Source organism: Anabrus simplex, chromosome 1 (assembly GCF_040414725.1).
Source record: "Anabrus simplex isolate iqAnaSimp1 chromosome 1, ASM4041472v1, whole genome shotgun sequence".
In the NCBI taxonomy this organism is placed as follows: domain Eukaryota; kingdom Metazoa; phylum Arthropoda; class Insecta; order Orthoptera; family Tettigoniidae; genus Anabrus; species Anabrus simplex.
In genome coordinates, this window is record NC_090265.1 from 1,705,569,583 (window position 1) to 1,705,713,761 (window position 144,179).

Consider the following 144,179-nt stretch of genomic DNA (forward strand, 5'->3'; position numbering starts at 1 on the left):
CCCTCTTATTAGAATCCCTAGAAATTATGTTACTCTCGCTACATTACGGAAGAGTGGGAGAGATCCTACTACCCAAATTAGTTTCTAAAATATTATTACTGACCGGGCGAGTTGGCCATGCGGTTAGGGGCGCGCAGATGTGAGCTTGCATCTGGGAAATAGTGCGTTCGAACACTACTGTTGGTAGCCGTGAAGGTGGTTTTCCTTGGTTTCCATAGTCACACTAGTAAAATGCTGGGGATGTATACTAATTAAGGCCACAGCCACTTCCTTCCCACTCCTAGTCCTTTCCTATCCCATCGTCGCCATAAGACATGTCTGTGTCGGTGCGACGTAAAGCAAATTGTACAAAAAATATATACTGTATATTACTATATAAACATCCGCCAACGGCCGTAGCCGTGTTGAAATACCGGATTCCGTGAGATCTCCGAAGTTGAGCAACATTGGGGCCTGGTTAGAAGTTGGATGGGTTACCACGCGCTGTTGGTGGGGGTAAGGGAATGGAGGAGCGGAAAGGTACTGGCCACCCTACCGCACGTAAACTCCGGCTCAGGAACACCTCTGCGGAGGTTCGGACCTGCCTTCGGGCAGAATAACCCTTACCTATAAACATCCTGGCTCTTTACATAGAACAAACCTTCCAGAACGGACTTTCGTACAGGCCATGGAGGCCCTTGGAGTGGGTGGAAGGTGAAGACCTCCACTATCCTTAACCTCGGCACTTGGTGGACTGGTTAGCTGTACGCTCGGCTGCCTTTGCCCCATTAATTAACCAGGTACTCATTCCTTTGGTGTAGGCGAGTGAATCTCAGGGCCATGTAAACACTCGGTGGTGGAAATCTCGTTTCTTAAATTTTTTGACTTCTTGTCGGGGAATTAAACTGACGTCTTTCGGTGTGAACCATGTGAGATTGACAGGGTGATGTAACCCTCGCTGTGAAAGCGCGTCTACACATGTACTGTGTAGTCATGCTAGTACGATGTGGACCGTCCAGTAGAAAGCTGAGTTTGTTTTCCTTCAGATATCACAGACCAAACAAGAAGTCGATTTTTCTTTCGTGCAAGATGGGGCGCCAACGCATTTCAAAGCTAATGTACGCAACGCACTGAATGCTCGGTTCCCAAGTGGTTGACCAGCTATAAGCTCCGATCCCACTCCAATGGATTTCATCTTCACAAAAATGATGATCTGTTCGATATCATCCATGCCACTAATGGGGCACTTAAAGAAATGTATTAAGTTATGTAAGATAAAACAGCCATCATCCCTATTCATTATAAGACCACAATCGCCTCGATATGTTTATGCATTTTGAAACAGCGTTTCTTGTTAAATATGGGCATTCTCTTTCCACGACATTGTATACCTAACCTACGCCAATAAATAAATAAATAAATAAATAAATAAATAAATAAATAAATAAATAAATAAATAAATAAATAAATAAATAAATAAATAAATAAATAAATAATCACCACCGGTACATTCAAATTTTTTGACATGATATATAACGAGTTAAGGACAGCTGACAGCACTTATGACATTTAAATTATGATGAAGTGACCTTCAGTTCTTTTCTGTGTTTGCTCTTGCCGTAACTGGGCGAGAGGAAATCCTATTTGGTGTTGGACTTAATGTCTGGCCAAGAGTGAAATACAAACAAACAATAAACATTAGCAGAGATAACAGGTGATTCATGGAACTACATTTAATTAAAGCGTTTGTTGGGAAAGCCCACAGCCGTTTGTGTGTTGATACTATAGAGCAACTCATCAATTGCGTAAATAGACCGGATATATAGTATAATTTAATGTATGAATGACATATTTAGACCAGTAGCAATAACCACTATAAAAATCTCAATTGACCAAACGACAGATAGACATTATTGTGTTATTCAATTCATGTTTATTTTCCTAAAATGATGATTAGTATACTAGGGCAGGGGTTCTTAACATAGAGTCCTTTGACCCCCGGAGGTTCCATAGATTAGCTTCAAGGGGTCTGCGAGAGTCAAATAAATTAATAATAGTGATTTCAACATGAAACGCAGAAGGGTATCGGTGAATATTTTTAACTCTGTATAGATTTAACTTTAAAACACCATAGTTAAACCGTAAATATTTGTGTGTGTGTTTTCCTTGTAAATAAGTTTTCATACACTACTTCGAAAGCATCTGATCGCTGTTTATAAATTCTTGAGTGAAGAAACTATTAATCTGACAATGCGAAATTCTCGTCTTTAAAATAGTCCAAATCGATGTTATTTGGAAGACGAAATGCAGGTGAAGTGTAAAAAATAATAGAAATTGACTAATTTCAATGTACAGTATAATACATCGTTTTCGGGCTCAGTGAGATGAGTAGTGACACCCTGGATGTAATTTAAGTCCAAGTCCATAAACCGTCGGCATGGAGAGTTGGAAGAGGTGAATAGAGAAGATGTCCAAAATGATGGAGATTATGGATTTATTTGTGTATTTTCCAGAATAGCTCTCAACCAAATTTGGTACACATATGAGTTACTAAATGTAACAAATACTGTCAGATACTACCAGCACCCCCTAGCACGACGAGTAAATACACTCAGTTATCACTTCATTTTTAATAAGTTCACATACTTCCCAGACTATCTGGATTGTTAAAAGGACAAAGTTTAAGGAGAAACAAATATAATCTAAAATAAGAATATAAAGTTAGACACATCTAAAGCCCGGATTTTCATGCCGTAACAGGTTAGATTGCAAAATAAGCGAAAACGATCGATATTACTGCCGAATCCATTGTTTTCGGAGTCGCTGAGATGAACTGTGACCCACCAGACTCCGTTTAAGTCCATGTTCAGCCTCCATGGGGATGGGGGTTGAGAAGGGATGAAAAAGAAAATGTCCAAAATGACCAATATTACGGATGTACGTGTGTATGTTCCAGCGTAGCTCTCACGCATACTTGGTACACATATCACTTTCTATCTGGAAACAAAATACGGTCGGGGGTAAGACAACTCTAGCATTTTATGTGGGGGGGGGGTGAAATGTAAAAAACATTTGACCTATATTGGTGCATCCATAGATTTCGGGGTCACTAGCCTTATTGGTGACAGTCCCAATGACAGTTGGAATCATGGACATCATACATGTAGCACGACGAGTAAATACACTCAGTTATCACTTCATTTTTAATAAGTTCGCATACTTCCCAGACTATCTGGATTGTTAAAAGGACACAGTTTAACGAGAAACAAATATAATCTAAAATTAGAATATAAAGTTAGACACATCTAAAGCCCGGATTTTCATGCCGTAACAGGTTAGATTGCAAACTAAATTTGGTTAATAGGATGTGTAGGCCACCCGCTCTTCCATAATGTAGCAAGAGTAACATAATTATAGGAGTTCTGTTGGGCCGTACCCCTAATGTTTATACAAACCTCATAGCGTAATCGTTGTAAAAGTAGACTATACTTGCTGCTCGCTTCAGAAATTTTGCATTCTAACCTATTAATGCATAAAATTCCGGGCTCTACACATAACAATAACTCCAAAACTAGAAAATAGTTCGTAAAATATTAATCAACATCAAAATAAGGAAGTTTACACAAATTCACTTCACACATAGTTAACAGATAATACAAATCATAAAAATAAACATTCCTGAATGTACCCGAGCAGAGCCGGGCACTGCAGCTAGTAATAATGATAAAGAGGCAGATTGGAGGACTTTTCTTTCACAACAGCAGTGGAATCTCATTCTCACAACCCTCTTCTTTGACAAAAACTCAAGTTCGTCTTTAATATCTGGAGTTATAACAAGCTCAAATGCCACCATAAGTGGCGTGTGGTACAAGAAGGAAGAGAGACAACGTAACAACAACAGGTACAGTGGGTAGACACAACGTGGCTGTGTACTTAAACTCTCTACCAAATTCAGTAACTGCAATCATAGGATAACGAGACAAAAGCTATAGTCCTAATATTGAAAGATACATTATGACAGCTAGCACAGTGCAGTTGTGCTGTGTTTCAAAATTCCTACATTCCTTTCTCCTTCTCCCTCTCGTGTTGTTTCAAACCGCTGTATCCTCATGTAGCGTGTGACAAGATATAACTGAGAAGTGAGAGATTTAGCAACTCCAAACAACTCCAGGTGGGCAGCAGGAAGCTCTCCGTGGCTCTCCTACTCCTTTCTGTCCAACCAGGCAGTCAGTAGACGGACCCTCCCTGCGCTAAGTCTCGGAAAGTTACCCTGCCTCTTGACCAAGCCCTTTCAGCAAGCTTTTCCAGGTTAATGCCGAAGTAATAATAATATTATAATAATCACTAGCAAAAATGGCGGATATGTCGACTGAGGAAAAGAAAAGGCAAATATCTGAGAAATATTTTGGGTCCTAAGAATGTGTCCGAAGGTCTTTTCTTCCACCCGAGATAAAACAGAGGACTGTATGCAAGAGTCGGAAACATCACCAGCGTTGTGAAAATAAAAGGGTTATCCTTTTATGGTGATCTGAAGGGGATGAATTCGGAGAGATTGGCGTTCAAATTGCTCACTTTACAGAAAAAATTTAAATCTCATCCCCACTAGCTGAAAGAGGTGTATAAAGACATGCGCGTAAATTATATAACACCAGAGGACATAATGGAGAGGGACATCTTTAGGAGGAAAGTTGCAGGGTTGAGGGATGATTCACAGAGAGAACATCTCGGTGGAAGAACGGCTGGAAAGGAGTGTGATCTTGATAAACCTTTGTTTACAATGTAAAACAAGAAAGGTGTAATCCTCAGAAAGAGAGGTAGGTAGCTTGCTTAACCGTAGTCCAGAGTTGGCTGTACCGATGTAAATAAAAAAACATAATTAATTAATAATGATCATAATTAAGTAGTTTGCCCATAATACCCTGTTACGGTAATGGCGTAGATCGTACAACCAGCAACTTAACGCCGAGTGTTAAGCGGCGGAAAATAACCAGGCACCCTAAGAGGAGTCAAAGGCTTCGAGTGGATGAGCTCCCTTACGAGGGCGATGGTCCGTAATGTAGAAAACTTCACTGAAAGTCATCAAATGAAGGAGTCAACAGCTCCAATGTCAAAGGAGGACTACACATCCCAACGGCAGAGGAAGTTGAACAACTGCCTATAAAACTTAAATCCAATCATGTCAGTTTTTGAAACGTGCGGTGTTGTGGTCAGTGTCTGTACACAATCTGAGGTGCGGCTGAGAAATAAACTCTACGGCTCACAACCGTAGTTTTAATCATGGAACGGTCCGCAAACCGTTTCCCTTGAAAGTGAAGTAACCTATGCATGATACAAACTTACGTAATAACTACTCCTGGTGGTAATCAGAAACGTTAGTCCAACACAGCACTATGGCGTGCAATTGGGCCAAAGATTTTAGGGAGCTCAGAACAGCATGCAAGAAAGCGTCGAGCTTTCTACTGCTTAATCATCAACTAGCAGAAAACTGAGACCAAAACGAAAATACGTCCTTGGTAGACTAAATATTAATACAATTCGGAAAGTTGGAAAACTAACAGAACTAATCAAAACTCTAGATGACTAGAAAATCGTAATACTTGCCCTTCAGGAATCCAGATATACAGACTCAGAAAACGCAGAATATACTGTACCAAGAACGCAGGTACATAGGATACTTCTTGAGTACTACGAGATACGAATAAATAATACTCTTCAACTCGCCTCAGCTTATGTTTCTAACCAAGTATTGCAGGATGTAGATAGGCAGCCCGCTGTAACACTCGCTGGCAGACAACTCGCAGCGCTATCGTCTACCAAAGACAACTTACGTCACACCTCGAGAGAATTCCATGTCGAAAAAGTTTTTAAACTTCTATAATAATTGACCTGGCGACGTGGGAAGTACGTCCGTTTGTGCGCAACAACATAAACGTTTCCGCCTACAAGTTTCAGGAAAATCGATGCAGGAAAACAGGATGTATCCCACGAGAAAGTAATCACGCTATCGGATGACGTAAAAACTGTAAAAAAGAGGGCTGTAAGGCTAGAACATTTAGCATTCATCGTTGGGAGTTCTGACCCGTCAGACTCGCCATGCAACGCCGTGATATTGCTCGAAGTGCTGTTGAAATTCTGCCAGAAACTCTGTTCAAGTAAACTGGATAATCTATGAGTACAATGAAACTTATAATCCCGTGTGTAAACGAGGACATAGAAAATGTTCTAGTCATTGAAATATCTTGGTGAACAATGAAACTTAGAATCTGCACGGTCAGATGTTTTGAATATGTTAAATCTGACTTTTCGGTTTTACGCGTCATTTCGTAAACATTAACCCAACGCATTAAAATCTATATAAAAGGAACTGTGATTTAACTTGTATAAATTGCCAAGTATCGTAAAATATTTGTCTCATTTAAACTAAGTGGACATAACTGTCCCGTTCTACGAGTTAATACTTTGAATAGAATAAATGGTTCAAAGGCTACGAAGAGACTTACGAACAGTATTTCTTCGAACTTGTATTACATTTCTGTGCCTAAATTAGTGTCCGATGACACGAATAAACTCGTACGTGTCTTTCAGTGTACGTGTGACAGAAAAACTCTTTCATAATTTCTTTATTTTGTGATAAATACGAATTACTCGAGGACAGTCGAGCTCAGTTATGTTCTTCTTAAATGTGGCAAAAAAAACAATAAATTTATCTCATTTAATTTCCATATTTTTCTCAGAGCGAGTGCTTAAGATCAAACAGCTATCCAATTAAAATATAAAGTGATTATATACGTGTTTGAAACTTAACAATGAACGTGGTTGGGAGACGTTTAAAAGGTGGACATTAGTGCTAAGTAAAATTACGAGTGAAGTGACCCCGCGACGAGATCATCCAGAGTTTCCAGGTCATCGATGGATCGCGATACTACGGTGGTGAGCGGTCATCGATGGATTGTGGTACTATGTCGATGAGGGGTCATCGATAGATCGTGGTACTATGGTGATGAGAAGACTACCTAGAACCGTGGTACCGTGGTGGGATGACGCCTGGAAAACTAGCTCGGAAGAAGACGAACAGAAACTGTGTAGAGGTGATATGAATTTATTTTGCCAACACTGAATAAATTCAAGTTTAAGAAAATGAATTAAAATTATTGTAGGTGAAACCTGTCGCTGTATACCAAGTTCTAGCATGCTCCTTTCATGACCTTGAATTTGCGCTCTCATTATAAACATTCAGCTAGTACGGGCAAGTTACTGGCACGATACAAAGTACAACCGGAGAACAAAGTAATGAAGAACGTCCCCCAACTTGGAGCGGTTTTCATAGTACACAAGAGCATAGAGGAATCAGTCCAAAACTTATATTCAAGCTCTGAAAGACAGCCTCTCTTGACCATACGATGAAGAAATAAAAATTATACATTAATTAGTGCGCATGCACCAATAAATGGCGTTAACAGGAAACATGCTTATGAAGTAGAAGGCTATTGAGAACTCTTGGAAAAGGAAATTCACATAATTCCTAAAAGGCGATATACGAGTAACACACAGAACAACATTCAGAAAACCGATACAAAATGGCATGGGTTTCCATGAGAAGGATTAGAGGAAGGGTAATAACACATGGACGCAAGAGAGGAGGAAACAACAAAGTGATAGGATGAAATAAAGAAAAGAATGATCAAGAAAAATGCCCAGTGTTATATTCGGTGGTCCTTGAATGGCCAAAATCGAAAAGAATAAAATAATAATAATTCATTAGTTTTTCTGGGAGAATGGGGAGTGTCAGGCTCCAAAACTCAAGACATTGAGTTCCAACCCGTGGTGAAATAATGAGCGAAATAAAGTCCATTCGACAATCCAGGATATACGATGTCCAAATATACTACTGCAGTCACTAAGTGTGCCTTTGCTGGCAGGACCTAGAGTTTACAGTGCACTATGTCTTCTGAGTAGTATAATAGACGGGTTCTGCCGCCTCCTCCTCCTCCGGCTCTCGGGAGAGGCCTCCTCCTCCACCTCAGCCAGTGGCCTCCCAGTGGCCACCTCCACCTCCAACTCAGCCAGTGGCCCCCCAGTGGCCTCCTCCACCTCAGCCAGAGGCCTCTTCCAGTGCTGCCAACTTAACCTAACTAGCGCGAGATAAACAAAGCTACGTGCTTTTTGACAGACAACAACGCACCGCTAACCTCAGTACTGCCATCTTGACGGGCCTAAACCTCAGTAGTGCCAACTTAACCTCACAAGCGCGAGGTAAACAAAGCCACGTGCTTTTTGACAGCCACGTGCTTTTTGACAGATTTGTAAACAAAGCCACGTGCTTTTTGACAGCTGTCATCGACAACAACGCATCGAAAACCTCAGTACTACCATCTTGACGGGCCTAAACCCCAGTAGTGCCAACTTAACCTAACTAGCATGAGGTAAACAAAGCCACGTGTTTTTTGACAGCCACGTGCTTTTTGACAGATTTGTAAACAAAGCCACGTGCTTTTTGACAGACAACAACGCATCGCTAACCTCAGTACTGCCATCTTGACGGGAATAAACCTCGGTGGTACCAACTTAACCTAACTAGCTCGAGATAAACAAAGCCACGTGCTTTTTGACAGCCACGTGCTTTTTGACAGCTGTCATCCGCCATCTTTAAACTACAGAGCGCTGTGCTGCCCTCTTTCTCACCTGTCATCGGCAGTGCTGCCATCTTGGCGGGCCTAAACCTTAGTGCTACCAACTTAACCTCACTAGCTCGAGATAAACAAATCCACGTGCTTTTTGACAGCCACGTGCTTTTTTGACAGCTGTCATCCGCCATCTTTAATCCATAGAGCACAGTGCTGCCCTCTTTAGCTACTTACCTTTGAAATGTGGTGGCGGATAATTTGAAAAATGCTTTTTGACAGCAGCCATCTTGCATCGCAAACCTCAGTGCTGCCCTCTTTAGCTAGATACCTGTGGTAGCAGACAATTCCACGTGACAGCAGCCATCTTTAATCAAGAGAGCACCGTGCTGCCCTCTATGTGGTGGCGGCAAATTGAAAAATTCCACGTGCTCTTGTTTGGAAACAAACTCACGTGCTTTTTTGACAGCTACCATCCACCATCTTTAATCAACAGAGCACAGTGCTGTACTCTTTAGCTAGATACCTTTGAAATGTGGTGGCGGCAATTTGAAAAATTCTATGTGCTCTTGTTGGGAAACAAAGCCACGTGCTTTTTTGACAGCTGTCATCCGCTATCTTTAATCAATAGAGCACCGTGCTGCTATCATGCGGGCAATTTCATCACCTATCACCCGCCATCTTTAATCTACAGAACACCGTGCTGCCCTCTTTATGGCTACTACCTTAAGCATGTAGTAGCGGGCAATTTGAAAAGTTCTGTTAGCTATCATCCGCCATCTTTAATCAAGAGAGCACCGTGCTGCCATCTTTAGCTAGATACCTTTGAAATGTGGTGGCGGCAAATTGAAAAATTCCACATGCTCTTGTTTGGAAACAAACTCACGTGCTTTTTGACAGCTACCATCCGCCATCTTTAATCAACAGAGCATAGTGCTGCCCTCTTTAGTTTGAAATGTGGTGGCGGCAAATTCAACATGGTCTTGTTTGGTAAACATAGCCACGTGCAGCTATCATCCGCCATCTTTAATCCAGAGAGCACCGTGCTGCCCTCTTTATCGCAGTAGATGTAAATTCGTCACCTGTCATACGCAGTGCTGCTATCTTTAGCTAGATACCTTTGAAATGTGGTGGTGGATAATTTAAAAAGAAAAATTCTACAGCAGTCCTCTCTCGACGCTAATTGCATAAGATGGCGGCTATACATGACTCCTTAAGGGTGCTTACGCAAGACGGCTGCTATACAAAGGTTCTTATGAGACGCCCTTGGGATGCTTGCGCAAGATGGTGGTTATACAAGGCTCCTTATGAGACACCCTAGTGATGCTTGCGCAAGATGGTGGTTGCTCTTATGAGGCGGCTTAAGGGTCCTTGCACAAGATGGCTAGAGACGCCCTAAGGATGCTTGCGCAAGATGGCGGACACAAGATGGCGGCTATACACGTCTCCTTATGAGACGCCTTAAGGGCGTGGCGGTTGCTCTTATGAGGCGGCTTAAGGGTCCTTGCACAAGATGGCTAGAGACGCCCTAAGGATGCTTGCGCAAGATGGCGGACACAAGATGGCGGCTATACACATCTCCTTATGAGACGCCTTAAGGGTGCTTGCGCAAGATGGCTGCTGCTCTTAGCTTAGAGGCTAACGTGTCGTGCTAGTTCGATTCATTAAATTTAGGGCTTAAATGCAAAATGTTAAATATCTCGAAAGCAGTGCACCGTAGAGCAAAACGGACAAAATTTTTCTGCCTAATACCTAGGTTCGCAGTATGAGGAACAAGAAAATCATAGTCTAATGATGGGATCAACGGTTCGGTTCCTACTTAGGCTCTTTGGCATTTGCTCTGTTTTAGCTTGTATTGAAGCGAGTCTTCGTAACATGATCAGGTTTAGCTATGGTAGAGAGTATAACGTGCCGTGCAGGTTCGATTCATTAAATTTGGAGGCTTAAATGCAAAATGTTAAATATCTCGAAAACGATGCATCGTAGAGCAAAACGGACAAAATTTTTCCGCCTAATACGTAGGTTCGTAGTATCAGGAACAATAAAAAACATAGTCTAATGATGAGATCAACGGTTCGATTCCTACTTAAGCCCTTTGCCATTCGCAGCTATCTATTTCTACAAGATGGTGGCTGCTCTTATGAGAAACAAGATGCCTTGAGACGTCCTAGGGATGCTTACGCAAGATGGCAGACACAAAATGGTGACTATACATAGCTCCTTATGAGACGGCCTAGGGGTGCTCGCACAAGATGGCGGCTACTCTTATGAAGAAAGCTAGCTTAGAGGCTACTGCACAAGATAACAGCTGCTGTTATGCATGTGGTGGAGGGCAATTTGAAATTCTATGTGCTTAAACAACAGAGCACCCTGCTGCCCTCTTTAGCTGAAATGTGGTGGTGGATAATTTGAAAAATTCTTTTGACAGCTATCAGCTTTAAACAATGGCGACTATACATAGGCTGTTAAGGCCTTATCATTCTCCTCCTCCTCCTCCTCCTCCTCCTCCCCTCCTCCTCCTCCTTCTCTACCTCCTCCTCCGCCTCTTATGTCAAGGCATAGCTTTATATCGAACAAGTTTAAACCTGCATCGCGAAGGCAAGCGTGTGCAGCGATAACATTATTGCGCATGTTTAGAATTTCGAAACATAAGAAGAGTAGAATCAAACGCTGTACTCGATACGACATGTGATCAGAACATTGATTGATGCGTTCAGAAAACAAAATAAGTGATCAAGACTAGAATCGAACGATGTACTCAATACATCATGTGTTTAGAATATGTCAGGGGATACGCTTGTTCTAAGAAGATCAGATTGAAACATAACAAGACTAGAATAGAACACTGTAATCGATGTTGTTAACTTCAACATGTGATCAGAACATTGATTGATGTGTTCAGAACACAAAATAAGTGATCATGACTAGAATCGAACACTGTACTCGGTACAACATGTGATCAGAACATTGATCGATGTGTTCAGAACACGAAATAAGTGATCAAGACTAGAATCGAACACTGTACTCAATACAACATGTGTTTAGAACATGTTAGGGGGTACCCTTGTTCTAAGAAGATCAGAATGAAACATAACAAGACTAGAATCGAACACTGTAATCGATGTTGTTAACCTCAACATATGATCAGAACATTTGTTTGATGTGTTCAGAGCAAAAGTACAATTTTGATGATTTGCGCAGCTAACTCGCTCGGTAAACGATGTGGCCAAAGTATAACTTCAAATTATTTACCTTCCATCATTCGTCTTGTGTGTAAAAATCAGTCGAACAAGCTATCGCATAAACATAGCTGAAAAAAAATCGTGATAGGGTATGGAACCCAGGGGTTACATCTTGTCAGAAGAGCAAAAAGGATGATAGGACTCTTCCTCCTCCTTACCGCACATTCCTTGGCTAAAGGGCTAATGGGCTAAAGGGCTAATGGGCTAAAGGGCTAATGGGCTAAAGGGCTAAAGGGCTAAAGGTGCAACAACCTCGTCGATCGCTATCAGCAAGAACGCTTGTACTTTGTAGAAAATTAATCTTTATTTGTAAATGGTTTCATGTTCAGAACAAGGAATGGAACCTAGGGGTTACGTCTTAACGTAATAAAATCCCCGAGGTGCGATGAGTTACGTTTTTCGAACTAGTGTTTGGAACACTGAACTTTTCAAGATGATAGCAGAGAGTTTAGCAATGTTCTGTTGTTGGATTTTAAATTCCGCGCTACAGCATGCATAAGGTGGCAGCCTTGAGGTTTACCGCCGTAAAGATGGCAAGAGTGAGGTTAACAATGTTCTGTTGTTGGATTTTAAATTCCGCGCTATAACATGCATAAGGTGGCAGCCTTGAGGTTTACCGCCGTAAAGATGGCAGCAGTGAGGTTAGCGACGCTCTATTGTCCTTCAAAGTGAGGTTAGGGTTCGTCAAGAAGACAGCTGTCAAAAAAGCACGTGGCTATGTTTACCAAACAAGAGCACGTGGCTGTGACGTCACGGTCACGTAGTATACCGCCTCAGCATGCAAAGTTCAATGTCTACACCTACGTAGTAAACATTCTGCTATGTTCACAAGATTTTTTACACATAACTATTCTTTATGCTTTAAGTTCATTCACATAGGCTATGCTAAGATAGCAGCACAAACACATGCGAACTTTGTACATTCTAATGGAATAAGTTTAGTACTATGTGCATCATGGATACATGATGTGTGTACGCATTTAAACTTGACTATACGTAATGCTGCTGCTTTGTTTACAAGATTTTTATACATTGCTATTCTTTATGCTTTAAGTTCGTGCACACACAAGCGATAGTCGTACGCTCTGGCAGGAGAAGTTTAGTACGACAGTCGATGCATACATTATCGATAGGTGATGTGTACACGCTTTAGAACATAGCTCATCTTTATGCTTTAAGTTCGTGCACATGGGTTTGGGATACACAAAAGCGATTGCTATATGCTCTAGCGGAAGAAGTCTAGTACGATAGTCGATGCATGTAAAATCGATAGGTTATGCTAAGATAGCAGCACACTTACATGATTTTAGCACAATCTAGTGGAAAAAGTTTAGTATGATAGTCGTTTCGTGCAAAATCATTAGGTAATGTGTAAACGCTTTGAAACAAGGCTATTCTTTTTACTTTAAAGTCATGCGTACAGGTTATGCTAAGTTAGCAGCACAATCTAGCGCAAGAAGTTTAGTACGAGATATGCAAAATCGATAGGTGACGTGTACACGCTTTGAAGCATGGCTATTCTTCGTACTTTAAGTTCATGGGTATAAGTTATGCTAAGATACCAGCACAATCTAGCGGAAGAAGTTTAGTACGAGATTCGATGCATGCAAAATCGATAGGTGATGTGTACACACTTTGAAACATAGCTATTCTTTGTACTTTAAGTTCATGTGTATGAGTTATGCTAAGATAGCAGCACGATCTAGCGGAAGAAGTTTTGTACGAGAGTCGATACATGTAAAGTCGATAGGTAATGTGTACACACTTTGAAACAGGGCTATTCTTTTTACTTTAAAGTCATGCGTATAGGTTATGCTAAGATAGCAGCACAATCTAGCGGAAGAATTTTAGTATGATATTCGATACATACATTATCGATAGGTAATGTGTACTCGCTTTGAAACAAGGCTATTCTTTGTACTTTAAGTTCATGCGTCTTAGTTATGCTCGCGATAGTCGATGCATGTAAAATCGATAGGTTATGCTAAGATAGCAGCACACTTACACGATTTTAGCACAATCTCGTGGAAGAAGTTTAGTACGAGAGTCGATGCTTGCAAAATCATTAGGTAATGTGTACACGCTTTGAAACATGGCTATTCTTTGTACTTTAAGTTCATGCTAAGATACCTGCACAATCTACCCGAAGAAGTTCAGTACGAGATTCGATACATGCAAAATCGATAGTTGATGCGTACACGCTTTGAAACATGACTGTTCATTGTACTTTAAGTTCATGGGTATAGGTTATGCTAAGATAGCAGCACAATCTAGCGGAAGAAATTTAGTACGAGATTCGATGAATGCAAAATCAATAAGTAATGTGTACACGCTTTGAAACATGGCTATTCTTCGTACTTTAAGTTCATGTGTATAAGTTATGCTAAGATAGCAGCACAACCTAGCGGAAGAAGTTTAGTACGATATTTGTTGCATGCAAAGTCGATAGGTAATGTGTACACGCTTTGAAACATGGCTATTCTTTGTACCTTAAGGTCACGCGTATAGGTTATGCTAAGATAGCAGCACAATCTAGCGGAAGAAGTTTAGTACAAGAGTCGATGTGTGCAAAATCGATAGGTGATGTGTACACGCTTTGAAACATGGCTATTCATTGTACTTTAATTTAATGGGTATAGGTTATGCTAAGATAGCAGCACGATCTAGCGGGTGAAGTTTAGTTCGATGGTCGATGCATGCAAAGTCGATAGGTAATGTGTACACGCTTTAAAACATAGCAATTCATACTGCTGCTCTGTTCCCAAGACTTTTAAGAATAGCTAATCCTAATGCTGCTCTTAACGACGTAGAGATGGGGATTGATTACGTGACCGTGACGTCACAGCTACGTGCTCTTGCTTGGTAAACATAGCCACGTGCTTTTTTGACAGCTGTCTTCTTGACGAACCCTAACCTCACTTTGAAGGACAATAGAGCGTCGCTAACCTCACTGCTGCCATCTTTACGGTGGTAAACCTCAAGGCTGCCACCTTATGCATGTTATAGCGCGGAATTTAAAATCCAACAACAGAACATTGTTAACCTCACTCTTGCCATCTTTACGGCGGTAAACCTCAAGGCTGCCACCTTATGCATGCTGTAGCGCGGAATTTAAAATCCAACAACAGAACATTGCTAAACTCTCTGCTATCATCTTGAAAAGTTCAGTGTTCCAAACACTAGTTCGAAAAACGTAACTCATCGCACCTCGGGGATTTTATTACGTTAAGACGTAACCCCTAGGTTCCATTCCTTGTTCTGAACATGAAACCATTTACAAATAAAGATTAATTTTCTACAAAGTACAAGCGTTCTTGCTGATAGCGATCGACGAGGTTGTTGCACCTTTAGCCCTTTAGCCCTTTAGCCCATTAGCCCTTTAGCCCATTAGCCCTTTAGCCCATTAGCCCTTTAGCCAAGGAATGTGCGGTAAGGAGGAGGAAGAGTCCTTTCATCCTTTTTGCTCTTCTGACAAGATGTAACCCCTGGGTTCCATACCCTATCACGATTTTTTTCAGCTATGTTTATGCGATAGCTTGTTCGACTGATTTTTACACACAAGACGAATGATGGAAGGTAAATAATTTGAAGTTATACTTTGGCCACATCGTTTACCGAGCGAGTTAGCTGCGCAAATCATCAAAATTGTACTTTTGCTCTGAACACATCAAACAAATGTTCTGATCATATGTTGAGGTTAACAACATCGATTACAGTGTTCGATTCTAGTCTTGTTATGTTTCATTCTGATCTTCTTAGAACAAGGGTACCCCCTAACATGTTCTAAACACATGTTGTATTGAGTACAGTGTTCGATTCTAGTCTTGATCACTTATTTCGTGTTCTGAACACATCGATCAATGTTCTGATCACATGTTGTACCGAGTACAGTGTTCGATTCTAGTCATGATCACTTATTTTGTGTTCTGAACACATCAATCAATGTTCTGATCACATGTTGAAGTTAACAACATCGATTACAGTGTTCTATTCTAGTCTTGTTATGTTTCAATCTGATCTTCTTAGAACAAGCGTATCCCCTGACATATTCTAAACACATGATGTATTGAGTACATCGTTCGATTCTAGTCTTGATCACTTATTTTGTTTTCTGAACGCATCAATCAATGTTCTGATCACATGTCGTATCGAGTACAGCGTTTGATTCTACTCTTCTTATGTTTCGAAATTCTAAACATGCGCAATAATGTTATCGCTGCACACGCTTGCCTTCGCGATGCAGGTTTAAACTTGTTCGATATAAAGCTATGCCTTGACATAAGAGGCGGAGGAGGAGGTAGAGAAGGAGGAGGAGGAGGGGAGGAGGAGGAGGAGGAGGAGGAGGAGAATGATAAGGCCTTAACAGCCTATGTATAGTCGCCATTGTTTAAAGATGATAGCTGTCAAAAGAATTTTTCAAATTATCCACCACCACATTTCAGCTAAAGAGGGCAGCAGGGTGCTCTGTTGTTTAAGCACATAGAATTTCAAATTGCCCTCCACCACATGCATAACAGCAGCTGTTATCTTGTGCAGTAGCCTCTAAGCTAGCTTTCTTCATAAGAGTAGCCGCCATCTTGTGCGAGCACCCCTAGGCCGTCTCATAAGGAGCTATGTATAGTCACCATTTTGTGTCTGCCATCTTGCGTAAGCATCCCTAGGACGTCTCAAGGCATCTTGTTTCTCATAAGAGCAGCCACCATCTTGTAGAAATAGATAGCTGCGAATGGCAAAGGGCTTAAGTAGGAATCGAACCGTTGATCTCATCATTAGACTATGTTTTTTATTGTTCCTGATACTACGAACCTACGTATTAGGCGGAAAAATTTTGTCCGTTTTGCTCTACGATGCATCGTTTTCGAGATATTTAACATTTTGCATTTAAGCCTCCAAATTTAATGAATCGAACCTGCACGGCACGTTATACTCTCTACCATAGCTAAACCTGATCATGTTACGAAGACTCGCTTCAATACAAGCTAAAACAGAGCAAATGCCAAAGGGCCTAAGTAGGAACCGAACCGTTGATCCCATCATTAGACTATGATTTTCTTGTTCCTCATACTGCGAACCTAGGTATTAGGCAGAAAAATTTTGTCCGTTTTGCTCTACGGTGCACTGCTTTCGAGATATTTAACATTTTGCATTTAAGCCCTAAATTTAATGAATCGAACTAGCACGACACGTTAGCCTCTAAGCTAAGAGCAGCAGCCATCTTGCGCAAGCACCCTTAAGGCGTCTCATAAGGAGATGTGTATAGCCGCCATCTTGTGTCCGCCATCTTGCGCAAGCATCCTTAGGGCGTCTCTAGCCATCTTGTGCAAGGACCCTTAAGCCGCCTCATAAGAGCAACCGCCACGCCCTTAAGGCGTCTCATAAGGAGACGTGTATAGCCGCCATCTTGTGTCCGCCATCTTGCGCAAGCATCCTTAGGGCGTCTCTAGCCATCTTGTGCAAGGACCCTTAAGCCGCCTCATAAGAGCAACCGCCATCTTGCGCAAGCATCACTAGGGTGTCTCATAAGGAGCCTTGTATAACCACCATCTTGCGCAAGCATCCCAAGAGCGTCTCATAAGAACCTTTGTATAGCAGCCGTCTTGCGTAAGCACCCTTAAGGAGTCATGTATAGCCGCCATCTTATGCAATTAGCGTCGAGAGAGGACTGCTGTAGAATTTTTCTTTTTAAATTATCCACCACCACATTTCAAAGGTATCTAGCTAAAGATAGCAGCACTGCGTATGACAGGTGACGAATTTACATCTACTGCGATAAAGAGGGCAGCACGGTGCTCTCTGGATTAAAGATGGCGGATGATAGCTGCACGTGGCTATGTTTACCAAACAAGACCATGTGGAATTTGCCGCCACCACATTTCAAACTAAAGAGGGCAGCACTATGCTCTGTTGATTAAAGATGGCGGATGGTAGCTGTCAAAAAGCACGTGAGTTTGTTTCCAAACAAGAGCATGTGGAATTTTTCAATTTGCCGCCACCACATTTCAAAGGTATCTAGCTAAAGATGGCAGCACGGTGCTCTCTTGATTAAAGATGGCGGATGATAGCTAACAGAACTTTTCAAATTGCCCGCTACTACATGCTTAAGGTAGTAGCCATAAAGAGGGCAGCACGGTGTTCTGTAGATTAAAGATGGCGGGTGATAGGTGATGAAATTGCCCGCATGATAGCAGCACGGTGCTCTATTGATTAAAGATGGCGGATGACAGCTGTCAAAAAAGCACGTGGCTTTGTTTCCCAACAAGAGCACATAGAATTTTTCAAATTGCCGCCACCACATTTCAAAGGTATCTAGCTAAAGAGTACAGCACTGTGCTCTGTTGATTAAAGATGGTGGATGGTAGCTGTCAAAAAAGCACGTGAGTTTGTTTCCAAACAAGAGCACGTGGAATTTTTCAATTTGCCACCACCACATAGAGGGCAGCACGGTGCTCTCTTGATTAAAGATGGCTGCTGTCACGTGGAATTGTCTAATACCACAGGTATCTAGCTAAAGAGGGCAGCACTGAGGTTTGCGATGCAAGATGGCTGCTGTCAAAAAGCATTTTTCAAATTATCCGCCACCACATTTCAAAGGTAAGTAGCTAAAGAGGGCAGCACTGTGCTCTATGGATTAAAGATGGCGGATGACAGCTGTCAAAAAAGCACGTAGCTGTCAAAAAGCACGTGGATTTGTTTATCTCGAGCTAGTGAGGTTAAGTTGGTAGCACTAAGGTTTAGGCCCGCCAAGATGGCAGCACTGCCGATGACAGGTGACGAAAGAGGGCAGCACAGCGCTCTGTAGTTTAAAGATGGCGGATGACAGCTGTCAAAAAGCACGTGGCTGTCAAAAAGCACGTGGCTTTGTTTATCTCGAGCTAGTTAGGTTAAGTTGGTACCACCGAGGTTTATTCCCGTCAAGATGGCAGTACTGAGGTTAGCGATGCGTTGTTGTCTGTCAAAAAGCACGTGGCTTTGTTTACAAATCTGTCAAAAAGCACGTGGCTGTCAAAAAACACGTGGCTTTGTTTACCTCATGCTAGTTAGGTTAAGTTGGCACTACTGGGGTTTAGGCCCGTCAAGATGGTAGTACTGAGGTTTGCGATGCGTTGTTGTCGATGACAGCTGTCAAAAAGCACGTGGCTGTCAAAAAACACGTGGGTTTGTTTACCTCATGCTAGTTAGGTTAAGTTGGCACTAGTGAGGTTTAGGTCCGTCAAGATGGCAGTACTGAGGTTAGCGATGCGTTGTTGTCGACGACAGCTGTCAAAAAGCACGTGGCTTTGTTTACAAATTCAAATCTCCCGCCAAAATTCAAATTTCCCGCCAAAATTCAAATTTCCCGCGGGAGGAGGAGGCCTCTCCCGAGAGCCGGAGGAGGAGGAGGCGGCAGAACCCGTCTATTATACTACTCTTCTGGTGTGGGCTAGAGCAATTTTGTTACTTTCACTGATCTGTCTCAGCTTTATCCTTGGCTTGGACAAAATGAAAGTGACTGAGGTATGAGTGATGCTAGTAATGCCATTTCTTTTGCAGCCAGTCCCTGCTATGAATTGTGTGAAAATATTGCTCATAGGGTCAGTTAGGGCATGCATTTCAGTGGGCTTGGAAGACTGATATGTAATAGCAACTTCTGGCTCGGCGAGGAAAGCAACGGGAAACTACCTCACTCCTCATTTCCCTAGTACGCCTCTTCAGTGATGCCTAGGCCATCTATGACAGCTGATGGCGGAACTGTTGAGGATACAACCAGCCTTCGGGCTGAGGACTAAACATACATAGTCACTAAGTTCGTGTACTGGCGCCTACAGTGCTGGCAGCACGGCGTACACTCATGTGATACAGTCAGCAAGTTCGTGAACTGCCACCTACACTGTAGGCAACACAGTACACACCTATATACTATTGTACAGTCAGTATGATCATAGAATGACGCTAAATCATTTCAAATATAACGTGGTTTTTGACCTGCCATTTTGCGAATCTTTCCTGTCGGGGTGATTCGGGCGATTAGGACTTCAAAATCTCAAATGTTTCTCTAGCGGATATATATTTTTTTTTGCCAGTTGTTTTACGTCGCACCGACACAGATAGGTCTTACGGCGACGATGGGACAGGAAAGGGCTAGGAGTTGGAAGGAAGCGGCCGTGGCCTTAATTAAGGTACAGCCCCAGCATTTGCCTGGTGTGAAAATGGGAAACCACGGAAAACCATTTTCAGGGCTGCCGACAGTGGGGTTCGAACCTACTATCTCCCGAATACTGGATACTGACCGCACTTAAGCGACTGCAGCTATCGAGCTCGGTCTCTAGCGGATTTGCCCAATGATTGGCAAAGCTTAGAATTTGTCCGGTCCTCAAACTACGACATTCAACTACCTTTCACATCGGAGACATTTTTTTTTTTCTAGTTGCTTTACGTCGCGACACAGATAGGTCTTATGGCGACAGGAAAAGGCTGGGAGTGGGAAGGAAGTGGCCGTGGCCTTAATTAAGGTACAGCCCGAGCATTTGCCTGGTGTGAAAATGGGAAACCACGGAAAACCATTTTAAGGGCTGCCGACAGTGGGGTTCGAACCTACTATCTCCCGAATACTGGATACTGGCCGCAATTAAGCTACTGCAGCTATCGAGCTCGGTGACATTATTATTATTATTATTATTATTATTATTATTATTATTATTATTATTAATATTATTATTATTATTATTATTATTTGCTACGTTATTTTGTTTACGTCACACTTACGCAGATAGGTCTTATGTCGACGATGGGATAGAAAAGGCTTAGGAATGGGAAGGAAGCGGCAGTGGGCTTAATTAAGGTACATCCCCAGCATTTGCCTAGTGTGAAAATGGGGAAACCACGGAAAATCATCTTCAGGGCTGCCGAAAGTGGGGTTCGAACCAACTATTTCCCGGATGCAAGCTCACAGCCGCGCGCCCCTAACGGCACGGCCAATTCGCCCGGTATTATTATTATTATTATTTTTGATTCGTTGTGCCCAGCTGTGGAGCGCGTTTGAACTTATTTTGCACAATGTTTCTTCTTCTTTTCTTCCCAATATCTCTTCATTTTTTCACTGTGTTCCTTTCTGCGTGTTTCTGTCCAGCCTGTATTTTTTCTTGTTGGTTTCTCTGCAAATTTATGTTTGTTTACTAAGCTTCTAAATTTCATTCTATCTTGAATGGTTTCGTCCTCAATACCCATTTCTTGTAGATCTTCATGAATTTCTGCTAACCAATTGTTGCGGATTTTCAGGGTTAGAGCTAGATTTAGAATTTTCTTTGTCAGCCTGTTGTTATCCATTCTGTGTAGGTGTCCGTAGAATTTTAGTCGTCTCTTTCTGATGGTATCTGTGATTTTTTCTGTGAATTGAAAAATTTCGTGTGGTTTCTTTTTCATCCAAATTCCATTTTCGAACTTTGGTCCTAGGATTTTTCTGAGAATTTTCCTCTCTTGTTTCTCAATGCTTTTCATTTGTGACCTGCCGCCAATGATCAGTGTTTCAGATGCATAAAGTGCCTCTGGTTTGATGACTGTATTGTAGTGTCGTAATTTTGCATTTTTTGATATACATCTTTTGTTGTATCTGTTCCATGTGATTTTGTAAGCCCTTTGCAGTTTAGCAGTTCTTTCTTTGTTAGCTTCCTGATTTAACCCTGCTGGCTGAATAATTTCACCTAGATACTTGAATTTGTCTACTTGGGAAATTATTCCACAATTGGTGATTAATGGTTGATTGTCGAATCTTGATTTAGTTCCTTCCATAAACTGCGTCTTTTCAAATGAAATTTGAAGTCCGGTTTTTGCGGCTATTTCATTCAATTTTTCTATGGATTGGATTGTTTCTTGTCTGTTGTTCGAAAGGATCGCAAGGTCATCTGCGAAAGCTAAGCAGTCAAGGTGAATTTTGTCTTTAAGAAGTCTGCCACTGTTTATACCTTTAGTTTCTTTTCTCCATTCACGAATCACTTTTTCCAAAACTAAATTGAATAGTAGTGGGGATAGTCCATCTCCCTGTCGGACGCCAGTTCTGATTTCGAACGGTTCAGAAATTTCTCCCAAGAACTTAACTTTTGATGTTGTGTTGGTCAGAGTTTGTTTAATCAATTCCCTCGTTTTCCTGTCGACTTGAAATTCCTCTAGTATGTTGAACAGGGTCTGCCGATCTATGGAATCATACGCTTTTTTGAAGTCAACAAAGGTGATTACTGTTTGTTTGGTTTTGCGAATCTGTAGTATGGTTTTTAGGTTTAGGATTTGTTCTGCGCAGGATCTCCCTTTTCGGAATCCAGCCTGATAATCTCCGATCAGGTGGTCTGTTTGTTTCTCTAATCTATTAAGTAGAGCTTTAGAGAAGATTTTATATACGAGTGAGAGGAGAGAAATTCCTCTGTAGTTATTAATATCTGATTTGTCTCCTTTCTTGTGAAGTGGGTGAATCAATGCACATTTCCAATCCTCCGGAATTTCTTCAGAAAACCAAATGTCCTGTAAGATTTTTTGAATACTCTGGGCGAGTTTGTCACCACCAATTTTCAACATTTCAGCGATTATTCCATCTTCTCCTGGTGCTTTGTTGTCTTTTAAATCTCTGATTATTTGTTTGACTTCTTGTAATGTGGGGGGTTCTGAATCTGGATTAGGTGTTGGTTTTTCATAGGTGAATTGTTCCTTTGGAGATTCACAGTTTAAAAGGTCCATGAAATGGTTTGCTAGGAGTTCACAATTTCCCTTATTACTTGTTTCCAAAGTCCCATCTGTACGTTTGAAACAGAGACTAGGTGCCTGGTAATTGGATAATTCTTCTCTGAATGTTCTGTAGAAGTTCCGTGTATTGTTTTTCTTGAAATCTTCTTCTATTTCTACCAGTCTGTTTTGATCATATTTTCGTTTTTCAGATCTGATGATTTTTGAGGTTTGTTTCTGTGTTTTGAAGAATTCATCACGATTTTGATCAGTTTTATGGGAACTCCAGTTTAGCCAGGACCTAATTCTGACTTCTATGGCCTTGTCACAGGTGTCATTCCACCACCTGTGTGTGCGTTTCCTTGGGGGATTGCTGATGTTTTGTGAAGCTTTCAAGAGTGTGTCCTTGAGTTCTAGCCAGTTTGAAGGAGCATCGTTGGAGATATTCGCAAGGAAATTGTCTGAGTTCTGTCTCAGAAATTCAGGGTCGATTCTTGGGTTTCTTATTGTTTTGGTTTTCTTCCTGTTGGGTTGAAACTTTACTTTAACAAGAGATAGGTGGTGGTCGGAGTCAATAATTCCCTTTTTGACTTTAACGTTCATAATTTCTTTTTGGTTTTTCTTGGAAATAGCCACATGGTCTCGTTGAAATTCTCCTAAATGCATGTTCGGGGATCTCCATGTCATTTTCTTTTGTGGAAGTGCCAGGAAATGGGTTGACATCAATTTTAGATCAAAATTCTCGCAGAAGCCAATTAAACGTTCTCCATTTTTATTGGTTCTTTTGTGAGCAGGGTAAAGTCCTACAGTGGTCCTAAATTTCTTCTCTTTGCCAATTTGTGCATTGAAGTCCCCCAGCAGAATTTTGACATGATGTTTTGGAACTTTGGCTGTAGTTTCTTCTAGTAATTCCCAGAAGTCATCTACCTTCTGTGGGTCTTTTTGATTGTAATTGTTTGTAGGTGCATGTGCATTGATTAGTGTATAAGCTTTGTTTCCTGATTTGATTGTCATTAGCGAAATTCTTTCAGAAGGAGATGTAAAGTATAATACCGAATTTGTGATATTTTTTCTCACTGCAAAACCAGTGCCAAATTGTAATATTTTGTTAGGGAGGAGGGTAGCTGGTTTACCTTTATAAATTCTATAGTTTCCTGATTCAAAATGATTTTCGTCACTGTACCTAGTTTCTTGGAGTGCCAGAATTTGGATGTTGAGTTGGTCTAATGTGTCTGTTAAGTGCTTCAACTTTCCAATTTTGCGAAGCGTGTTGATGTTTAAAGTGCCAATAAAATGTTTTTCCTTTGGGCGAAGAGATTTGGGAAGCTCCGATACATTCCCGCATGATGTTCTCGGTCCCCCAGAATCCGATGACCGAGAAAACCTAGTATGAATACTAGGGCCTGGGGTAGTAGTATCATTAACTGACGTTGCCATCATGCTAGTAAGTTGAAGATAATGGGGAGATTGATCTTTGTCAATCTCATAGTTACAACTAAGGTATTGAGCCTCAGAGGTTGCCTCAAGATGTTTTCTGGCTGTGCCTGTTTTTGGTCCGCGAGAGGTATTTTATTTCCCTCAAGCTCTCCGGACAAGTCCGGCGAGCCCCCCGATGCGCCACCTGGACGCGCCCGATAGGGGAACAGGCAATTATTATTATTATTATTATTATTATTATTATTATTATTATTATTATTATTATTATTATTATTATTATTACTTGTTTGATTTCAGCCATCTATCGACCATGTGAAATAACTTCCTCCTGTTTTTGTCTCCTTTCTTGATTTTCGATCTCTCCAGTACTTCTTAATCATGTCACGGTGCGTTTTCTTCTTTCACCCGTCCAGACACTTGCACACGTTCTGTCTTTTTCCTGAAATCCCCCGAACTTTCTAATCATATTGTGAAATGTGAGCCTGTCTAGAATGTCTGCCCTCTGCCAAATTATTTACCGCTCGTATCTACCAACTTATTTACGGTTTGGGATTTTCGTCAAAATTGTAAAATATTTGCTATTTTATGGATTCATTCGGATCAAGTTACCATGAAAGGGAATTCTTCATTTTCTTAGGGCACCTAATAATTCTAATTGTCTTTATTACTCCTCATCCAGGTATTCCTTTCGTGATCCAAATATTTTCCGTAGTATTTTCCCTTTGCCGTACTTCATCAATTTCTCCATTATTATTATTATTAATTTTTACTTGATATTTTCTTTGTTTTACATGCTTTAATCGCTCATTCAGTCTCTCAAGAACTGTCGTGTTTGTTCACGTCACGCATATTTACTCGCACACAATCAAGTTTGCCCCAGCCCCTCTGAATATCACCCTAACTGTTCGTCGGACCCTGCTCAAGTTTCTAATTACGTTACCCTCAGAATGAATACATTCTTCACACCGCTGTTGTTCTCCTGTCAAATACACTACTGTTTAGTGAAATCAGAACATCTAAAACAAATAGTGCCATGGCGCTCATGATCACTGACAGCACCGGGAATCGAAGACGAGCTCGGACAAATACCACGTTAACGAGCCTACTTCATCTCAATACTGTTTGTTTATTGAATTGCACGAGTATAACATGCATAGTTTATGTGTGAAAAATATTTATAATCCTTTATATTAAAATTTGACAAGATGCATTAGAGCCTCAATCTATGTACTGATCCGCTACAGGATTTGGCAACAGGAAGTCGTGCAAGTTCCCCTGTTAGGCCCTTGAATTACATTCGGATAAAATGTGCTGAGTACTCAAATGTATGTCTACCCCTTGTTCCAGTTTCTCAATACGGAATCGGGGATGAGATGAGATGAAAGAATATGGAATGTATTTTAACGGTCAGATGCCCTTCCTGACGCCAACCTCAGTTGAGGAGCTAATGAAGATAAAATTAGTGATGGTGTATGAAATGAGGTGGATAAAATCGGCTGTGCCCTATGGATAGGAACTGTTCCGGCATTGCCTGGAAATAAAACGGGAAACCACAGAAAACAATTCTCAGGACAGGCGACGGTGGTGTTACTGCTCGTCTCCCGAATGCAGTTCCGTAGCTGTAGCGCGTTAACACGCCCGCCCACACTGCTCAATGAATGGCCAGTGTATGGGACCCTCACCAAGATTACTTGATTCAAGAACTGGAAGAAATCCAAAGAAAAGCAGCTCGATTTGTTCTGGGAGATTTCCGACAAAAGAGTAGCGTTACAAAAATGTTGTAATGTTTGGGCTGGGAAGACTTGGGAGAAAGGAGACGAGCTGCTCGACTAAGTGGTATGTTCCGAGCAGTCAGTGGAGAGACAGCGTGGAATGACATCAGTAGACGAATAAGTTTGAGTGGTGTCAAGATCACAATATGAAGATAAAGCTGGAATTCAAGAGGACAAACTGGGACAAATATTCGTTTATAGGAAGGGGAGTTAGGGATTGGAATAACTTACCAAGGGAGATGTTCAATAAATTTCCAATTTCTTTGCGATCATTTAAGAAAAGGCTAGAAAAACAACAGATAGGGAATCTGCCACGTGGGCGACTGCCCTAAATGCAGATCGGTATCGATTGATTGATTGATTGATTGATTGATTGATTGATTGATTGATTGATTGATTGATTGATTGATTGATTGATTGTGAATATAATACTAAAATATTTTAATACAGAAGATGATCCAATTTACATGGCATTATAAAAATCAAAATATATTTCTCATTCTCTCTACTCCGATGAATAAAGAACTTTCAGAATACTCGTTAATTTCAACAGAAGTAAAAGGATGAGCTGAAGTATTTGCCCCTCCCAAATATTTGCCTAAACCACTGTTGAAGTAGATCCGAAACTTGAATCGCTCCAGCCCATTTAAACTTTTTATTTGTCTGTCATTTTCAGCTGGAAATCTGTTCTTCCGTTTGATAATGAGGACCTCACTATAAGTTTTATTGGATGTACCGAGAACAAGAAAGACCGAACATACACGATGCCTTAATTGGCTCCCACTTCCTGTCAACTTTGTACAACTTCCGACAACACGAACAGAACTTTGATGTTATCCCTCTCTCGAGATTATAACAGTAAAGTGATAGAACTTCGGCAAGAACTAACGCGCCTTTCTTCAGAACTATCCATTAGAGTACAAGACAGTACTTCATTTCATACTCTGACGTATTTGCCTACCGTAGAATAATTATATTCCGCGCCGTTTTTTTAGAAATAGTCCCTGATTGTTGAAGTCTGCTTGAGATTAATATAAATACGGATAGTCAGAGAGATAATTAAACAACGAACACCAAAATTAACCTTGCATCTCCGCCTGATAGCACTACTGTGGTTCCGTACTCAAGTGGCATCTCTGTATTCCCAGCTGAAGTAACCTGCCGCCATCACTATGTCAACTAACGTACAGGTTATTCCATTTCCAACAGATAAATATCGCATACATAACATTACATCACAAAGTTCGTATTATCGTCATTGATCCAGGACCAGAGGACAATGTTTACGACTCTGGTAGCTTAGTGGACTGTTCACTGCTTCAAATAACATTAATTTGGCGTTTTATTACCAGATATCTCCATGTACCTTTTAAAACTTTCACAGCAACACATATACAACAAAAGAAATCAAGACCGGATGAGTTGAATGTGCGGTTAGGATCGTGCAGCTGTGAGCTTGCATCCGGGAGATAGTGGGTTCGAACCCCACTGTCAGCAGCCTGAAGATGCTTTTCCGTGGTTTCCAATTTTCACACCAAGAAAATGCTGGGGCTGTACCTCGATGAAGGCCACGGTCGCTTCCTTCCCATTTCTAGGCCTTTCCTATCCCATCGTCACCATAAGACCTACCTGTGTCGGTGCAACGTAAAGCAAATAGCAAAAACAGAAAAGAAATCAAGGACACTGCATGAGTCAAACATGGATGATTTACTTGGCAGAATGTAAAAAAAATATTTATTATTATTTTTTATTAAACATTTATAATAAGTAAATTCACTATAGTATGATATAAAAGATGTACACAACAGCCACTGAAGTTATGAACTACGTTACTCGTTCCAAAATTCGAAAAACTCTCAATCACAACGTAAAAATTGAATTTGCGTGATTGTTTTATAAACAACTGTTACACTCTATGTCTTCCGATGTTCAATTCACAGCTATGATATAATTATACATAACAATTAAATTCACTGTACATTCCGTACTGTGAAGTAAATTATCTCCTTAAACCGCTTTTTTTACGCGCCTCCTCAGCATGACGCACTGAATATCTAAAATCAAGCTTGTGTTTTACTTATCTCTTTTAATTGTGTTCTAGTTTTACGTGGAATCCGTACTATAGAAAGGAGATTCCTCATTTCAAGAATTCCACGTGCATTGCTTAAGATTCGACCCGCCATCACCAACGTGGGAGGCCGCTGATGATGACACTAGGCTGCCACACCATACCCTGCTAATTTTGCAATGATAATCGAACTATACAAAACTCAACCGTATTCCCTACACATTCCACAAGGGTAACCTCCTTGGAGCGCCTTGTACCGGCCAAGCAACACAGTATTTTTGAATTCTTCTGTTACTGGCATTCTCACAACACCCACATACAGTATGTTTGTTTATTACTGTCCACAAGATGCTGCTGGTCATGATAATTATGTTATGAGGAAGTAGCCTACATCTTGGCATGCATACTTTCCTAATAATAATAATAATAATAATAATAATAATAATAATAATAATAATAATAATAATAATAATAATAATAATAAAGCAGAGTAAAGTAATCTCCGTACAGGTCATAGAGGTTCTTGGAGGGGTGGAAAGTAAAGGCTTTCACTATTCCACCATTCTCCGCACTTGGTGGGGTAGAGAGGTTAGCTCTGAGCAAGGCCACCTTTGCCCCCAGAAATTAACCTGGTGCTCATTGTTGGTGTAGGCTCAGTGAACCACAGGGCCATGTGTACCACCAGAAGTGGAAATCTCATATCTTAAATGATTGGACATTCTGACGGACAATCGAACCTACGTCCTTCAGGGTGAACTGAGCCTTTACCGCCTCAGCTAGGCAGTCCATAACAATAAGAAGAAGCAGAAGAAGAATCCAACCCCTTGATTAAATGTTCAGAATATTGGCCTGCGGCTCAGAGGTACCGGGTTCAATCCCGGAATGGCAGGGGATTTAAACAGCGTGTGGTTTAATTCCTCTGATTCGGAGAATAGGCATTTGTGTTCGTCTTAGTACATTTCGCATTCACAGACCACACCACACTACCAACCACCAGAGAAGCACGGAATAGTGAATACATCTCTCTATATGGGGGTGGTGTTAGGAAGGGCAACTGACCGTAAATCTCGGACAAATCCATATCCATTACCAACCCCAATAAACTGGGTAAAAGGCCAGGAGAAATAAGGCTGTAAGTCACATTCAAATATTCCATTTCCCCTCATAGTCCTTATTTCACCCAAGTTTCTCTCTCCCTAGACGTTACACTCATGACTGAGTGCCGTGATCCAAAGGCTTTGCTGCTCCACGATAAGTTAGTAATCTCTGTCAGTTTATCAATACATATTTTTCGACTCGTCTTCGTGTTTAGTGCCTCTACTACTTTTCCTTTTGCCCTACATGTTAAATAATGTTATTTGGTATAGGACAGGCCCTTATACTACCCTTCACTTATTACGTTCTAATGTTAGTTTCTCTAATTCCCTTTTACCAGATATTTTTTAGAATTCAAAATAATATTCCTGTTCTTCCAGGTGCAATTCACTCTTCATTTAATAATTTTACAACTGTACGGAATTCTTTATCTCTTTTTATTTTTATGTTATAATCATTACCCAGATGTTTAACTTAAGTGAATGAGTTTCCCCTACATATTCTAAATATATGAGTCTTCCATTGACTCTCAACAGAATATACAATGATTTTGGTCATTTTCACTTTCTGACATCCCTTATTCTTATATATACCCATTAACTGCAGCACCATACCCCTTACTTCTCTATTCGTAAGACAGCCTTTTCTTTCATTATTGAAAACGTTTGGATAATTTCTCATAATTATAATAATGTTATCGTCTAGTGTTCTCTTCTAAGTAATCGAATGGTCTATTACCAACCTGAGCAGCACGCAGCCTTACTGACTGTACACAACGCCCTTCTTGACCTCTTCTGTGTTCTTCGGTCTGTATCTTGATAATTGTTCATCAATGTCACTCTATTTTATGAACTATTTCGTCATCGTTATGATCACCAGAAAAGGTCATATCTGAATTGAACGACAAAAGGATGGGATGGCGCGAGAAATTGAAAGCAATTTAAAGAAGCAATCTGAACTTAGCGGCCAGTGAACAACGGAAGCTCATGTACCAGATGCTGAGCCTCTAGAGTAGGGACTTTTAATTGACGTGTCAACTTATAATCGCCATAATGTAAACAGGTCAACATGAAGTAACATTACATATCAAAAATTTCTGAATTTTGTCAGGAAATAAATACAGTATTGGACTAGATAATTCACACACTCAGTAATCCAAAGGAAGGAGTTGTCCGAAGGGCTAGAGAGACCACCTCCTTCTCCTCTTACCCCCTTTCCGTAATTGCCGCTTATAACAGCTGCATTTGTTTACTGTACAAGATTATGACCGGTTGCAAAGGAGTATTGTCATATTCGTATTCGTCCTGTTCGTATTTTTAGTGTGTAACCCTTCTTCTTTGTTCGTACAGAAATTTTGAGTGTGAAGCAGGATGGCCTTCCGTACATAAAAAAATTTCAGCTTTACAGAGAAGAAAGAAATTATAGGAAAAGGACCTTCTGCCCTGCGGTTACTGCGAAATTCCAGATCAGCAAGTCAACGATTAGTGGCTTTAAGACGAACAAGGGTATGAGCACAATCGTAATACGAGCCTGATCAACATGAAATCCCAGAATAACCTGAAAATGGCAAGGCCACAATGCTCTCCACATCTGTTCAGTCAACAGAGACGTTTACACATTGCTACAAGCGGTCAAATGTTTTGTAAAATTGCTCGAATTTCGTTTAAAAATAAACCCGGTAATTGGAACAATTCGCTAATACGAACGGCCACTTTTCCCTGTCTGTTCGGATTATCAAGACTCTACTGCATATGTGAAAACTGAAGCAAAAAAACAATGTTCTTTAGTGAAATTGTTTCTCTTTGCATTTGAAGAAACCCTGTTCTGTTATACTTTGTGTTCCTATGTGCAGGAGTCATCACTTTAGTAGAGCCTGACTTTCTAAACAGCGTGTAGCTCATGAACAGGAGGGAGTAATGAGTAATTGCAGTAGAGAGGGCTACACAGTGGGGAACCTCTTATACTGTACCTCTACATCCCTCACAAAGAACAAAGCACGCGGATCTCTTCAAGGCTGTCATTTATTGATTAACAGGGTGACTTACTAAACAGGCTCCACACGCCCTCTCGTAGCCCCTGCCTTACAGTTTAATGCGCAAATGGGGAGCTAGAAATCCAGGGATCGAACACAGGCACACTCCAAATGAACAACTCCATCGTGTTCCTCTGAAGTTAGTTGCTTGTTAAATGTGAACAGGAATACGGTTCACTTCATACATAGTTTCAGCATGCCTTTCATACCCCCTACTTAATGTAATCTGGTAGTTGTCCTCCTGCCCCGATGATCTGGTTCGATTTGGTAGAGGTGATATTCCAGGGTGTTTAAATATGAATGATCCATATCTTCGGCTTCCAGAATGTTAAATAACTCGTCTGTAGGCAATTCGGACACTCCGTCCTATCTTAATATTTATTAAAATTGTAGAAACCTTAAAAAGTGCAAATACTTGCCGTTCTCACTGTAGCTGAAGCCACCCTGTTTCACTTTAGACGGGAGTTTATCTTCGGATTCCTTCCTATTATCAAGTTACTTTACTGGTCAAAACTTCCCCTAGTATCCGACAGAATTCGCACCTCTACCGTCTGAGTGTAAAATTAAGCAACTGAGCTATTTGCACTCCCAGATGTTCATAGTATTATCTTCAATTCTTCCCTTATCTAGTCATGGTAATTATTACCTTACGACGCCATAACCATCCCCGCTCAACACCAAATAGTGATGAAATAAGTGATGTCAGTTTTCCCTTTGGTACAATCAAATGATCTTAACTATGCCTTCCAAAAATGAAACTCACATTGATTCATTTGTATCTAAAGAATCGTTTTCAAGAGACATCTATATGTAATTTGGAGTCGACAAGTGTAGAATCCAGTGCATCGAAAGGGTATCAGGGGCCTATGAAACTACCGCTAGAGGTGAGGCCTCTTTAATAAAGGATCCTTCTGTATTTCTCTCATTCATGGCCAGCCATTCCTCATACGGTAAGGGCAACAGCCTTAGCACTTTGTTACTCAGCAGGGGAGTATGCTAGTCCCATTTTGTATAAATCTATACATGCTAAAAAGGTCGGTGTCGCTCTGAATGAAACATGCACACATATTACAGGTTGTCTGAAACGAACACCAACAATAAAAACTGTACTCTCTTGCAGGAATTGCTGGGATCAGACGTGAAGTAGCTGCAAGTATGGAGAGGTTAAGGGCTTCTACCAGCTCAGCACACCCCTTACATGGACTCAAACTACCACCAACTCGATTGAAGTCCAGGAACAGTTTTATTCACTCGTCATCCCCCACTACTGCGGATCCAAAGACCATACTCCCACTCTGGAATCAGAAGACCGCTTTTCATCCAGCACGCTTAACATAGGAGGAAAAGCTATCCCGTGGTCATGAAGAAATCTGGACTTCATGGAAGACACTGAACGGACTAAGAGCAAGCGTTGGAAGATCCAAGGACAATATGAATAAATAGGGCCTCCTCAAGGGGGATAAGACCCTATGTGAATTAGCCGTAGTACAAACGACAAGGTACGTCATTAATTGTCCTCTATGACCTGTTAAATGCACAGAACTTGATCTAGCATAGGCCAGTATCAGTGCTGTTCACGTGGCCAAATTCTGGGTCGATATTTTGTAAATAACTGTATAATTTTATGTAACTATTCTAATTTCATGTATTTTATTTAATTTTGTAGTATTCATCTGTAATCGATATTGTACTACTGACACGAATAAATAAATAAATAAATAAATAAATAAATAAATAAATAAATAAATAAATAAATAAATAAATAAATAAATAAAATAGTGGAAACAATGTAAAGACTCTTCTGCAGGCTCGGTGGTGGCTACTCCACGTTCACAATTGAGATTTGATTGGGATTCACCCCTCTTCAGTCACCTCTTATGACATGCAGAAGATACGTTAGGCTAACTCGGAACCGCTTGATAAGGAACCACCAAAGCCACATAGTTCAAAACGAACCTGTAGGTGTAGGCACAAACAGACAATGTGGTGCTAAGTGATTCTTAATAACATATTGATTATGGTTTACATGTAGTTGCACCTGTTGCCATTCCTTTGGTCGTGCTATTTGAGAATCCAACCAGCCTCTGGGCTAATGACCTGATGTTAAGATTACGGAAAAATTATATAATTACAATAGTTTCCTTTTAATTACGTTTGTTTTGTATTTCCAAGTCAGTACTGGGTTTATTGGCTAACTTATGACCTATTTTAACTGGTTACTATTCCCATTTTTCGGCCTATTCCAAATTTTTAGATTCTCATTTATTAATATCAAAATTTAACCCTGAAAAGGCCCGTTTATTAAGAAGCTTAGATTCCCCCACCCCAGCTCCTAACTGTCTTCATTCACTGAATTCATCAATGCTATTTGATTTCCATATCATTAGACACGAGGGGGTTTCATCTCTGACATGGCGATAAATACCGCATCCACGAAAGATCGTTTTATTCCCCGTCAGTCCAGTGCAATGGTGATTTTTCGACTCATCGGGTTTTTCACAAAAACAGATGTGTAAGAGGGCATAGTTTTCGATCTGGGACTCTCATGTACTCGATGTCAACAAGAAAGAGGTCATTCGAGATCTGTGTTTTCATATAGTACCGTTGTGATACAAATTATAGTAGGATTCAGCTTAAGAGCGCCTACTTTTGGTAGCTCGATATTCGAGAGGTGGAGGGGCTTTACCCACCATCGGCTGTCCTGAGAATGGTTTATTATGGTTATCATTCTCCTACGCTAAGACGAAAGCTGGGACAGATCTTTCATAGGATACGGCTGCTCACCTCTCACCTTCTCCGCACGACAAATCTCCTGGGCCTGAGAGAGGAGACCCACCCTACCCCTTCAGGGTATGGGATGAAAACATTTCGGTGTATTAGTCATTTGTTGAAACATTTGCACGAAATTAGCCATGCAAAATGTACGACGCGACGTTACTTAGCAACCATGCAGGCTGTGATGTGATGTGAGTAAGAGACATATGGAAGGCTGTTTCATCACAGAGACCCCCATCTCATCACACTCTAGAAAACTGATTCATTCGTCGTAGTTTGATAGGCCCTGAGTCAGTTTTCTCCTTACAGTGCACTGAAACCTACATTTGTCGACTCCAAATTTCATACAATGTCTCTCGAAAATGAGTCGTTAGATGCAAATTAATTAATATTTAAAAATTTTGTTTCATTTTTGGAAAGATTTTTACGATCAATTATTGATTTGATTTTCCCAAAAGGAAAATCAACAGACGAACAAGAAATAATAACAATTATTATTATTATTATTATTATTATTATTATTATTATTATTATTATTATAATTTCCTATGCACCGAGCTCGATAGCTGCAGTCACTTATGTGCGGCCAGTATCCAGAATTCGGGAGATAGTAGGTTCGAACCCCACTGTCGGCAGCCCTGAAAATGGTTTTCCGTGGTTTCCTATTTTCACACCAGGCAAATGCTGGGGCTGTACCTTAATTAAGGCCACGGCCGCTTCCTTCCTACTCCTAGCCCTTTCCTGTCCCATCGTCGCCGTAAGACCTATCTGTGTCGGTGCGACGTAAAACAACAAGCAATAAAAAAGTTCCTATGTGTGGGCGCAGAACCATTGTCGGATATTCCACGCCCAGAATACTGTTCTCCACTCACGTCACGTTCCCTATAATCTTGTCTTCCACGATCACTTGATTTAGGCTATAGTGTCATTTCGGAGTAAGCGAACAAAACAGGCTCATTCTCTGCGTTTTATGACAGCCATAACTTCACAACTCTATAAACTTATTATATCTGCTACAAAGCTCGAAGATTCATACGACCGAATCTCACTTTTGTGTAGGTACTTGAAGTGTGACACAGTCGCGAGGGAGTTTCCGTGTAGGCTGAGGTTTTCCCTGCCCCTGCTGGACATTCCTATTCCCTCCGCCCTCAGTTTGTGGTGGTGTACTGTGAGTTCATTCCAAGGATCGATAGAGTCCTCACAAAGGATATTTATCACGGCACGAGTCCATCATGCTTACTTGTTTAGTCTCTTATTTGCAATTCAAGTGAGCGTTAAGTAATGCCTTGTTTCACTGCTCCAGCAGGCCGTGCGCTCGCTGAGTGGACACTGCTGCTGCATCATGTAATAGAGCAGATTACTCTGCCTCACAGGACTTACATTCCGAAAATATATACACTAGATTTTTGAACTCCGCGTGCATCTGTAGCTACTGGTTCATCATCTTGTATATCTATGTTAATAATAATAATAATAATAATAATAATAATAATAATAGTAATAATAATAATAATAATAATAATAATAATAATAATAATAATAATAATAATAATAGTTGTACCGGGCGGTACACCTCCGCGCAGCTAATTCAAACATTGCGCCAGTTGAAACTCCTCTACTGGAGGAAGCCTGAACTTTAACAACCATGTTAATTCTAAAGTTTCTCAGAAGATGTCTCTACTGTAAATTTTGAAGTGTTCTGAACTATGTCAATTTCGATTCGTGGTTGTCTGCTCCATAGCAAGAACTTTGAACATTCTCTAACAGATGTCTCTACCAAAACTGATTACGCTCTCTGGTGTAAAGGAATGAACTGTCCGGAAGAAATTTAACATTCATAAGTTTTGTTTTTGCTAAATTTTGTTCTGTGGTTTGAGAGTTGGCAATATAATCCTTTCCTTCCGCCTGTTTTGAATGTAGCCAATCAGGAATTTCTGTAATTAATTTTCCACCAATAAGGTGTTTCTTCTTCGTCTGGTGTATTAGTTTTTGCTGTTATCCAATAAAATTTTGTGGGCGGGTTGTAATCATTCATGAAACGTCTCGAATTTTCCGCGAGGGTATATAAACTGCTGATTTTCTGGTCTCCTCGCCACTTCAGTAACATCTTTCTTAGTGTGATTATTTAGCAGGAGGCGAGAAGCGCCTCTTTCTTCAGGCGGCAGTTCATCCATCAGGTAATGGCCTTTTAATAACTTCTTTGCTTGCTAGCTCAGTTTAACCCTCGGGGCGGGTTCGAAACTTTTATCATGTAACCTTCCTTTAAAATGTAAAAGACACTTGGTATAAATTCCGTCTCTTTAACTACAAATTGGGATAGAGAGTGCCTAACCCTCTCGAGCTCCCTCTCATATTGTTTTTGAGGCGACTACGTTTTCATAATCGTTTTTCTTCGTTTCATAATGTAATAAAGTTTTCCTATCGTGTCACCTCCGTAGTATGGGATTAGCCCTTGCATAAGCGGCCTAGAGCCAAATAGGATTTTAAAAAAGGTGTATTAGAAGTGCAAGTTACGCCTCCACTCAAGTTGGTATTTTGGGGCCATGTAATTGACCTGTTTCTATACTTAATAGGCCTGAGTAGATTGGGTATTATTACCTCTGTCCTTATGTGCCTGGAGGGCAGCTTAAAGGTGGAGTTTGGTGTGGCCTTTGAATAGGCTTGAACTTTAAGAGCGGGTTGCTCTTTCTTAAATTTGGTTTTTGTGTGCCTCGAGCAGAATTAACTGGTAATTGGGAGCTAGTGCTCCTTGGCATGATTGGGGTTTTGTGCCCTTTGTTGAACCTTGTTCATAAGTAAAGTTGAGCTCATTGCTCAGGGATTGTGAATCTGGGGCTCGAAGCCCAAAATCCATTAATAAACTGTAATTGTACATTCTTAACTTGTTGATATACAACTGTGTTCCTGTTATTCTTGTTATTTCTTGATCGTGAAAAGAAAATATAACCTTTGTTAAAGTTTTAAAATTAACTTTAATTTCGTAAGTTGAGACCTATTCCCGCCCGCACCTTCTTTCACCTCTAACTACCACGGATAACTCCGTAATAATAATAATAATAATAATAATAATAATAATAATAATAATAATAATAATAATAATAGGGAAGCAATACAGTCTGTAGAAAAACTTCATGCAACCAAAACATGACTCCAAAATTTCTTATGAAAAGACAGATTACAAGGAAGGGACCAGATCAAGTTTCGACAGTCAATAATTAAATCACCAAGTTGGAAATATTGCTCAGGTATACAAATTTAAGTATCTAGGTTAAATTATTGAACCAGAAGGGTTAAATCAGAAAGCTAACAAGGAAAGAATTGCACAACTTCAAAGAGCATACAAAATTACTTGGAATAGATATATCAAAAAAGACAAAGTTACGACATTATAACACAGTAGTTAGAACAGAAGCACTCTATGCATCTGAAACTATTATTATTGGTGGTAGATCTCGAATGAAGATAATCTAAAAACCAGAAATCAAAATCCTCAAGAAAATCTTAAGATCAAAATGAGAAAATGGAATTTGGATGAAAAAGAAATGACATGATAGCCTACCTATCAAGTTACAGAAAAAATCACAGATACAATCAGCAAACGGTGATTGCAATGTTATGATCACTTACATAGAATGCATAATAACAGGCCCACAAAGAAAATATTAAACTTAACCTTATCACTGAAAAATCACAATAATTGGCTAAAAAAATCTGAGAAGGCCTAAATGAAATTGGAATTAATAAAGAAACCATTGGTGATAGAATAAAATCAGAACCTTAATTCATATACACACATTTTCTGTAAAGCCCATCCGACTAAATACAGGATGGACTGAACAAGGTTTAAGGGAACACGGTGAGTGGATAAGGAGATACATGGAAGAGAAGAAAAAAACAAAAAAGTGCAAATAAGTTCAAACGTGTTCCTTCGTTGGGCATAACGAATCGATAATAATAAAAATAATAATACTGGGGAGTGAAGCAAGTCCGATTTCGCTCCTTAGTTGGGCACAACGTTGTGAAAAAGAAATAATATTCGGCAGGGAGACGGGCTTTCTTCGATTCTCTCAAACTGCATCCTAGAAAATGTGCGGGAGGCGAAACTCAAAGGAAGAAGATTACATCACGAGATCAGGATAGGATCGACATTTAAGGGGGTTAGGTACAAATTGCTTGGGATTCGCTGATGACCTCGAAATCTTCTCTGGAGGTAGGAAGAATGCATCATAAAATCTCAGTCTTCTGAAAGAGGTCGCAAGGAAAGTTGGTCTTCAGATATCTTAGGGAAAACCAAGTTCATGACCAACATCAGGAACGTACTTGAACAGTTAAGAATAGAAGATGGAAAAACCGACGAAGTTGAGAAATTCAAGTACCTAGGTGAAGTAGTTCAAATTAATGGCTGGGCTGAGTGGCGTTTGAGGCGCAGGTCTTCTGGCCCCAATCTGACAGGTTCGATCCTCGCGTCCGATGGGATTTGAAGGGGCTCAAATACGTCAGCCTCGTGTCAGTATATTTACTGGCACGTAAAAGAACTCCTCTGGGACTGAATTTCGGCATCTCAGCATCTTCATAAACCGTAAAATTATTTATTGGGACGAAACAACAAATCGATGGCTTACTTCAAAAACCTCGTATCTCCCAATGCACTTCCTATCCATTTTCTTCCTTAAGACTGGTCACGTCTCCCAGCCACATATGTATGTACAGTCCATCAGAACAATTTTCGTTGCGTTCATTTTCCTATGCTGATGAGTAAAGGAAAATGAACCTTAAATACTTTAAACTGTAGGAGTGCTTAAATTCGCCGTGAAAACAACATCCCTACAATACGGTATGATAAGGTCCATTTTCCTTTACAGGTTAGCACAGGAAAATGAACACTACGAAAAAGGTTATGTTGGATTGAACATAAATATGTGTCTGGGAGGAGTGACCGGTCTTAAGGAATATAATGGGCAGGAAGAGCGTTGGGACTTTAGAAGTAAGCCGACGAAATAACAGTATTATCAAATTAAAAGACTAGACAAGAAAGCCAACAAAACAAGAGCGAGAAAATGGAACTAGCATACCAACTGTCTAAGGATACCTACAATAAGAAGGATATTTCAGAAAAAATTGAAATTACACATTACAATACAGTAACAAGGCTAGATGATCTCTTTACCACAGAATGTATTTTCACCATGAAATCGTGACAAATGGAAGATATACAGGAAAAGGAAATGAATATGTTGAGAAATATTTGGGGAAAAACGAAGATCTCCATAAGAGCGAAGAGCGCAAAACAGTTGTCGGATACAATCAGAAAGAGGAGAGTTAACTTTTTGGCCATATAACAAGGAAGGGAATGCAATATACTTAAAGTTAATGTATATCTTTCAACAGTCACAATTATCCAAAGAACGCTCTGTATCACTGTGTATTACGTTCACATATACCATTCATAGTATTCGCTTAGACCACCATAATCGTTCAGCTGGCGGGCATAACGCGCTTTCTACAGTACGCCTGTGCACTACGAAGGCAGTGGTGTCAGGAACCTGCCAATAGGCACAACACATTATAATAATAATGATGTTTACGATACAGTTACAACAAATGCAATTAGCGTGTTTTGTTATAATTGAACAAAACTAATATTTATATACTGGAACAACTCATACTTCAGCTACATCTTTTTAGTATAATACAGTAGAACTCGGTTATTACGACATCGAAGGGTAAGGTAAGGGTTATTCTGCCCGAAGGCAGGTCCGAACCTCCGCAGAGGTGTTCCTGAGCCGGAGTTTACGTGCGGTAGGGTGGCCAGTTCCTTTCCGCTCCTCCATTCCCTTACCCCCCCCCCCCACCAACAGCGCGTGGCAACCCATCCAACTCCTGACCACGCCCAATGTTGCTTAACTTCGGAGATCTCACGGGATCCGGTGTTTCAACACGGCTACGGCCGTTACGACATCCAGAGGACCTGAAAAATTGTGTCGTTCTAAACGAGTGCCGTAATAACTGAGATTTGCATTATCAGTCTAGCTAGGTGGAAAATGAAAAATGCAGTAACATGAACTTAATTAGACTTCAACCCCGTCACTCCGTTACTCCGTTCAGGTTTTTAGCCGCTTAATTTTCGAACCTCTTTTTTAAATGCATCAATAATTTTATCCTTGCTTCCCAAATCGTCTGGACGGTGGAATTAACAAGGCCAAACTCATGATACACGTCAGCATTTTGAATTCCATTCTCAATTTGGTGAATCATTTTAACATTTTCTTCCACCATTAAAATTTTCCTTTTAGTAGTTATACTATTTTAAAATGCGTGCACTTTGAAAAATCTTCCAGTCGAAACTGACCGCACGCAGGTACTGTTAATTCCCCAAGAATTCGGGCGGGTTACAATGGGGATAGGGAAGAAGTAGCCAGGTAGCAACAAAGCATTTCTTAAAATATTTTGGTTCTTAGAAAATCTTATTCCAAACTGAGGTTGAAAATGACATTATTTGCGAGGTAGACGTATATACGTTTGCCGTATTAAGCGAGAGTGAAAAACAAACTTTTTATGAGGAATATGTCCGTACCACAGGAAACATGACGTTATAGACGAGTTGTCTCTGAAACCGATGTCGTTCTAACAAAGTTCAACTCTACTGAAATTCTCGACTTAAAGTAATTAACTTAATTGTCATTGTAATATTTCCGTCAATTCAAGAGTAGTCCGTGAATACATTGTCAACAACAATGCCTATAAAGAAACCACTTTTCCGTTTGCCAAAATCAAATGATAGAATATGTCTCCCGGTCATTGAGACGCGGTTGCTAGCTAACATTGTCTGACATATCTTACATCACTGCCTGCACGGTTGCTATGGTTACACTTCGGTCACATATTTAGTCGCATCGCGTCACTCAAATTTTCGGATGACCACTAGCTATAAGGCATATTTTTGTCAATATTACTTATAGATGGAAATAAATACTCACAATAAAGAAGTCCGTCTTATAAACACGATAAACAGAATACTGTGGTTGCGCCCAGAAAAGTCGCTTTGTGATAATATTTCAGCTTAAAACTCCGCAGAAAGTTTTTTGTCACCTAAGTTTAGTATTGCGTGAACTGTATCAACGAATTTTCGTTGTTATACATGTACTGCGGGGCAGTATTTCTCCCTCAATATTGTCCCATAACGGTATATCAAGGCGCAACGAAGATATGTTCGGAACTTTCTACTGTAGATGCTACCACAATGGGATCCTTTACACAGTTCACAACCTTTACCTTCAGAGTACAGGAATTTTAGAGATCGTAATAAGATGATCAGACCTTCCCCTTAAGCTGAGATATCAATCAATCAATCAATCAATCAATCAATCAATCAATCAATCAATCAATCAATCAATCAATCAATCAATCAATCAATCAATCAATCAATCAATCAATCAATCAATCAATCAATCTTCACTGATCTGTATTTAAGGCTGTCGCCCACCTGGTAAATTCCCTAACAGTTGTTTCCTTAGTAATTTTTAAATGACCTCAAAGAACTTGGAAATTTGTCGAACATTTCCCCCAGTGAATTATTCCAATCCCCAATTCCTCTACTTGTAAATGAATAATTGGCCCTATTTGTCCACTTAAATTCCAAATTTTATTCATGTTATATTTTTTTCCTACCTTTAAAAAGCTCCGATTAGCTTATTCGTCCGCTATGTAAGCACTTATTTCTGCTTGGTACCAACTTGGAAAATTACCGTCATCTGCTCACCCTTCTTCTTCATTCTACTTTTCTCAACATCTGCCTTAACCTATTTCCTAGATTACACTCTATCTTGGTTCCGTTTCTTACACACAATTTTCCCACCAGCGTAACAACAGAATCACCCATGACCAGAGCTTCAACCTCACCCACCTCAATAGATCTTCTCTGTCTTGGTCGCCCTTAACTTCTTTGACAGCTAGAGAACTTACTCACTCCTCCCTTCTCTCTCCTCTCAAGACCCTGTTCCACCTCTGTCTACCTATTCTGTATTCTTTCCTTTTGCCCCACCCCTCCTCTGTAACACTTGCTCTATCGTCCCCTGCAGTGACTCATGCCGATTGCTCACCAATACTCCTCCTGAACTCACTTCCTGATGAGTACCCCCAGCCATCATTTTCCTTTTCCTTAAAATATCAGCCCACCTGCCTTCCACAACTTCTCCGTTTTCTTCCCCTTCCTCTTTCCTACGAACCGGAACCGCTACACTGATTGAGGGAGACCTACCTTAATTCCTGTTCTCCGTAAAAAGCCTTACTTTTTTCCATCAATCTCGCCATCTCTTCTCTCATTTTCCTTAATACCCACTCACATCTACATACGTACACAGTTTAGTTATAGTTCAGTTACTGTGGAATTAACCGACCGTCCTTTACCTGAAGTTGTGGCAGAAATTTGTGTTTGTAAATAAGGTACTATTACTTGCAACCCAGTTGATAAACAAAGGGAGATAGGAAATATTTACTACGCATATTTATTTATTTAATTAATTATTAGACACAGCCTATGGAGGACCATTTTAAACTAATAATAATAATAATGTTAAGTAAGTATGAAAGACAACAATGAATAAAAAACAATATTAATTATAAACAATCAATTATTAGCAATAAGAATGTTACTACAATGGCAATGATACCTGGCAAGAGTCGGTTACAGAATTAGGAAGAATGGTCAAGTGTTGGATGGACGGAAGAAAATGGAAATCTGGAGAGGACTTTGTTTACAAGTTGCTTTATGTCGCGCCGACACAGATAGATCTTATGGCGACAATGGGATAGGAAAGGCCTAGGAGTCGGTAGGAAGCGGCCGTGGCCTTAGTTAAGGTACAGCCCCAGCATTTCCCTGGTGTGAAAATGGGGAAACCACGGAAAACCATCTTCAGGGTTGCCGACAGTGGGTTCGAACCCGAATACTGGATACGAGCCGCACTTCAGTGACTGCAGCGGTCGAGCTCGGTAGGAGGGGACTTCATAGGTATCTCTTAATTTTTTTTTTATTGTTTTTTTTTGAAGGATGCGAAAGGTGTGAATATAAGGTTAGACGCGGGCGGGACACATGATGAGTGTGCCGGTTGCGTGTTGGGTGGGGAGGAACGTGTATAGGGAAGTACGCCGAAAGATATTTTCCCTAGTTGATGTTAAAAGGTGAGAAAAGTTTGGCAATGTTGAAATAAGTAGTTTCTACCCTCAAAATGGACCTTGAAATGTGCAGGTTTCACTCCCCTGTTTTTAAGTGTTGTGAGCGGACACTCTTCTTGCCTCCTAAACCCAAGAGTATTTCCGTGCAGAATAAATGTGTTTTCACTAATAGCGAGGTTACGCACTGAGATATTTTGGCTGCGCCTTCAAAAACACGAACTTTATTTCACGGCTGAGTAGCTCGGAGAGCAATCAGTGGTGGTTTTGCCCCGAGAGACCTCTCTACTCCTGTACATGTCCGTATGGGAAGTTCGTAAGCAGGCAATTACACGGACTTGCTCAATTCTGGGCTACATGGCCTCGCCTGTTCCAAACAGTGTGCACGTCCATTCCAAATGTAATGCGAAACATACGTAGTGACAATACTAGCAAACCGCGATACAAATTGGTTCTATGTAAGGTCTGACCGTAAATAGTAAAGCCTAGCGTGTACGAAATGTAGCCCATCGCTTTGATGAAAGTATAAAGTGACAAGGTGGGGATTTACTTCCAGAAAAAACGAAAAAATCTTGTAACAATTTACTTTGATGACCTGGTATTTAATAGCTGCCTGTGTTAAGAATATTTTAAGTCTAATATTCTGTAATTTGGTGAAGAATGCAGCTGAAGTCGAATCCAGTCATTTCAGGACTAGAATAATGTTTGGTGGTAAGGGATTTATGAATACCGAATGCCACGAAAATATTATTAGATGTAAAGTGATTAATGATTAGATCAATATGTATTTCATCAGTGGTGGAGATAGGACGGGGGGGGGGGGGGTGTTGCAGTCGCCCCTCTCCATTCTGTGGAAAAAAGTTATTCCATTTTAGCCATCTAAACCTAAGAACTATAAACAAATATACAAAACCTGCTGTTTTATAACCTAATTCTTCCCTTTAATTTCTTTAAATATTTAATAATATATGAATGCTTATTAACAATAGAAGATATTTTCACCAGATGATATCGCAATCACAACTTTACATTTTGTAAATAAAGTTGCAGTTGACTGTTAATAATTCGGATCTCAATAATTCGAATGTATCGATTAATGTAACTTGTTGCCTAGTCCCTCGAGAAAACCTCAATAAATGAAGTCCTTTATTTTGGTATTTCCGTTAATTCGAAGAGATTATTATGATGAATCGCCCGCAGACACACTTCAATTTGAAATCAGTGGCTATCTTACACTTGTTAATTTGAATTGTCTCATCATTCAATTGTTGGCGACACTACATTGTTTACCCAATAATGCATAATGTATTTAGTCTGTTGCAAAAAATAGGTTCAGGAAATACATGTGTTTGACTGTCTCAGAAAAGAAGCACGTTATTGAGGCAGGGCAGTGAAAAAAAAGATGTAGCGACCACTTTCGGGGTTCCAAGATTCACGCTATCGACTATCATGAAGCAGGAAGATCGCATTGCCTAGAAGGTATCCTATGCAGGGAGGAAGAAGACCCGACAAGGTGAGTTTCCTCGTCTTGAAGATGACTTATTGAAATGGTTTAGTCAATATAAAGGACAAAACATTAATATCGGAATATAATAAAAATCTTCCGGGCTATTATGCCGTGGTCCACTCCTCTCGCTTCTCCCAGACGTTTCGACTACTGCTGCGGTAGTCATCTTCTGTGGCGTCGTGTAGATACGCTCTCCTGTATCCCGCTTACCGCAGCAGTAGTCGAAACGTCTGGGAGAAGCGAGAGGAGTGGACCACGGCATAATAGCCCGGAAGATTTTTATTATATTGACACCGGCCGTGAAAGCCTTCATACTTTAATTAATATCGGAGCTTATATGCCTAAGGAAAAGCCTAAGTCATTCGCTGTTAGTCTGGGTATCGAAGGGTTTCCCGCTAGTGAGGGTAGTTCAATAGTTTTCACAAATGCATGACCTAGTTTTTAAGAAAATGTATGGAGAAAGTGCGAGTGTTGTTGACACTGTTTGTTCGGTATGGAAATATCAACTAGGAGGACTGCTGGAAAATTATGATCTGCGCCATATATTAAACATTGACGAGACGGGACTTCTTTAAGTGTCTCCACGACTGAACTTTGACTTTTCGGAAACGCAGCAAGTAAATATAACGCTGTTGAATGCAGTGAACATGGACTAGGCTCACAAACTAAAACCTCTTTGAATACGGGAAAGTTAGATGTTTCAACAAAAAGGCGATGATGACAACATAATCACTCAATGAATGGCTGCCGAGCCTGGACAAAGGCGAAATATTCTGCCTTGTTTTAACAATTGAACATTTCACAACAAGTCACCACCTCTGGATGATGTGAAACTTCATATTCTCCTGCTAACACCACTTCGAAATTACAACCATTTGATCAGGGAATAATCCATAATTTTAAAACCTTGTTAGACAAAGAAGTTGTGACAATGGTCTTGGATGGCATTAAAGATGTTCAGAGGGATCATGTAACAATTTTGACAGCAATGGCCGCTACTGATAAAACATGGAAGAGTGACACCTCGATGACGATTTCAAACTGTTTGAAGAAATTTTGGGTTAGTCAAGGATTAACAGAATCAACAGCAGCACTATGAAAGTTAAGAAATGGATTCCGGTTTGCAAGATCCATGGAGACTTCTTCCTGATTTAGGAGAAAATATGACTTTCAGTGGTTTCGATCATGCGGAAATCTACGGTGCCTTGACTAACGCTGAAAGTTTGGCTGTTCCGAGAGATAAGAACAAAGGCAATGACAGAGATGAAGAAGAGCCGATTCCATTCGTAACTCCACGAGAGGCAGATTCATCATTGGAAATATTGTGACAATATATCCTTAGAACAGAATTAGACGATGAAGTATTTTTAGCTTAGGCCGCAATAGAAAATGTGGATTGAGTCACGTAACTGTCAGTTTGCATTCGGCAGGTGGTAGGTTCGAACTATATTTCCTGAATGTGGGTTTCCCTGGTTTCACATTTTCATATCAGGCAAATGCTGGGGATGTACCTTAATGCCAGGGTCATTTCCTTACCGCTATTAGCCATTTCCTATCCCATCGTCGCCATAAGACCTATTTGTGTCGGGTGTGACATTAACAACAAACCTTGTTTATGCTTGACCATGCACGCTAGAGGTCACTGAAGCAGAAAGAAGTTAATGATTTCTTTGCAAAGCAAAATTCAAACCTTCATATGTAATTTTGGAAATTTGTATTTTGATTAGGGTAGATTATGTAAACCCTCGTTATTTCGACATTTTTCTTCATTCCACTTCGATAACTCAAATTCTCCTTAACTCTCGTTAACTCGAACTATTTTTGAAGTCCCTTGAACTTGGAATTATTGTGTGTCTACTTTAGTGTGCTCAAATTAATCAAGTAAAAAGTAGCACGATGTAATCTCAGGACAGAGTTCTAGTATTACTGCTTCCACTTATTGATACATGATAAGATCTTGTGACAGTTTGGAATTACATAAAATTGAATCCATTATAACCAGACATCCATTCTCAAGGATTACAAACATGACTCAGACATTACACTTTTAACTAGCTAGAAGAAAACCTGCTACAAACAGAACTGCCCCCTCTTTGTATTATAGGTTTCGCCGACGACACAGTCATTATTGGAAAAAATAAGGAAGCAGCTCTTGAGTTGACACGCATCGCTATCACACTGTTCCAGGAAATCTGTCTACAGATAAATGTCTACAAATGTGTGGTCATATGTATTGAAAAGGGGAAAATCGTGGACGGAGTGTTCGATATCTACGACAATTTTAAGATCATTACTATTAAAGAAAGAGAAAAAATTCGATATCTCGGCGTCACATTTAACGAAACACTCACCTTTGACGCGAACTCTTCTTTAAAAACCTTGCACAAGAAGTTAGATGCGCTTACAGCCTCACCTTTGTTAAAGGCATATCAAAAGTTCATTGTTTTGAACAAAGCAGTCAGCCCTTCTCTCGTGTATGCTTTTCAGACCGCTGAAATTAGACAAGTACCTCTTAGCTTCCTGAGAACCACCGACAAAATGGTAAAGATCTCCCTGAAGGAAATTTTGCAATTACCCACGGATACACCCGATAGTGCTCTGTATTCTGATTTAAGATTAAAAGGCCTCGGACTTTTCAAAGCAACTTGCGAAGTACATCTGCAACAAATAAGCGCATGCAAAGCCCTTCGCCGAACCAACAATAGCTACGTTTCAAAGATGCGTTATCTGGCATCCGAAACGACGCAATGTCTACAGTCCCTCATCATCACAAATATTAACCGATTCTCCAATAAAGGCAGTGACATTCCAAATCCAAGAAATATCCGCCAAAAACTAAGAAGTCGTGAAATTAAAAGTTGGTGCTCTTTGCCTTAGAAGGGGATCGGGGTAGAGTTATATAAAGAGTACACTCCAGCCAATAATTGGATCAGGCAACACCAGGGACTTTCTTGTAGCGAATGGCGAGAGGCAATCAAGATGACATCAAATGTTTCTGCAGTACGAACTATCCCGGGCAGAACTCAGGAAAGAAACCTCTGTCGCAGATGCGTCAGAGAGAAAGAAACACTGGCTCACGTTTTGGGTTCTGAGAAATTCACGTCACCACAAGATAAGATCACTGATTCCCAGAAGAACTCCGTAGCAAAAATTTCCGTGTACATGAAGAAGTCCACGGTTTGTCTACAACAGGGAGTACAAGAAGAATTGACATAAGTTTCATTATCGATCTGACCATTCCATTCGAGCACCATGACGGCCAGTCTACTGAAGTTCATCTTGTAAAGCAGAACATCTACGCGCCCACCATTCCGTTCTACCAAGATAGATACCAGGTTAATGAAATGAAATGAAATGGCGTATGGCTTTTAGTGCCGGGAGTGTCCGAGGACATGTTCGGCTCGCCAGGTGCAGGTCTTTCGATTTGACACCCGTAGGTGACCTGTGCGTCGTGATGAGGATGAAATGATGATGAAGACGACACATACACCCAGCCCCAGTGCCAGTGAAATTAACCAATGATGGTTAAAATTCCCGAGCCTGCCGGGAATCGAACCCGGGACCCCTGTGACCAAAGGCCAGCACGCTAACCATTTAGCTATGGAGCCGGACACCAGGTTAATGAAGTAAAGATTATCGGCCTAATGGTTGGCGCTCGTGGCACAATACCTGCGTTATTCATAGAATTCTGGAAGAAGTTCGACCTGCCTATGAACAGCACTGAAAGAATAGTTATCACTACCATACGTGGATCTGTACACATCCTGAAATCTCACCTGTTCGGACCTCCATAAGTAAGAAAAAAAACAATCCGTATCATCGCTTTATTCCTATACGATAAAATATTCTCTATCCTATATGCTTTACTTTTTCCATTGTGGCGACTCGTAATTGTGGGAAGTCGTTGATTCGTGCAATAAATATACATATTTTGATAGAACATGTTAAGAGTATTATTTGCGGATTAAAATAAATTTCGTTAAATTAAAACGAATTTTAACTAAAAATCCCGAACTCTTTTCGTTTAAACTAGTTCTATCTGAGAGCGTATGTTCCAGATAGATCCTACTAGATAAATGCGAATTGAACTAGGAGCATTGGTTCGTATTAGATGTAACTAATTGAAATTAGTCTTCACGAATTTTGGGTTTTGATGAAAACTAGGGATAAAAACAATAACAATGTACAGCTGTGCAGTTAATGTCTATATTTTAAAATTTTTGTAAAATCTATCCTGTGGCGAAGTCTCGTACCTTTTACTCGCTCCGCATGACTAACACATAAAAGCAACCATAAAAATGGAAAATCCTTTTTATATAAGAAACCACGTTTTTTCTCAGTCCATTTACACTTACTTTGCCAGAGGAGGGGTTATATTATCAACATACCGTACTCGATCTCTGACTCCGTGCGTGAATAGTCAGTGCTTTAGTCTCTGGGAGCAGGGTTTTGCCTTCGATTTCCGGACGAGTAATGGGACTTTATGGTCAATTTCTGGGTATCTTGGACGATGAAGGTCGTCGTTGCTCAAATCTCGGCCAATGAATGAGGGTTTTTTTGAAGTGAAAAGTCACGTACAGGTTGTTCAGATTCGATGTGAAACTGTAGGTTACTTGGATATAATCACGATATAAAGAGTCACGTAAACCTTAAAGCTTGCTTGTTAGTTGGCTGGGTGTCTTTAATATTCCTACAACTCACACACTACAATTTCTCCCACTGAACTAACACACAGTCTACTAACTACCCTCATCGGAGGGTCTACCTTGAAAGAGCTATAACAGACTGTACAGGCACGCAATATCTACAAATTATATATGCATGCAAAATTTTACTCAAATATATAAAAAATTGTGAAAGGTATTGGAGAAACGATTTTGAAAATGTGATAAATGGGCGTGACTGAAATGAATATGAAAGACTCAGTCTAGTAACGGCCATTCGTGTTGTAAATGATAACCCCAGGAGTATTATTGTTAACAAATAAATTATTTCACTGATCGGAAGAGGGCAAAGAACGTTCAAGAAAATAAAATGGAAAAATGACATTTTTTCACCCTGATATGTGTAGGTTCCACTTAAAACCTCTAACTAGTAATTTCTATCTAGAGTCAGCAGGGGAAAGTACGGTAAACAAGTTTTGTAACCATAATGCATCAGTTTCCAGTCTCGACGGTCATTCTGCTCACTCTCAGTTTGAACTTCACACCCGAACGATGGTGTGATTTAAGAATTTGCAGGGGTACTCCTTGAGGCATTTTGCCCCAGTTGACTCTGGATGAAAATCGCAAGTTACAGAGTTACAGTAGTTTATATCCTCATTCTAATTTTCCTGTACCTCTTTACTATGGTCTTTCATAACTGGATGGAATTTTTTACTTCAGTTTTTTTTGCTAGTTGCTTTACGTCGCACCGACACAGATAGGTCTTATGGCGACAGTGGGATACGAAAGGCCTAGGGGTTGGAAGGAAGCGACCGAGGCCTTAATGAAGGTACAACCCCAGCATTTACCTGGTGTGAAAATGGGAAACCACGGAAAACCATCTTCAGGGCTGCCGACAGTGGGTTTCGAACCCACTATCTCCCGTATGCAAGCTCACAACCGCGCGCCCCTAACCGCAAGGCTAACTAGCCCGGTTTTCTTTAAATTAGGGTTTGGTGGACTCAAAGTGAAAAGTCGATAAAACGCTTTTTATTAAACATTTCCAAATACTGTGACGGTGTCCGCATTTTACTGTAAAGCCTCGGGAGGAGCACGTCAACCTGGCCATGACCATGAGTGGCGTTACCGAGTTACGGTCCGCTCACCAGGCAGCGACCAGTCAGGAACGAGACAGTTGTGAAAGACCAGCCCTCGCTGCCAACAATCCGTTATCTCACTGCGGCTCCGTACGGTGGGAGAAAGAACTAGAAGACAAACCCAGATCATTCGGTATCGAGAGGTCTCTACAGACTTCTCCTTTCGCGAAGTATCTGGTCTCCCTACTTAAGGCGGGCCGGACGCGCTCAAGTGGTCTAGTTTGAGTTGATTTCAGTCAAAGAGATAAGGAGTGCTGCTGTGTAGCACTGGGTCATTTGATGGACAGTGACGGCTGAGTATTAGGAGTGCTTTGTGTGAGTTTTAACGGAGCAGTGGAGCTGAGCGGTGCAGTGCAACGAGTGCAGTTCTGTCCTTGAAGTTAGTGTTCGTTCTGTTCCGTTTGTCGTCAAGGAGTTAAATCTCTCGTGTGCAGTAGCTGAGGAGAGAACGTGTGTGTGTTTTTGGTCCTACAGAGGCCGTAATGAAAACAGCAGACGAATAATTACATTACACGGGAGATGTACATAATTCTAGTCTGCCATGTTTCTTTCGAACGCCATGTACACCAATTTGGAGGACCCCATGGCACTACAGCCCTTGAAGGACCTTGGCCTACCAAGCAACCGCTGCTCAGCCCGAAGGCCTGCAGATTACGAGGTGTCATGTGGTCAGCACGACGAATATGCTCGGCCATTATTCTTGGCTCCCTAGACCAGGGCCGCTATCTCACCGTCAGGTAGCTCCTCAATTCTAATCACGTAGGCTGAGTGGACCTCGAACCAGCTCTCAGGTCCAGGTAAAAATCCCTGACCTGGCCGGGAATCGAACCCTGGGCCTCCGTGTAAGAGGCAGGCACGCAACCCCTACACGGCCGGCATCTATTTGGAGAGACTGCACTTAAATAATTGAATCAGTCGTTTAAGAAGCCTGGGAAAGACGACATTCACTTTAACAAATGTTTGAATGTCTGCTCATTTCTCCTAACTCACAGTCTTATCCGATTCTGCTCTGTTACGTTTTATACAGATTTAGTTTGCCACTTGTGTCGTGCAGACCGAAGGAAGTGAATGTTCTTTGAAATTCCGCATTTGCCAGCACTCCGTTTGTACATCCGTATTAAGCTTGATGCCAATAAACCAAAGTCTCTTGAAAAGAAGGTCTTTTCCTGCAGATACAGAGCCGATAAAGATCAATGTTCGATTTTTAAGCCCTACTTCTTTTCTTGTCGTCATCCCCATTCCTTACCCCTCCTCCAGCTCCATATCGTTCTTTGCTGCTGAAAGCAGATGTGCCCGCTAACTTATCGCGGCTCCCAAGTTTAACAGCACCGTGAACAGGGCATTTCCATACTCCACTTTATTATTATTATTATTATTATTATTATTATTATTATTATTATTATTATTATTATTATTATTATTATTATTATTATTATTTTGTATTGAGTTGAGCCTCGATGGAATGGATGATAACAAACAATTTCATTTCAGTGTCTTCTCCTGGCTTTGACATCCCCTCAGTATTTCTTCAGCCTTCTTGTGCTCTTCGGGTAGAAGTACTCTCCGTCTTTTGGACTTTGATTCCAACTTAATGCCTTGATAGCTCAATAATATTATTGATTCTTGGCCCCACTAGCTACTTTTGACGGTTTTTGGAGACGCCAAGGTGCCAGAATTTTGTCCAGCAAGAGTTCTTTAACGTGCCAGAAAGGTCGTGTCTTGATTGCGAACAGTCCAGATTGCGAACAAGGCAAAAACCGTCCAGACTGCGAACAAGAGATTAGTGTTGACGTGAGATACATACAACAGATACAATTTTCAAAACAGTCTCATATGTATTTTTTGTTCTGGTAGTATTAACATTAACTGGTACATTGGGATATTTTTAAAAGTATTTTTCTTGTTGAAAATGTTTAATAATTCAGTTTTAGGTAATCTTACCATTTAGATGATTATATTTCTTTTTGTATAAACTAACTAGAGGCGTAGTTATTTATGGTGGATTAGTGAGAGTTGTATTATTAATAGGTTATTATTATTACTATTACTACCTTTTTTTGCTAGTGGCTTTACGTCACACCGACACAGATAGGTCTTATGGCGACGAAGGGTTAGGCCAGGCCTAGAAGTTGGAAGGAAGCGTCCGTGGCCTTAATTAAGTTACAGCCCCAACATTTGCCGGTGTGAAAATGGGAAACCACGGAAAATCATCTTCAGGGCTGCCGACAGTGGGATTCGAACCCACTATCTCCCGGATGCAAGCTCACAGCCGCGCGCACCTATTATTATTATTATTATTATTATTATTATTATTATTATTATTATTATTATTATTATTATTATTATTATTATTATTATTATTATTATTATTATTATTATTATTATTATTCAAAATAATACATAAGAAGTGAAATAGTCAGTTTATTTGGAAACAAGTGTGTTTTTTCTTACATGCTTTTAACTTATTTTGTGTATTACCCAGTATTCGAACTGTGTGTACCAGAACTTGGTGTACCAACTGAGGGTTATTTTTCCTGCAGCCCGCCAAATTAGAATTTTTTTCATATCCAAGTCAACATTTCTAGTCAAGCGGGTTGGGCAACTTGGTATTTCCCACTTGATCGCAATCTGGACTCATTAGTGCGTGTCAAACCCAAATTATCCCCTTCAGGTACCCATTTATTCGCAATCTGAACTGTTCACAATCAGGACGACACCGCCAGTAAATCTACCGACACAGCGCTGACGTACTACTGGACTAAACCTGCCAAGTTGGGCTCAGAAGGCCAGCGCTCCACCGTTCGAGTTACTCAGCCCGGCCTTGATAGCTCTTTACCTGTCTAAATCTGACTCTGTCATTAATTTTACCTTCTGGGATACCGATCTGTCTCAGATCCTTTTCACGTTTCTGAAACCATCTCGGCCTTGTTGACTTCAGTTCAATGATTCTTTTTTTAGTCGGTCATCAGATATTCTGAAAATGTGTCCGTAAAATCCTCTTAATCGGTGCTGTGATTGGTCCTATCTTCCTGTATACCTATTAATTAGATCTCAAACGTACCTGCCCACGACCTATTAATTACGCAGGAACTTCCTTAATATCCTGCTTCTCCTTTCGCCAGTTGACTGACTTGCCCCTGTGTACTTATGGTCAAGGCTTCTGATGGATATAATCCTTACGTTTACAACAACTGTATTGAAGTGCTTGAACTTGACTTCATTACTCATTGCCTTTATGATGAACGTGATCTTGGTGAGTTGGTGTGCGCGGTTTAACTTCCATTTCCTGACGTTAATACATTATTATTATTATTATTATTATTATTATTATTATTATTATTATTATTATTATTATTATTATTATTATTATTTACGATGAGGCCTGATAGGGTCTACATTATAATTTAAATCATCCTTCCTTGCTATTTATTTTTCCGTTCTTTCCAGTATTCCTTCATTATTGCACTATGCTTCATTCTTCTCTCCTCAGATGACTTTGGACCGGGTTTCCTTTATTTTTAAAAATCTCTCTTTCTATAATTTACCATTCTCTTAATTTATTTATTTCTGTATATACCTTTACCTCTAGTGTTCATCTCGATATTATTATTATTATTATTATTATTATTATTATTATTATTATTATTTCTTTCTTTCCTTCTTTCTTTCTTTCTTTCTTTCTTCTCTTAATCCGTTTACGCACCTCGGTTGGTTTTCCCTCGGTCTCAGCGAGGGATCTCAACTCTGCCACCTCAAGGGAAGTGTCCTGGAGCGTGAAACTTTTTGGGTTGGGGATATAACTGGGAAGGAGGACAAGTTCCTCGCCCAGGCGACCTTACTTGCAATGCAGAACATGGAACTTGTGGGAGATGAGAAGACTGGAATGGATAGGCAGGGAAGAGGGAAGGAAGGGCCCGTGGCCTTAAATTAGGTACCATCCCGGCATTTGCCTGGAGGAGAATTGGGAAACCACGGAAAACCACTTCGAGGATGGCGGAGGAGGAAATCGAGCCCCTTCTACTCAATCGAGCTCCCGAGTCTGACTGGACCCCGTTCCAGTATTCGTAACACATTATTATTATTATTATTATTATTATTATTATTATTATTAATGTTGTTTAGTTTTTTAATTTATTTATTTATTTATTTATTTATTGCACACTACAGGACTTAGTGTCCCAATTACAGTGGCAACTACGATAGATAAGCTACAATTAACATTGTGAAACTTATATCTAAACTATATTCTAAAATTTTATCTAATCTCCTATACTATTGATATAAAATATGAAAGTATTTTTCTAAAGACTAATGAGCCTTATATTAATGCGGTGGAACAACACGACAAAGTAAAATGATAAAATAAATGAAGCAATGCATTATATTGCATAATATTGATATAAAATATGAAAGTATTTTTTTAAAGACTAAATAAACCTTATATTAATGCGGTGGAACAACACACGACAAAGTAAAATGATAGAATAAATAAAGCTTTTTTTTTTTGCTAGTTGCTTTACGTCGCACCGACACAGATAGGTCTTACGGCGACGATGGGATAGGAAAGGCCTAGGAGTTGGAAGGAAGCGGCCGTGGCCTTAATTAAGGTACAGCCCCAGCATTTGCCTGGTGTGAAAATGGGAAGCCACGGAAAACCATCTTCAGGGCTGCCGACAGTGGGGCTCGAACCCACGGTCTCCCGGATGCAAGCTCACAGCCGCGCGCCTCTACGCACACGGCCAACTCGCCCGGTAATAATAAATAAAGCAATACATTATATTGCATAATATTGATATAAAATATGAAAGTATTTTTCTAAAGACTAAAGTAACCTTATATTAATGCGGTGGAACAACACACGACAAAGTAAAATGATAGAATAAATAAAGCAATACATTATATTGCATAATAATATAGAACTTCACCTTACAATTTCCCCTATTTTTAGGACTTCATATAATTGCGCGATGAAGTCCAGTTACAAACTCACTCAATGGCAAACTGAAGTCATGGCCATTATTTTTCTGAATGGCACTGTTGAAGATACTGCAGAGTATGTTTACCGGCGAGTTATCATGGGCACACTTCCTGGATTTTACATTTTAAAATGTTATGTTATTTCTGGAATTGAAGCGAGGTACATGGAAATTTAGGAGAGAAAGTAATTCAGGATTATCAACAGCATAGTTTACAACTTTAAAAAGAAATTTTACCGCATCCTTCCGTCTGCGAATTTCTAAACTCTCCACTCCGAAATTTAAAATGATATCACTATAGGGTACCATACGGGGATAGCAGCCAGTTTTTTTATATTGTAAGTATTTTAAAAATCTTTTTTGTAATTTTTCAATCTGATAAGCATATGTTTGACACCTAGGGCTCCAAACGATGCTGGCATATTCTATTTTTGGTCTTACTATGGTATTGAACAGACGAATGCAAGTTTGTGTGTTTTTGAAGGGTTTTATATTCCTGATAATGAATCCTAGGGTCTTGTACGACTCAGCTACCATTTTCAGTATATCGTCGCTGGAAAGGTAAAAGGTTGTATTCCACAAAGCTCCTCCTATCAATTATTCTCCTTAAGACTGGTCACGCCTCCCAGCCACGTATGGATATGCAGTCCATCAGAACAAATTTTGTTGTGTTCATTTTCCTATGCCCATGTGTAAAGGAAAATGAACCTTATAGTACCGTACTGTAGGAATGTACGTTTGCATTACGTATTTGCGCACTCCTAGTGTACAATGCATGTAAGGTTCATTTTCGTTTAATCGTCGACATAGGAAAACGAACACAACGGACATTGTTCTGATGGACTGCGTATCCATATGTGGCTGGGAGGCGTGACCAGTCTTAAGGAGAATAATTGATAGGAAGAGCTTTGTGGAATACAACCTTTTACCTTTCCAGCGACGATATGCGAATTGAATGTAAGCTCGCGGTTGAATAAAACCCCGAGGTCTTTCATCTCGCAAACCGATCGCAAATCACTGTCACCTAGTTTGTAAGTGTAGTGGACGGGAGTTTTCCTTCTGGGGAACGACATCGATACACATTTTTCTACATTCAAGTAGAGTTTGTTGTTGTTGTTGTTGTTGTTGGTACCGGCAGCCTCTTGACACTGCTCGAAGACAAACGGTAAGTGATGAGTCGAAAGAAGAGGAAGTACAGTAATATTGAACCACGGTAGTCTTGAAGCAGATAAAGGAAACGGAAGAAAGTATTCAAGACATTTTTATATTTCTCTCTACGGGAAGAGATGAGTTTCCTCTCGTTCGCGAGCAACGAGCGATGTAAAAGGAGCTATTTGAGAAGGTAAATTGAAAAAGTGTATTTGTGCAAACGTTCATTTCTCAAAAAGGCTCCATATTCGCTTCGAGGTATATTTGAACTGTGCTCATGATAGAGGAGAAGGTATGTCTGCAGGTGAAGGAAGAAGAATATCCGCGTGAACTGTATATAGAGAGTCCATGCGTTCGCACATATAGCTCACATCGTGAAACTTGGATAAAACTAAAGAGGAAAAAAGTTCCGCAATGGGAGTGGGCGATGCGGTTGTAACTTGCATTATGGAGAACGGGAATTCGAACCCCATCACCGGCAGTCCTAAAAAAAATTCTGTAGTTTTCAGTTTCACAGGAGGCAAATGATGGGGCTCTACTTCAAGTAAGACTACAGTCGGTTCCTTCCCACTCCTAGGCCGTTTGTTTCACATCGTCACCGAAATCTAAAGTGGATACTGGGACCTTAAAAATGTATATAGCAAAGAAAGGGAACAAGATTTTCCTGACGAAATTCTGCACCATGAAAGTTTATATGGTCGGATAAACTGTCTATTAATTTTGATGACACCGCACTTCCACAGTCAGTATACGATGGTCAGCATACAAGTGGTGCTGGTGGTAGTTTTGTTAAGAGGAAGTAATGAATCTAGCGGGGAGGGGGTTAGCTCAGTGGCTGAGGTCCGAATCCCGGTCAATTTCTGCGTTGAGATTTTCATCTCAAAAATCTTATAGCTTCAAGAAGGGCATCCGGCCTTACACCCCAGGCCAAATCCACAAATCCAAAATGAGCCTGGGTGACTCCAGCGACCACCTCCACCCCACAACAAATAAAACAGTAATAAACTGAAGAAAGCTTAGAAAATAAGAAATCTCTCAACTAATGAAAACTAACTTTATTGGTTTGACGTCAAACTAACTTCTTTCTTCCAGACAATTTTCCCAGTATTTTGGACCAGGCAATTTATGTAAATTTGGTGCAGTTCACGAACGGACATCAACACAGTGTGGAGGGATGTACTCGCTTTTTAATGTTTCTGTGGCGATCCGTACTGTGATGTGTTGAATGTAAATGAAGAGACATGTACTGAGGCGAACACAAACATCCAGTCCCCGAGCGAATAGAGTTAAGCAGAGGCAATTAAAATCCCTGGCGAGGTATCGAAGCCGGGGTCGTCTGAACCGGAACCCATTACTGTACACTGACCTTTCACCAAATGAGCAAGTTTATGTCCTTCTAACTACTTTTACCATTTTCAGAGACACTCAAGTGTTGGAATTCTTTTGCTCATACGAATAAACAAGCCTTCCAAAATACGAGAAACGTATTGCTAAACAACGATTTCATTTTGGCGACCAGAAAGTAATTTCTCAAGAGCTTTGTTTGAAGTGTGCCACTGTATGGATGAGAAATCTGGATATTAGGGAAACAGGAAGAAACAAACTTGAGGCTGAAGAAATGTGGTTTTGGAGAAGAATTATGAAAACAAGTTGGATGGATAAAATAACAAATATCCTTTTTTTTAAGAACGTAAAGGAGAATCGATGTTCATTAAATACGATGAAATGAAATGGCGTATGGCTTTTAGTGCCGGGATGTGTCCGAGGACTTCGGCTCGCCAGATCTTTTGATTTGACGCCCGTAGGCGACCTGCACGTCGTGATGAGAATGAAATGATGATGAAGATGACACAGACACCCAGTCCCTGTGCCAGGGGAATCAACCAATTATGGTTAAAATTCCCGACCCTGCCAAAGGCCAGCACGCTAACCATTTATCCACGTAGCCGGACATCAAATACGATAAATAAGGGGAAAACAAAGTTCCTTGGACACGTACTGGACATGACTCCCTTCTCCAAACAATTTTATTATCGAAGGTAAAGTACTGGGAATGAGACTCAGAGGACGACCCAGGATATCATACATCAGGAACTCCGTCCGTGTACTGGCATGTGGATTATATAGCAACATGAATAGGCTTGCAGAAGTTCGTCAGATGTGGCTATAGCGACAAGGCATTGCCATTAGTAGATTATTATTATTATTATTATTATTATTATTATTATTATTATTATTATTATTATTATTATTATTATTATTATTATTATTTGTCATTAAGAGGTATAGAACTAAATGAGGCCACAGCACTAGTTGCAAGTAAAGGATTGTGGCGACGGTTAGTAAATTCACAGAGGCTTGCAGACTGAACGCTGAAAGGCATAACAGTCTATAATGATGATGTATTATTATTATTATTATTATTATTATTATTATTATTATTATTATTATTATTATTATTAACACGAGCCTGGGATATTTGAGTAGCTTCAAGCACTATTGGACTGAGCTGAAATCGTACCCGCCAACCACTCACCATTCCCCGATTAATTAAAATCTGGTGAGGTAACATGTGGGTCGTTCCCTTCAGTCTTCTAATCACGCAAACAAAGTGATTCAAAACATTTCTGTAAATAGTAAACAATCATGTAATGGGTCTCACGAAGAGCAACTTCATTGCGGAACGAACTTGTGAACTAAATGATATCGCCTCTTGATTCTCTCCGGGATGGCTACACTTTGAAAAAGAGTCAATGATTATGGGATCAATGTCATCTGTGTAAAGTTGGAGGGTGTCTGGATAGAGGAACGTCGTGTCAACAGCCATGTAAAAATACAAACCTCCTTCTTGTCTTCAAATTTGTGGTTAGAATGTACCTTTGATCGTATTAGAAAATCATCTAGAACAGGGCCTCTCAAACGCCCAAAATCTCATGCGTGCAAATCGAGACGCAAGAGCTCCGTGCACTGTGCATCGGTCCCGCTCGGCTCCGCTCGGACCATCGCTTCGTCTCTTGGCTACTCGGCTAAGCTCGGCCCAACTCGGCTCAACTCGGCTCGGATTTGCAGTTCTACGGAGGAAGTGAGGAAGAGGGAGTCAGGGGGAGCGAGCGAGACCGGTGTGGGGAAAGAGAGAGACAGCGCTATTGCTCCAAATCGAGGAGTGGGGGTCTGCACTCTGGTCAACCAAGCGAAGTCGTCTTTTGCACCGTGCACAGTGCATATACCAGGCGCATGCACCCTGAGAGACCCTGATCTAGAATATACTCCTTAATAATCGTTATAAAAATAGATCGTCTGTATGGTTGTTAGTGACCCACTGATGATTGGTCATGGAAAACTCCTGAACATGAAGTCTACTTACTTGAGCGTTGATTGGCAACCAAATTCTTTCTGAAGATAGAAGGAACTCACCTGAAACAAACAGAAATATAGGTTAGTAGACTGACAATTAATTTTGGTTTGAAATGCTAAAGTACAGATAATTCAAACTCGGATAAAATTAATCCAATACTGATAACGACCTAGTAATATTGTTAACTATTCTGGAATTCGCGTAAAAGAAATTATTTTTAAAAATTGAGGAAAAGTTTCATACGAAAGCGAAAAGCAATGAAAATGTAGAAAACAGTAAGCTTGTTTTGTGGAACGCTTCAATTGAAATTGAAATCTTAGAAGGAGATTACGTTGTTGTTTTTAAAGCATTCACATGTTTGGTAGATTACCGTTAGATTTTCTCTAAGAAAGGTAAAAAGGAGAGGATATATTCTAGAATACAAACAAAAGCAGAAAATTAGAATTCCTTCGTTATTTACACAGTAGTAGTCTCAGAGAAAGAACTGAAGTCTCTAAAACTACCTAATGTCTACCAGACAGGGGTAGATTGTATTAATACAGCTGATAGAAGTTGACATGTTTTGTTTCATTCATCCATTAATTTGTGTCAAGTGTATGTGAAGAAAATCTATCAAAGTAAATGAATGAAATGGCGTATGGCTTTTAGCGCCGGGAGTGTCCGAGGACAAGTTCGGCTCTCCAAGTGCTGGCATTTTGATTTGACTCCCGTAGGCGACCTGCGCGGCGTGATGAAGATGAAATGATGAAGACGACACAATCACCCAGACACCGTGCCAGCGAAATTAACGAATTATGGTTAAAATTCCCGACTGTTTTCTCTTATCAACATGTACGTTATTAGGAACGTTGTGCCATCTATTGATTATATTCAGAAGTACATTTCCTCGTAAACTGCCGGTACTAAAAACCCTAAGTTAAATAAAGAAAATAAAATGCTCAAGATGTTACAAGTTTTGGACTAATTGTATGTATGTTTGCGAATTTGATTTATTTTATTTCAAACATTTACTTTGATAGTACGCCTCCATGGGTAAATAGTTAGCGTACCTGGGATTGTCAGAGAATCAAAGAGTATCTAGAAGAGAATAGTATTCTTCCATGATCGACTCACTTCCACGGCGGCGTCTCACTGCAGTTCACAGGGCCAGAGGAGGCCCCACACGCTATTAGGTGGCTATCCAATCAAAATCAAATGGCGTATGGCTTTTAGTGCCTGGAGTGTCCGAGGACAAGTTCGGCTCGCCAGATGCAGGTCTTTTGATTTGACTCCCGTAGGCGACCTGCGCGTCGTGATGAGGATGAAGTGATGATGAAGACGACACATACACCCAGTCCCCGTGTCAGTGAAATTAACCAATGATGGTTAAAATTCCCGACCCTGCCGGGAATCGAACCCAGGACCCCTGTGACCAAAGGCCAGCACGCTAACCATTTAGCCATGGAGCCGGACTATCCAATGACATTTGCTAAGTCAGTGTAGGCCTACATTATTTAGTGAATGGCGCTACAGGGTTGTCGGGCCCTGTCCTACCAAGCGACCAGTGCTCAACTCGAAGGCCTGCAGATTACGAGGTGATTTACGGTCAGCGTGACGAATTTTTGTCGGCTGCAATTCTTGGCTTTCTATAAATGGGATAGCGGGTAGTGTTGTATGTGGTGTGTGAGCTGCAGGGATGTTGGGGACAGTACAAATGCCCAGTTTCCGGGCCGATGGAATTAATAATTCAAGGTTAAAATCTCCGACCCGGCTGGGAATCGAACCCGGGGCCCTCTCAACCGAAGAACACTACGCTGACCATTCAGCCAAGGAGCGGGACATATTAATATAAATAACGCTAAAGTGTATGTTTCACAGAACTAAAGCTTTTAAACCAGAGGGAGTTATAGGTGCGGTTTGTACCAAAATCTTCCAAATCGTCTCAGTAGTTTAGGAAAAGTCTTGCATTTCTTGAAAAGTCAAAGGAAATATATTTCTTTTCAAGATCATTTCATTAAATCATCACTCCAGTAATTACAGGCGAAGGCTTACCCTATCCCGCAATACATTCTGTAATTAGCAGGTCGCTTGATGCAGATATTTATATTTGACACCAGTCGGCAACCTGCGAGTTTGGCTATGATATGATGATGGTGATGATGAGATAGGGAGAGGATGAAATCTGGTGTCGGCACACAGCCTACTCCTGTCGAGTAACACCAAGAGGCTGATCAAGGCTTAACGTCCCCATTCGATGGATGTATTACATGAATAAAAGTGTCATATTCTCTGAACACTGCTGAAAAGTTTGGAATCTCACCCAGGTTTCTAGCACGCAATCTAGTTATTACCACGGTATCAGACCAGATACACTTGACGCCTTGGCGGTCATCGCCAGGAATCACTCCCCACACGTTTTTCCCAAAATCCGTTAAATATGCCCATTATATATGATTTTAACAGAACATTTTGGAATAGCTCAGCTTACTCTGTCTCCTCTCATACTACCCTATAGAATAATATCCCGTAATAAGAGAAAAACTTGTCAGAAAACGTTTTTGTTGCTTCTTAAACCCGAGTGATCTATCAAGTCTCCCTTGACCTAGAATAGTTAGCATCTCCTGTTCATAACCATTAAGTAATAGTTATTTATGTAACAGCTACGGAAGTAATATTTTCCTTTATGAGTGGGATGTTTCGAAAGGGGTGTATGTTGCGTACAATATTTTATATCATATTATCGTGAATGTCCGCCTCTGTGGTGTAGCTGCCACCCCCGGAGGCCCGGGTTCGATTCCCGGCTCTGCCACGAAATTTGAAAAGTGGTACGAGGGCTGGAACGGGGTCCACTCAGCCTCGGGAGGTCAACTGAGTAGAGGTGGGTTCGATTCCCACCTCAGCCATCCTGGAAGTGGTTTCCCGTGGTTTCCCACTTCTCCTCCAGGCGAATGTCGGGATGGTACCTAACTTAAGGCCACGGCCGCTTCCTTCCCTCTTCCTTGCCTATCCCTTCCAATCTTCCCATCCCTCCACAAGGCCCCTGTTCAGCATAGCAGGTGAGGCCGCCTGGGCGAGGTACTGGTCATACTCCCCAGTTGTATCCCCCGACCGAGAGTCTGAAGCTCCAGGACACTGCCCTTGAGGCGGTAGAGGTGTGATCCCTCGCTAAGTCCGAGGGAAAAACCGAACCTGGAGGGTAAACAGATAATGATGATGATGATTATCGTGATTTATTTTAAATTTAATATTTAATTATAAATAATTTGTATAAAATCGCCACGCAAGTCATCCATGTTTGACTGATGCAAAGACTTTTCTTGTTTTGTTTGTTTTATTGCATGAGTATTGCTATGAATGATGTAAAAGGTCTGTACTTTGCGATCTTTGATAATACTGAACCCATAATTCTACGGTGAGAAAAATTTTTATTTTTCACAAATATTTATTTGGTATTCAGAAACTACTGTATGTTTGAGGGCAGCCATTTTGCGCTCCCAAGAGCCCGATGTTGCGTGGGAAGGTTCCCGCAAGGCGAGCTCGTGGATTGCCGGGACACCTCGGTGGAGCTCGAGTGCCCGACAATTTTCTAAATTAATGGAATTCTGCACCACGAGGGATTTTGATAATATAGTAAAGGATGAAATAAATAAGCAAAATTATTCATACACCCTCTGTGGGGGTAGTGACACCAGGGACAATTTAGATGCAGTTAAGCCCAAGTGTGTGTTAGCGTGAGAACAGCGAGCTAGTTACACGTGCCAAGGTCGTGGGCAGAAGAAAAACGCGCGAAATGCACGGGCAGAAACAATTTATTTCTCCTGTGGTGAGTGTAGAAAAATTATAAATTTAACATCGAACATAAGTGCAAGTCTGTCCGGAGTTCTGGGACAAGTCTTATCAAAATTGGTCTATTAGAAGCAAATTTGGCAGATTTCACAACCAAGCCTCATAGAGGGGATAGCGTCCTTCCGGAAATTATAAAAGAAACCCCCCCCACCGTAGATTTGGCAGTGTCGATCTGGAACTTGAAGCCGCGGGAGCTTGTGCCCGTCGTCATTAGAAATTCGCGCCAGATTGACCGACAATAATTCAATACATGTTCGTGGCTAAAGTCCATATATGTAGTTAAGAAGAAAAGTGATTGGAGAAGCTGTGAACGTTTGCAGACGAACTGGGAAGGTGTAGGCTGGTTGAAAATTACACAGCAGATTTTATTTTTATCATTTCCTGTACTCTTGTAAGTGAAGAAGGTCTGGGGGAAGCGATTCAAAATAGTTCTACTCCCTTATCGGCCGAACACCTGTTCTTATTGAAACAACGGGGAGAGAAACCACTCTGGGAAGCGCATCAGACAGTTAGAGTCGACTGCAGAACGAGGGAAGTTCGTGGTGCAAGTTACAAAGAAGGTGCATTATTTATGGTAATTTTAATCTCGTGTGTGTGAAGGGTAGTGTTTGGATGAGTGAAATTTTGAAAATGAAAATGTTATTTGTGAAAATGAGTGGCTAAGTACGAGGTTGCTGGGATGATGTAATCAGAATGCTGAGAATGTCACCAATGTGCAGGTCTGTCTATTTTATATTATGTTGTAGTTAGTTAGTTAGTTACTGTCTGTCCTAACCAAAATTTCCAGATGATTGTCGGGTGATATGCGTGATTATCAGGCGAAAGGCGTTGTAAATTTTGGTCAGCGTGTGAAAATTTCAGTGTGTAAAGTTCATGTCAAGAACGGTAAAATGCGACGCTTAAAATTTTGTGTTGAGATGAGATATCATTCAAAGTGCGGATTTGTGAACGTTATAAGTGTAAATTTGTCGTGGCGAATATTGTAATTTCAGGTGTCAGTTGCATTCAGAAATGCTGGTCGATAATAATAATAATAATAATAATAATAATAATAATAATAATAATAATAATAATAATAATAATGTCTACCGCGGGATAAGGAAATTCCTCTCTGTTAAATTACATTTAACCAGTTATTTCGACAAGGATCGTAAGCATATTTAGATAATGTCAATAAAATTTGTTAGAGTCTCAGTCGTTAATGGGAAGGAAATTTTGAGACATCGTGTATACTTGAAGTGCGAAAGGTCGATGTGTGCTCTTGGATTCTTGAGGTCCGAAAGCCTTAATAATAGTAAAGTAAGAGATGTGGTTAATAATGGTTGTCGTTTTCACCAGGGGATCGATGTATGAAAAAGGATCTTGAAGGAAAAGGAATTGAGTGCGATGAATTGATATGTATGTGGAGACGAGATAGATGGGAGTAATACCGCTGGAAAGCGAGGAGAAAGAGTGTTGAGACAAGCTGTATTTTTGTAGAGGAAGTATTTAGGAACAGGCTGTGTGAAACAGGCTGTATTGTTTTCCGCAATCAATCCGAATTTGAGATAACTATGATGTGAAGCATTGTGAAATTTATAGAACGATTCCAAGTGAAAACGACTCTAGTAAAATGTAAAGGTCTGGGTAGTAAACATCCAGTGATTTTTGTTAAGATAAGGTACGGCCTCACGGATTGAAGAGCACTTTGGACACACGGTTGGGTTATATGTAATTTGTTCATTGGAGAGGTCATGGATAAGATGGGTGGAATTGATGATAGGCGATCTGAGAATTTCGAATGCGATGGTGATGATTATTATTTTGAAGGCGTCCACTAAAAGGGTACCCGTGTGTTGGGAATTTTCATTTGCTTCCCTAACACGTCAGTGCACAGGCTGAGATTGTGCTCGAGGTGGAGAATCGTTCGTCACGTCTATTTATTTTTGAGTTCACATATTATGATGAGGTAGACACTTGTTGTATTTTTTTCGAGAGGTAGGCACTTACCGTGTTTCGACTTGCATTCTTTTGATAAGAGACGTTGGTTCCGTCGTGCGTATTTTGTCTGACCAGATTCAGTGATATTGTTGGAGTTGTTTGAGAATTGCATTTCGCCTGATATGTTAAGGGAGACGTAGTACGACCCACTTTGACGCCCGACGATAGATTTAGGACGTCACGTGTTTATTCTTGGAGTCATTGATGATGAGACGTCCTAGGTCACGCCCGACGATAGGACTTGGAAGGCATCATGTATATACTGATTAGGTTTAGGGTGTACAGATTTCAAGTGAGCCCGACGATAGGTCTGGGATGGTAGCTGTACACACTCAAGTCTCAGTTTAGATTTTTTTTTTCTTTTGTTTCTTTTGTGAAGTGGCCTGGTTGAAGGTAGCCATTACAGTGCGATATGATTTATTGTAGAGGGTCTATGCGAAGCTCTCATTGAGATAACGGGACTGCTGTTGACAAACGAGGGCTGTCCAAGTGTGGGACATCGACCCGATCTAGATTATATTTTTACTGTGTTTCTTCGTGCGTGTTAAGCTGTATGACTTCGAGATGTTAATTTATTTTTTACGGACTTTATTGTTTCCTCGTCTTGACGTCCGTTTTCATTGATAGTGTGCATATTTGACACTCAGTGTTTGAGAATGAGACTTGAGTTGCGAATGCGGTTTCGATTCGTCAGCCAGTAATTTATATTATTTTCATCTTGTCGTATTTTCATTCTTATTCTTAGTTAGAATAAGTAAGTAATCACTTTACCAGTAGTGTGTTGGGACAGACAGTAAATAGAGAGATCTGTACCGGTAGCATTGTTGTCAAGGGAAATAATTCCTTAAATTTGTAGTAAATTTTAGCGTGGACTGGTAAATTTATTAAGCATAATAAACCCATTTCTAACCTGAAAATCGGTTCAATAATAATATTTTCAAGTGACTTTTCACTTTTTGATTAACTTCAGTGTTTGGCATTTCTTCCAAATGCATGATTAGTAAGTGTTTCCTGCATTTCGCAGTTTTGTTCCTTTAGAACGACTTAACGTAAGATCCTCCCGGATCATGTTGTTGTTGGTTCCTTCCGAACAGTTGTTTGGGGTGATGCACGTTTAGCATCGGGACTATCTTATCACTTAAGGGTGTCATGAATGACAAATACATGGTGGAATTTTATTTCAATTGTGAATGATGCCATTAACTTGTAGTGAACACCATGCTTTCCTATAATATTTCGCAACCTATCCAAAGCAACTGATAGTCAGTTTGGTTCGATTAAGGGTCCATTCGGCGGATGTTCCGTATCCGTGAAGGGTATTTGACTGGTGGATAACCTTAATTAAGAGAAAATCAGGCGTTCTACTTGTTGAAAGTCAGATTTTCCACGGATCGTGTGGATTAACTCTCAGTTCTCGTTTGGAATAATAGGCGCCCGTTTTTCAGGTCTTCCCTTTTTTTTTTTAGTTTTTCAGTTTCGCTGTCCACTAACATATTAGCTTCTCTGAAGCAACTCTTCGACATTGGAAGAAACGAAGTGACGTTATGTAATGTGACTGTGTTTGGAACTTTTCAAAAATCAATAATTAAATCTTTTTATATATTTTGTGGCAAGAATGCATATTAAATTAACGATGTTATCGTGCTCTTTCAGTTTAATAAAAGTTAGTAAGCACATTTTTGCTCCTCATTTCAAGTAGTTAGGCTTTCTTCTGAACCCCATCGTTTGGTTAAGATCGTGACCGAATTTATTCCCGCAACGACCCAAGATTTAAGAGTTCTAAATTGTTCTACTGTAGCAGCCGTGGCCGACCAACGATGGAATGGTAAGTTCAAGGGTTCAGTAGAAGTGGCTTCCAACGTGGTGGCTTCAGTCACTTAAGACAGGGCCTAAGTACATCGAGAGAAGAACTACAAGTTAAGTTGGTTGACATCAGTGAAACGATGACCAATTGTAGGATTGTTATACGTTGGTGGATCAGTAGAAGTGGCGCCATCAACTTTGGGGCCTTAATGTCACGATAACGATGAGGAGCCCAAAGTCACGATAACGATACGATGCCACGATAACGATAATGAAATTATCCATTGAAAATAAATGTTAGAAAAATATAAAATAATGTTGAGGCCTAAGCCACATTATAAATAATACAAGCGGGTGAGAACTATGGCTGAGCCACAGTTAAACGAATTATGCCCAATGAGAGTGCTAGATATTAACACGTTTAATGAGGAGCGTAACTACTTGGTAGATAATAATAATAATAACAGTCACAATGCATTTTAGGAAACCAGTATTTAAAGCTGTATTGAAGCTTATGTCATGTTGCCAATATAAATTTTGGAAGTGGTAACGCTGAATTACATTCAAAGTTTATGCGTTAACATGTTCTTTGTTTAAATAATTTACGGAAGCGAAACCATTTGGGATATTTATCCAGAGTAACTTATTAACTTTAGAATTTTCTTTTCATTAAACAAGTTTGTGATACCAGCCACCTAAACAAAATTTTATGAGACAACTGTTGGAAGGTTGTCAGTTTCGGTATTAAATTATAACAGCGTTTGTATGTGAAAACGCAGTAGGTAGTGAATTCTTTCCCTAGTAGTTTGGAGTATTCTGGTTGCATCAACAGCCAGCGTACTCATTATTGTATTCTTTGTGGTATTGTGAGATGGAAGGTCAGGCGACCTTGGAGAAGTTAATGCAGATGATAGAGGACATGAAAGTCCAGAATGAGAATTTTAGGGAGGACACGAAAGTCCAGAATGAGAATTTAAGGGAGGATATGAAAGTTCATAATGAGAATTTAAATAGTAAGATAAATGAGAACTTGAATAGTAAGATAGACAGTTTGGATAGTAAGATGGAGGACGCGAAAGTCCAGAGCGAGAATTTGAGAGAGGACATGAAGGCTCATAATGAAAGTTTGGATGGTAAGATTGAGGAGTTGCAGTCTAGTTTGAAAGACACTCGTGAGGAGTTACAGAGTAGTATTGAGGATACCCAGGCTAGGTGTAAAGAGTCTAGTGATGAGTTGAAGGCTGGATTGAAGAACGTAGTTCGTGAGACATATACTATGTGCACCGAACTTAAAGAGGAAGTTAGGGGTGAGATAGGTAAACTCAACCAGCGTTTTGATGATAGCCGAGTGGAAATTAGGGATGAAATTGACAAACAATTTGCGGAAGTGCAAGTCAATTTAAAGAACGATTTTGATAAACAATTTTCTAAAATCCATGACAGTTTAAAAACCGATATGGACAAGCGTTTTGACGAAAGCCACGACATGTACAGTAGGTTATGCGATAGTCAGGATGAGATGAGAAAGGAACTTGACAAGCATTTACTGGAAAGCCAGGCGGCGCATAAGCAGCTGATTGACAGTCAGGTTGAATTTAAGGACGACATTACACAACAGGTCGTAGAGATGCGGATTTCCAGTGATAAGGAAAAGGGGAAAACGCTAACCATAATAGAGGAACAACGTCAAATATTATCTGCGGACATTCAGTCACTGAACAATAAGGTAGATAAAATTAGTGTGGAATTGGAGAGTCAGGTATTGTCAAAAACCGAAACCATGGAGAAGAAACTGTTGCAAGTTAATGAGGAAGCAATTAGTAAACTCCAAGTGGCTAATGAGGACTCCGAAGTTTTAATTAAAGAAATTCAAGAGGAGTTAGTTGAAATGAAAAATGAACACACCCGGGAATTCAATGACAGGCAAATTAGTATAGAACAGGACTTAAGGGAAATCACGTCAGCCCAGGAAGAGACAGACAAGAAAGTTGGGTTCATTAAGAGCGAAGTGAGCAGTTGGATTAGCAGCGTGGTAGATATGCAGTCCAAGGTGGACAAAGTATTAAGTCAAACCTCGACAGCTGTTAATTCTGACCTCAGTGGTCAATTGCCAAATATCAGTCATGTGAATAATAACGGTCAGAGCTTAAATGTAGATACCAGTCGATCTCAAGGCTCAGGGGTCACAAACGTTATTAACATGATCAAGTTACATGAGGACCAGCCCAAGAAATTTAATGGAGGTCCACATACCACGCCGAAGGGATTTCTTAAGGATCTCAGGGAGTACATCCGGGACGCCAAGATTCCTGAGGAACGTCAGTTGAGGGTAGCTGAAAGATATTTAGAGGGGGCACCACTGTTATGGTTTAAAGGCTTCCGATACCACTTTGATACCTTTGATGAATTCCAGAGGGCGTTTCTCAATAAATTTTGGAGTACGGAAATTCAGCAGAGTCTTAGATTAGAGCTATACTCACGTCGGTATAATGCAATAGGCCCTACAAAGTTCAGTGAATACTTTATTGCACAAATGGTAAAGTTCAGAGAACTTGAGGCGCCGCCTTCGGAGCAAGAGTTGGTGCAGGCCATCCAAAAGCAGCTACCTCCCGAAGTACAAAGGATGCTCATTGCATCAAAGGTAGAGACCCCAATGCAGGCAGAAATGATCCTTAGGCAATTGGATCATACCCATAATCAAATAGCACCCAGAGGGGGACGATCACACGAGCAACATGTAAACACTGTTAGCCAGGTTCCAGAGGGAAGTTCAGAGGCACCTGAGCAGGGGAAACCACAGTCGACTGAGCGGAGGCGTGAGTTTCGCAATAACTGGGAACCCTCGCATCCAGGAAATGAGGATTGGAAAAGGCGTAGGGGTAATTGGAATTATCCACAAAGGAGGAACCCTTACTGGAGGCGATACGATGGGGACAGAGAAAACCAGAGGAATTTCAGGAATGGACTTAATAACCGCAGGGACTGGGGAAATAATCGAACCCAGAACTTCCGCCGTGATGAGGATGAACGGTACCGTGAACGTGTTCAGTACACCGACGGGTTAAGGAAGGACCACGAAAGGAAAAAATGGCAGGGGGCTATACAGCGCCAGGACGTCAACACCGATTGTTTCGGGGCTGAAAGTTTGGAATTCCAGAAGGCACATAGGCAAGACCAACGAAACTCCGGTCTGAACCCGTTTGCGCCGAATTTCGAGCAAGAGTCAATGTCGACTCTTGATAAAAAAAAAAACTTCAAATTCCCAGTAGGAGATTTTTCAGAGTCTCTCATCCCAGATTCTGAAGAAGAGACGTCAGATGAGTGGGTGGTCGCACAGATAGATTCGTGGATCATTACCTCTGATGACTTGGTGGAAGACCATTTAAAACAGGAGAGCAATCAAGTAAAGAAACTGCCTTTAATAAATGTCCGCATCTGTAATTTTCATGTCAAAAGTTTGGTAGATACCGGGGCCAGTATCAGCATCATCTCCCAAGCTCTTTTCGACGATTTGAGACAACGAAATAAACTGCCAATTATTCCGGTGTCAAATGTAAAAATTCGAGGGGTCATTCCTGACAAAATTGCTGTTTGTAAGGTACAAACTTATTTGGACGTACAAATTGGAAATTCAACTTTCGCTCATGCATTCGTAGTCATGTCCAAAATGCACTACAATGTAATTTTAGGGGCTGATTTTATCCGTGAGACCAACGCAGTCATTGATTTGAGCAGGAACCAGATAAAGTTCAGGAAAGAAGAGGGAGCAGAAGTCGTTACACTAAACGAGGAATTGGGAGAAGATAGAACATTAGAATATGGCGAAGAGGAGACCCAATGTGTAGACTTTGTAAATTCATTAGAGGGAGTCGCTGGTGAAATTGACAGTGTAGTTGACGAAGGGATTCATCATGAAGAGTTACATGACGTCTTGGAAGCTGAGGTTGACACTGATTACGAGGCCTTAATTGGGTTAAAGGTCGCGGAATGCCCTGGTACTGTAGAAGAGAAGGAAAAACTTAGAGCTCTCTTAATGGAATATATATCTGTGTTCGATTCCAAACCGGGTCTAATCCCTAATTTCACATATGCACTAGCTGTTACGGATTGGACACCGTTTAAGAGGAGACCGTACCCTATACCGGACAAGTATTATGCGCAAGCTGCAAAAATTATTAAGGAAATGGAGGAGAACGGGCTAATTTCCAAGCAGCTCACTCCATATTTGAATCCGTTGGTCGGGGTTCAAAAACCGGACGGGTCTCTGCGCGTGTGTTTGGACGCTCGTGCCCTCAACGAACGCCTAGTCCCCGAGCATGACCATGCCCCTCCTATTAAAGAGGTTATCAAACGTTTCAGAGGAAAATCACGTTTTATTAGCGTAGATTTGACGTCCTCATATCATCATATCGGTTTGGAACTCAAGTCTAAATTGTTTACTGGCTTCCTTTTTGACCAACAGACGTATGTCTTCAATCGTCTCCCATTCGGGTTGAAAACCGCCGGTGCAGCTCTCATACGCGCCCTAGATCGATGTCTAACTGATGAAGTTAAAGCCGCTACAACTCGGTATGTCGATGACATCTTGCTAGCTTCATCCAGTTTTGAGGAAAATATCAGGGATTTGAGGAAACTACTGGAGAATTTAAGGGCATCAGGTTTCAAAATCAACTTGAAGAAATCACATTTTTGTCAAAAGGAAGTCCTATTTCTCGGCCATGTCATTGATGGTGAGGGAGTTCGCCCGAACCCGGTGAAGCTCCAAGCCATAGACAAGTTCCCAAGACCGCTCAAAATTAAGAATGTCAGGCAATTCCTTGGAATGTGCAATTTTTTTTCGGACCACTGCATGAATTACACGGAGGTTGTAGCCCCACTGCAGAGCTTGCTTCACAAGAATAACAGGTGGAAATGGAGTCCCGAGCACGAAGAGGCCTTCAGGAAGACCAAAGAGCTCTTGCTAAACAGCGTTAAGCTAGGGTATCCAGATTTTGAGAAACCCTTTATTGTACAGACTGATGCATCGACCGTAGGAATCGGGGCACTCCTATATCAGGAATGTTTGGACCAGCCTCATAATAGAAATTATTTATCTTTCTACAGCCGAAAGTTGAGATCACACGAAGTCAAATACAGCGTGACCGAATTGGAAATGTTGGCTATTGTTCAGGCATTGCAACATTGGAGGAAAATGATTTATGGTTTTCACATAATCATTAAAACCGACCACAAGGCACTGACCTTTATAATGAAAACAGCTGTCGCTAGTGAACGAGTGGCTAGGTGGGCCCTGTTCATACAACAATTTGACTTCGAAATTGAGCACTGTTCCGGAAAATCGAACATCTTGGCAGACCTGTTAAGCCGAAACCCTAATGAGGAAGAACACGCCGTGAATCATTTGGACTTAGTCCAGGAAGACCACGATTTCCTATCAGAGTTGAGACAACTGGGAGACTCGCAATTGAGAGATCCTTTCTGCGGAAAAATGATTTCTTTCCTCCGAGGGACACTTCCGGCTGACGATCCACGGTACTTTGCCATCCAGAAATTGTCAAATAACTACTTGTACGTGAATGACATGTTGGTAAAATTCGTGGACAGCGATCACGTGAAATCCCGAATTTTGGTACCACCGCAGCTTCGAAAGGGATTAATCTGGCACGTACACAGGGTTATTGGTCATGGAGGGATTGATAAGGTTGTGTCAACCATTCAAGAAACGTTCACCTGGGTGAATTTGAGGGAAAATGTCAGAGACATCATCATCACCTGTGATACATGCCAACGGGTTAAGGCAAACCCTTATCTGATCAGGCAGGCGCCTATTCCTCTCTTACCTTCACAACCTAAAGAGCTGTTCGCGATGGATATCTATGGGCCGCTCGTGAAGGGAAAGCGTGGGAACAAGTTCGTGCTGGTAACCATCGATGTTTTCTCCAAGTATACGACTCTATTTCCCATGCAAAAAGCTAACACCAAGCTAGTCTTGAGGTGTATTTCCCGAAATATCATTCCGGAAATGGGCACACCGAAATTCCTTCTAACAGATCATGGTCCCCAGTTCACCTCTGCACAGTTCAAAACTGCCCTTCAGAATATGGAGGTTCACCACATCCTGAGCAGCGTGAGACATCCTGAGGGAAATCCTAGCGAAAGGGTAATGCAAGTAATTGCAAAATTCTGTAGGATTTATTGCGCCCAAGAGCATTTCAAGTGGGTGGATGTGTTACCCCTGATAGTAACTTGTGTAAACAACACCGTACACGAATCTATTGGGAGGATTCCCTCTATCGTGCACTTCAATAGGTATCCTGTGAGATCCTGGCATGGTGTCATCCAATGTCCCATCGATCCCCGCCCGTCACAGGAATTATGCATTCAAAGTACGGCAGAGCATCTACGTCGACAGGCAGACCGCCGGTTACGCAGGGTGAGGAACCGGAGATTCCACCGTCCCTTAGAGGAAGGCGAATTGGTGCTTGTTAGGAGACCCATGATGTCAAAACCGCAGGAAAACATCTATGCTAAATTTGCTCCCTTATATGTTGGGCCTTTCAAGGTGGTCAAAAGTTTCAGGAATAATTCCTACAGAATTCAGAGTCTGGATGGCAGCAGCGAAGCTATATTCAATGCAGCCAACTTAAAGATTTATCATAGAGCCGAAGAAAGAATTCCACTACAGGATGACGCAGCTTTACCAGCTGGGGAAATGGTCACCGAAGAAGAAGAAGAAGAAGTACAACCCGTAAATATGATCGTCACGTCGAGAGAAAGACAGGTCGAGGCACCACTCCAAGGACAGGCAAGCAGTGGGAGTAAAGAAGAGGAAGACGCTGAATGTTTACAATGTTCATTCTTAAGAGAAGACTTTATTGATGACATCTGTAACGCAATCCTATTGTTGGAAGAAGAAAACAGGGAAATACGTGAAAGTAACAGAGCCCTACGTCAAGAGTGAGATCGGCTGGGAAATTTTACGTAGAATCATGGTTCATTTGTATCAAAATTCCCATGTACAATTTAGAATTTTGAAGGAATATATCTGTTTAAATATTTCCCCTTTCTGGGTAAATATTTCGTCGTTTGTAGGTGGATTATGAACCCATAATTCTACGGTGAGAAAAATTTTTATTTTTCACAAATATTTATTTGGTATTCAGAAACTACTGTATGTTTGAGGGCAGCCATTTTGCGCTCCCAAGAGCCCGATGTTGCGTGGGAAGGTTCCCGCAAGGCGAGCTCGTGGATTGCCGGGACACCTCGGTGGAGCTCGAGTGCCCGACAATTTTCTAAATTAATGGAATTCTGCACCACGAGGGATTTTGATAATATAGTAAAGGATGAAATAAATAAGCAAAATTATTCATACACCCTCTGTGGGGGTAGTGACACCAGGGACAATTTAGATGCAGTTAAGCCCAAGTGTGTGTTAGCGTGAGAACAGCGAGCTAGTTACACGTGCCAAGGTCGTGGGCAGAAGAAAAACGCGCGAAATGCACGGGCAGAAACAATTTATTTCTCCTGTGGTGAGTGTAGAAAAATTATAAATTTAACATCGAACATAAGTGCAAGTCTGTCCGGAGTTCTGGGACAAGTCTTATCAAAATTGGTCTATTAGAAGCAAATTTGGCAGATTTCACAACCAAGCCTCATAGAGGGGATAGCGTCCTTCCGGAAATTATAAAAGAAACCCCCCCACCGTAGATTTGGCAGTGTCGATCTGGAACTTGAAGCCGCGGGAGCTTGTGCCCGTCGTCATTAGAAATTCGCGCCAGATTGACCGACAATAATTCAATACATGTTCGTGGCTAAAGTCCATATATGTAGTTAAGAAGAAAAGTGATTGGAGAAGCTGTGAACGTTTGCAGACGAACTGGGAAGGTGTAGGCTGGTTGAAAATTACACAGCAGATTTTATTTTTATCATTTCCTGTACTCTTGTAAGTGAAGAAGGTCTGGGGGAAGCGATTCAAAATAGTTCTACTCCCTTATCGGCCGAACACCTGTTCTTATTGAAACAACGGGGAGAGAAACCACTCTGGGAAGCGCATCAGACAGTTAGAGTCGACTGCAGAACGAGGGAAGTTCGTGGTGCAAGTTACAAAGAAGGTGCATTATTTATGGTAATTTTAATCTCGTGTGTGTGAAGGGTAGTGTTTGGATGAGTGAAATTTTGAAAATGAAAATGTTATTTGTGAAAATGAGTGGCTAAGTACGAGGTTGCTGGGATGATGTAATCAGAATGCTGAGAATGTCACCAATGTGCAGGTCTGTCTATTTTATATTATGTTGTAGTTAGTTAGTTAGTTACTGTCTGTCCTAACCAAAATTTCCAGATGATTGTCGGGTGATATGCGTGATTATCAGGCGAAAGGCGTTGTAAATTTTGGTCAGCGTGTGAAAATTTCAGTGTGTAAAGTTCATGTCAAGAACGGTAAAATGCGACGCTTAAAATTTTGTGTTGAGATGAGATATCATTCAAAGTGCGGATTTGTGAACGTTATAAGTGTAAATTTGTCGTGGCGAATATTGTAATTTCAGGTGTCAGTTGCATTCAGAAATGCTGGTCGATAATAATAATAATAATAATAATAATAATAATAATAATAATAATAATAATAATAATAATAATAATAATAATAATAATAATAATGTCTACCGCGGGATAAGGAAATTCCTCTCTGTTAAATTACATTTAACCAGTTATTTCGACAAGGATCGTAAGCATATTTAGATAATGTCAATAAAATTTGTTAGAGTCTCAGTCGTTAATGGGAAGGAAATTTTGAGACATCGTGTATACTTGAAGTGCGAAAGGTCGATGTGTGCTCTTGGATTCTTGAGGTCCGAAAGCCTTAATAATAGTAAAGTAAGAGATGTGGTTAATAATGGTTGTCGTTTTCACCAGGGGATCGATGTATGAAAAAGGATCTTGAAGGAAAAGGAATTGAGTGCGATGAATTGATATGTATGTGGAGACGAGATAGATGGGAGTAATACCGCTGGAAAGCGAGGAGAAAGAGTGTTGAGACAAGCTGTATTTTTGTAGAGGAAGTATTTAGGAACAGGCTGTGTGAAACAGGCTGTATTGTTTTCCGCAATCAATCCGAATTTGAGATAACTATGATGTGAAGCATTGTGAAATTTATAGAACGATTCCAAGTGAAAACGACTCTAGTAAAATGTAAAGGTCTGGGTAGTAAACATCCAGTGATTTTTGTTAAGATAAGGTACGGCCTCACGGATTGAAGAGCACTTTGGACACACGGTTGGGTTATATGTAATTTGTTCATTGGAGAGGTCATGGATAAGATGGGTGGAATTGATGATAGGCGATCTGAGAATTTCGAATGCGATGGTGATGATTATTATTTTGAAGGCGTCCACTAAAAGGGTACCCGTGTGTTGGGAATTTTCATTTGCTTCCCTAACACGTCAGTGCACAGGCTGAGATTGTGCTCGAGGTGGAGAATCGTTCGTCACGTCTATTTATTTTTGAGTTCACATATTATGATGAGGTAGACACTTGTTGTATTTTTTTCGAGAGGTAGGCACTTACCGTGTTTCGACTTGCATTCTTTTGATAAGAGACGTTGGTTCCGTCGTGCGTATTTTGTCTGACCAGATTCAGTGATATTGTTGGAGTTGTTTGAGAATTGCATTTCGCCTGATATGTTAAGGGAGACGTAGTACGACCCACTTTGACGCCCGACGATAGATTTAGGACGTCACGTGTTTATTCTTGGAGTCATTGATGATGAGACGTCCTAGGTCACGCCCGACGATAGGACTTGGAAGGCATCATGTATATACTGATTAGGTTTAGGGTGTACAGATTTCAAGTGAGCCCGACGATAGGTCTGGGATGGTAGCTGTACACACTCAAGTCTCAGTTTAGATTTTTTTTTTTCTTTTGTTTCTTTTGTGAAGTGGCCTGGTTGAAGGTAGCCATTACAGTGCGATATGATTTATTGTAGAGGGTCTATGCGAAGCTCTCATTGAGATAACGGGACTGCTGTTGACAAACGAGGGCTGTCCAAGTGTGGGACATCGACCCGATCTAGATTATATTTTTACTGTGTTTCTTCGTGCGTGTTAAGCTGTATGACTTCGAGATGTTAATTTATTTTTTACGGACTTTATTGTTTCCTCGTCTTGACGTCCGTTTTCATTGATAGTGTGCATATTTGACACTCAGTGTTTGAGAATGAGACTTGAGTTGCGAATGCGGTTTCGATTCGTCAGCCAGTAATTTATATTATTTTCATCTTGTCGTATTTTCATTCTTATTCTTAGTTAGAATAAGTAAGTAATCACTTTACCAGTAGTGTGTTGGGACAGACAGTAAATAGAGAGATCTGTACCGGTAGCATTGTTGTCAAGGGAAATAATTCCTTAAATTTGTAGTAAATTTTAGCGTGGACTGGTAAATTTATTAAGCATAATAAACCCATTTCTAACCTGAAAATCGGTTCAATAATAATATTTTCAAGTGACTTTTCACTTTTTGATTAACTTCAGTGTTTGGCATTTCTTCCAAATGCATGATTAGTAAGTGTTTCCTGCATTTCGCAGTTTTGTTCCTTTAGAACGACTTAACGTAAGATCCTCCCGGATCATGTTGTTGTTGGTTCCTTCCGAACAGTTGTTTGGGGTGATGCACGTTTAGCATCGGGACTATCTTATCACTTAAGGGTGTCATGAATGACAAATACATGGTGGAATTTTATTTCAATTGTGAATGATGCCATTAACTTGTAGTGAACACCATGCTTTCCTATAATATTTCGCAACCTATCCAAAGCAACTGATAGTCAGTTTGGTTCGATTAAGGGTCCATTCGGCGGATGTTCCGTATCCGTGAAGGGTATTTGACTGGTGGATAACCTTAATTAAGAGAAAATCAGGCGTTCTACTTGTTGAAAGTCAGATTTTCCACGGATCGTGTGGATTAACTCTCAGTTCTCGTTTGGAATAATAGGCGCCCGTTTTTCAGGTCTTCCCTTTTTTTTTTTTAGTTTTTCAGTTTCGCTGTCCACTAACATATTAGCTTCTCTGAAGCAACTCTTCGACATTGGAAGAAACGAAGTGACGTTATGTAATGTGACTGTGTTTGGAACTTTTCAAAAATCAATAATTAAATCTTTTTATATATTTTGTGGCAAGAATGCATATTAAATTAACGATGTTATCGTGCTCTTTCAGTTTAATAAAAGTTAGTAAGCACATTTTTGCTCCTCATTTCAAGTAGTTAGGCTTTCTTCTGAACCCCATCGTTTGGTTAAGATCGTGACCGAATTTATTCCCGCAACGACCCAAGATTTAAGAGTTCTAAATTGTTCTACTGTAGCAGCCGTGGCCGACCAACGATGGAATGGTAAGTTCAAGGGTTCAGTAGAACATCAAAATTAATGTTATTTGAAGCAGTGAACAGTCCAATAAGCTACCAGAGTCATAAACATTGAAATGAAGAAAACCTACAACCTGTTTTCCAGTCAATGAAAGGTCAGGGCTGGAATGAATGAAGCCCCATCTTGCGGCGAGGATAGGAATTGTTCCCGCTGCCAAAGCCTGTCGCACTCCTCTGTGGCAATAAATAATGACTCACAGGTGAAATGAAATTATAGTGGAGAGAGTTGTTGGATTGAAAGATGACAGGGAAAACCGGAGTACCCGGAGAGAAACCTGTCCGGCCTACACTTTGTCCAGTACAAATCTCACATGGAGTGACCGGGATTTGAACCACGGAACCCAGCGGTGAGAGGCCGACGTGCTGTCGTCTGAGCCACGGAGGCTTCTAGTCCTAAACATTGTCCTGATTAATGAAGGTAATACGAAATTTATGATATACTCTGAAATGTGCAATATTTATTTGTCGGGAATGGATTAAACTATATATATTAGACAGTATTGTGATGATGGGCCAGCCCCGTGGTGTAGGGGTAGCGTACCTGCCTCTGACCTGGAGGCCCCGGGTTCGATTCCCGCCCAGGTCAGGGATTTTTACCTGGACCTTAGGGCTGGTTCGAGGTCCACTCTGCCTACATGATTAGAATTGAGGAGCTATCTGACGGTGAGATAGCGGCCCCGGTCTAGAAAGCCATGAATAACGACCGAGAGAATTCGTTGTGCTGGCTACACAACACCTCGCAATCTGCAGGCCTTCGGGATGAGTAGCGGTCGCTTGGTAGGCCAAGGCCCTTGAAGAGCTGAAGTGCCATGGGTTTTAATTTTTTATTTTGATGGTGGCAGATTACGGTACGTGTGCTGGGAATGCAGAGAGGCCATTTTTCTTAACATGGGTATAGAACCTCTGTCATACAATCAGCCGGAGAAACTATTCAGCAAGGTTAAGTTTGGTATTACTTGAATCATTATCTTCAGACTACCCGTGTTTACATTACTTTGAAGTGGATTTTAACCAGTCAGATGCGATTCCTAATATAAGAATGCGGAAAATAATTACGGTACGGTAAAGTGTCATTCTCCGCACATTTTTGAGTACGGGAAGAAGACAATTACGTCATAGCACGAAGTAAATGATGTTCTTCAATGAAGTAACTATTCGAACTGAAATAAACTGCAGAGCGATAACAGCGATCGAGGTACATTCACTGCATCACAAACTCACTCTCCAAAATAACGGACTTATCTTTGCAGGCTCGCTTAATTGATGTAAATTATTAACAACGCAGGAAGGCTCTAGTAAATTCGCAAATAACTGCAGGCGGGCGTAATGAGGTGGGAAATATGTACAATAGGTTCATTCATTTATGGGCAATATTGATTGAGCGCTCTGCTGGGAGGGCTTGCTTCAGGCTTGAGAAATTTCGTAACCAGCGGACATTGAGCAGCTGTAGCTCGAGGACTCCTACACAGGTGCTGTAGCAGAATTTAATTCTGCTTCTGGAGTTTACGTGGTACAGATCTTGTAACTGAAGGTCCACTAATAGCTCTGAGAGCCCCTGTACAAATATTAGAGTGCAGTTTAATTTTCTACTGAGGTAGATTGATCCATAGTACTGGTCTTGTAGTTACAAAATTACATTCGAGAGATTCTTGTCCTAAACTCACTAACGGCAACCATGAAAATATCTTTCAGTATTTTAATAACACAAAGCTCATCTGATCCTACAATATGTCGAGGATATAATTCCAAATTTTGAGTGTATGGTAAGGGGGTAAATAAGAAGCAAGGATCGGTTTAGTATTGATTTGGAGAAGTAATTTTCTCTTCACAAAAATGTGCTGTTAATTTTCATTAATTTAATTATTTAATATTTAATGTCACTCCGACTGATAGTCTGTAGTACGTGAACATCCTCTGTAAACGACTAGTAAACTGACGGCCACTGAATCCCGCCCGGCAGATGTAGTCTGAGGCAAATTCGGCATTCTAAGTCGTAAGATGTCGGTGTGTAAAAAATCTCCTGTGACACTTTCTGTGTTTAACCGCCAAAATATATTAGAAATATAGCAGTAACTCATCGAACAGCTTTCTTCTGTCTCTATCATCTGGTATAGTGGAAAGATATTGACAGCTTAAGAGCCGTTAGATCAAAATAATTGCTCAGCACTGTCACCAGCTTTGTTCATTGTGGTCATGTACACCATCACATGGGACTTAGAGCTGAATGTGCGCGGGCCCATGCCCTAAGACAGGGCCTCTCAGGGTGCATGCGCGTGGTGCATGCACTGTGCACGGTGCAAAAGACGACCTGGCTTGGTTGACCAGAGTGCAGACCCCCCACTCCTCGATTTGGAGCAATAGCCCTTACTCTCTCTTTCCTCACGCCTGTCTCGCTCGCTCCGTCTGTCTCCCTCTGCCCCACTTGCGCCATAGCGCTCCAAATCCAAGCTAACTTGAGCCGAGCATAGGCGAGTTGAGCCGAGCTTAGCCGAGTAGCCCGGAGACGAAGCGTTGATCCGAGCCATGCCGAGCGGCAGCGCTGCACAGTGCACGGAGCTCTTGCGCCTCTATCTGCACGCGTGAGATTTTGGGCGTTTGAGAGGCCCTGCCCTAAGATGACATCACCGTGGTTGCGGGTACTACTAATGATGAACTGCAGAGGCAAGTCATGTCTTGCAATGACCACTTAACCCATTTCGGGCTCCACTTAATCATGCAGAAAACTAAGTATCTGGAGACTGTTAGACCTTCTTTAACCCTTAAAATCAATGCACAATACTTAGAAAAGGTGCATGTTTCCCATCTACAAGATGGCGACGTGTGAGCAAGAGTTAATGTGACCTGGATTAACTGGCGGGACTTCAGTGGTGTATTCTGTGGCAGATGAATGCCAGTCGGACTCATATCGATGATCTACAGGTCAGTCATCTGCCCTATTCAACTGTACAGCACCGAGTGTTGGGTAGAAACGATGGAAACCGAAAGTCGTCTCCATGCCATGAAGATGAGAATGCATCGATGCACACTGAGTTCCCACGACACCATTCGGAAGCAATGTATTGTGTCATCAATTACAGAAAGTATGAGAGAAATCCGGCTTCGCTGATGTGGACATGACGTGAGGGTGGTACCTCTACAGTTGCCAGAGCCACTTATCATCGAAAAATCATCCAACCAGCGGCCACGTGAGCAGCCAAAACAGGAGCGGAAGGACACCGTTAATAAGGATTTGCAGATCGTAGGCTTGTCCCATAAATAACTTGATTGAACGAAGCGGCGTTCTAAGAACCCAAAAATGGACCCTCCACCTGTTGAAATATCCTAGGATTATGATGATGATGATGATGATGATGATTACGATGATGCCCACAGTACATACTATTATTTTTATTTATTGTTGTTGGCGATATTGTCCGACTCGTTGGCTGAATGGTCAGCGTACTGGCCTTCGGTTCAGAGGGTCCCGGGTTCGATTCCCGGCCGGGTCGGGGATTTTAATCGATTCTGATTAATTCTTCTGGCTCGGGGACTGGGTGTATATGTCCGTCCCAACACTCTCCTCATCATATTCAGACAACATACTACACTACCAACCACCACAGAAACACGCAATAGTGCTTACATCCCTCCATAGAGGGTTGGCGTCAGGAAGGGCATCCGGCCGTAAAACAGGGCCAAATCCACTTGTGCGACGCAGTTCGCACCCGCGACCCCACAGGTGTGGGAAAAAGCGGCAGGAAAAGAAGAAAGTTGTTGGCGATATTGTTGTCCTTACGTATTATGGAACAGGAGCGTCCGCCTCCGTAGCGTAACGGTTAGTGTTATTAGCTGCTGTCGTCGGGGGCCCGGGTTCGATTCCCGGTACTGCCAGAAATTTAAGAATGGCAGGAGGGCTGGTATGTGGTTCAAATGGTACATGCAGCTCACCTCCAATGGGGGTGTACCTGAAAAGAGCTGCACCACCTCGGGATGAGGACACGAGTTTAAATTTAATGGAACAGGAGCAGCGTAAGTATGAAAAAGTGAGCTTTCGAATGAAATTATCTTTCAGACCGACTTTACAGTACATTTGGTCTCACGATATCTTATTTTAAATTTCGAATTAACAGATGCGAAAGTAATGAGAATTATTCCTGTTACAAACAGACAGAAACAATGACAGGAGGACATTCCTAAAGAAGAAGTAGAACCTAAGTTACAAATAAATTCAATGAATCAAGTTATGCACATGTAGCAGACTCCAATTTTTTTATAATGAAGAACGCCTCTTTAATGCTCAATCCACAGCAACCATCACAAAATTCACCTTTCGTTTTAAAACAATGTATACATTATAAACATATTTTAATGGCAAAACCATTATCATAGCCGTATTCTGCGGCTCATTTACTATAGTAAACTTACAGAGAATCGACCAAATATTAACTGTCATGAATATCTATAATTTTTCTTCGCCTTGGCCTCATTATGTGCCATAGGGTGTCAAACAGAATTATTTCCGCATTTCATAAATCTCTCTAGCTCTGAAAAATTTGAACCTATAAATATATGATCCAGAAGCTGACACTACTCAACAATTGATCTTCAGAGAGAGATGCATTCTGGATTAAACCTACCACAGTTATGTCCCTACTTCACTCCATTACTATGTTCCCACCTCTCCACTTTACAGATTTTGATGGCCGGGCTGACGTCCTTGTGCTGAAGACTTGATGGTCTCTCACTAGGTTACAGCAAGTTATGGCTAATTCAATGTCAGACAGTAAAGCGTCTTTATACTGCCGGCCAAATGGACTGTAAATTATGTCGACTTGAGACGAGGCTCTGAAGGCAGCTCCAGGAGAATTGGGTTTCAGCAAAATGCGGTCGCATTGCAGCACTTCTGACATCAAACAGCTATCCATCTGGCCTGCGAAAAGCTAATTTATTCATTTATCGGTGTAGAATGTGAAGTAAAATTACTGTTACTGCTACTTCTACAGGAAAATTAGAACGTTCTGGCCCGATCACATTTTGCAAAAAACCTCGTTAGGATGATTACTTCTACTATGTATACCGACCTTAGGCAATATGAACACAGATTCTTTATTCATGTTATTCTTCGTCTTCTTTGTAATATACCATATCCGATCCCCCAGACGTTCGCGATCACTCTGGAGAAAGCTTCTTTTTCTTTATGTTTTGAAGAGTTGTTCCGTTTTGATGATGCAAGTCCAGGCTTTGACATTTTGGGGCCATTACATCGATGGTCTATCAGCTGCTTGCTTGTCTTTAATCTTTACTTATAATATCTGGTGTATAATCCGTACTTTCTACCTCGTAACACATGGCCTAAATAAGCTGTTTTCTTGGCTTTGATGATGTTTGCCAACTCATGCCCAGCTCCAGTTCTCCTTAACACTTCATTATAGGTTACAAAATCTGCCCTTGTATTCTCAACATTCTCCTGCGTAACCACATTTCAAAGGCCTCTAATCTGTTCATGGAAAAAGCTTTGACAGTCCATGTCTCTACTCCATAAAGCAGTGTTGACCAGACGTAACATTTCAACAGCTTTTTCCTGAGTGCGAGGTTTAGATTATCATCATGAATGAATGACCTCGTATTTTGGAAAGATCATCTGGAAATTCCAGTACGGCATCTGATCTATTTTTCAGGGTCTAGACTGTCAGCTGTTGTGCTCCCAAGGTATGCGAACTGACTCACTCGTTCATTTTTTTTATTATTTAATGAAATGTAGGCACCTTCCTAGTTGCTTCCGATGTTTTAATTATGTTAATTCTTACCCCGTTGATTTTTCTCCTTTGCGCCTTTTTTATTGAACGTTTCCTTAAAATTCTGACACAATAGAGGTAATTTTTCTTTCAATTTTATTACTGTATGGCTCACTTTTATTATTCCATTTACATATATGGTTCTGAACTTTAACAGTAAATACACAGTTCAAAAATAGGGGAACATGTTTTGTAACGTCTGGTATATAAACGGAAGTTATACTTCATCTGTAGGCGTTGCCAGGTATTAAACTGTCAGGTGACTCCTCAAAACAAAGCGAATAGCGGTGCGTCCGTGTGTCGTTCCGAGGTACACAAACTACTGCGGTCATTTGGGCACGTTGTACATAAACCAGCACATCCCATGAGACATATCAACGAGGTTCAAGTCGCAAGGCCGTCACTTTGATCCAGGAAGGATGGACTTTTCGTCGTGTTGCTGTGGATCGCAATGTCTCTCCGTCAGTTATTCAACGCTTGTGGTATCGCTACAACAAGGCAGGCCAGTTCATAAGGGACAAGGTCGTTGACGCATGACAACCCCACAGGCTGACCGATATCTGACCATCTGTGCGTTGCGGCGTCGTTCAGCAACTACCAGAGAACTGCAACAGGACCTTAGGAGGGTCACTGGAGTCACGGTGTCTGACCAGACAGTAAGGAACAGGTTAATAGAAGTGTCCATACGACACAGACGTCCTGTTCGAGTGCCCCGTTTAACGCAGCAATATCGCGTAGCTCGCCTTCTGCTTGCCTGTACCCACGTCAACTGGTAACTTCGCCAATGGAGATACGTATTGTTCACAGGTAAGTCCAGATTTCACCTTACACAGCGTGATGGACGTCAACGTGCATGGAAACGCCGTGGTGAGCAGTACATGCCAAATGTTGTCCAGGAAGGCGACCCATTCGAACAAGGTTCTGTGATGGTGTGGGGTAGCATCAGTATTGATGGCCGTACGGATCTTGTCGTCGTCCGTGGTTAATCTTACCGCTGTGGGGTACTTCGAGCAGATACTGCTAAAGCATGTGTTGGTCGCTGCATACGGTGTTGGCTCCGAATTCGTACTCTTGCACGACAATGTCAGGGCTCAAGTAGCGCTCTTCACCAGAGCTGTCTTGCGAGAAATGGACATTCAAGGGATGGAATGGCCAACAGTGAGTTCCGACCTTAATCCTATCGAACATGTGTTGGATAGGCTTAACAGAAATGTTCGTGGGCGTCCTGTTCCATCACAGACTCTCCAAGACCTCTAAAAGGTTCTCATTGAAGAGTGGGAAATCATACCGCAACGTGACCTCCGTCGACTTATACGGAGCATGCCACGTAGGTGCCAAGCTATGATAAATGCTCGTGGAGGACACAAACCATATTGAAGTTCTCCATCTGTGATAACAATCCACTCTGGAGGACTGTTATCACTTTGTTTTTGCCCCTATTTGGACATTTTCGTTTGTGTTGTGAAAATGAACGCGAATCCATCGATGTTCTTTTGTATACTTCAACGGTAAAGAATAAAGGTTTAGTTGGTAATATACCTGCGTGTGAAATATTGTTTTGTGGAGCATGGCATACGTTCAAAAACATGTTCCCCTAATTTTTGGAACTGCGTATATCAGCGTCGAATGCATTTGTTTCTACATTTAGCTTGCACTGGAACAGAGAAACAAATGCGTTACTAGCGTACTCTTGAGCGTGGACTGCAGTTTTAAGTCGGTAGTTTGATGGAGACAGACATCAAATGAACTGCTGGCGTCGGCTTATACTTCAAAAGCTACCAGTGTAGCATACTCAATTCAGTTACATGATCTCCTAAGATGCGACTGCAGTCCATTTCTTAACCTTAACAGCTAAGAGGCAGAAGAATGATAATATTTTAGTGTATTATTTTCATATCAGAAACATATAGAAAATACAGACACAGTTACACTCAGTCATATTACACACATTTCGACCGAAACTTTGCTACATCAAGTACGTTCTGTATGCCTTGAAAGAGTTCATCTTCTGTACAGGAGAATTGGCACATCATTTCGTCTTGTTAGCATCGACGTGACCCTATCTCTATAGGCAGGATGTTTTCGCATTAACGACAAACGCGACAAAAAGTATTTTGAAGCGATTTTGAGATATCTTAACGAATCATATGATTCTGGTAAGGAAATTACTAATTTCTTTTTTTTTTGCGAATTACAGCGAATTAAAGTCATAAAGCCACTTTACTGCGAAATTTACTAAATTTTCGACAAGTGCGAAACTGCATAGAAATTCGTGGAAAATAACGAACTTGAAATTGTATTGCAATATCACCTGTGTGAAGTAAAACAAGACAGAATAAGGACAATTCGACACAAGTATCAGTTCGTTTTAATACTATTCTGAGAACTCCCTTCATGGTTTTCTCTGAATTGTTTCACATTTTCTTTCACTACATAGCCCACTTAAAGGATAGCATGATAGTAAGTAGCCACATGTTACCCAAAGGTATCAGCTATGGCCATGTTTGATGAAGGGGCAATTCTCCCTAACCAAATCCTAATAAAATATACATAAGGAATAATTGCTGATTATCAGTAACTTATTGTTACTCTTTATATATCTGTTTTTTGCATAAACAATTCACATATCACACAAATGAGACTTTCTAAGAATAATTTTACAAAATTATTACCCCGAAATTCAACCGAAGGAGCATGGACTATTTCACGAAACAGCGCAAAAAATGGTTTCGTTTTTTTTTTTCGCGAATTAGTACATAAATTAATGTAAAAAATCATGCCTCTAGGCCATCTCTCTAAGGTCACTTTAGAAAGTTATTCACATGTAGTATCCCTACACGGAACACAGAAGCATTGTGTGTGCTTCAAACAGGTAGCCATGCAATAAATATTGTGGTGCACATATTGTGCCGGCCCCGTGGTGTAGGGGTAGCGTGCCTGCGTGGGCTGGTTCGAGGTCCACTCAGCCTACGTGATTAGAATTGAGGAGCTATCTGACGGTGAGATAGCGGCCCCGGTCTAGAAAACCAAGAATAACGGCCGAGAGGATTCGTCGTGCTGACCACACGGCACCTCGTAATCTGCAGGCCTTCGGGCTGAGCAGCGGTCGCTTGGTAGGCCAAGGCCCTTCAAGGGCTGTGCCAGTGGGGGGTGCACATATAGTAAATTCCAAATAAATTCTATCAAATTTTATTTATTGAAGTCAAAATGACTTCAAGTTATCCATCTGTGACGTTTTATTTTGAGAGCTGATCCACTATTTCATTATAGTGCATGCACCGTGCGGCGAGGGGGGGGGGGGGAACAGGTATACACCATCCATGGATACAAATTTAGCTCCCAGAATGACAAGAGTACTAGAGACAAAGATGGTCGTTTAGCACAGGATCATGTGTTTTCTCAAGGCTAGCACTAAATAGAAAACAGGACCAATGCACACTTGAGAGGCCTAACGAACAAACCTTAACAGAAAAAAGACAATTGACCAATCAAAGCGTAAGACACTGCTTGATATTTTTACTAGTCCAATAAAACGAGCACATCAACAACTTCGATATTAGTGATGTAGAAACTCCAGCAAAAGACTTCACTCACCAATAATTTTACCATGTTTTTAGTCATAGCACTAATGTGTATTATGCACGTAAGCCTATACTATTGACCGCTCTGTGTCTGCAAATGGATTGGGAATATCGTTAGGGTTTCGTATCAATAAACGAGAACCACATTCGCTCTCAGAGACAAAAAGGAGGCGATTTAAATACTGTAGCACATATAAACTGGAGGAAATTTACATTTATTTTGGACCTGGTTAGTAAATTTACCGTCTCCACTTCTGACAGGGTCCACAAGTGTTGAGACATTTGAGTCATTTTCTTAAAAGTTAGGTTATTTGATTTCATCATATTTCGTCTTTAGTATCGATTATCGAGCCGCAGTCTGCTCCGATATTTTCTGCTATTTATTTTTTACAATAAGTATTATCTGCGCACTTTTTATCGATATTTTTGTGTACGGGTGTGAGGAGTAAGGAGGGAGCAGTTCCGGTTCCAGTAGTACTGCCAACTGAATGGAAATGAAATCTGAATTGAATCGATAATATGATCGATCGCTATGAATTTTGCTAAACCTTTGTTATCTTAAGCCAACAACTGTGTCACACACACATTATATAACATTATATAACATTTCTCGATGCGAATCTTATTCCTAGAGTGAATTCTATAGTTTGGCTTTGCTGCGTAAATAACAACAGTACTAGTACGTAAAGTGTACGCCAGATGTCGCACAGCGATGCATAAGCGATTCATAGTTTGTGTTTCAAAGGTTGCCAGTACGAATCTCGAAGATTGCCAAGGTCGACCAATTTAGCACTAGCGTGTAAATGTATCCAGAAAAGGTGCGCAGATAATAGTAATGATTCTTTGAAGAAGAAGAAGAAGAAGAAGAAGAAGAAGAGGAAGAATAATAATAATAAGAAGAAGAAGAAGAAGAATGTTATCAGTTTTTTTTATTTGTATCTGTATACTGTATCTGTAATTTTAATGTATGAAACAAGATGTTTTTACAAAATTACACGCGGTGTATTTCCACTTTAATCTTAATAGGTTATAGACCCAGTGTCGCGGAATCGCTTTTAGTTTCATTTTAACTATTGTCTTGTGGCATTAACCTGTACTCTAACCATTTTTTTCTGGAGATTTCCAAAAATGGACTTTAAAGTTAATATAGGAAACATGCAAGGGAGAACAAATTGGTCCACCTGGAGGAGCAGAGGACGTACTAAACGGTACATTACCGAGCTCGATAGCTGCAGTCGCTTAAGTGCGGCCAGTATCCAGTATTCGGGAGATAGTGGGTTCGAATCCCACTGTCGGCAGCCCTGAAGATAGTTTTCCGTGGTTTCCCATTTTCACTCCAGACATATGTTGGGGCTGTACCTTAATTAAGGACACGGCCGCTTCCTGCCCACTCCCAGCCCTTTCCTGTCCCATCGTCGCTATAAGACCTATCTGTGTCGATGCGACGTAAAGCCAATAGCAAAGAAAACGGTACATTGATAAGGCCAGGCCCACCTTCAAATGATGCTCTACCACAACAGATATCAGAAAGCTAAATTAAAACACTATGAAGAAACTGACGCCAAAGCTCTACTTATTTTGACTAGCAATAAGTCAGAGTACACCTTAACTCAAGTCATGAGATTCAACACTGCTAGGGAAGTATGGTTGGAGTTACATAGGCTCTATTAAGCAGTTACAGAAGATAAAACATTTAATTTAAGCATGAGTTTGTCAAATATAAACTAGATATAAACGATGACATGGTTACCCATTTGTCAAAAATCAAGAATATTTGGAACAATCTTAATGTTCAGTTGTCGATTCCTGATAATGATCCCCATTTGTCTGAGGGAATCAAGGTTTATAAATTACCAAAAATTTTAATAATATGTAAGATTTTAGAAACTTTCGCCTTCATATCCAGCTAGGTTCAAAGGTCTCAATAGAGAAAGGAAGTAAAGATATCAAATTGTGCAAGTGACATATTTTTGCTACTGTTTTTACAATAAAGATTCCTTGAAGAAGAAGAATGTGATCAGTTTTTATTTATACCTGTATCTATATTATTAATCTGTGAAACAAGGTATCTTTTACAAAATGAAATGCGATTTATTTCCAGTTTAATCATAATAGCATGCAGCTGAACTGACATCCATGTTCATAGCCTTCTAAGTAAACATGAAATTTTCTAAACTTATTTCCATGGTCATGGCCTCCTATGTAAGAACGTATGGTGCTATTCTGATATCTACATTTTCTGGAACGCAATTACTCCTAAATAATCCGACAATTTCGATCACAAATGGCTCTTCAATGTAGTTAAATTCTCTATCGCGTGAGGTTATGCCGTAAAAGAGAATAAAGCTCGTGAAGCTTAAGATCCTCCCAATATTCGCTAGTTATCAGATATTAATGACAACTCGTGCGTCGTCTTCCGCTGAGCGCAGGGCTTTGCCGGAGCAAGTTAAGTTTAGATCAGTTAAAGCCGAGCTGAGAACGCTGATCATATAACAGGCAATTTCCTGCAATCGCTCACTTCATTGCTTGTTGGAGCGAGCTTCATTCAGATAACTGGACATTCCATTTCCGCAGCGAAACACTCAAAGTTGGATTTCGAGGAGAAACAGCACGAGTTTCCAGAATATTGCTAATTATACAAGCAGACCAAATATGCAACGTAAATGAGGAGCTGAGAGGAGGTGACAAAGTTCCTTCTTTCCCTTTCATTCTGTCTTCCTTACTGTCTTTCCTTCACTACGTCTCCCTGCTGGCTTCGTTTAAAAAGAAAATATTTTGTATTTTCTTCCTTCTTATTTTATATTTATAACGACACAGATACGTCTTATGGCAACGTTGGTATAGAAAAGGTCTAGGAGTGGGAAGGAAGCGGAGGTGGTCTTAATTAAGGTTCAGGCCCAGAATTTGCCTCATGTGAAAATGGGAAATCGCGAAAAACCATCTTCAGGGCTGTCGATGGTGGTATTTGAAACCACTATCTCCCAAATGTAAGCTCAGAACTACACAACCGTAACCGCACAGCCAACTTGTTCGGTTTCCTTACTGCTCTTATTACAGTATATCCTTTTCATTCCATTCTTCTTTCAATACCCTTTATATTCTTTTCTTTCTTTCCTTCTTTCTTTCTTTCTTTCCTTCTTTCTTTCTGTCTCGCGCTGCGGATTTGTTGAATATTGAAGCAGTATATTAGCGTGAAAACTGCGGTACATTTATATTTTCTCCTGTAGATGGGCGGGTAGAATACATCCAGGGTATCCACTTTCTGTCTTAAAAAGCGACTGAAAAGGCCTCCGGGGGCTTTGAATATAGGAGGTTGGATTGGTGGCTATGGTTCCCCCTTGTTTCAACGTATTTGTGTTAAGCTCATTAGTTTCATTTTTCTATCCGACCTCCTTTGGTCAGTTCTTGCTCTCTTCCGACCCCGGCGGTATTAGGTTTATTAGGGCTAGGGAGTATTTCATTTTTACACTTTCCGTGGCCTTTCGCTTTCACTTTTCAAATTATCGGTTCTCTCCTCTTTTCCCCCTCTGATTACTGTCAACATAAGATGGTTGCCCGGTATACTTCCTCTGAAAAAGATAATCACCTCCACCAACTCCTTCCCAAATCCCATCCAATTGACCATATAAAAGTCTTACAACACTCTTCTGGAATCTATCTCTCAGTTGGCAGCTTCGATGATTGAGATGCCAGGATCTTAGCCTTCAGTGTACAGAACCCTAGGTTTGCTTCCCAGCACGGTGGTGGGTATTTAATAGCAAACTGTTAATTACTTTGGCTCAGAGACTGAGTTGTTTGTGCTGCCCATAACATTCGTGAAACACCAAACATAAAACTATCCTCCACCAGACCAAAACGCTGTTTCTCGTACAGAAGAGAAGTCGCCCATTCTCGTCGGAGGGTCTGCCTTCTAAAGGCTATCATTAGCTACAAGAAATGATTTGGCATCTTACTTTCCTATCACTCAGCAACCCAGTCATCTTTCTACAGACACAGTGGACTCTGTGTTCAGTTCTCAATCCTTCTGAATACTCGATCCCACATAACATTCCATTCTGGAGTTTTAAGGAACTGTATTTTAAACTCTCCTTCTTCCCAGCCTTTTCTACAATTTACCAGTGTGAGCGTTTGATAAGTACTTGACCCAGTTTTACGGATGCTCTTCCTGACGCTAATCCTGTATGTAGGGAAGTAACTTGCCCACCACTGAGTTTTTCTATAATGGATAATAGTGTGGGGTGTTGCTGGTTCAATGAAGATTTAAGCGCTCTTTTCTGTCCATGACCATATAGTTGTTCATAGCTCTGGTTATCGTAGCTCTTCCAATACTTTCCTCTAGGCAGGGGGGGGGGGAGAGCGGGATTGGATGTTGTATATTATGTCCTGTTCTCTTTGACATTGCATTAAATACAGGGCATTTATTGCCTAAAAGTATTAATACAAAGGTACTTTCTTTCTTTCTTTGTTTATTTATTTATTTATTTATTTATTTATTTATTTATTTATTCAACGATACATGAATTTTTTCATTAGAAATTGTTCTCCGGATTTAGTTTACTGGATGAATTTCAAAATTTCGCATGAACTTGTATTTGGGGACGAACTTTTCGTACCGAGCTCGATAGCTGCAGTCGCTTAAGTGCGGCCAGTATCCAGTATTGGGGAGATACTAGGTTCGAACCCCACTGCCGGCAGCCCTGAAAATGGTTTTTCGTGGTTTCCCATTTTCACACCAGGCAAATGCTGGGGCTGTACGATAAATAAGGCCACGGCCGCTTCTTTCCCACTCCCAGCCCTTCCCTGTCCCATCGTCGCCGTAAGACCCATCTGTGTTGGTGCGACGTAAAGCAACTACATAAAAAATAAAAGAACTAATTAAGGCCACGGCCGCTTCTTTCCCACTCCCAGCCCTTCCCTGTCCCATCGTCGCCGTAAGACCCATCTGTGTTGGTGCGACGTAAAGCAACTACATAAAAAATAAAAGAACTTTTCGTCATTACTTTCTCCAAGGACTGTTCTAAATCTTATGTCACAGTTTCTGTAAGTTCCTCTTCAGTACTTCTTTTCAATCCATGCACTACTTTACGTGCTTGCCCACTTATACAAGGATTGCATTGGTGCGTACTTCTTCTATCTTAAACAATGTGTACATTTTCCGACGTGGAATTTGTAACGTATCTTGCGCTGTATAAGTTTCATTCTTCACAGCGCCAGTAATTTATAGTCCTCTCCTTATTGAATGAATGGTCGTGGTAACAATGCCCATCGTAAAAGAGAATTGTTTTAAATTTTAGGGAGAGTAAAATATTTATCTCACTATTCACTAAAATTTAGAGACAACGTTCACAATTTGTATTCAGTAAGCAACATTAACAATACAAGAAAGTACAGTAAAGAACATTTACAAATTAAGAAACACAGGATATCCTGGAAAGGACCTTTCCAAACGGACCGGCAATATCTTACAAGGTTCCTCAATTGTTCAATATTTTCTTCGACCGTGTCCTTGGATGTTTCTCAGAGTACTAACTGCATGCTCCACGGTGCTCTGCTTTACGCTACCAAATCGAATACCAAGTTGAACAAGTAAGGTCTGAGTAGTGATCCCTGGCGTACTCCTACTTATAGAAGAAATCCTGTCTTATACTGTGCATGGGCCTCTCCTCCCTCGTCGTTCGGCTACATGGCTAAATGATTAGCGTGCTGGCCTTTGGTCACAGGAGTCCCGGGTTAGATTCTCGGCAGGGTGAGGAAATTTAATCGTCATTGGTTAATTTCACTGGCACGGGGGCTGGGTGCATGTGTCGTCTTCATCACCATTTCATCCTCATCATGACGCGCAGGTCGCCTACGGGAGTCAAATCGAAAGACCTGCACCTGGCGAGCCGAACATGTCCTCGGATACTTCCGGCACTAAAAACCATTGTTTCCCCCTCGTCAATATCTTTCACGAGCCTTACGTATTTGATACCAGAGCGTTTCTGTATTTTTACATAGATTTACAGTAGTGAGTTTGTGTGGTCATTTGTTTTTTCGCGAGATGCGGACATTTACTGAAAGTCTTCATCTATCTTAATCTCTTTTCCCTCCAGGGTTGGCTTTTCCCTCGGACTCAGCGAGGGATCACACCTCTACCGCCTCAAGGGCAGTGTCCTGGAGCTTCAGACTTTGGGTCGCTGGATACAACTGGAGAGAATGACCAGTACCTCGCCCAGGCGGCCTTACCTGCTATGCTGAGCAGGGACCTTGCGGGGGATGGGAAGATTGGAAGGGATAGACAAGGAAGAGGGAAGGAAGCGGCCGTGGCCTTAAGTGAGGTACCATCACAAAATAACAGGGGTGTCTGGGACTTTAAAGACAACAACTGGACCAATAAATGAAAAAAATATATCTTATGTCTCTCGGTCATGGTTATCCATAAACGGTTTTCAATTTCAGATATGTCATTAATAACATCCTCTTTGCTGATGGTACCGTTGTGTGGGCCAGTAACCTTACTGATTTTCAAATTATTATTATTAATAGCATAGTAAGGATCAGTGCAGCATTTGGCCTGTTCAATAATATTGGCAAGACCAAGCTGAGTTATTTTCGAAAACGCCTACAAAGACCACTAGGCACATTAACAACACGTTGATCAGCAACTGTCAACCTTCAAATATCTTGGGACTATAGTGACTGAGTATTCTTTCTATCTTTCTTTCTTAATCTGCTTACCCTCCAGGGTTGGTTCTTCCCTCGGACTCAGCGGGGGATCCCACCCCTACCGTCTCAAGGGCAGTGTCCTGGAGCGTGAGACATTGAGTCGGGGATATAACTGAGAAGGATGACCAGTACCACACCCAGGTGGCCTCACCTGCTGCGCTGAACAGGGGCCTTGGTGGGGGATGGGAAGATTGGAAGAGATAGACAAGGAACAGGGAAGGAAGCGGCTGGGGCCTTAAGTTAGGTACCATCCCGGCATTTGCCTGGAGGAGAAGTGGGAAACCACGGAAAACCACTTCGAGGATGGCTGAGTTGGCAATCTAACCCACCTCTACTCAGCTGACCTCCCGAGGCTGAGTGGACCCCGTTCCAGCCCTCGTACCACTTTTCAAATTTCGTGGCAGAGCCGGGAATCGAACTCGGGCCTCCGGGAGGTGACAGGAATCATACTAACCACTACACCACAGAGGTGGACGACTTAGAATTGCGATCCCAAAAATGGAAACTTACCAGCATTAGGTAAGCCAAAAATTTGTTCAAAATTATGAGGGCCCTATTCACCAGCAGAGATCTCAGCTTTCAACTCCGAGTTCGCATGTTGCGATGTTATGTTTTCCCTGTCTTTCTCTATGGTTTTGAAGGGTGGACGCTCAGTTCGTTGATGGAGAGACGGATTGAAGATTTCTAAATGTACTTGAACTGAAGAATGCTACGAATATCCCGGGTAGAAAAGAAGACTTGTTAAAAAAGGGAAAACAGCTTCTAACATTCGTCAAGGAACTAAAGCTCAGGCACATCATGAGTGGTGAGTAATATGAACTTTTCAAACTCATCATTGAGGGGAAAATTGAAGGAAAATGATCTATGGAGGGGTGGAGAAATTTCCGGCTTAAAGGCCTGCGCCGCTGGTATGGACGAACTTCCATTGAAATCTTTCGAGCCCCTGTTTCACGGGTTATCATAATCAAGTAGATCGACAGCTGCCTCTGTCGATTAGTGGTAGAGTATCGGCCTCCAGGTACCAAGATAGCGGGTTCATACCTTGCAGAGGTAGTAGAATTTTTGAACGGCGGATAAAAGTTCATTCGACACTTCATGTCGTACGATATCGACATGTAAAAGATATCTCGTGACACATTTGACGTTCACCTGACAAAATTAATTAAATCTCAGTCATAGACACCAAAGAGAGTTTAGGTTTACACTGTCTGCGATCTAGTTCGCACACGGTAGCTGAGGCCATACGAGTATTATTAATTGGATCGACAATTTCGTAGGGAAATTGAGTCTTAAGAAATGTAATTTCAGACCGCCAGACATAAGGGATAGCCTGCACGGTTGCTAGGTTACTCATCCATTATACATTTTTTATTATATACGCTCTTTCGTTACACAAATTTTCGGATGGTCCCCAGATCGAAGATATATTTATTTCAAAAATCGTTAGAAAATTCATGAGTTTCGGAGCTACCACCATGTTCTAACATGTACGGAAATATCCGATATTCATTTAGTATTCTTTCGAACTATTGGTACTGAGTACCGGTTCAATTAAACCCCCGCTTGATACTGGAAAGGTGTACTAGTTTGAGGGTGATTAGAAGCACGTAGGTCATAACACTATATATCATGCTAGTTGCCACAAAATGTATCTACGTGCAGGATAAGCATCTGAGTGCCTTCCCGCTACGTTCCACAGGGACCTCGCACATAGAACAATAATGTCGCATACAAGATGCATGCATATCATTGCGATCAATACATAGGGTGCTCTGGTTTAAGCATAGCCATATATATTAACAGAGGCCTAGCGGTAGGAATGTGCAGTGCGTAGAAAATCAAATAAAGCAATTCACGTTATTACAGAGGAGAGATTATTAACATTTACATGCCGAAGAGGGTGTAGGAAATAATAACATTTAAATCTTATGCTAAACCAACAGATATTACTGTCAGATATATCAACTGCCCCCTCACAATATTGGTATATTTACTGGCTTAGACAGCAGAGTCTTACTTCCAATTAGAGCTGACATAAATATCAAGGGATGATGTCGCTTAAATTTTGTTTCTTGCTAAACTCATCACTGGCATCTGAAGATTGCAGCGACTTTGGGAGGGGAGATAATAATAACAAAAGAAGATATATGCAAATTACTCCGCTACGCTGAAAAACAAAGAATCTTGGATATGTTTTGGGGCTTAGTAGATGAGAGTATAGATTCTTTGGTTGGACTCTTCTTATGACATACTGGATAATGCGTCCTTTCACTTCACCCACAGGGGAGATACAGAGATCCGATAAACTGACATAAATAAATAATCGTCCCTTCCTTCCGCAGTTGCAAAGGACGTAGCCGTGTTGACACTCCGAGTCCCGTGAGATCTTCGAAGTTAAGGAACATTGGGCGTGGTTAAGAAGTGAATGGGTTGCCACGCGCTGTTGGTGGGGGTGAGGAAACGGAGGAGCGGATAGGAACTGGCTAACCTACCGTACGTATACTTCGACTCAGGCACACCTCTGCGGAGGTTCGGACCTGACTTCGGGCGGAATACACCCTTACTTATTTACTTACCTTCCGCAGTGTTCAGAATTTTAATTAATATTTTGCCGTAAAATTATTCGGATTGCTTTATTTATAGACTCTATTTATAGGTCTAATACGTCCACCATCAACATTTTCCAAAAACGTACCTATCCTTCCACCAAAACGGCGTGGTCTTCCATCCGTACTGTATAACTTACACTGGTTGACTGATTACGGTGTCGGTTTTATCACGACGCAAAACTGTCAACGATATGCTAATTCCAGATACACCAAAAACCAAACTAAATCCCATGTCACTACAGCCCTTGAAGGGCTTGGCCTACCAAGCGACCGCTGCTCAGCCCGAAGGCCTGTACATTACGAGGTGTCGTGTGGTCAGTACGAGGAATACTCTCGGCCGTTATTCATGGCTTTCTAGACCGGGGACGCTATCTCACCGACAGATAGCTCCTCAATTCTAATCACGTAGACTGAGTGGACCTCGAACCAGCCCTCAGGTCCAGGTTAAAATCCCTCACCTGGCTGGGAATCAAACCCGGGGTAAGAGGCAGGCACGCTAAACCTACACCACGGGGTCGGCTACAGATACACCTCCAGCTCAAAATTAACGTTAAAAAGAAACCACTTTTCCCTTTGCGAAAATCAAATGATCATAAATATATCTCTCGGTCACGGCCATCCATCAACGACTGCTAATTTTAGATGACCACCAACTGTAAGAAAAAACTTTCACGGTTTCTAATATTGCCTGACTATCCATCCGTACCTTACATCACTGCCTGCACGGTTGCTAGGTAACATTGTAATGACCATCCATTCATACATTACATTACTGCCTGCACGATTGCTAGGTGACATTGTTTGACCATCCATTCATATATTACATCACTGCCTGCACGGTTGCTAGGTAACATTGCCTGACCATCCAGCCGTACCTTACATCACTGCCTGCACGGTTCCTAAGTAACATTGCCTGACCATCCATTCATACATTACAATACTGCCTGCACGGTTCCTAAGTAACATTGCCTGACCATCCATTCATACATTACATCACTGCCTGCACGGTTGCTAGGTAACATTGCCTGACCATCCACCCGTACCTTACATCACAGCCTGCACGGTTGCTAGGTGACATTGTCTTGCCATCCATTCATACATTACATCACTGCCTGCACGATTGCTAAGTAACATTGTCTGACCATCCATTCATACATTACATCACTGCCTGCACGATTGCTAGGTAACATTGTCTGACCATCCATCCATACTTTACATCACAGCCTGCACGGTTGCTAGGTGACATTTTCTTGCCATCCATCCGTACCTTACATCACTGCCTGCACGTTTGCTAAGTAACATTGCCTGACCATCCATCCGTACCTTACATCACTGCCTGCACGGTTGCTAGGTAACATTGCCTGACCATCCATCCGTATCTTACATCACTGTAGCACGGTTGCTAGGTAACATTGCCTGACCATCCACCCGTACCTTACATCACAGCCTGCACGGTTGCTAGGTGACATAGTCTTGCCATCCATTCATACATTACATCACTGCCTGCACGATTGCTAGGTGACATTGTCTGACCATCCATCCATACTTTACATCACCGCCTGCAAGATTGCTAGGTAACATTGCCTGACCATCCATTCATACATTACATCACTGCCTGCACGGTTGCTAGGTGACATTGTCTTGCCATCCATCCATACTATACATCACTGTCTGAAAGATTGTTAGGTGACATTGTCTGACCATCCGTTCATACATTACATCACTGCCTGCACGATTGCTAAGTAACATGGTCTGATCGTCCACTCATATATTACATCACTGCCTGCACGGTTGCTAGGTGACATTGTCTTACCATCCATTCATACATTACACCACTGCCTGCACGATTGCTAAGTAACATTGTCTGACCATCCATTCATACATTACATCACTGCCTGCACGGTTGCTAGGTGACATTGTCTTGCCATCCATCCATACTATACATCACTGTCTGAAAGATTGTTAGGTGACATTGTCTGACCATCCGTTCATACATTACATCACTGCCTGCACGATTGCTAAGTAACATTGTCTGATCATCCACTCATATATTACATCACTGCCTGCACGGTTGCTAGGTGACATTGTCTTGCCATCCATTCATACATTACACCACTGCCTGCACGATTGCTAAGTAACATTGTCTGACCATCCATTCATACATTACATCACTGCCTGCACGGTTGCTAGGTGACATTGTCTTACCATCCATCCATACCTTACATCACTGCCTGCACAGTTGCTAGGTGACATTATCTGACCATCCATTCATACATTACATCACTGTCTGAAAGATTGTTAGGTGACATTGTCTGACCATCCATTCATACATTACATCACTGCCTTTACGACTGCTAAGTAACATTGTCTGATCATCCACTCATATATTACATCACTGCCTGCACGATGGCTAGGTGACATTGTCTGACCATCCATGTATACATTACATCACTGTCTGCACAATTGGTAGGTGACATTGTCTTATAATCCATGCATACATTACATCACTGCCTGCAGGGTTGCTAGAGTTATATTTCTGTGACACGCTAACGACCGTAAAACAAATTTTCAGATGTCCTCAGCCATGACATATTTATGTCAAAGTCAATCACTACTGGTCTGCATTTAGGGCAGTCGCCCAGGTGGCAGATATCCTATTTGTAGTTTTTCTAGCCTTTTCTTAAATAATTTCACAGAAATTGGAAATTTATTGAACATCCCCCTTGTTAAAATACTACAATCCCTCACTCCGCTTCCTATAAACGAATATTTGCCCTAATTTGTCCTCTTGAATTACAACTTTATCTTCATGTTGTGATCTTTCCTACTTTTAAATACACCGCTCAAACTTATTCATCTGCTAATGTCGTTCCACGCATTTTCTCCACTGACAGCTCGGGACATGTGGCTTAGTCGAGCAGCTCGTCCCCTTTCTCCCAAGTATTCCCAGCCTAAACTTTGAAATATTTTTGTAACGCTACTCTTTTGTCGTAAATCACCCAGAACAAATCGAGCTGCTTTCTTTGATTATTCAAGTTCTCGAATTAAGTAATTATGGCGAGGGTTCCATGCACTGGAACCATAGTCTATTTGGGTCTTACCAGAGTTAACATACCCTCTCTTTTACATCCGTACCACAAATCCTAAGCACCCTCATAAACATGTGCAGAGATCTGTAACCCTTTATTTACAATCCCATTTATGTGATAAGTGGTATATAACTAAATGAGGTCACAGCACTAGTTGCAAATAGAGGATTGTGGTGAAGTTTAGTAAATTCACAGAGGCTTGCTTGCTGAACACTAGAAGGCATAAGAGTCTAAAATGATAATGTACGTATGTATGTTTATGTGATTCCCCCAATGGATATATTTCCTTATAGTAACACTTAGGTACTTACAATTATTCTCATATTACCATCAATGCAGTAATTTGTAATTTCCTGTTTGTGAAACTCACAACCTGACTTTTAACCCCGTTTATCATCACACCATTGCGAACTGTCCATCACACAATATTATCGAGTTTATTTTGCAGTTGCTCACAATATTGTAACTTATTTATTACTCTATACAGAATAACAGCATCCGCAAAATGCCTCATCTCCGATGCCACTTCTTTACTCATATTATATATATAAGAAATCATAAAGGTCCATTAATACTTCCTTGAGGAATTTTCCTCTTAATTATTACAGGGTCAGATAAAGCTTCGCCTACTCTAATACTCTGAGATAGAAATATGGCCATCCATCCAGTCACTATTTGTCTAGTCCTATCGCATTCATCTTTACCAGTAGTCTCCCATGATCCACCATTTTAAACGCTTTCGACAGGTCAATCGCCATAGAATCCATTTGACGCCTGGATCCAAGATATCTGCTATATCTTACTGGAATCCTACAAGTTGAGGTTCACTAGAATAACCTTTCCTAAATCCAAACTGCCTTCTGTCGAACCAGTTATCAATTTCACAAACATGTTTAATATAATCAGAAAGAATGCTTTCCAAAAGCTCACATGCAATTCATGACAATTTGACTGGCCTGTAATTTTCAGCTTTATGTCTATCACCCTTCTTTTTATACACAACGGCTACTATAGCAACTCTCCATTCATTCGGTACAGCTCCTTCGTGCAAACAATAATCACAGGGGCTAATATAGCAACTCTCCATTCATTTGGTATAGCATCTTCACGCAAACAATAATCAAATATGTACTGCATATATGGTACTATATCCCAACATATTGTGTTTGGTTTATCCCCAGAAATCGTACCAATTCTACCTGATTTTCTAGTTTTCAACTTTTGTATCTTATTGTAAATGTCGTTTTTATCATATGTAACTTTTGATATTTCTTTAGTATTAGTCACCTCCTCTAACTGGACATTATCCCATACTGCTGATTGAATACTGCTGCCGTCTTAAGATCCTCGCATACACACTCCCTTTATTCATTAATGATTCCTGGAATGCCCTTCCTGGAATCTGTTTCTGTCTTAAAGTGCCTATATATACCCTTCCATTTTTCACTAAAATTTATATGACTGCCAATTATGCTCGCCATCATGTTAACCTTACTGACTTTTCTTGCTAGATTCAATTTCCTAGTAAGTTCCTTCAGTTTCTCCTTACTTCCACAGCCATATCTAACTTTATTCCTTTCCAATCTGGACCTCCTTCTTAGTCTCTTTATTTTTCTATTATAATATAGTGGTTTCTTTTTATTTACCATTCTTTATCACCTTTAAAGGTACAAACCCGTTTTCGAATTCCTCAAGAACTCTTTTAAACACGTCCTAGAATCTGTTTACATTTTTATTTACGGTTTTCCACCGATCATAGTTACGTTTTAAAAACTCTATCCTGTCTACTTTATCAGCCATATAGTACTACCTAATAGTTCCACTTTTAAGACCATTTCTACCACATTTACTTTTAACTATGACAAAAACAGCTTGATGATCACTAATGCGATCTATTACCTCGGTTTATCTATAGAGCTCATCGGATTTTACCAGCACCACGTCCAGTATATTCTTCCCTCTATTTGGTTCCATCACTTTCTCAATCATCTGTCCTTCCCTTAATAACTATTTTCCATTTGTTAGTCATGCTTCCTGTCGTTCGCATTACCTCTCCAATTGGCTTTTGGTAATTTGAGATCTCCCGCTACAATCGCATTCCTTTCCTTGTTGTTTCCCACATGGCTGATTATCTTATTAAATAATTCTGAATCAGCGTCAACGCTTCCCTTGCCGAGTCTGTTCACTCAAAAGATATCAAGTTGCCTATTATCTTTAGAAATGAACCTTACACCTAGAAATTCATGTTTGTCACCTTTAATCTTTTCGTAGCTTACAAATTCTTCTTTCACCGGAATGAATTACCCCCCCCCCCCCCTTCAAACCATTCCTATCCTATCTCTACGATACACACTCCAGTTGCGTGAGAAAATGTCTGCATCAATTATATCACTTCTCAGCCATGATTCAACTCCTATTGTAATATCTGGTAAGTATATATATATATATATTAAATATCTTAATTCTATTCCTTTATTTATAATAATTCTACAGTTCAACACTAACATTTTTATGTCATCCCTACTTGCCTTCCAGATACCTGTACCCTTTTCACCGCTCCTTCTACCATCCTGTTTCCCTGAATGTACTTCCCTATAACCCTTCAAAACAAATTTCCTGTCTTATACGTACCACTGTGGTTGAAGTGAAGGCCATATGAGGCCATATGAGCGAAGATCCCTATTTTATACCCATCCACTAGAAGCTAGAAGTCTCACTCCCAGTTTCCCACATACCCACTCCATAGTTTCATTTGAATCCCCAATTACCTTCCAGTCAGTGTCCCTCCTACACAGTATTCCACTGATAACAATCTCCGCTTCCTTAAACTTCACCCGTGCTGCATTTACCAGATCCTTCACATCCCCAACTATGTTGGTACTTATACCTGCTTGTCTTACATTGTTCGTACCAACGTGAAACACTACAACCTTCACCTTTACCCCTTCTCTTCTACTTTCCTCAACATCTGCCTCAACCTAATTCCTGGATAACATTATACCCTGGTTTCCTTTCCTCCACACAGTTTCCCTACATGTCTAACAACGGAATCCCCCATGAACATAGCTTCAACCCCTACCAAGCTGATTTGATCCCCACCCCTCCTAATCAGCCCTATCTTTCCTGACAGTCGCACAAACTACTTTCTCCTCCCTCATCTCCCTCCCATGAACCTGTTCCACCTGTCTTTTCCTAATACCAATATAATGGTCCGTTATTGGACATTTTTCATATCCTCTACTCCACATTTTCCTTTCCTACCCTTTCCCTTCCTCCTACTTCAACACTTCTCAGGAAGAGTTCCCCGTTCCTCATCTTCCCTCGATTGTTATTGGATTGTGTGTGGTTCACGGACGCGAGCTTTGACGTAAAATACGAACTGCATGAAGGCCAATGTTGAAATAAATGATCTAGTCAGGAACGGGTTTCAAGCTTTATTTGTAACATTTGGTTCTTAATTTTAAACAACTTTATACATCGTAAAGACAAAATTCTGTGAGAACAGGCAGATCAGTATCCTCGTCCTTGTGCTCTAAATCATGTTCCGCCTCTGGGCAATAGATGTACTCGGCTGGGTCTCACCACTCCACGATCTGCAGCTTTAACCTTGATACACAGCTGTATGTAAAAGTAGCTGGACATAAGGCAAATATGCAGGAAGAGAAGGATATATATTATGGCAAAATACTAAAATGTCCCTACGATAGTAAAGTTATTTATAAAAAGGTACAAATTATGAAAGGTAGAAAAGGAGCTGGGGAATGTACTAAAGGCAATGGGTTGGGATAAAGTATTTATCTGAAATACTCACTTGATCACGAAGGAGCTATACCAAATGAATGCAGAGTTTTTAAAGTGGACCCAGTGTACAAAGGAAAGGCTGATACACATAAAGCGGATAAGTACAGGCCAGTCAGCTTGACATATATTGCATGTAAGATTTGGGAAAGCTTTCTTTCCGATTATATCAGACACGTTTGCGAAATGACTAACTGGTTCGGGTTTCTGAAAGGTTCTTCTATTGAGGCTCAATTTTCAGGATTACAGCAAGGTATGGCAGATAAATTGGATTCAAGAGGTCAAATGGTCTGCATCGCTGTTGATGTGTACAAGGCTCTGGATAAGGTATAGCATGGGAGTCTGCTGAAAAAATGAGGTATTAGACTAGACAAAAGAGTGGTTGAATGGGCGACTAAGATTTTGAACAATATAACTCGGAAAATTAGAGGATCCTGTAAGGATTAATAATGGGTCCCGCAGAGTAGTGTTATAGGAACTTCATTTTCTTAACCACAGGTAAGGGTTTTTTCAGATGATGTTAAGTTGTACAGAGTAATAAATAAGTTACATGGTTGTAAACGACTGAAAAAATACCTCGGCATTGTTATAAGATGGACAGCAGACAAGTGTATGATGATAAACGGGATGAAAATTCAGGTTGTAGTTTTACCAAGAGCAGAAGTCTTTTCAGTTTGAAACTGTGTTGATTGAGTGAAAGTGGCTCATGAGATCAATGTAAGTACTTAAGTGTTGTGTTAATGTAAAGAACTTCATTCGGGTAATCACATTTATTACAGATCTCTTCACATTGTTATGATAGTATTTAGGGGTTATAGTAAAGTCACATTAAAAATGAAATCCGAGGACGGGAAATCACTCTAAGGCCAGCGGATTATAGAGATATTTTTCAGAAATATGGAGTCCGCCTCCGTACGGTTCGTGTTATTAGCTACTGTCCTCCGGGGCCAGGGTTCGATTCCCGGTACTGCCAGAAATTTAAGAATTGCAGGAGGGCTGGTATGTGGTTGAAATATTACATGCAGCTCACTTCTAAAGGGGGTGTGCCTGAAAAAAGCTGCACCTCCTCAGCGTGAGGACATTTCAGAAATCTGGAACTGTAATCTAACGCGATAATTATATTCACTGCTAGAAATGCAGTCAGTGAAGTTTTAAAACCACCTGCTAACTGGCATTTCAAATTTACTCCTACGAAAGGATTCATCATATAAAGGAATAGAATCACAGTAACCATGCGATGTACAGTACATCTATTACTAGAATGTAACTATCACAATTCTATTTCAAGTAGCAAATTACGAGTAAAAATTACATATTTTTAAAAGCAACGATTATAAGCAAATATTACTTAGAATACAATCGTTACAAGTAAATCGATTACTTTTACTCAGTAACTTCCCAAGTCTACATATTAGACAATTAGAATACTGTCATCTAACAGAATAGATTAAGTAAGAATAAGGTATTTAATAAACTAGTGGATGTTGGATTACATCTTACGTTTCATTAATAATGTACTGAGTTTAGTGAATCTCCATTATTATTATTACTTCATTTGAGACACTGTTTGTTTTGCACATGTTTAGTCATTTCCGCTTACTTCAAACTACCAGTTACCAAGGAACTTGGCTGCGAAGTTTGTCAATATCTACCCTGTTCTCTCAATATTATACCCTCATATTTTCTCATTTATCTCTCTCTATCCAACAGCATCCAAGCAAACTCTTTTGATGGTGAAAATATTCTTCGAACATGGCTTGGCGGCTACCTTAACACTTAACTAGTACATTTCACTTCGGATGCAGAATTGAAGACTTATCCCGAAGTTAGCAGAAATTAATGATATAGCAGGAGAATATGTCACTGATTAGTTTGTATCTCAAATATAAAATATGTAAGTCCCGTTAATGTGTTGGACAGGTGGTGGTGTACAATTTTCTAATCACTCTGTTGAACAACAACTATTTTCAAGTACATGCCCAGTGTGGAGGTGAGCTGCTTGTACCATTTTAACCATAATCCAGCCCTCCTGCCATTTCTGACAGTACAGGGAATCGAACCTGCAGGGTGTCACTCTACGGAAGCGGACATCCCTTGGTGCGATTGAACAGGACAGAAAGTTTCATCCTCTTCCTACCTTATTACCATTTTCATCATCACCATCTCACACGCACACAGACACGCAGGTTGCCGATGAGCGTCATATAGGAAGACCTGTACCAGGCCTGTCAGGAGGCCTACAACTTCTCATATAGTTAGCTCGCATCCGGGAGATAGTGGGTTCGAACCCCACTGTCGGCAGCCCTGAAGGTGGTTTTCCGTGGTTTACTATTTTCACACCAGGCAAATGCTGAGGCTGTACCTTAATTAAGGACACGGCCGCTTTTTTCTCATTCCTATGCCTTTCCTGTCCCATCGTCGCCGTAAGACCTATCTGTGTCGGTGCGACGTAAAGCAACTAGCAAAAAAATCTTCTCATGTATGTGTAAATGAAGGCTCTTGCAACATGGCCAAAGAACGCTGAGTTTTTACACATCAGACTAATAAATTGTTTTGCAATGAGGAGAATATTGTCCGGGAAAATACTGTGCGATGTCGGTGACCTACTGAAAAGAGATGTTAAACTGTCCCTGTCTTTGATGACTCCTACAGAGTTGGCTGAAATAAATTTAGAATGAAGAAAGTGCAGAGATGTCACGTCCCGTTTGTCGCTAATGACGAGCAATTTAATTACAGTCAAATCTGCTCCTTCAGGAATGTTTGCACATTTATTGCCATAACCAGTAATGCTGGTTTAATGAGAATTAAATGTCGGTCGTCTCGTCGGTGCGGCGTAACTCCTTTACGCTCAGACTTCCAGATAAAACACAGGAAAAACCTAGTGTTGTATTATTTTTCTAGACGCTTAAAATAAGGAATGAAAGAAAGACTATTCTTACCGTATTTTTCTACTACTGATTACTTGAGACAATTGACCAACTTATTGAGAGTTTAAACGTAGTACAATCTAGGGAGAAAGCAATTTATTAGACTTATTGTTTAATTAAGTCAGCAAGGTATCAAGGGTGATTGTGTGGTTCTGTAAAAGTTGCATGAAATTCATATGCTGATGCTGTATCTCCAGCTTTTCTAGGAATCACAGCTAATGTAGTCACAACCACCTCCATCTGAGTGCGCTGGAAGCTGGTTCGAACCTATCAGCAATCGGACCATCACGTGATCTCCCTTGCGCTCCACGCAGCTGTTGAACAGAAAATTAGAAGCAGCTTTAAGTCTCTATATCATCGTTGCGTCTCGCTATACCGCTATGTGATAATGTTGAGGGGAGAAATAATAACCCGCAACACATACATCACAACGGAAATTCGTTGAGATAGTTCATGCAATGGCAGAACCGTTCTGGTCAATGTTGTAAGCTGAAATATTACCACATTGCTGTTTTCCAGGCGCAAGGTCGATAAACAACCCCGTACTTGAGTTTTTTTAGAAAATAATATTTCTGATTTGATATTAAAACTCAGGGTTTTCTTTTAAGGCACTTAACATGGAAAATCCGTTAACTGGTTATCGTACAGTGTATATGTAATTAATGAAGCATAATGCCTTGAGATGTAACTTTATTTTTACCGAATTTCCGGAATAATGATCTGAAGAATGAACTATATATCGAGGTCGTACGACCTATGAAACTGCCATAATTTTGCGTTCGTTACGGACTAATAATATATGCTCTAAAGAAAACGATACTGGTACACAGTGTGTTCAAAATGTGTACCAAATATCGTCCATAACATTTCTGTTTAATATTGAACGTTTTAATGAAGAAGGGTTGCTGTGAGGACACTACAAATGACGTTGTTTTCTCGTGTAATTCGGGAATATTTTAGGTGGGTCTTTTGTCTTTAAAACTTATTCATATGTAGAAATCTAGAGACTGTGCGATCCGGGTAGCATGAAGGATACGTGAAGGGAGTTCCACGAGAAGTTAGGTGACCAAATTTTCGTTGGAGAAGGGTAGGTGACTTCTGCGCAATGTGGGCTGAAATTCCGTCTTTCTGCGTCTATTGTGGTTGGAGGGATTCGTTTCAGGCGCAAAAAAAGAACGGTGAAAATCTCGCACGAATTGGGTGGCAATGATATTTCTGTAGACTACCTTGTCCACTTCTTTGTGATATTGTGTGGTATCCCCGACGAAATACGGGCCCAATATTCCATGGCTAAGTGGTTAGCATGATGGCCTTTGGTCATATGATCCTGGGTTCGATTCCCGGCAGGGTCGGGAATTTTAAACATAATTGGTTAATTCCGCTGACAAGGGGGTTGGGCGTATGTGCCGACTTAATCATTTCATTCTCATCACTACCCGAAGATCGCCTACGGGTATTAAATCAAAAGACTTGAATCTGGCGAGCTGAATTGTCGTCGGTCACTCCCGGCATTAAAATTCGTACGCCATTTCATCAGGCAGCTCAAGCCCTTTAAAAAGAGGGAAACGTTTCCCTTTCCTAAAAGCTAATGGTCCTGATTATGTCTTTCAGTAATTGACATTCTACGTCGAAGGAACTTAACTTGTAGCCGCAACCGTTTCTGGACAGGGGTCAGGGATGAATTGAGATGAATTTATATGGCATTTTTACGGTCGCATAAATTCCTAACGTCAGCCTCAGTTGAGGAGTAAATGAAGATGAAATGAAGGATGGTGAGTGAGTTGGAAATAATACAGTTCATATTGGAACTGTGCCGGCATTTGCCTGGAAGTGAAAATAGTAATCCATGGGAAAACCATTCTGTGGACAGCCCGACGGTGAGGTTCGAACCTACGAGCTAGAGAAAAATTGCCACGCAATGAAATAGTCATGATGAAGTAATGAAATATATGTTTTATGGATGAACCGATCAGCATAGAAAAGTGTTGAAGAGTACGATTTTGAGGCTCAATTTACCATGAACAATTCCCTGTTACATTGGTAATAGGTTATGGGATTATCCGTGATTAGTCAGCGCTCATGGATATAACATCGCTGTTGTACTCCCCATGGGAGCTGCTAATGCACGAGCAGTGTAGCCGAAATTAAATGTATATCCATCAATGCTACACATAGCTATTCTCCTAAACACTGGTAATTTCGGAGAAGTAAACAGAACCATCAGAAGTATTCAATACGACTTTTCTGGATTTACGCGTTGAAGAAAGACGAGTTTTACAGTTGTTTCGTCCATGACGTTCTATCGTGTGTTAACGTTTCATTTCTGCATAACTGCTACATCCTACATCCGCTCTAATATGTGTTTCATACTCACAGCTGCCTCTGTGGATGAGTGGTAGAGTGTCGGCCAGCGGATCCCAAGGTAGAGGGTTCAAACCCGCCAGAGGTAGTCGGATGTTTCAAAGGTGGTAAAAAGTACATGTGACTCACCATGTCGTAGGACATCGGCATGTAAATAATTTCATATGACAAATTCGGTGTTAACCCGAAAATATCATTAAAAGTCAACCATAGACGCCCAAGAGAGTTTCGGTTTAGTCTGTAATGTAGTGGGCCAATAGTAAAACGGAATGTCGAAATTGACGAACAGACAGCCAGATGGCGTCAAATGAAAATGTCTACACACGGTAGCTGAGGCCATACGATTACTATTATTTTTGAGCTTACTCATTCTACCTTTGCCATTCTTACGGGATACATTTCCCCCCAAAAAACTGCTGAACATCTCAGTCTCCCACTCCTTCTGATTAAATAACGTCAATTTTTATTTTCCTGTAATAATAATAATAATAATAATAATAATAATAATAATAATAATAATAATAATAATAATAATAATAGTCTTTCTTTTTAAACTGTTTACCCTCCAGAATGGTTGGTTTTTCCCTCGGACTCAGCGAGGGATCCCACCTCTATCGCCTCAAGGGCAGTGTTCCGGAGCGTGAGACTTTGGGTCGGGTGATACAACTGAAGAGGAGGACCAGTACCTCGCCCATGCTGCCTCACCTGCTATGCTGAAAAGGGGCCTTGTCGGGGGATGGGAAGTTTGGAAGGGATAGACAAGGAGGAGGGAAGGAAGCGGCCGTGGCCTTAAGTTAGGTACCATCCCGGCACTTGCCTGGAGAAGAAGTGGTAAACCACGGAAAACCATTTCGGATGGCCGAGAAGGGAATCGAACTCCCCTCTACCAGGCGAGGTGGCCGTGCAGTCAGGGGCACGCGGCTGTGAGATTGCATCCGGGAGATAGTGGGTTCGAATCCCACTGTCGGCAACCCTGAAGATGGTTTTCCGCGATTTCCCATTTTCACACCAGGCAAATGATGGGACTGTACCTTAATTAAGGCCACGGCGGCTTCCTTCCACCTCCTAGGCCTTTCCTATCCCATCGTCGCCATAAGACCTATCTGTGTCGGTGCGACGTAAAGCAACTAGCAAACAAAAAAGAACTCCGCTCTATTCAGTTGACCTCCCAAGGCTGAGTCGACCACGTTCCAGCCCTCGTACCACTTTTCAAATTTCGTGGCAGAGCCGAGAATCGAACCCGGACCTCCTGAGGTGGCAGATAATCATACTAACCACTACACCACAGACCCGGAAAAAAATAATACCGTAATATAATAATAATAATAATAATAATAATAATAATAATAATAATAATAATAATAATCTTTCTTCTTCATGTGTTTAACCTCCAGGGTTGGTTTCTCCCTCGGACTCAGCGTGGGATCCCACCTCTACCGCCTCAAGGGCAGTGTCTTGGAGCGTAAGACTTTGGGTCGGGGGATAAACTGGGTAGAAGAACCAGTACCCCACCCAGGTGGCCTCACCTGCTATGCTGAACAGGGGCCTTGGTGGGCGATGGGATGATTGGAAGGGAAAGACAAGGAAGAAAGAAGGAAGGAAGCGGCCGTGACCTTAAGTTAGGTACCATCCCGGCACTTGCCTGGAGAAGAAGCGGGAAACCACGGAAATCCACTTCGAGGATGGCTGAGGAGGGAATCTAACCCCCTCTAATCAGTTGATCTCCCAATGTTGTGTGGACCCACTTCCAGCCGTCGTACGACTTTTCAAATTTCGTGGCAGAGCCGGAAATTGAACCCGGGCCTCCGGGGGTGGCAGCTAATCACACCAACAACTACACCACAGAGGTGGACAATAATGATAATAATAATGGTATTGTCTTTACGTCTCACTAACTACTTAAGGTTATGGAGACGCAAAAGTGCCGGAATTTAGTCCCGCAGGAGTTCTTTTACGTGCCAGTAAATATACCGATATGAGCCTGACGCATTTCAGCGCATTCAAATGCCACCGGACTGAGCCAGGATTAAACCTGCCAATTTGGGGTCAGAAAGCCAGTGCCGCAACCGTCTACGCCACATAGCCCGGCATTTATTTCCCGGTAGCCAACGACATTCATTCTCTCTCCATTAGTGATCTCATCTTCGGCTTTCTTCTGTAACACCAAATTTCAAACGCTCTTAATCTCCCTTTATTTTTCCGCAACATTTCTCCTCTCTATGCTCTACACATACGTCTTCGAAACGATTTTTCTAATACAAATAAGTAGGGCAAGTCGTCAAATTTATTTCCCTTTATTTATTTTCTTCCTATATGACTTCCTTGTTTGTCTACGTTCTATGTCCTCTTTATTTCTCCCGTTGTTATTTAATCTATTTCCCATGTAACAATATTCATCTAGACTTGATAATAAGCTCTTGAGCTTTGGCCGTGTCAGAAAACAAGGTTAAAAAAAAGAGAAGTCTTGCTCATGAACAGAAGAGATTTTCTTTTGAAGACGCGAAGCAAAAGTTCTCTGTGAGACGTAGAGTTTCACCTTGTTTTTTTGACACGGCAAAAACCCAAAGACTTATTATCATGTCTACAAATATGGGCCGTCAAAGCATCAATCTAAATATTCATCTACTTTCTTCAATACCTCATTTCTTATACTAATATTCCCTGCAAGCTCCTATTTTTAATCTACGGCTTTGATATAAATATATGTTATGGTCGGGGGTCACCCGAAACTTTGTGTAATTTGATGTGACAAAATGTGTGACGGAAGTGTAACCATAGCAGCCGTGGAGGCAGTGGTGTAAGGTATGGATGAATGCTCAGACAATGTTATCTAGCAACCGTGCAGGCAGTGATGTAATGTATGGATGGATGGCCAGACAATGTTACCTAGCAACCGTGCAGGCTGTGGTGTAAGGTATGGATGGATGGCCAGACAATGTTACCTAGCAAACGTTCAGGCAGTGATGTAAGGTATGGATGAATGGCCAGACAATGTTACCTAGCAACCGTGCAGGCAGTGATGTAATGTATGGATGGATGGCCAGACAATGTTATCTAGCAACCGTGCAGGCAGTGATGTAATGTATGGATGAATGGCCAGACAATGTTACCTAGCAACCGTGCAGGCAGTGATGTAATGTATGGATGAATGGCCAGACAATGTTACCTAGTGGCCGTGCAGGCTGTGGTGTAAGGTATGGATGGATGGCCAGACAATGTTACCTAGTGGCCGTGCAGGCAGTGATGTAATGTATGGATGAATGGCCAGACAATGTTACCTAGCAACCGTGCAGGCAGTGATGTAAGGTATGGATGAATGGCCAGACAATGTTACCTAGCAACCGTGCAGGCAGTAATGTAAGGTATGGATGGATGGCCAGACAATGTTACCTAGCAACCGTGCAGGCAGTGATGTAAGGTATGGATGGATGGCCAGACAATGTTACCTAGTGGCCGTGCAGGCTGTGGTGTAAGGTATGGATGAATGCTCAGACAATGTTACCTAGCAACAGTGCAGGCAGTGGTGTAACGTTTGGATGGATGGTCCGACAATGTTACCTAGCAACCGTGCAGTCTGTGATGTAATGTATGGATGAATGCTCAGACAATGTTATCTAGCAACCGTGCAGGCAGTGGTGTAATGTATGGGTGAATGGCCAGACAATGTTACCTAGCAACCGTTCAGGCAGTGGTGTAATGTATGGGTGAATGGCCAGACAATGTTACCTAGCAACCATGCAGGCTGTGATGTAATGTATGGATAAATGGCCAGACAATGTTACCTAGCAACCATGCAGGCAGTGGTGTAATGTATGGGTGAATGGCCAGACAATGTTACCTAGCAACCGTTCAGGCAGTGGTGTAATGTATTGATGGTCAGACAATGTTATCTAGCAACAGTGCAAGCAGAGATGTATGGTATGGATGGATGGTCAGACAATGTTATCTAGCAACAGTGCAAGCAGAGATGTATGGTATGGAGGGATGGTCAGAAAATGGTATCTAGCAACAGTGCAGGCAGTGATGTACGGTATGGATGGATGGTCAGACAATGTTATCTAGCAACAGTGCAGGCAGTGATGTAAGATATGGATGGATGGTCAGGCAACGTCACCTTGCAGGCTGGGCCTTATGGCTGGTTGCCATGTGAAATAACCAGCCGTTGATGGATGGCCGCGACCGGGAAACATATTTACGTTCATTTGATTCTCGCAAAAGGAAAAGTGGTTTCTTTTTACCCATGATATTTTATTGTTTATTTCCATCGTATAGTTGGATTATACGTCGTCCCTTTGAACTCTGTCTCCGTTTCCAAAAATTGTTACCGTAATATGACTTACAATATTCCATTATTAATAATCTTTTTTATTTCTTTTATTCCTCCTCATCATCTTCTTTTTGATGTCCAACTCCTTATCTGAATGTTCTGTGTAGTGGTCTTCTGTTCACAGAGTCCCGGGTTCTATTCCCGGGCGGGTCGGGGATTTTAATCTTTAATGATTTATTATCTTGGCTCGGGGATCGGGGGTATTTGTGCCATTGTGTCATCACCAACATTTCTGCAACGTATACACCTCACACAACACAACTCTCCGCCACAGCAACACGCAGTTTCTTATACACGACAGATGTCGCCCACTCTCGTCGTAGGGTCTGCCTTACAACAGCTTCACCAGTTTAGCAACAGCCGCACGAAATTTTTATTAGAATACCGTCCAGTTAAACTGCCCGCCTTCAATAAGGCCATCTATAAAATTGAACTTGAACTAATGTGATGCAAGGTACTTGGGGTTGCAACTGTTAGATGACTCTACTATCGGCCTAAGTGCCCCCTCTGGCGGGATTAAGGACAATTAATTCTGAAGGGAAGGTCGAATTTTTAAAGTCGGATATACTTAGTTTTTGAAGATTGTATTGTTCATGTAACAAAGTTGTCAACACTCCTAGTGCTTCCTTCTTGCTTAGTTACCAACCAATCAGGAATTTTGTGAATATTTTCTCTAGCCAATTAGTATTGGAGGTGTGTACAGACATTCGGCATAATTATCTGTAATGAATTCTGGAAAATTCGACTAGAAATGCTATAAAAGCTGGGCACTTTAAGGCCGTACTGTCATCTTCATCGGTACTTTTTAGTCAGTGCGGCATGTTATTCGGAGGCAGGGGCCGCAGTCGGCATTCGGAATCCCAGCAAAATAAGTTAATGGCAGAATTTAATAATATTTGATAGCTCCAGGCAGATGGCTTGAGGGGAAGGTTTCAGACTTATTTTATTCATGTAAAGTTTTCGTTTCGTTATTTAAATGTAGATTTTTGGCAAGTCAGACGACTTTGTCGAAATTCCGGCGGGGAAACATGTAAACTAAAGGAACAAAGTGTGATTACCCTCTGTTGATTCCCATTCAACTTGGTATAGGGGGACTAAGATTTTGTAAACATCTAAATTCTTAACACATTTTTGGCATTTAATATTTCTCGTTAGTTATTTGATATCATTTGTGTTCCAAGTACATGTACGGGATTTCTCTTCTTTTACATACAAACGTAAGGTATACTTACAGATTATTTTCCACTGTATAACTTCCAATCAATTATCATTTTTTTAACCTTAAGCACAACAATAAAGTATTGCATTTAATAGACGAACTCATTAGTACCCATGCACATACAATTGGTTCGGTTAGTGCAGGGATGGCGAACCTATGCCACGCGTGTCAATAGCCGACACGCGAAGACGATTTCGTTGGGACGCCACATGAACATATTAACTTTTTTATATACGTCTTTCCATTCGGAAGCGCAACACTTCAACACTGATAGGTCCGGAAGTCTAGTGTCAGATGCAACCGGTGAGCCCTTCGCTCACCCACGTCAGTCAGTGGAGTATGACTTGTGTGTGGTAGCCAGTACCGCGAAAATATTCTCAGTGTGTAACCGTTATTGAATATCATTTTCTCACAAACATGTTTTCGGTGCCGAAAATACAGAAACTTAACAAAGGTACTGGCTAGGTTTTTCAAGAACAGTGGACAAGGGAATTCGGAGAGATAGAAAGAAACTATAAAGCTGTGTGTTCCTTGTATTCGGAAACAGTTGTATCCCGCACATTTAATCATTCAAATGTTTGTTTCACGCCAATTGAAGAAAGAAGAGAGTTCGTTTTACAAAAAATCAATCGATAAACAAAACAAACCAGTTCTTGTGTACCAAATTTCAGACCAAGGAATAACACCACTTTCTGACATGAGTTCTTGGACGAGGCTTTCTTATTGAAGTCAGACACATTATTTGAAGGCTTTCCTGATAAATTATTAACAGAATGAAAGAAATGCTAGCCAGTATATACTGTCAAGGATTGATTAATACGAATGAGTAAAGATGTTTCGGAGCAATTGAAAGCCGATTTGGATAACACCGAGATGTATTCAGTATGTCTTGATGTTAGCTGTTTTTATCTGATTTCCTTGTGGAAATATGATGAGGGAGGAATGAGTTAAATTTCTGAGCTTACGATCTACGACAACAGGGCAAGATATAATGAAAGAAATGAAGCAAGAGCTTGTTTTAAAATGGGGTTTGACTTACTGAATATTGTCTGTGACAACTCATTCTGCCCCAAGTATGGTGAATATTCATAATGGGTTTGTGAAATGTCTTAAAGATGTTAAACACCCTATTTTACAGTCTATTGCATATTGCACCAGGAAGCCCTATGTACGAAAGGAGGTATGAAGTCATTCGAAAGTGTACCTTCGGTGGTAACTAAAACTGTGAACTTCATATTTGCACGTGCTCTAATTAATCGCCAGTTCTCGAAGATTTTACACGAAGTGGAATCTCAGTATGGCGGACTAATGTACGATAATGCTGGCTGGCTGTCATTGGCAAGTACTTCAAAGGTTTGTTGAGCTCTTGGACGAAATTCGATTCTTCATGACAGAAAAGCGGGAAGAATTCCCAGAACTCACGGACCCTATTTGACTGTGCAATTTAATCTTTCTCCGTGATTTTACAGCAGTATACAATGATGTGAATAAGGAACTGCAAGTAAAGGGATATACTTTGGATAGACTGTTTGAGATCGTAAACAAATTTCAGATCAATTAACTTTCGAAGACGAAAAGTACTGTATTTATAAGAAGTATGTGGGCGTCTTACAAGATTCAAAACAAATAGTTTTCAAGAAATATTCACAATTTCTAGATTTGGAGGAAACATTGCACTTTATTTCAAAATATCGTATTGCACAAATGGGCGATATTAAGGTCAATTTTCTTTACTGGATAGGTTTTAACCATTTAGAAATGGAGTTGACTGAATTTCAAGAAAACAGTAAATGGGGTAACAAATTGGTACAACTTGGTGAAGCATTGATCAAAATAGTGTGTGCTGTTGGCTCTCCAGAAGCTAGAGAACTTGATTCTTGAACGGTGGAGCAGCCTCTCGCAATCATTTTTGGCCATGAAGATACTTGCGATAGTGCTAAATAATTATTTTGTTTGGGTCATAATATGCCTGCGAGCATTTCTATAATGAACGTTGCGAATTCAATAGTTGGAAACGGCATTGGTTCAGAGTTAAGTACATCTTGTGTGTTATTGAAGACAACAAGTTATGAACCTAACATTACATAACATAATATTTAACGACAAGTTTCTCACTAAATGTGAGAATGATATTTCACGTAAAGTCCATTGACAATATTAATATTTTTGATTTTGATACCTAATATTATTTATTGACGAAGTGCGTTATAATGGGCGCTTATTATATATGTTTACAAGTAATGTTAGATATTCCTAAAACGTACATGCTTAGAAAATATGTATTTTGCAGTATCTACAAAATATGACCACGTAACGTGCATTCAAATGTATTTGCAATATATATAAATAAATAAAATATTATGAAATATAATTGAGAATTATGAAATGAAGTTCAGAGGTGGGAGGGGATAGCCATTCCTTAAAGTATAACAAGTGGCACAGTAGGCAGTTTACAATAATACACCAGGTTTAAAATGGCACACTGGTTGGAAAAGGCTCGCCATCCCTGGGTTAGTGCATACCATGAAATAAAGCCATAAAATAATTTCCCATTCTCCTGAAACACTACTGATTTTGATTACCTAGTTATTCCAAGGAAGTCTTCAAATTTCAGCTCCCCGATGTATAAAACAATATTTTACATAGCTTTTTTCCTGTGTTCTTCTTTTTTCTATACGTTTTCTCCATGTTCAACACATTTTTCTGATGATGAAATATGCATCAGAGTCCATTAACAGTTTTTCACTTCTTCATTTGTTTCGTTTCGTTTGATTATTACAAGAGGTTCGGTCACTTTCCTTACTACGAATCGCACGCCCTAATAATCAAAACTACTGATGCCAGAAAACTGTCACACACAACACTTTGTCAGGGTATGTATTTTCTTCATAAAATAATAGCGCAAAATTGACGATAGCAAAATAGACAGATTTCGAAATATTCTTTTCATACCGAGAAAGATTCACACAAGAACTCCCATTTATACTAAATTATGGATCAGTACATTCAAGTGCAGAGCCTCCGTGGCTCAGGCGGTAGTGCACCGGGCTCTTGTCGCTGGGTTCCGAGATACAAATCCCATGTTAGGTTTGTGCTGGACAAAGCGGAGGCGGGACAGGTTTCTTGCCGGATATTCCGGTTTACCCTATCATATTTCATTCCAGAAACACTCTCCAAAATCATTTCATTTCATCTGTCAGTTATTAAACAATTGCCCAAGAGGAGAGCGACGGGCAGCTGGTAAAACTTCTATCCTCGCCGCTAGGTGAGGGCTTCATTAGCTCCGTTCCTGACCCGGTCGAATGACTGGAAACAGGCTGTGGACTTTTTCATAATCATGTGCTCTATCTTTTATATTTTTCACAATTGGCTTTACATCACGTCCGCACAGATAGGTCTTACGGCGACAATGACATAGGAAAGGGGTAGGAGGGAGAAGGAAGTGGCTGTGGCCTTAATTCAGGTACAGCCCCAGCATTTTCCCGGTGTGAAAATGGGAAACCAAGGAAAACCATCTTCTGGGCTTCTGACAGTGGGATTCGAATCTACTATCTCCTGAATGCAAGTCACGACTGCGCGCCCCTTACAGCACGGCCAACTGGCTCGGTGTTTGTGCGCTATCTTGACACAGATATTTTCAGCAGGTCGCAAAAAAAGTTTGTTCCAGGCTGTGATAGATTTTTACAGACTGTGCGTTCCGCTCCATGGCTAAATGATTAGCATGCTGGCCTTCAGCCACAGAGGTCCCGGGTTCGATTCTCGTCAGGGTCAGAAATATTAACCATAATTGATTAATTCCGCTGGCTCGGGGACTGGAAATATGTGTCGTCTTCATGATCATTTCATCCTCATCACGACGCGCAGATCGCCTACGGGCGTCAAATTGAAAGACCTACATCTGGCAAGCCGAACTCGACCTCGGACACTCCCGGCACTAAAAATCATACGTCATTTTACAGCCTTTGTAAGATGAATGACGTCTTGATATAAAATAATGTATCCAAGGGTATAAAATCCACCCCCACCCACCCCCCGGATACATTCAGTTATATCAAGGCTACTAATATTCTTTCACCTTCCTCTATTTCTTTCGTAATTATCTTCTGTTATTAGTTCAAAACGTTGATTTACTGTAATACTTGTTAATATTAAAATAGTACAGAACAATGTAATTGGGGAAACCTGTAATGTTCAAAAGAATGCTTTAATAAATTAATTTTTTAAAAAATAAACAATAAATAACAGTTGTGTTTCAAACTTCGAAAAACATTCCGATTGATGTTGGGAACATTTTAATAATAATAATAATAATAATAATAATAATAATAATAATAATAATAATAATAATAATAATAATAATAATGCTATTTGCTTTACGTCCAACTAACTACTTTTACGGTCTTCGGAGACGCCGAGGTGCCTGAATTTCTTCCCGCAGGAGTTCTTTTACGTGCCAGTAAATCTACCGACACCAGGCTGTCGTATTTGAGCACCTTCAAATACCACCGGACTGAGCCAGGATCGAACCTGCCAAGTTGGGGTTACAAGGCCAGCGCCTTAACCGTCTGAGCCACTCAGCCCGGCTGGGAACATTTTTGTCTTGTCAACGATTATATTCTTTTAACCACGTAAAAGCCAACTATAATTTTCGAAATACGCCAGATTTATGTATCAGGCAAGAATTAATCTTGAAATTTGACCTATTTATCACTTGATGTACAGTACTCTGTAGATTTTAATTTCTTTTGTTCGTAAATCCTTACGCGTTCAAAATGTTCCGAAATTTTCTTTGTCGCATGGCAATAGATTGTTTTATCTGAAACGCTGCCTGGTATTGCGGACAAGCTTTATTTTAGAAGTGCCATGATACTCGTACGTGCTGCGAGATAGGGTGAGTGATCGCTAGCTTCCGTGTAGTCAGATCATGTGTCTGTGACCGAGCAGCTGGTCAGCTAAATGGCTACAGGCGAATCACTGTACACATACAATATTCAGACCGCGGCTAACACACGTGGCATTGCAGTGCTTGCTGTCTTCGGGGAATTACCGCACATCCCCACGTGTCACAGGGAACGCATTACCAGACGCGGCTTGCATTAACATCATTGCGTACTCAGGTATGGGCGACGATAGAGGTGAAATCCCTGTTAAAATCCCGGATTAATGTTCGTGATATCCCGTGATAGCACTGTCAGGGTAAAAGTGAACCTTTTCAGAGCTGATTGAAGATACTTTACGCTCGGCAATTTCAGTCGTGCAGTCGGTCAGCCATTATGATTCCGTTGGGTTCTCGACTAAGGTGTTGAAATCAGACTATGTTTCTGGCTACCAAAACGTTAAGGAAGGACAGATAAGGCTTTTTTTTCTGTCGATGTTATATTGTGTAGAATAATAAATATGTTACTGGATTGTGAATGATTGCACACACACACAAAAATCTGACGTAGTTTAAAATTGGACTGCAGGAAATGGTATGCTGCTAAATGGAGTAGAATGTCAGATTGTAACTTTCACCAAAAGGGTAAGTCAACACAATTTGAATTACTGCGTTGACGGAGTGAATGTACCCTCATGGGGACAGCTGTACAGTAAACACCTAGGTTATATGTTATTATAAGGAAACATCATCATTGGGGGAATCACATTAACGAGGGTTTAATTTAATTTCGTGTAGCTATTTCTAGCCGAGTACAGCCCTTGTAAGGCAGACCCTCCGATGAGGTTGGGCGGCATCTGCCATTTGTAGGTAACTGCGTGTTAGTGTGGTGGAGGATAGTGTTATGTGTGGTGTGTGAGTTGCAGGGATGTTGAGGACAGCACAAATACCCATCCCCCGGGCCATTGGAATTAACCAATTAAGGTTAAACTCCCCGACCCGGCTGGGAATCGAACCCTGAACCCTCTGAACCGAAGGCCAGTACGCTGACCATTCAGCCAACGAGTCGGACATTAACGAGGGTGTAAATACGGTTTAAAAAAATCTCTTCATATGGTTAAGAGGGTATCTATATGTTTTAATAATAATAATAATAATAATAATAATAATAATAATAATAATAATAATAATAATAATAATAATAATGACATGATTTTCCTATACTTTCTGAAAACCTGAAAAATGCAGTAATAAATGTCAATCTTTTGGAAGAAATAGCCAACATAACAGGTTTAAGAATTTCTGTAGGAAAAAGCAAATTTATGACAAATATCACAAATGCTCCAGTATTTCTAGTAATGGAAATTGGTCGAATAAAGGAGGTGAAGAAATTCAAATATTTGGGAGAAACAATACAAGAAAATGATTTGGAAATATCGGCTGTAGAAGAAAGTATACACAAGATGGAAAGAGCATTCAGTATAGCTAGGAATATCTACAACAAAATGTGTTTATCTAAAAACATCAAAATACAACACAGTAGTCAAACTGGAAAGCCTATACGCGATATCTAGTACTTAATTACAAGCTGAATAAATTAGAAATATTGAAAAGAAAAATTATGTGGAAAATACTCAGCCCGCTAAGAACTATAGAGCTCTGGAAATCAAGAAGTAATAATGAAATGTACCGGAACATAGAACACATAACATATAAATCACTGAAGAGGCGATTGTTTTTTGTTTTTGTTTTTTGATGGGGGGTGTTTTACATTTCTACAGAATGGATGACAACATGTTAACCAAACAGATCTTCAAATATCTTTGGAAGAAGAAGTCAACAACAACCTGGATTCATGAAGTCAATCAGTCACTACTGACCTTCATTTAGGGCAGTCGCCCATGTGGCAGATTCCCTATCTGTTGTTTTCCTATCATTTCCTTATATGAATGCAAAGAAATTGGAAATTTATTGAACATCTCCCTTTGTAAGTTATTCCAATCCCTAAGTCCCCTTCATGTTAAGAAAACCAAGAAAGATTTGGAAAGAGACAACATAAGGGAAGAAGAAGCAGCAGAGAGAGTAGAAAGAAAGTGTTAAAAATGGAAGGATTCCAAGGACGCGAGGGAAAGAAAACTGGCTCAATGGTCTGAGGAGAGGAAAAGGAGGCATAGTGAGCAGGTGAAGGAGAAGTGGAGGAGGAAGAAGAAACAACAAAGGATGGAGTATTGAAATTGTATCATGGTCCCTAGTAGACCCTAACGGAGAAAGAATAGTAATAAAAATAATATTAACTGCAGCCAGTGGCCATTATAATGATAAATAAGTATGTAGGAATAGTTAATACTATTCACTGCAGAGTTTCTTAACCAGCTAGCCTGATGGCCATAATCGTTAAGGTGCTGGAGTCTAGACGGTCTTACACCGTGGTTCGAGCCCCGTTGGTCGAAGAAATGGCATCATCAGAATGTTCGCCGACAAAGGTAGGTGAGGTGGTGATTTAACATTTCTGATCACTAGATTGCGTGCCGAAAGTCTGGATTAAATTCCAAATCTCTCCGCAGTCCTCATAACCAGTGAGGGCACATGACGCTGCTGGTGGTGATTCGTTCGTTCGATGGGAACGTTAAGCCTTGAGCAGACCCCCTTGGTGCTATTAGACAGGGGTAGCACATGGTTTCCCACACCACTCACATTTGCAGTCTTACGTCGGCTCGTGAAATTTTTTGTTTGTGCATTCCTTATAGTGAAAGCCGTGTATTTCGAAACGTGTAACTACTCTTTCTTGGTGAATAATGTATTATTATTATTATTATTATTATTATTATTATTATTATTATTATTATTATTATTATTATTATTATTATTGTTATTATTATTATTATTATTATTATTATTATTATTATTATTATTATTATTATTATTATTATTAATATACCACGCAAGTCGTTAAACGTTGCTTTCTGATTTTTGGTCTGATACTTGTTACTGACACTCCCAACAGCCTGGAGTTACTCTTGACAATCTTCTGACAAACGCTGTATGAACTTCGAGCTGTAAGTTTCCTTCATGAATAATAATCTGCCGCGAAAATTGATTAGATCATAATGAGTTCGTCAACCACAAACTGTTCGAACTTCAGCATTGGCACTCTGTTATTCTGAGGCAGAGTTTCATGCCTATTAGGTAGTGGTAGCTCTCAACAAGACCTTCAGATTAATAACAACCTGATTAAAGTTGACTCCAGTCTAATGGCCACGTGTTCGAAGAGCAGTGACTGGACACAAGAAGAGGTCTAAAGTTTAACTCGTCCGCTTGGTGGATGGTATTAGGTACGGCGATTCCTTCATTTCCTCGTAGTCCTTCTCTTTAATTTACCTATACCTTAATTCCTGGAAGAGTCGGATGTCTTCTTCTTTCTCTTCTGATAAGTTTTAGAAGTGTTTCTCTGTTGTGCCTTTTTTACGGTCTTTACCTTAGGAACGGTAGGAGTACGACTAATCGTGACAATGTCAAAAACATGAAATGAATGAATAACTTTGCACTCGTATATTTTCTCCGTTCTGTGCTTAGAAAACGACATAACGAGATCATATCCACAATTCTGTGAACAATGTTAGGGTGTACGTAACTGACAAATCATCGCAAACACGTCTTTCTTCCACTGCATTCAATAATGCATCGAGTTCGGAATCGAATTGTAGAACGACAAATTGCGCTCGATGCAGCCCTCCATGAACTTCTTGTTTTCTCCGTCGGCGAGAGTAATATTTGTTGTATCTCTGATGGTTTTGAACGAGGTAATAAAACTTTCATTAAAATGGATACACATAATCTTCATCGCCAAGTACAGGGTATGCTCGGGTTTCACTCCGCGTCTGTCCCGTCTACGAATAGCCACCATAAACGGAGTGACGTGCTCGATCTTGAATGAACGCTCTTCATCGAGGGAGATACTTGGGGACGAAATCTCTTCGGCGCGTTCTTCGTACAACGAACTGATCGGTTTCTGTCATGTTCGGTGCGAGATCTAAATACGTCTCCTCCGTCCACATTAGAGTGTGTTGCTTAGCGAGAAGCAACTCGTGTACAAATTCGTTATCGTCTGGAATCAAAGTAAGAACTTGAGTTCTCATATCAGCATATTGTAAATAACATGTAACTAAGGGCTTGCGCTCTTGTAGCAATAGAGGATGGTTGCCTGGTTGTACTTCCTTTTAAAACAATAATCACCACCACTCTTACAGCAACATATGGATGACGCTATTGACCTAGTGCACATTGGCCCTAGAGGACGAACAGTAGTTGCAATGGTTACGATGCTGTCCAGGAAAATCGTCGCTGTTCAGGCAAAAGGTCATATCTCACAGCGCTGATCCTGTCCACTAAGGAAAAGAATGGATAGGAAGAGCATGGGGAGATATGACCTTTTGCTCGAACAGCGACGAATTGATGACGGTAAACCTGGATAGACACACAGTCCAAACACATTTAGTGGACAAAACAATGTTTAAAATATTGAATATCGTCCTTCAGTTACGGATGAGATTTCACACGTGAAGTGTGAACAGTATGACAAACCAATTCACCTTTATGAACCCCTACTGCTAGACCGTTCTCGGAAATCTTCTCTTTACACATTACTTCAACATAACTCATCGTGGAATTCGTATTGCGGCTAGCAACAGCATTTTGAACACCAGCTTATATTCACTGTATGGGGTTAACATCCGATTGTTAACTGGACAATGAGCCTTAACCCCCTGTTTCCTGAGAAAGTGGGCACGTACCTATTAGCTTGCATTCGAACCCCACTGTCAGCAACCCTCAAGATGGTTCTTCCGAGGTTTATCAATTTCACACCAGGCAAATGTTGGGGTTGTACCTTAATTAATACCACGCCTGCTTCCTTCACACTCCTAACCCTTTCCTACCCAATAGTCTCAATAAGACCTATCTGTGTCAGCGAGACGTAAAGCAGACTGTAAGAAAAAAAATACCTATTCCACTGTTGCTGGCCGTATTTTGTTTCCACATGGAAATCAGTCCAGGGATCAAGTTGTCGTAGTGAAATTCGATAGGAATTTAAAACCGTCGTATGATAGAAAATTTCTGATGGATTACGTTCATTAAGGTATCAGTGTGCTCGGCGTATCCTTCAGTATGTGACTGGGGGAGAGGTGGGAAAGGTGTCACGCATGGCGGAGTGGGGAGATACTTCTAATGCAATTTCGGGTGCACAATCAATTTCGCAAAGAGACTGTTATTACACGCATTGTCCTATTTCTATGCAATAAACAGCATTCCGCTGCTAATACACCTTTCCTTCAAACAAACAGTGATATTGAATCGGAAGTTTCAACATGGAAGTTGGGTTCTTTTAAACAAGTCTTGGTGGAAAATTTGAGGTAACATCGCGTTACAAAGACTAATTCACCCTGGTCGAACTTTAGGAATCGTACTCAAACTGAATGAGTGGATCAAAAGGCCTACCAAGAGTTCGCCAAGAAATGGGCTGAACAAATCAGACACTGTAGAGAACACCCGAAGGAAGCTCAACACTGCCGGCCTCTCTACTGCTCTCATATTCACTATCGAGTCAAACGGAGAGGAACGCGGCTGTTCTCCCTCTTTCCGCCATATCCCTGTCAGGCAGTGGTGATACGTAAGCTGTAATGGACGATTTCTCGCCATGCTCTCCGATCTTGCGCTGACTGTGAAGGCTCGTTCGTACATGGCTTACAAGCATCCTCAATCCAACTTGCAGATCCTTCTCCTGGCACGTTTCATTCTGCTACCAGCTCCTACAAGGCCTCCGTTCTTCTTGTTGTTATGTCTGCTAGGTCATCAGCCCAGAGGCTGATTGGATCCTCAAATAGCACCACCAAAGGCTATGCAGCTATAGGGAAACTGCAAAAACCAATGGCGGAGCCCAAATGAGGCGTACTAGGCAAGATGAGGAGTGAGGTAGTTTGCCATTGCTTTCCTCACTGGACTAGAAGGTGCCACTGCAGCACGACTGATCCTATGAGCAACACCTTTCCTGACACTCGGACACTAGTTGTGCCCCAAATGTCATTACTCAGCACCACCCATACCCCAGCAGCTTCCATATTGTCACAGCCATGGATGAGACTAGGACATCGGTGGAAGCTACACTTTGCTCTAGCCTGTGCCAAGAGACGGATACAAAAATACTCCATCCATCAAGAAATTGCAACAGGCGGACGTTCTTCTTGAAATGTGCCCTAAATATCTCGGAAACACTCGGTTGGTATTCCTTATGAACTTATCCTTGACTCTAAACTTCTCTAGAACCGAATTGTTAGTCCGTTATTCCACCAAATATATTCGTAGAACATGATGGTAGATACATATTTCAAACGCTTCTACCTCCTTCTTGTCAGCTGGTCCTCGGCGTCATACGAGGTGATTGGAAATATCAGAGCATTGACCAAATTTATGCTATGTTGGTGAACTTAGCAGTCGCTGTGCGAGCCATCATAAGGCGTTTCCTCTACGCTTTTCATCAAGTTCCCCCTGTGGGTGGGGGCGGTAGAATAACACCCACGGTATCCCCTGCCTGTCGTAAGAGACGACTATAAGGGGCCTCAGGGGCTCTGAATTTTGGAGCGTGGGTTGGCGACCACGGGGCCCTCAGCTGAGTCACGGCATTGCTTCCACTTACTTGTGCCAGGCTCCTCACTTTAATCTATCCTGTCCGACCTCCCTTGGTCAACTCTTGTTCTTTTCTGACCCCGACGCTATTAGGTTTGCGAGGGCTAGGGAGTCTTTCATTTTCACGCCCTTCGTGGCCCTTGTCTTCCTTTGGCCGATATCTTCATTTTTCGAACTGCCGGATCCCTTCCATATTTTCCCTCTGATTAGTGTTATATAGAGGATGGTTGCATAGTTGTACTTACTCTTAAAACAATAATCACCACCACCACGTTTCGTCAAGGCTTCAAATCCTGCCGCTTTCCTCATATGTGGTTAGATTATTATTGGTTCTACTCACAGTCATTACTTTTGTCTTGTCACTGCTAATCGCAAGACCGTATTCCCTGTTAGCACTCACAGATCGATCCCAAATAACCTCTAGTCCCTTTGCATTAGCCGCTATGATACATGTGTGTTGCAGATGAACTATCCTCCTACTCTGCCTTCTCAACCATCCAGGACCTTCCTCGTTATGTATTTGTTGTAGATGCTGAGTGCATAGATGACAATACACATCTCTGCTTGACTCCTGCTCCAGTCTTGAATGAGCCTGAAACAATTTCGCTGACAAGTACACTGACTGACAGAGCAAATGCAACACCAAGGAGGAGTGGTTCGAAAGGGATGAAAGTTGGGGAAAAACAGAGTCGCCACGGAAGAATAATTGATGTTTATTTCAAACCGATATGCAGGTTACACAATGCGCACGGCATCGACACAGTAGGATGTAGGACCACCGCGAGCGGCGATGCACGCAGAAACACGTCGAGGTACAGAGTCAATAAGAGTGCGGATGGTGTCCTGAGGGATGGTTCTCCATTCTCTGTCAACCATTTGCCATAGTTGGTCGTCCGTACGAGGCTGGGGCAGAGTTTGCAAACGGCGTCCAATGAGATCCCACACCTGTTCGATTGGTGAGAGATCCGGAGAGTACGCTGGCCACGGAAGCATTTGTACACCTCGTAGAGCCTGTTGGGAGATGCGAGCAGTGTGTGGGCGGGCATTATCCTGCTGAAACAGAGCATTGGGTAGCCCCTGAAGGTACGGGAGTGCCACCGGCCGCAGCACATGCTGCACGTAGCGGTGGGCATTTAACGTGCCTTGAATACGCACTAGAGGTGACGTGGAATCATACGCAATAGCGCCCCAAACCATGATGCCACGTTGTCTAGCGGTAGGGCGCTCCACAGTTACTGCCGGATTTGACCTTTCTCCACGCCGACGCCACACGCGTCTGCGGTGACTATCACTGACAGAACAGAAGCGTGACTCATCGGAGAACACGACGTTCCGCCATTCCCTCATCCAAGTCGCTCTAGCCCGGCACCATGCCAGACGTGCACGTCTATGCTGTGGAGTCAATGGTAGTCTTCTGAGCGGACGCCGGGAGTGCAGGCCTCCTTCAACCAATCGACGGGAAATTGTTCTGGTCGATATTGGAACAGCCAGGGTGTCTTGCACATGCTGAAGAATGGCGGTTGACGTGGCGTGCGGGGCTGCCACCGGTTGGCGGCGGATGCGCCGATCCTCGCGTGCTGACGTCACTCGGGCTGCGCCTGGACCCCTCGCACGTGCCACATGTCCCTGCGCCAACCATCTTCGCCACAGGCGCTGCACCGTGGACACATCCCTATGGGTATCGGCTGCGATTTGACGAAGCGACCAACCTGCCCTTCTCAGCCCGATCACCATACCCCTCGTAAAGTCGTCTGTCTGCTGGAAATGCCTCCGTTGACGGCGGCCTGGCATTCTTAGCTATACACGTGTCCTGTGGCACACGACAACACGTTCTACAATGACTGTCGGCTGAGAAATCACGGTACGAAGTGGGCCATTCGGCAACGCCGTGTCCCATTTATCGTTCGCTACGTGCGCAGCACAGCGGCGCATTTCACATCATGAGCATACCTCAGTGACGTCAGTCTACCCTGCAATTGGCATAAAGTTCTGACCACTCCTTCTTGGTGTTGCATTTGCTCCGTCAGTCAGTGTATTATATAGAGGATGGTTGCATAGTTGTACTTCCTCTTAAAACAATAATCACCACCACCACGTTTCGTCAAGGCTTCAAATCCTGCCGCTTTCCTCATATGTGGTTAGATTACTATTGGTTCTACTCACAGTCATTACTTTTGTCTTGTCACTGCTAATCGCAAGACCGTATTCCCTGTTAGCACTCACAGATCGATCCCAAATAACCTCTAGTCCCTTTGCATTAGCCGCTATGATACATGTGTGTTGCAGATGAACTATCCTCCTACTCTGCCTTCTCAACCATCCAGGACCTTCCTCGTTATGTATTTGTTGTAGATGCTGAGTGCATAGATGACAATACACATCCCTGCTTGACTCCTGCTCCAGTCTTGAACGAGCCTGAAACAATTTCGCTGACAAGTATATTGGCTCTGTCAGATGAACTGAAATGTTTCATTTTCTCCTTTTCCAGAATTTACTTCACCTCGCACCGACACAGATAGGTCTTATGGCGACTATGGGAAAGGGCTATAAGTTAGAAAGAATCAGCCACGACCTTTACTAAGGGACAGCACCAGTATTTACTTGATCTGAAAATGGAAAACCGCGGAAAACTATCTTCAGGGTTTCAGACAGTGGCGTTCGAACTCACTATCTCCCGAATGCAATGATCTGGAACTCTTATTTCGCGTATTATATTCAGATGCTTTCCTGTAGTCAACATAGGTGTGATGATGATGCTTGTTGCATAAAGGGGCATCAATAACATCTAGGTCATAGGCCCCTAATGGTACGAGTTGCAACGAAATGTAATGATAATTAAAATTTTAAAATGAATCTACTGAGTAGAATTTAAAACAATTGGTGATGAAAAATGGTTAGGAAATCACATATTAAGCGGATCTAATTCGCAATGCCTTATTTTCTTATAAAACGCTTTCTACTTTACCCTCCAGGGTTGGTGTTTCACTCGGACTCAATGAGGGATCCCACCTTTACCGCCTCAAGGGCAGTGTCCTGGAGTATGAGACTTTCGGTCGTGGATACAACTGGGGAGGAGGACGAGTATCTTGCCCAGGCGGTCACCTGCTATGCTGAACAAGGTCATTGTGGGGGTGGGAAGGGAGTGGCCGTGTCCTTAAGTTAGACATCATCCCGGCATTTGCCTGGAGGAGAATTGGGAAACAGCTGAAAACCACTTCGAGAATGGCTGAGTTGGGAATCGAACCCCCTTCTAATCAGTAGACTTCCCAATGCTGAATGGACGCTGCTCCAGCCTCGTACTACTTTTCAAATTTCGTTGCAGAGCCACTCTTCAGAAAGAAGGAGTGAGTTGCTGTACCATGGCCGATCGGAAGGCCACTGTTTCTCTCCGGGAAACCCGAAGAGAAGTCTTCCATACCTTCGTAGTTCCTTTTATCGTTCTCATCGTATTTAGAAGAGGGGCAGCAACAACTTAGGTATATTGAACTCTCAATGATCTGTCGAATGTTTGAATGTGCTCCGTAGTGCCTTTTTCTGGCACTAAACCACTCTGATTTGCAGATATGTGAAGATGTATTAAATATTTCAGCCTCTCGATGAGGCTTACGGTTTTTCCTAATCTTCTATCTATAATTTTGATTATCCACTCCAGATTTCGATCTGCCCCACATGTATGCCTAAGGTTTGTTCTTTAGTTCGCCATCAAAGAAGGGTAACTTTGAGCATGACACTGTTCGAATTGAAGAGCATTTCATGGAGCTGAATGCATCATCATATCTCATGTAGCGCACGCATCCATCAGTGAGTGTACGTCACTCGGTCCAGCGCGCCGGTCACTCGTTTGAATCCGGGCTCACTACAGTACGGCCGCGTGATTACCGGTGATTATTTCATTACACTGCTTTGTTGTAGCCTTAGTTGCATCGCCAGCGGAAATTCGATGCGAAGAAACATGTGTATGCTCATAATTACATTTGCATAATGATTTAACATGAACATGACGAACGCTTTGTTGTAAATACAGTGAATATAACCAGAGCATATCATAAAGTCATTTATTATCTCCTGAAAACAATTCCAAATAAGTTCTCATTAAACTTACACAGACTGGTCCAACAGCCATTGAAAATTTAGTTATTTTGACTACCTACAAATATAGATCCCTGTTCCTATGCAGGACTAATACAGTAATGTGTTTGGATTGAAACTCGAGAATTCAGACAGAATTATTAGTGAGATTCAAAAAGTTCATGTAATGATCATAGCTGCAAATGACTCGCATGTTGGAGCAGAAAGTGTACGTCTTCCCGTTGTCAAGTTTTCGACACGTTTATTTTACCAAGCAGGGTATTTTGGCAAACCCAATACAAATTTGTGATTTACTGTAAAATTTGTTTTAAGATTCTATTATTTTTCTATTATTTTGAATGAATCCCCTCTGCAGATAATTCCTTCGGGTATCGTTACTTGCAATTGAAATCTATTATAATCATGTAATTTCAGCGCAACAGCGAACGTCTAATTCAACTCAACCATAGTAACCTGAAACAATGGATAACAATGCATGTATTTGAGCTCAATAATGGGTGCAGAGTAAAATACAACAATGTTTCTTTGCTATGTGTTTTACGTCGCACCGACACAGATATGTCTTTTGGCGACGAATACAACAATGTAAAAATTGAATTGAAGGAGAGAAATGTTTCGTAAGACCTTCATTTTTGACAAATAGGAAAATAAGTCATTTCACACCAAACGGAGTAGTCTCACAACCCCCCCAATATTCCGTAATTTAATAACGAAAACCAAGAATATTGTGTCAGTCACGAATGAAAATCAAATTTCAGTCATTTTAGGACAAAGTCGTTAAACCACAGTTATGTAGCTCTTCAGAGAAAATTATTACAGGGAAGAAATCAGCCTGGAGTAGTCAGAATACTCCGCTTGGTAATGCGATATTTAAGCCTGTCAACGACTATAAACATACCATCTAGTGCTTACGCCACGCATTAGCTGAGGTGGCGATGGCGCACACAGTTAAGGCCGGCCACTCGTTTGAATCCGGGCTCTGGCGCCAGGTGTCAGGCCTATTGTATTATGTTAACATATCTATCTGTTTCAATATCTTGGTTGTAATACACTGTAGTTAAATATTTATGATATTAGCGGATAACCATTTTGCGGAGGCGGATAATCATTCGCGGACGCGGATGGGAGTGCGGGTGAAGGAAGTGCGGATGCGGAGTGAATGCGGATGTTATTTTGTATTACCGCACAGGGCTCTATGTATAAATGTTAAATAGCATCGGGTCCAGAACGCTACCTTGAGGTACACCATAATCGTAATTCATTGAGGTGAAGAGGCCTTATATACAGTATACAGATCATGGTATTTCAGCCATTCGTTGTGAGACCAGCATAGCAATAGCTGGGCACGGCCATTGCTCGGAGCCAACACAATCACATGTAGCGCAGCAAGGCCATTACGGTGCTCCATCAGGTAATAACATTTCCCGTACGCTGCAGAGCCCGCGGCTGCTTTAGCTTCTTTCGGTTGTCACCAAATGTAATAACCGTTTTTCTCATTCATTTTTTATTAGGTTTAGCTCCGTCCTCCTTCCTCGCTGACGGATGGCTGCGAGACATCTCTGACATCCGGGCAGAAAGCAAAGAAAAATATAGAACTTATGTACAATTTAATGCTGCAAAAATAGCGTACTATATTTTTATTAGCGTCATCCAACAATATCATATTATCATTTCACATCTGCCTGGCATTTGAAAGCATGTATATCAGAACAGATGGTTCTTTTTACACTAATACAGTCAGTTCGCATCATAAAGATTCATCTTGTATATGAAAAGTCGCGAACGTGACGTAGCTTCAAATATCAGAACATCCACATCTGAGAAATTGAATTTTTTGAAGACTGAAGTACATTTTTTCTTCTTTGACGTCATTACGGAAAATAAGGAATATTTGCAACAGAAATAAGATATGGAACATCTTTTGAATATTTTCTGTCATTTAATAAGTGACAAATATTAAAGGCAAGTGTATTCGAGTACCACCATTCAAGTAGCTCAGTCGGTAGAGCGCTGGCCTTCTGACCTCAATTCTGCAGGATCTATCCTGGTTCAGTCGGATGATATTTGAAGGTGCTCAAACATATCAGCCTCCTGTCACTAGACTTACAGGCACGTAAAGAAACTCCTGCGGGAAAAAATTACAACACCATGGCGTCTCCGTAAGCCATAAAAGCCGTTAATGGGACATAAAAACATTATTATTATTATTATTATTATTATTATTATTATTATTATTATTATTATTATTATTATTTATCATTAGAATTGAACCTCTCTAGACCGCGTGTTAACAAACAAATTTATTTTCAATGACTAGCAGATCTTGTTCATTTGCCGGATTTTACGTGCTGCCAGTATCTCTTGGGCACATCGATTAGCGCTTTCTTTGATCTTCTGTTAAAACCCTCTCTGTCCTCTGGGTTCTAACTCCATCATAAAGTCATGATGGCATTTCATAATTCTCCTGAAGCTATTCCGGTCCTCAATTTCATCATCCACAATGTCTATCTCTTGCATATTATCTTCACACTCTTAGAACTATCTTATATTGGATAACCTTCGGATTCAGAAAATTCCAGATTTTCTTCATGAGCCACTCGCTATTCATATGGAAGATGTGCTCGTACAGCAGAGGCATCCCCTTTTATTTGTTGTTGTTATTGCTTCTATATTGATGTATACTCCTTTATTGGACCTTAATTGAACCTGGTCGTCTATCCACCTGTTGCCCAAGATCTTTCGTAGTAGCCTGCATTCTCTTTTATGTAACTGGTCGACTTGTCCTTTTCGATACGTGCATAGAGTCTTCGAAGCTTACAAACCTTCTGGCCTAAGAACCCAGCTGAAATGTCGTAGTTTGGCTCCTATACTCAATTGATACGCCTAGATACGGATACTGGTCGCTTCTTGTTTTTGTTTGATTACTTCAAACAGAAACCTAAACTTCTTGCTTCTTCCAATCTTTCCGCGGCCAGTTTTCATTCACTCCAGCTCCTCACTGATGTTCATCGTGTACTTCGACTTCTCAAAGGATATTTTCAGTCCTACTTTACCTGCTGTTACTTTAAGAAGATTCATCTTCCTGATTTCTGAACGTATGCTGTTGGCAAAACCAGCTAACTCATCCGCGAAACCCAGACAGTCAACATACACTCCTTAAGTGTGAGGCCTAGCCGATCTTCATTACTTTCTTATTTGTTCAGGGATTTTTCAATTCACTAATGACCTTTTCTAACATACATCCGTTCTACTGCAGAGTATGTATATGAAGTACCCGGTATGTGGGGGAAAATCTCCGGTGTACGTTCTCTGATTTGCCATAATCATCATCCTTGTAATTCACGACTTTTAATTATGTATCTGGTACAAAAAACTAAACTTTAGTTGACGAATCCATTCTTACTCGACGAATGCAGCCAATTTCTGGACAGAGAATGAGTCCTTCCGATGAAAATGAAATGGTGTATGGCTTTTCGTGCCGGAAGTGTCCGAGGATAAGTTCGGCTTGCAAAGTGCAGGTCTTTTGATTTGACGCCCGTTGCTGACCTACGCGTCCCGATGAGAATGAAATGAGGATCAAGACGAGACATATACCCAGCCCCCATGCCAGCGGAATTAACCAATTGTGGTTGAAATTCTCAACCCTGCCGAGAATCGAACCCGGGAACCCCGAGACCAAACGCCAGCATGCTAACTATTTAGCCAAGTCTCCCCGATGAGTACTTTGAAGCAGCCGTCCGTACCCCTTATCCTCTAGTAACCTCTTGATCTCTCCATAACATTTTTTTTACAATTTGTTTTACGTCGCACTGATACAGATAGGTCTTATGGCGACAATGGGATAGGAAAGGCTTAGGAATGGGATGGAAGTGGCCGTGGACTTAATTACGGTACAGCCCCAGCATTTGCATGATGTGAAAATGGGAAAACACGGGAAACCATCTTCAGGGCTGCCGATAGTGGGGCTCGAACCACTATCACCCGGATGCAGGCTCACAGCAGCCCGCCCCTAACTGCACGGCTAACACTCCCGGTGATCTCTCCATAACTGCTGAATCCTACAGCTATTGAAATCTGTTCATCATAAACATGACTTGATCTTCCTGTACCATTATTACCCTTACACTGCCCTCAAAAAATCAACTGACTAGGTCTGGGGTTCTTCAGGAGTTGTCCTTTCAATATTGTATTATCTCGTCTCCTGATCTTATTTTCCTAAATAATTTTCTCATTACCGTACAGGTCACAACATTACCCTATGTTGGAAGTATGATTACACAAGACAACAGACGTATCATGGAGTTCAAGAAGATAGCCCTGGCCAAACAAATGTTCATCGAAAAATAAAATGCTGGGAAATAAACACCAGGACATCCAAGTCAGGAAGAACTTTGTAAAATCTCTTGTTGGGGCGTTCTGTTATACGGTTGTTAGTCCTAGACAATACCCCAACAAGACAGAAAATGGCTAGAAGCGTTTAAAATGTCGATCTGGGGATGAATGCTGAGGATTAGCTGGATGGAAAAGTGATCAAATGAAAGCGTCTTGAACGAAATCAAAGGCAAGAGGGAACTACTAACCGCGATGAAGAAACGGACGACCAAATTCATCGGGCACACCCTGAAACATAACAACTTCGTGAACAACATTATTGAAATAAAAGGCTCACGAAAGAAAGGGTGAGGAAGTTCAATGATCAAGTATGTTCATGATCCGATGCTAAATCTTAGATATACGATCATCTATGAGAAGAAATATGAAGCTGAAGGTAGGGAATTATGGTTGCATCGACAAGCATCGCCTTTAGGAACGAATAAAACCGCAGATATGTACCAGTAACTGAACAGATTGCACTATATTCTGGGGCATACGGTATGTGCTGCTATGATTGTCCCCATGAGCCCTCAGGAAGATGATCGTTGAGCGGCTGTGAGCCCGCTGCTCAGTTATTGATCTCACAATGGACACATGTGGGTTTTACAATATAATCCGGACGGAGAGTACATACATATATTAACAGTTCATACTCATGAAAGGCTGTCTGTGATTTTAGGGAAAAGAGTTGGTGTACGTAAACAAATTCAAAGCACATAAAACCATAGGTTTAAGTAACGATATAATCCTTTAATTTTGGGTACTTTTCGTTAATTTACATTTCATTACAGCGTGCAAGAAATACGGATGTATAAATAATACAATTGTAATGCGGTTTCCCTTTTAACATCCCACTGACATAGGTAGGTTATTAACTAGGGTGGGAAAAATAATGGAAATTGGAAAGTAGCTACAGTTGCCTCCAGAACAACCTCGGCATTGCCTACATGCTAAAAGAGGAAATAGTGAAAGTGTAAAAGGTAGCTAAACGGCGTTATCAGCTTTGTTGTGGTGGATACCATGAGACACATAGCTGAGTTTGGCATGCTCACACTTTTGCCAGGTTCTTCACTTTCATTTTCCCTATCCGACCTCTCTTAGTCAACAACTGTTCTCTTCTGCCCACAATGGTAATAGGTTTGCGAGGCCTAGAAATTCTTTCATTTTCACGACCTTCGTAGGCTTGAAGTTTCTCTTTGTGATTATTGCATTCCTGGAAGGGTCAGAATGCTCCCATTCTTTCCTGTGATTAGTTTTAGGCGTGAAATATTGCCCGGTTGCACTTCCCCGTAAAACAAAATTCACCACCACCAACTCCACACCACTTGGCAGAGAAACTAGATTTCTGTGGGAGATCTATTACTAGCTTTAAATGAATTGTGCTTGATAAGCACTCAATATGTTTTATACAGTCCGTCATCTGGTCTCTTCTCTACCCTTCATGAACACGACAACATATTTCGTATTAAGTCCTCAATCTGGGATATGAAGATCACTACTCTATCACTGATCCACGGAGGTAGCTATTACCTATTGTGAAAATGGGGAAACAAGGTTAAAATCATATGTAGAACATTCCACAGTGGGGAAGCTTTCAGTAACACGAAGCGTACAGGACAGCGATGCTGTGCGCTTCTGGTACGAATTCAGACGTACATCAGTGAATTACGTACCTTTGAAATGTAAATTAAGAAACTACGGATAAGTAAATCAAAACAGACAAGTCAGCTGCTCTCAAAAATGTTACACAATCAACGCTCTAGGGAATTAAGTTACTATTTCATTATTATTCAAGTGGTAATGAACCCAACTACTGGGTTAGTACAGTATTGGCTTAGCCTGACATGCACGTTCAAAAACCTGACCTCCCAGGAAATAAGTCAGATTCTAAACGCTAATTTCCTAGTAAATAAACTACGGGGGTGAAAAATTAATGGTCTCAGTGAATTCGAGAATGATGTATGATTTATTTAGATTGCATCACCCACATTATTATTTGTAAGGTCACTAACTGGCGAGCTCAGTCAACTTCGGAACAGTGCGTTTTGTAAACATCACACTTTATCCGATGGATACAATATACATTAAGTGTAAGGATCAGGATCAGGTTTAGGAAGTGAAAAGTACCAGGTAATATATTCGTACAGTCGAAGTATCTGGAAAGATGTGCAGAGAAAAATTAGTGTCTATAAAAAAGTCCTCGTGAATACGGATCCAATGATACGCGTTTCACCGCACCGGTAATAAAAAGAATAGGAAGAATTGAATGTCAGTTTGGGAATACAAAACTGGAGCAAGTAGATAATTTCAAGTATGTTAAAGATGGTAATATAGTAAGTCGTAAGTGAGATTGAATCAAGGTGCAGCGAAGCTAATAGAGTGAGCTCGCAGTTGCGATCAACAGTATTCTATAAGAAATAGGTCCGCTTCCGGACGAAACTATCTTTACGCCGGTCTGTTATGAGATGAACTTTGCTGTACGGGAGTAAACTCAAGGTGGACTCAGGATATCTTATTCAAAAATTAGAAGTAACAGACATGAAAGCTGGTTTAAACAGAAGGGAACAGTGGCAGAAGGGTACTCGATTGATAAAACTGTACGCATAAACCGGCTTCGGTGGTACTGTCGTGTGAGAAGAATGGAGGATGATAAGTAACTTAGGAAATGTCGTATGGCTTTTAGTACCGGGATATCCCAGGACGGGTTCGGCTCGCCAAGTACAGGTCTTTCTATTTGACGCCTATAGGCGACCTGCACGTCGTGATGAGGATGAAATGATGATAAAGAAAACACATACACCCAGCCCTCGTGCCATTGGAATTAACCAATTAAGGTTAAAATCCCCGACCCGGCCGGGAATCGAACCCAGGACCCTCTGAACCGAAGGCCAATACGCTGACCATTCAGCCAACGAGTCGGCAGTGACTTAGGTGAATAGTAGACTTGGTTGTGGAAGGCTGGAGCAGTAGAGGAAGACGAAAGCAACCATGGTAAAATTCTTCCAATGATTTAAATATAAGAGGTATGAAACTAAATGAGACCACAAAACTAATTAGAGAATTGTGGAGGTGTTTAGTAAATTCACAGAGGCTTGTAGAATGAATTCTGAAAGGCATAACAGTCTATAATGACGATGTATATAATAATAATAATAATAATAATAATAATAATAATAATAATAATAATAATAATAATAATAATAGTAATAATAATAATAATTCTCAACTACTAAGTTGCGGACGTTCTGAAGTTGTTGCCATTAAAGTTGTTCTGCTTTCTACCAACGTAAGCGGAATTCTACTAAACGACTGCGCCATGGCTGAGTTAACTTAATTTTGTCTGAGAACACTGATAGCACCAACAACTATGACATGAAGTGCCTGAGTTTTGACCACCTTTCCTCAGCGGGAAATGGATTCGCGAAATCGGGATCATGAGTCATACACTCAACTAAACCACCGAAGGAACACATGACTGAGTCAAATCGTTTCTCTAGTAATATCCCTGCCCATCTTATGAGTATTTATTCAACTATGGACAGAAATATACTCTTCCAAACGGGACCCGACAACGCATTCACCCGCTAAGCTTGTCGTCATAGCTTGGCAGTATCGTTGTTTCTCCATATAGGAACTGAATTTATAACGTGCAGTTTGATCACCCTTCCAAAGAATCTTAGGATTATGTCACATGTTGGTTGATTGATACGTCTAAGTACGGTAATTAACTAAAATCTTCCATAAGACCTATCCGTGTCGGAGCGACGTAAAGCCACTAGGAAAATAAACTAAAATCTACTCTTCAGGAAACATCTGTAAATTGTGTGTTAATTTCTATGTGATGGTTTTATATTTTATTGCAGCGCTCGGCCCACTGTAAACTGTAGTATTAAGGCATTTGAATTATGTAAGGCATGTGTGAATTTGTATATGAACATGCTGTGTTTAATAGTAAGATAATAGTTAATAATTGGACCGCTCAAACTGCTATAAATCATAGCGTAAAATTTTGAAATACTTAAGGAACGTGTGAATTTCTGTATGAAGGTGTTTTAATGTTAAGGTAGTACTAAGCTCAATCTATATATTATTGTACGCCGTAGTGTTAAGCACTGGAAATACTTAAGTTGTGTATGAATGTGTATTTGATGATGCTGGATTTACCCACGTGGTGTAGGGGTAGCATGCCTGCCTCTTACCTGGAGGCCTGGGTTCGATTCCCGGCCAGGTCAGGGACTTTTGCTGACTTGAGAGCTGGTTCGAGGTCCACTGAGCCTACGTGATTAGAATTGAGGAGCTAACTGACTGTGAGATAGCGGCCCTGGTCTAGAAAGCCAAGAATAACAGCCAAGAGGATTCATCGTGCCGACCACACGACACCTCGTATTCTGCAGGCCTTTTGGCTGAGTAGCGGTCGCTTGGTAGGCCAAGGCCCTTCAAGGGATGTAGTGGCATGGGGTTTGGTTTTGGTATGGATGCTGGATTTACAATGTTAATCTAGTAGTGTTTCTTGTCATAATTCCTTTCCATGGAATTGCTTGTTGTACTCTTGCAGTAGAAGTAGTAGTTGTTGTTGGGTAAATTATGTTTGTACTTAATATATTATCACACTACTGGAAGTTAGCATGGCCACCGGATATTTCCTAAGTGCTATTTATTTGTTAATAATAACAAATTAGTATTAGAAATGTGTGATAATGTCCATTTCGCTCAGCTACGTCAGAACATTCATTCTAAAGCCCGTGTTCACCAATGTCAGTTACTTTTGCTGTTACCTTAAATTTCTAAAACTCTGATAATGTCATTATCTCGGATAATTCTCACTTCTGTATTTACCACAGAATTTATTATCTCGGTTTACCAAAACTAAGTTTTCGTTTCAATCTGAATTTGAACCTTAATTTTTTCATGCTGACTACGTGCTGCCGCCACTATCGAAAAGTAAACACGTTTTTGACTATATTCGGAGTTTGGAAATAATTTGTCATAAATTATGTCCGCTGTTGAGCAGGAACGAAGAAAGAAGCCCAATATTACTTTCCAAAAGAGCGAATCATTATTATTGAATTCGGTGGCAGAAAGCATTAACATCGTAGATAATAAGAAAACAAATTATACACTCCACATTGTATATTTCACTCCTATAAAGTTAAATGGAGTATGGCTTTTAATGCCGGGAGTGTCCGAGAACATGTTCGGCTCGCCAAGTACAGGTATTTCGATTTGACGCCGACCTGCGCGTGTTGATGAGGATGAAATGATGATGAAGACGACACATACACCCAGCCCCCGTGCCAGCGAAATTAACCAATGATGGTTCAAATTCCTGACCCTGCTGGGCATCGAATCCGGGACCCCTGTGACCAAAGGCCAGCACGCTAACCATTTATCCATGGAACCGGACTTCACTCCAATCATAAGGCAGTATTCCTTAATTCTCAATTAAAAAGTCATCCAGTCGTGTACCGTGCAAGATATAAGCCTTATTCGAGAATTCGTCTCAGGCCTACACATGTGTTGGAATTCCAGGTTATGTTCGGTTATTGTTAACAATGACAGTGTCGAAGCTTTAGGTAATTTAAAATGTGTTCAAAATCAGTATCATCATAGTCGTTAAAGTACGTAGCGCGTTCTTTGTATCCACCTAGGACGTTCTATCGCATAATCTTGGTTATATTCCTCGTCGCTGTGACTTTCGCTTTCAGTTAAATATTCCAGCGGTCTACGAGCTGCCGTCTTGAAAGGTATTATCTTAGATTCTCTGTTTTTCCGGCCAACCAATCTCCGGTAAAATTTTAAACCGACATATTAACCGTTATTCGAGATTATGTTGTTGGTGAATACAAGTGTAACTGTTATCTCGGTTTTCATAGCTTTAAACCGAGATAAAAGATTTTACTCGCGTTCGTGAATACGGGCCTAAACGGAAACTGCAGCGCTGCGAAGGAGTGGGACTGTAAAGCTGCAATTCGACGTAAGATCCTGAGACTGGTCAGTGAGGTAATGTTAACGTTTACCAGTTCATTTGTGCTGTGACATATAGTCCTAACTCAAAATTATGTCACGGCTGATGAGAGTCCTTAGGTGTCAGAAGCAGCTGAGTGGCTGTGCAATATGTAATATATTTTGTTTAGATGAATAATCTCTATTTACGTATTATTGTAGTCATATGACCTTTTGCGTAGGTATTATTTGAGAGTTCAGCGGCCACCTCCGCCTCACTGCCCTCCCCACTTTATGTCAAATGGCTTGGCTTTAATTCTACGTGTAATTCTTGGATTAATCAATCCAATATCGTTTAGTTGTAAGTGCATCTATTTTGTAAATGAATTTTTTTTCGCTCGAAATGTTCCCATAAGTCAAATTTGCGTTTTATACAGGGCAACTGAAGAAGTTACCAAAGTTAGAATATCATCCAGTTCAAAATACATCAGTCCTTATTGTAGCATTGTCAAACATCCCTTTCTTTGTATAAATATACAGTTTTTATGCTATATACCCTCCAGCTTTTATTTATTTCTAATTCTGTTAAAATGACTCCACTGAAGACCAATAAATTCCGTTTTTATACCTCTCAGCTTCGATTATTACAGTAATCAAAATGCCCTTTTTAACATCCTCTGTGTAGTTTATGCCTCCCAGCTACTTCTTTTACATTTGTACTGACGAATCCACTTTCCTTTTCTGTTCATGCTGTTTTAAGGCTGGATGCCCTTAACTGTTTCAATTCGTGGAGTTTTACAGCCGGATACTCTTCCCTGTTTCTATTCGACTCCAAAGTGGGAAGGGCAACCAGTGAAGAGGCGGTCTCTGAACACTCAAGTAATACTAACTATAAAGACATTCAAGTGTGTATAGGTGTGGTCTTTTGACCTGCTGTTATGAGAAAATGAATTAAACCTCCCAAATACTCGATATAGTATGGAAAAGAGACACCAATTTTAGATCAACTTCTGTACGGTAATGGAAAATGTGACCCCAGTTTTCTTTTAAGATATTAGAAACAGAATTATCTGATAATAATGCATTTGGGTACAAGGATTAACACACTCCTATTGAACTGTAAATGTGTTACAGCTCTGTGAACTCTGATCTGTTTTTTGTTGAAATATCACTAAGTTGAGGGAAATTGATAAAACAGTTGCTATTGATTTCAACATATGTAAAGTGTTCCTCTACATTTGATGAAATTAGGAACAGTCTGTGTTAATAAATAGTAATTATAGAGTTACATTTGGAGGAGCGTTTGTTTATGTAGCTGAGTTTCATCTAATATTTAGGAAGGTATGATTATTTTGACAGCGATACTTATCACATAACATAGATTATTTAGGGCTGTGTGTGTTTTGATGTTCTCGAATACTATATAAATTACTATTGCCTCTTTGTGCCGCCTATTTCTCACTGAATATGGCATATGTGTCAACTTTAATTGATGAAAATCTAGTAATTTCTTCTTACTGCCCACGCGAATTTAAACAATTAGTCAGGGAATAATTTTTTTATGCGTAAATTTGAGCCTAACTAGTTAAGCATGTTCCTTCAAAAGAAAATCTACCAGTGCTCAGAGTTGTAAGTATAGTATGCCACCACATAGAATGCTGTCAATACAACCTTAGAGCTTTGCCAGTGAAATTACGGCGCTTGTATGCTGCGCAGCAGGGATCCGTTGTTCTACACTTTGAGGTGACTAATTTGAGTTTTTCAATCATTCACGCTTCATATCACACGCACGTTCAGTAGCGGTTTTGTCTGGTGATCTGGAAGACTATTTTAAAGTGGTGAATTAATGGAGACCTTCCTCGATATATATATATATATATAGAATGTCGGGGCGGGTATTATCCCGTTTAATCATCTTACATCGACTTCAGTGGGAACACCAGTGAATTGGAAAGGCCGTCGAATAGTCATATTTCCCTCAAAAAGCACCAATTTGGGTTTAATATTAAATCCAACAGCTCCCAAAAATGTTAGGCCTGTTCAACTTTCCCCCTGTGGTTCGAGTGGTGGAATAACGTCCACGGTAACCCCTGCCTGTCTTAAGAGGCGATTAAAAGGTGCATCAGGGGCTCTGAACTTTGGAGTGTAGGATGGTGACAATGAGGCCCTTCCCTGAATCTGGCAATGTTCCCACTTCTGACAGGCTTCTCACCTTCGTCTATCCTACCCGATCCCCCTTGGTTAACTCTTGTTCTTTTCCGACCCCGACGGTATTATTTTTCCCAATCCTAGGGAGACTTTCATTTTCACGCCCTTCGTGGCCCTTCTCTTTGGCCGATACCTTCATGTTTGAACGTTTCTGATCCCTTCCACTTTTTCCTCCGATTAATGTTAATAGCGGATGGTTGCCTAGTTGTACTTCTTAAAACAATAATCACCACCACCACCTGATGTACTTTATATGCTTCAACTATGATCTGCACTCTGGTAGTGGTTCATTCGTGATCAATCATGTGGAGAGTGCCGCATAAATAATCTAATCTGAATCGCTTGAAATCAGTACTGTTCACATGCCTATATGGTAACATTATATCTCCAAAAAAAACATACAGTTAATGACCTCTAGATTTTGGGGTTACAATTTATATTAAGAACCTTGTATTACAAATTTTGGCTCTACATTAACAAGGATTGATATTATTGTTGAGTAATTGAAACAAAAGAAAGCATGCCGAAATTTGCAAGCGATTTATGTTCCAGTAACTACTTTTACAGTTTTCGAGACACGTATGAGAATTTCGTCCGGAAGAAGCCTTTGTACTTGCCGGTAAATCTAGTGAACTAGGGTTGCGTATTTGAGCACGTTCAATTACAACTAGAAGGAGCTATTTAATTTTTATTTTTTACAAGTTGCTTTACGTCGTTCTGACACAGATAGGTCTTATGCTGACGATGGGACAGGAAAGAGATAGGCGTGGGAAGGAAGCAGCGTGGCCTTAATTAAAGTACAGCCCCAGCATTTGTCTGGTGTGAAAATGGGCTTTAAGGCTGCCGAGAGTGGGGTTCGAACCCACTATCTCCCGAATACTGGATACTGGCCGTACTTAAGCGACTGCAGATATAGAGCTCAGTACTGGACGAAGCAGG